General features: G+C 36.5%; 1 protein-coding gene across 1 annotated transcript; it reads left to right on the forward strand.

The window, feature by feature from the left end:
- Positions 1-3,050: 3,050 nt before the first annotated feature.
- On the forward strand, positions 3,051-113,530 carry large2 (LARGE xylosyl- and glucuronyltransferase 2). Its single transcript, XM_056479049.1, is given in 17 exon segments — positions 3,051-3,218; positions 69,531-69,670; positions 69,673-69,721; positions 76,008-76,297; positions 80,045-80,127; positions 83,573-83,696; positions 90,065-90,236; positions 90,783-90,848; positions 90,851-90,886; positions 95,600-95,712; positions 95,824-95,949; positions 99,623-99,778; positions 102,491-102,654; positions 104,894-105,172; positions 106,910-107,056; positions 108,520-108,715; positions 110,469-113,530. Coding segments are annotated over 16 exon segments (2,250 nt in total). The 5' UTR covers positions 3,051-3,218; positions 69,531-69,619; the 3' UTR covers positions 110,667-113,530.
- The last annotated feature ends 30,649 nt before the right edge of the window (positions 113,531-144,179 follow it).

Below are 144,179 nucleotides of genomic sequence, written 5' to 3' on the forward strand. Positions count from 1 at the left end.
TCTCAATGCTGCGTTCATTAAGAGACTCTCGATCCCGTCTGCTACGATGAGAGCTTCTAATGAGAGTAAAGTGAATGACAAAAAGCGCTGTTTTGATTGTCTTGATTAGAGTCTCTGTGTGTGTGTGTGTCTGTGCAGCAGGTCAGTAGAAAGACTCCTGCATTCCTGCACTAGCCGTCTTTTGTCATGCAGCAACAGTTATTTGGAAGATGACACCCTTCCCCCCCTCTCATTTTCTCCCAAGTATGTGCCAGTCATCTCTGGGTAGAGGAGGAGGAGTGAGAGTGAATGAGCCATTGGAGGTCAGGAGGTTTAGTAAATCAGGTGTAGCCGAGGCATAAAGACGAGCTGAAGGTTCTTCCGTCATGGCAGAGTCAGCGCTGGAGTCACTTTAAAGGCAATTACAATACACTTTAAAGCATAAAGACGGGTTTGGAGGAAAAGAGAGAGGCTGAGAGGTGCCTTTGATCCCATTGCGAGACTCAAACCTGCCGTGGCACGCTAGGAAAGAGGTGAACAGACTGAAAGAAGAGGCTTTTTTTCATCATTCCCTCTCAGGCACACATGAAGTGACTCAGGTAAAGCCGATCAGTGTTTGCTACTATAGTCTAAAATCTCATTCCAAAAGGGCAGAAGATATCGAAGGCAAAAGCGAGAGGGAGAATTAGGATTAATTATAGTTTTTATTCAGTTGAAGTCAAAATTATTAGTCCTTCTGACTTATTAGCCCCTCTGTATATTTTTCCCCCCCAATTTAACAGAAAGAAGATTAAATAGTTAATACCTAATCACTTTTATATTTGCCATGATGACAGGACATAATATTTTACTAGATATTTTTTAAAAGATAATATATTGCTTAAGGGGGCTAATAATATTGACCGTAAACAGCTTTTATTCTAGTCAAAATAAAACAAATAAGACTTTCTCCAGATGGAAAAATATTATAGGAAATACTGTGAAAAATTCCTAACTTTGTTAATCATCGTTTGGGAAATATTTGAAAAAGAAATACATTGCTCCGGGTGCATTTGGTTGCACGTTTCAGATAACAAATCCACTAGAGGGTGCTGTCTACATTCTTGCCTCACAGCAGGGCTAATAGTTTTGACTTCAACTGTATGTGGCACAAACTTTTGCATGGGTATTTTCAATATGGGCTTTTATATGATAATATTTTAACTTTATGCCAAAAATCAATAGAATATAAATTAAAGATCATGTTTCATGAAGACTTTTTGCATTTCATGACATTTGCATGTCTTTCCAATAATATATAAAAACTTTTTGTTTGTTTGTTTGTTTGTTTAGTAATATTGATTTAAAGGTCTTAATTTGGACAACTTTAAAGATGATATTCCCAATGTTTTGATTTTATTTTTGCAATTCTTATATTGTAGATTTTCTAATATGGCAACATTTAATTTTTTTATTATTAAAAATATTGTGGCATCACGGTGGGGCAGTGGGTAGCGCAATCGCCTCACAGGGAGAACGTCGCTGGTTCCAGTCTTGGCTGGATCTGTTGGCATTTCTGTGTGGAGTTTGCATGTTCTGCATGGGTTTCCTCCGGGTCCTCCGGTCCAAGGACATGTGATATAGATGAATTGGGTAAGCTAAATTGTTCGTAGTGTATGTGTGTGAATGAGTGTGTATGGATGTTACCCAGTGATGGGTTGCAGCTGGAAGGGCATCCGCTGCGTAAAACATATACTGGATAAGTCGGCAGTTTATTCCACTGTGGCGACCCCAGATTAATGAAGGGACTAAGCCGAAAAGAAAATGAATGAAATGTTGTCTCATTCTAACAAAGCCTACAAATCATACATTAATAATCAGTGTTGGGCAATAGCATCGCTACAAGTAGTGACGCTACTAGCTTGACTACATTTCTCAGTAGCGTGGCGGTAGCGTCGCTACTTTCTAAATCAAAAAGCTTTTCAATAGCGAAGCTATTTTATTAGTAAAGTAGCGCAGTAGCTTTCACACAAGCGACATTTACTGATCGCGGATCAATAAGTGACAGCACCGACATTCACAGGGCTGTGAGGCTGGTGTTTAGCCCTTGAAAGTAAATCCATATGATGGCTTCTTCTTCCTGTTTTTCGGTGATCGACAACAAACTTTTTGGTGCATTACTGCCATCTCTCGCTCTGGACGTTGCCAACTAATTAGGCTAACACAAGAAATTTGGTTAATGGAAGATGCAATAACGTTAATTCTGATGCAGTGCTCAAAAAATACTTTAGTAATTTATAGTAAGTACTGTAATGTTTTTAAACTACACAACAGTGAAGTACTCAAATTAATTTGTTAAATGCTTATTCCTAAATATTTCCCTTTACTATAAATTACTATAGTATTTTAAACCATAACACCTGGTTTTATTGGATTATTTGCTGTTATATGCTATCATTTGTTTCTGAACTGAGCAATTCTGCCTCATATGTTTCAATGACAGTTTTATTGATCACTAGGATATGATTGACTTGGATTTAAGTTGCTTCAATTTAAAAATGAAAATTGCAAAAATACACGCTACACACAGCTACATTACACATCAACTAAAGTTTAATATATGATAGCGTAGTGGACCACTCCTTTAAAAACTAAAAACACTGATATCTAAATCTAAAAAAGCTTTATTTTAATTTCCTGGGACATTTAAAGCACAATGTACAGTATATTATATTCAGAGCTAATATGAATTAAAAAAATTAACCATTAATATTTTATACTGATTGTCTGTTCAAACTACTTATTTAAAATGAGCTGAAACAACACAATTCTTGAAATTTTATATGGTGGGATATCTTAATTTTATGTTCAATCAACTTAAAATTGTAACAAATATATTAAGTTAACATAATGATCTGTGTCAGGACCACATGAAGGAATTGTGTGGAACCCAGCATTTTTTTGCAGGGAGGTATTTTCTTGTAATTTATATTAGTCTTAAATGTGGGATGTATAAACCTGCCGTGGCACGTTGGGAAAGAGGTGGAAGGAAAAGGAGGCGGAGTTATTTTTTCCTCCTTCCCTCACACACACACACATGAAGCAACACAGGTAGAGAGCGGTTCAAAGTTTGCTGCTAGTTCAAAATCTCATGCATGTCCTGCACGGTGACTTTATTTGTCTGTCAGAGTTTCGTCAAAGTGCCGACAGAAAACATAGAAGACAAGGAGAGCGAGATTCGGCCTTGGCGCTGAGCAGAGGTGAAGATAAGTGTGTTCTTTCAGCTCTCTCAATGCTGGCTTTGTGTATCTGCCTCCTTTTTCTTGCTTTTTTTTTCTTTTCTCCTCTGTGATATGAGTCTGGCTGCCATTGTAACACAAGGTATTGTCCCACTTTTGCTTCTTTTTGTCCTCTGTGTACATGTTGCAGTGTGGTACAGAGAGACTCTGGCGTTGCACCACTTGAATGTGTGTGAAGGTGTGTGTTTGCTGTCTAATGGGTGTGTTGTGTTTGCTGAGTTAAGGTCTTTTGTGTGTGTAAGGGGGTTGTGTTACTTCAGGGTATTATTGGTGAAAACTTTAGATGAAACTACACTCAGATTTTTTTAGTTGTTACTTGTTCAAACTACTTATTTAAAATGAGCTGAAACAACACAATTCTTGAGGTTTTGTTGGGAGAACTTGATTGTTTCATGTTCGATCCACTTAAATTTGTAAAAACTAATAGGTTAACTTAATTCCTACATGTTCTCCCAACATAAATCAAATATGTGGAACATTTTTATTCACTAGAAAAGTCTTGTCAGATATGTAGAATTAATATTGATTCATTGTCATAAATCTTCATACTATGCTACTATGTTTTTACCCATTTGTCATCTAATCGCTTTGTCTAGAAAAAAATAAATAAAAAAGTATGACGCTAAAAACTTTTGTTCTATTTCACACTATTAATATTTACAAGAACACATTATTGGTGAAAAATTTTGTGACGTTCTTTGCACACCACAACATAAATACCACAAACCAGCTTAACGGTGTCTATGATCTATAATCGAATACGTTTGACTCACCTATCTAACAATAAATGAACTTTTCTGGTGTGGTCAGTTTGCTCGGTACAGTAGCTCACATTGTATGATGTTGTAATTGTGATGTCGAGCACTCGAGTTTGAGTCCAGTGAAACACACTTCCACAACAGAGATAAAAGCAATGTAATACTACGTATGAATACTTTTCTCTTATATTTGATTTATTAGTTGTGTTTAGGGAAGGATTTTGGTTATTTAAAATAATAAAAAATATATACTAATTAAAAACGTATTATTTTAGATATTTAATGAGCACAGTACATTTAATTTTTTGCATAAGTTTATCTAATATATCATTAAGATTTGTTTTATGTTCTTGAAAAAAAGTCTCTTCTTAACAAGGCTGCATGTAAGTTAAGGTCTTTTTGTGTGTGTGAGGGGGTTGTGTTACTTCAGGGTATTATTGGAGGAAACTTTTTGGAAACTACAATATAACAATACACTCATAAAATGACACTTGCTGTTGTTCAACTTATTTAAAATGTGCTGAAACAACATAAGTTTTGATTTCTTTGGGGAAAACTTCATTGTTTTATCTTTAATCCACTTAAATTTGTAAAAACTAATGAGGTAACTTAATTCATTCATGTTGTCCCAACGCGAATCGACTGTGTGGAACCCAGCATTTTTTTACAGTGCAGTTTTTTTTTGCTTGAAAAGTGTTGTCAGATGTTTAGAATTAATATTGATTGATTGTCATTTTAAAGCTTTAAATGTTACTATGTTTATAGCCATTAGCAATCTAGAATTTTTGTCAAAAAAGTATGACACCAACAACTTTTGTTCCTTTTCACTTTAATGATATTTACAAGAACATATTATTGGTGAAAATGTGTTATTTTAGTGACGTTCTTTGCACACCTCAACATAAATACTACAAACCAGCTTAACGGTGTCTATGATTTATAATCGAATACGTTTGACTCACCTATCTAACTCTAAATGAACTTTTCTTGTGTGGTCAGTTTGCTCGGTAGCTTACATTGTATATGTTGTTATTGTGATACTGAGCACTCGAGTCCAGTGAAGCACACTTCCACAAAAAGCAATGTAATGCTAGGTAATCACACTTTTCTCTTGCATTCTCTTATATTAGTTAGGTTTAGGAAAGGATTTTGGTTATTTAACATTATGTAAAATAATAATAATAAAATAATTAGTATTAGAAGTATTATTATTATATAAGTATTGTTTTAGATATTTAATGAGCATGATATGTTTAGTTTTTGCATGCGTTTATGTAATATATCATTAGGATTTGTTTTATGCTTTTAAAAAAAGTCTCTTTTTCTCAACAAGGCTGCATTTAATACATAATAACAATTTACTTAATTTTAAAAATGCAGTTTATTTATCTCATGCAAAGCTGAATGCTGAACCTCATTACCAGTCAGTTCTCCATAATCCTAGTTTTTTTTACCAGAAATGTCTTGAGCTGCAAAAAATATTGATTAATTGTCACTTTAATTCTTTATACTTTGCTGCTGTTTTTACATATCCTCTAAAAGTTTTGTCAAAAAAATTCAAGTAAAAAATAATAATAAAAAAGTACTATTTTAGATATTTTATTAAGCTATGTATGATTCATTTCTCCATAAGTTTATCTAATATATCATTAAGATTTGTTTTACGTTTTTTAAGAAATCTGTCCTCAACAAGGCTGCATTTATTTGATCGTAAATTTCTTTTTTAAATAATATTAATTTACTTATTTAAAAATAATAATTTATTAATCTAATACAAAGCTGAATGTTTAACATTATTACTAGTCAGTTTTACACGGTCCTTCAGAAATCATTCATATTTCATTCATTTTATAAACATATAATAATGTATTTATTCAATAATATTTCTGTTAAAAAAGATTAGTATGTATCAAGAATATATTAAAAAAGTACCTCCAATATGATGTTATTTTTATTATAAAATGCAAATGCACATTAAGGTTTAGGTTAGGTATATTTGAATCTATAATTGTATGAAAACAGAAGAAGTCAATAATATGTGGCTAGTTAAGTGTGCATGTGCCTGCGTGTGTGTATGTGTTCCTTATATTTCTTACATTTTGGGGACCAAATGTCCCACCCAGTATAGAAATACCAGTCAATTTTGATCTTATGTGGAATTGTTTTGGTCCCTGCAAGGAAAACAGCTTATAAATCTAGAGTACAGTGTGATGTGTTTTGAAAATACAAGATATAAAATGCAGATCATTTATTGTGAGGGTTTTGTTTAGGGGTAGGAATATATAATTAACAGTCTTTACAGTATAAAAATCAGTTCGTCAATGGGAAGTCCCAATAAGGAGACCTGTACAATTTTGTATTGCCTTGTATTCCTTACTTTATACGCAAAGTATAGCAATACCAGTCAATTTTGACCTTTTGTGAAATAGTTTTGATGAAAACAGCTCAAAAATCAAGTATTTGGAAAATGTAAAAGTCAGATTGTTTTCTGTGAGGGTTTTGTTTAGGGGTAGGGAGATATAATATACAGTTTGTACAGTTTAAAATCATTATGTCAATGGGAAGTTCCAATAAAGATACACAAGTGTGTGTGTGGCTGGCTGAAGAGAGCAGGTTAGTCTGTCACCCAGTCGGCCTGTGTAACCATTTGGATGGTAATGTTTAAGACAACGGCTTAATAATTTACATTTTAATTGTCATTAACTGTGTGGACTTTTGTCATGTGACTTCACGCTGGCTTGCCTGACTTAAAAAGAGCTTTGAGTTCAGCCTGGATTTCCTCAGTGTGCCAACTGATGTAAAGCAAGACATTTCTGAGGAATTTCAAAGGGAGCTCATGTTTAAATACTTGAAATGTATTTGCTTCATCGGCTTATTTCATCTCCAATTTTATCTGAAATGACCCTCCTCATCTGTTGTTTTCTTGTACGTTTTTTTAAAATGAAAGAAATATCTGTTTGCTGATGAACTTTCAGAGTTGATCGATGATTCATTTAGACACTATACAAACACGTTTTTTTGCTGGTGAAAAAACCCTGAATGCACTAAGATGAATGGACATTTCTAACCAGAGTCACTGGTTTTCAGCATGGAAGTGAAGCTGGGAGGAATTTGGCACACTGATTAATTTGCAAGACAGGGTTGGCATCCTTGAACAGCACAGAGATTATAAGTTCACAACACAGTCACAAAAATAATGAGTGTTTCCAAACACACTGAAGGCCACAGAGGTTACACGTAATGTTTTGTTTCGTTTTTTAAGACCTTGAAAGAAAAGATATGTTCACACAAATTTCAACCAGACTGAGTCCTTGAGTAACACGATGGAAGGATTGCAGCTATAATACAGTATTTAGCATGTACACTGTAAAACCCCATAAGTTAAGTTAACTCAAACTGTTTGAGAAAACTGATTGCAGCAAACCATTTAAGTTTTGAAACCAAATGGTCTGAGTACGATAAACTATGTATATATATATTGAGTCATATACACATACAGTTGAAGTCAGAATTATTAGCCCCCCTTTTATTTATTTATTTTTAAATATTTCCCAAATATTGTTTAACAGAGCAAGGAAATTTTCACAGTATGTCTGATAATATTTTTTCTTCTGGGGAAAGTGTTGTTTGTGTTATTTCAGCTAGAATAAAAGCAGTTTTTAATTTTATAAAAACTATTTTAAGGACAAAATTATTACTTGTAATATCTTTCCATGTACGGTGCTCAGCACATACCAGTACACCACTCACAAATCATTCATTCATTCATTCATTTTCTTTTAGGCTTAGTCGAAAAGGGGTCACCACAGCAGAATGAACCGCCATCTTATCCAGCATATGTTTTACGCAGCGGATGCCCTTCCAGCTGCAACCCATCTCTGGGAAACATCCATACACACTCATTCACACTCATACACTACAGACAATTTAGCCTTCCAAATTTACCTGTACCTCATGTCTTTGGACTGTGGGGGAAACCGGTAGCACCCGGAGGAATCCCACGCGAACATGGGGAGAACATGCCAACTCCACACAGAAATGCCAACTGACCAGACTCGAACCAGCGACCTTCTTGTTGTGAGGCGACAGCACTACCTACTGCGCCACTGCGTCGCCACCACTCACAAATCTCTCATTTAAATGATTGTTTTCTATAGGAAGCTTTACAATATGATATTTGTGCATATACATTAGATTCGTCAGCACTGAAGCTAAATCAGGAGCTAATCTTACAAAGTAACTTATGATACTGCCCAAAATTAGTACACCCAAAAAAATATGTAAGGGGAAAATAGGAAATAAACATTTTAAAATCAAGATAAACAAAAAAATATGTAAAATTTTGTAGTTTGAAATTTTTTTGGAATTTAAATGAATTTAAATGTTATATTTTTATTATAAAAGATGTTCGGTGACTAATACATTTTGTTCAAATGCACGAAAATACTGTATATTACCTATATTCACTGACAAATTGATAAAACTATTCATTCATATTCATCGGCGTGTCCTATTTATGCTGAGTCTTGTATCCAACATTACTTCTGGGCATTTTGGCTGCATTTACACTGCACTGTTCAAGTGGCTCAATTCCAATGTGGCACAGATCGGATATGGCCCATGTACGTGTAAGCAAGAACAAATCACATGGATTCCGATTTACTCAAATCAGATTCAGGCCTTGTTCATATGTGGAAATTTATCCGATATGAATCAGATCTGTGTTCTCCTGTTTGCAGTGTAAGCAGGTATATCGGATTTTCACCTGTCAATGCGAGTCGCGCATCATTAAAAACCATAGCGTCTGACTCTTTCTTTTAAGAACAGACTTCAGCAGAGTCCCACACCTTAAATCTCATACACGAGGACTTAAACAGCTTTCATATTGTCATATAGCCAGGGGCGTTGCTAGACATAAAGCTCTACTGGGGCACGTACCCCCTTCCCCCATACTTCAAAAAAAAAATAATAAATATATATATATATATATATATATATATATATATATATATATATATATATATATATATATATATAAATAAAAATAAAAATACACTATATATATATATATATATATATATATATATATATATATATATATATATATATATATATATATATATATATATATATATATAAATACATTATTATTCACTATTATTTTGAAGAATAATTATATAATAATAAGAATCCTTTTATTTATAATAAATATAATATACATATGTATATTATATTTATTATAAATAAAAGTATTCTTATTATTATACAATTATTCTTCAAAATAATCTTAAATGTAACTGGAAAACAATGTTAAGACAACTGGAGTGATGCTAAGATTATTTAAGAAATTAGTTTTGCATAAATATTAATTTCATTTGAATGAAATTCTATTGACAATTCAATAAAATACAAAAAAAGATGTCTTTATCTTTTGTAGACTTGGACACATGGCAGATAATTGGGTTTGTTAAGTCTTACCTCCCTGACTCCTCATCCCTCCATTTTGCTTCATACAAAATAAATCTATCAGGAGGCATGCTTAGTAAGGTCACCATCATATTGTTTAAACTTTAGTTTTGTCCACTTGCAAAACAAAAAAGGCTGTTACGCTGGTTTTACAACAAATGAGCGGCGCGTAACAAGCAGCCTGCTTTTTTGGCGCGCATGTTAACTACCGGGACTCGCAGAAGAAGAGCAGCGCGTGCAAGAGGCGCGCGTGTTCTCTGCGCACACGCGGGGACGCGTCAGTTTGCTTTTTGATTACACTGCTTTCAACAGCGTTGGTTCGGTTGCACATAGAGAATAGCGTCTTTATTTCGGAATTACTCTTAATAAATACACTTGCATATGAAGTAAATCATATCTTTATAATTGATGTAAATCATTTACTGGGGCACTGGAGATTTTCACTGGGGCACGTGCCCCAGTGAATTGGGTCTAGCGACGCCCCTGCATATAGCACAGGAATTTAAGCATGTAAACGAGAGCGAGAGAGCGCAATGTCCGCTACGTAACTAATATAAACTAATATAAAACTAGTGCATACATCACGTGCATAAATCAAGCCATGGACATTACGTTAAGATGCCTAAAGGTTTTTAAAAAAGCCTATATATCAAAAGAAGACGGCCAAATGAGAATCTTTCTGTCATAAACTATAGTAAAACAGCTTGTCAAAAGCTGCGAGCAGATTTCATACAGCAATAGAGAAAAGAGCACTTTTTAATTATCAGCTGTTAGTCAGCGCCCGCTCTTTTTTTTCCTGGTCATTGCGCCTTTGCTGTGTAAATGCAGGCGATCGAATACGAGTCACTTTTAAAAGATGATGTAAGCAGGTCATCAAAAAAATCATATACAGTCCCAAAATCGGAATTGACCATCAAGATCTGCAGTTTAAATGCAGCCTTTGATTTAATGTGGACTCAAAAGTGCCTCATCTGACACCTATGAATTGAAAAATAACATATCTTTTGCACTATCTATAAGTTTCTATCTGTTCAGTTTCAGTTCAAATGAAACCCCAATATGTCAGAAATAGGCCTGGCTCAAAGAAAAGAACTGCTGAGTAAAGCATATAGACTGCTCCAGTTGGAACATGTAGGTTTCTCTGCCGGTGGTCTAAATCTCTGATCATTATTTATTTCAGTCAACTCTTTCTCTTACTGTATAAACTGCTTGTGCATGTGTAAATTACATTTCTCAACTGACCTACTAAGATTTCACAAATTACTCATTATCTTGATCTACATATCAGTCATTGTCACTGACCTTTTCATGATTAGACTATTCCTGAATATGTTAATATTTAAGTAGTTATATGTTAATGTGGTGATGTTGTACTTCTAGTTTGTTCCTATATGAATGTAGTGCTTAATGCTATGGATAAATTAACTGTGGAGTAATATTAATTCATTCATTAAATGCAGGTATTGTATTGTTGGGGTTAGAATTTGTTATTATGCATAATTCATTGCATTTACTATAGTAAGTGAGCATGTGTAATGACGTCACCTTAAATTAAAGTGTCACCCAAAAACACTTGTGTATTGTAAAAAGTGCATTGCTTAATTGTACATGCATGTTCAGAGGAAACAAATGCTTTCACCATATTAAATTGTAAAACGTTAAGACATAATACGTAACACTTTACAATGACGCCTTACTAAACGCTAGTTAATAGATTAAAATCAACAGTTAAAAAAACGTCAGTATTATTAGTTACTATGTTGAGATTAATTTAAAAAAATGCAACTGAATTTTAACAGTATTTAGTATCCTAGCATCTGGTGTTGTTATGAACGGCACTGCAAACACAATGTGAATATTCTTAAAAAGCAGTCTAAATAATTGTATAAATAATACATATTTTTCATGTTCATTATCATGATTTATTACACAGCTGTCTGAAATACTCCATTCTGCTGTCACTGGTGACATTTCATAGTATGAAATTTCATAGCGACATTATCAAGAAAATAACCGCAAAATAACACAGGCTCATCTGAGAACTGAGAATCACCTTGACCATCAATGAATACGTTCAAATCCATATTCTCACATCCACATTCATATGCATCTGCTTATCTTACTGTTTTTGCCTGTTTGTTGCCGTCTTAATACGTAGGTTATAGTTTGTTTTATTCATCCGGTTTCGTTTGTCACCTTTGCGTTTTTGACTGTTTGGCGCCATCTTGTGATGTATAAAGCACAAGTTAGTGTATGCTCCTTCATTTATTACTGTCAGCATTGCGTTTTGACTGCTTGACACCATCTTGGGACTGAATAATGCACAAGTTAATGTATGCTCCATCAGCTGTTTGTCAGCTTTGGGTTTTTGACAGTTTGGCACCATTTCGTGACTGAACAATGTGCAAGTTAGTGTATGCTCCATCAGCTGTATCTCTCAGCTTTGTGTTTTTGACTGTTTGACACCAACTTGTGACTGAATAATGCACAAGTTATTGTATGCAACATTAGATGTTCTGTCAGCATTACGGTTTTGATCATTTGGCGTTATCTTGTGATGTATAATGCACAAATTAGGGTATGCTCCATCAGCTATTTCTGTCAGTTTTTCATTTTTAACTGTTTGGCACCTTCTTGTGATGTATAATGCACAGGTTAGTGTATGCTCCGTCACCTGTTACTGTTAGCTTTGCGTTTTTGACTATTTGGCGCTAACTTGTGATGTATAATGCACAAATTAGGGTATGCTCCATCAGCTATTTCTGTCAGTTTTTCATTTTTGACTGTTTGGCACCATCTTGTGATTGAATAATGCACAAGTTAGTGTATGCTTCATCAGCTATTTCTATCAGTTTTGCATTTTTGACCGTTTGATGCTGTCTTGTGACATATATTGTGCAAATTCGTGCATGCTCCATCAGTTGTTTCTGTTACTTTGTGTTTTTGACTGTTTGCCGCCATCTTGTGACTGAATAATGCCCAAGTTAGTGTGTGCTCCATCAGCTGTTTTGTCAGCTTTGTGTTTTTGACCGTTTGCCGCCATCTTGTGACTAAATAATGCACAAGTTAGTGTATGCTTCATCAGCGGTTTTTGTCAGCTTTGCGTTTTTGACTGTTTGCCGCCATCTTGTGACTGAATAATGCACAAGTTAATGTGTGCTCCATCAGCTGTTTTGTCAGCTTTGTTTTTGACCATTTGGCTCCATCTTGTGACAGAATATTGCACAAGTTAGTGTATGCTTCATCAGCTGTTTTTGTCAGATTTGCGTTTTTGACTGTTTGCCGCGATCTTGTGACTGAATAATGCAAAAGTTAGTGTATGCTCTATCAGCTTTTTACTGTCTGCATTGGGTTTTTTGATAGTTTGACCCCATCTTGTGGCATATAATGCACAAGTTAGTGTATGCTCCATCAGCTTTTTTTGTCTGCATTGGGTTTTTTGACTGTTTGATGCCATCTTGTGGCATATAATGCGCAAGTTAGTGTATGCTCCATCAGCTGTTTCTGTCAGTTTTGTGTTTTTGACTGTTTGGTGCCATCTTATGACTGAATAATGTACCAATTAGTCTATACTCCATCAGCTACTTCTGTCTGCTTTGGGTTCTTTGACTGCTTGATGCCATCTTTTGACTGAACAATGTGCAAGTTAGTGTATGCTCCATCAGCTGTTTGTCAGCTTTGCGTTTTTAACTGTTTGACCCATTCTTGGGACTGAATAATGCACAAGTTAGTATATGCTCCATCAGATGTTCTGTCAGCTTTGTGTTTTTGGCTGTTTGGCATCGTTTCGTGACTGAACAATGTGCAAGTTAATGTATGCTTCATCAGCTGTTTCTCTCAGCTTTGCATTTTTGACTGTTTGACACCATCTTGTGATGTATAAAGCACAAGTTAGTGTATGCTCCTTCATTTATTACTGTCAGCATTGCGTTTTGACTGCTTGACACCATCTTGGGACTGAATAATGCACAAGTTAGTGTATGCTCCATCAGCTGTTTGTCAGCTTTGGGTTTTTGACAGTTTGGCACCATTTCGTGACTGAACAATGTGCAAGTTAATGTATGCTCCATCAGCTGTTTCTCTCAGCTTTGTGTTTTTGACTGTTTGACACCAACTTGTGACTGAATAATGCACAAGTTATTGTATGCAACATTAGATGTTCTGTCAGCATTACGGTTTTGATCATTTGGCGTTATCTTGTGATGTATAATGCACAAATTAGGGTATGCTCCATCAGCTATATCTGTCAGTTTTTCATTTTTAACTGTTTGGCACCTTCTTGTGATGTATAATGCACAGATTAGTGTATGCTCCGTCACCTGTTACTGTTAGCTTTGCGTTTTTGACTATTTGGCGCTAACTTGTGATGTATAATGCACAAATTAGGGTATGCTCCATCAGCTATTTCTGTCAGTTTTTCATTTTTGACTGTTTGGCACCATCTTGTGATTGAATAATGCACAAGTTAGTGTACACTTCATCAGCAGTTTTTGTCAGCTTTGCGTTTTTGACTGTTTGGCACCATCTTGTGAAGTATAATGCACAAGTTAGTGTATGCTTCATCAGCTATTTCTATCAGTTTTGCATTTTTGACTGTTTGATGCTGTCTTGTGACATATATTGTGCAAATTCGTGCATGCTCCATCAGTTGTTTCTGTTACTTTGTGTTTTTGACTGTTTGCCGCCATCTTGTAACTGAATAATGCCCAAGTTAGTGTGTGCTCCATCAGCTGTTTTGTCAGCTTTGTGTTTTTGACCGTTTGCCGCCATCTTGTGACTAAATAATGCACAAGTTAGTGTATGCTTCATCAGCGGTTTTTGTCAGCTTTGCGTTTTTGACTGTTTGCCGCCATCTTGTGACTGAATAATGCACAAGTTAATGTGTGCTCCATCAGCTGTTTTGTCAGCTTTGTTTTTGACCATTTGGCTCCATCTTGTGACAGAATATTGCACAAGTTAGTGTATGCTTCATCAGCTGTTTTTGTCAGATTTGCGTTTTTGACTGTTTGCCGCGATCTTGTGACTGAATAATGCAAAAGTTAGTGTATGCTCTATCAGCTTTTTACTGTCTGCATTGGGTTTTTTGATAGTTTGACCCCATCTTGTGGCATATAATGCACAAGTTAGTGTATGCTCCATCAGCTTTTTTTGTCTGCATTGGGTTTTTTGACTGTTTGATGCCATCTTGTGGCATATAATGCGCAAGTTAGTGTATGCTCCATCAGCTGTTTCTGTCAGTTTTGTGTTTTTGACTGTTTGGTGCCATCTTATGACTGAATAATGTACCAATTAGTCTATACTCCATCAGCTACTTCTGTCTGCTTTGGGTTCTTTGACTGCTTGATGCCATCTTTTGACTGAACAATGTGCAAGTTAGTGTATGCTCCATCAGCTGTTTGTCAGCTTTGCGTTTTTAACTGTTTGACCCATTCTTGGGACTGAATAATGCACAAGTTAGTATATGCTCCATCAGATGTTCTGTCAGCTTTGTGTTTTTGGCTGTTTGGCATCGTTTCGTGACTGAACAATGTGCAAGTTAATGTATGCTTCATCAGCTGTTTCTCTCAGCTTTGCATTTTTGACTGTTTGACACCAACTTGTGACTGAGAAATGCACAAGTTAGTATATGCTCCATCAGATGTTCTGTCAGCTTTGTATTTTTGGCTGTTTGGCACCATCTTGTGACATATAATGTGCAAGTTCGTCAACTGTTTCTGTCTTCATAGTGTTTAATTAAAGACTTAATAAACTATTACTGCTTAGAACAAAGTTTTGTGTCTAATTTTTATGTTTTGTGGCAAGAAGCCATGTAAGAACTGGTATAAAGAGCATCCAGGAGGTTGTTTTCACAGAATAAAGCTCTTATACAATAGTACTCCGCTTTGCGTGTGGCTCCCTGTCAGATTTTATTCTATGAAAACAACCTTCTGGATATACTTTATCCCTTACATATTGAAATACAAAAGATCATCATTTGTCTGCTTGCAAAATCTAAAAAACCCAAAATCTTCATAATCAAGGTGTCTGCCAGTAATTTAAAACTCTGCTCCTGAGGACTGAAGCATTTGTGAAGCTCAGCTACAGCACGTGCAGCACGAGACTTCTTAAAGCGCTACATGTCTCACGGATGGTAGCTCTCTCTTTCTCATTATCATCTATCACTCTGTCTGAATCTGTATTGCGCGCGCACACACACACACACACACACACACACACACACACACACACACACACACACACACACACACACACACACACACACACACACACTTTTTTACTATAAGACACTAAGAGATAGAAGCTGATTTGGTTTCCTGGCTTGGAAGAGAGAAAGATTAGCCGGATTTCAGGCCTCAAAGGGACAAGTGCAGCATGTGAGGAGATATTAAGTGGAAGGAGAGGGATTGAGTGAGGGTGGGAGAGAGCAGTGTTTTTGAAGATTAGCCCCCTAATGCAGCGAGTATCAGACTGGGGGTCTTTATGAGTGATATCCCACGATCCCTCGCTTCAGAGCCACTGGAGAGAAGTTCTTAATGGCTGTCAGTTCTCCTCCGGTGGCTTATAGATGGAAAGAGACATCTCGAACCCGGGTTTGTGCGGTTCCGTCTTCAGATCTTTGAAGTTCATTCACGCCGAGAGATTCGTCCTCGTTAGTGTGGAGCGTTAATGATCTGATGGCTCGATTCGTCTACTGTTTTTGTGGTGGTGGTGTACAACAAATCAGTGATCACAGAAAGGAGCAATTATGAATCATTTCACAAATACAGCGGCTGGAATCAGTCTAGCACACTGAATAAGATTTTTGCTGCTTTTTCAAACTACTTACAGTTGAAGTCAGAATTATTAGCCCTCCCGAATTATAGAAGCCATTTATAAGCTGTATTTTAAGGGTGATGACTTAATTAAATGTGATGACAGACATTCAAAGCTTCATTTTAATATCTCAATAGAAGCTTTGAAAGTAAATATGACGTCTTAAATGAGAAACGGCGGAATGACTGCTATGTTCAAGTGGTATGCTAGTTCCAGTGTTAAAAGCAACAAGTTGACCACTTAAAAAAGTGAGTAAACCCATTTTAACTGTCATGCTGTGTTCACACCAGATGCGGTACGCATGAATAAACGTGTAAACAGACGCGTGAACATTTTGAGTTTACTCGCTCCATTCGTACGTCAAATCTTCTTCATTCGTGGGCGGGGCTTCTGTCTACTTGGTGTCTTTAGCTTCCTTACTAAATGGCTAACCTGGAATTTAATGAGAGAATAGCTGTGTTTATGTGCTTTAGACAGTAAAACAGCGTTGATTTGTTTGGAATTGTGCCTGAGTCCACCAGATCCATTCTGAGGTGCACCTATCTCTGTGAGCTCATAAACTCCTCCAGAAACTTAACCTGGATGATGGAAGCTTTTAGCGGTGCTTCTGACTGAGCCAAGTCCAGTTTGATGAGGATTGTTCCCTCATACACCAACAACAGGCGCTACGTCATAATCACTCCCCTACAAGAGATAGCTCCTGATTGGTTAACGTGGCACGAATGTCTGCTAAAATTCAGATTTTCCAACTCGAGTGATTTGTGCTATATGCGCATTAAGCTCGTCAATCGCGCTAAACGCTCAACTCGCACTACTTCACGCGAATCGTGACGTTCACGCCGCCTCATTCACCTTCTATTCGCGACTTTGCATTGACTTAACATGTACATCACTCACGCTACATGTCTGGTGTGAACGCAGCATTAAAGATGCAGTATATAAGTTTGAAACCCAGTGGTTGAACTAGGTATTGCATTCCTATATCAAAACCAATGCAAGCGCTGGTTGCCAGATTGACGACCGAGCAAGTCTGACTATCGAGCCTAAAGGCTGATTTAAATCGTGTCCTATATAAAAGCAACGACACGTGATATTTTCCATATTAAAAGGAGTTTTTGTTCTAACCAACACCTCAAATTGCTATATTAGAAACGGCTTCTATTTCTTGCAGCTAAACAACAGAAAACTGACTGATCAGCTCAGGTACACCTTATGTGCTTTATTCAGTTTTAAATGCTAATAATGTGAGTTTGAATGCCATTTTACATGACTTTTATTGCCATACTACTGAAAGCAGCAGCAGATAGTTCACCTCAGATCTTGAAAATAAAATAAACCATTTGAAATTGAACTTTACAACTGTGACTCAGTGCAAGACAACGCATGACAGTGATTCAGCATGTACATTGAATAATGTTAAAGAGGTTTCATATCTAATAATTAGATTATAAACCTTACCATTCTATTCTGTGCATCTGAATGGCTGTATTAAAATTTCTGTCATAAAGCACGTAGCGTGTTGTTAGGACACACAGTTACAATGTCACCTGCTCACCTATTGTTTATCTTAATATTTATATTATTTGCTAATTAATAACCTCATGTGGAACTCTGAATCTGCGACTCTGAGTCTGCTACTGTCCACCGGAGGTTGCATTTCGGTCAAGGGCACATGCTTTGAGAGCCTTTCTGAATGAATGAATGAATGAATGAATGAATGAATGAAATACGTGGTTTTCCAACAAGGCAACCCGGGGTGCTGAAATATAATTGGCTAAACTGGCATTGGGTGGGTTAAAAGTACCAAAACAAAGACTTACATTTCGGCACGTAACGCACATTTTCAAAGCAGAATATCTGACTTCAGCATTGTTTTTCAGATAAACAAGAATGTTCACTTGGCATGTGAACATTTTATGGCGTTTTAATGCTTTAAAGAGTCAAAAACTTACATACAGCACCTTTAAGTTGACTTAATTTTTATAATTATGCACATAGTTAATTTAATTTTAATGCAACAAGGTTTACTCACTTTAAGTAAGGTCCACTAATCACTTTTTTAACACCATGTTTCTATAATTAACATAATAAAAGTGCATTTATATTTTAAATAGCACAATTATCATGTACTGGTATTATAATATCATTATTAACAGTGCTATCAGCATTAGCAATTAAATATCAAACGATATTCATCCAATATAACTATATATATATATATATATATAATGGTCTCCAATCTTAGCTATTAACCAGTATAATACAGCCATAGCATTGTACTGGATGCCATTTTGATATCTTGCAAGAAGTATAATTTTCCTATGATTAAAAAGCGAGCTTTCTAGTTATTCAGAAATAGCAGTTAAACATTGTGTGTGTGTGTGTGTGTGTGTGTGTGTGTGTGTGTGTGTGTGTGTGTGTGTGTGTGTGTGTGTGTGCAGTGCTGGAGTGATTGTGCTTTAATCAAAGGGATCTCTGATTATATTCACCATTTCAAAGTCCCTCATTTAAAAGGGCAACGGCGATATAATTCCAGGGCTCCTCCATGCAGAAATTCACTTCAATTTTAATGGCATTATCATCCGCTGACTGACAGCAGCAGAGGAGCTGCTCTCACCTGTCCTGTTCACCAGCAGAACATGAGCACGACAAAGACAGAGGTGAACAGGTTAAATATTCTGCTCAGTAATAGAGCAGACGTTTTATACAGTTGTCACAGGAACAATCCCACTGTAACATGAAGGTACTTTGCTCAAGGACATAGAGTCGACAGTCCAGGACCTCGAATGAGAGTGTGATACTGCATTTATATAACACTTTGGAGTGCATAAAGGTACATTGTTATTGAGTGTGCTTACTCTAAACAATAAATCTATGAAAAATGTATAAAAAAATATTTCAAAATGAAAATTTGACTATGTATATATGTAAATATTTTATGTATATATTATTATATATACATAATTGTTAGCTCTCCTGTATTTTCCCCTCCAATTTCTGTTTAACTAACAAAACAAACTATATAATTACATAGAAAATCCAGAAACTAAGCATTTTTTTTCTAAAGGGTTATCGAAAGGGTTAATTGCAACCCATGCTCATTCTGAAAACTTATGCCTATATCCATGTCTGGAGAGTGCCAAAAACGTCCCATGCAGGAGGTATGTTTTTTTGCAGTTTTTGTTTTTGCGAATCCGCCAAAGGCCGCTCTGTACACTTTTTCAGATCTCAAATTTCTCTCGCGAGTGCCATTCGCACATGCTTTTCTCACTTAAATCCACCAGAGGCCGCTGTTGACTGACTGACTGACTGATCGACTGACCCACCCTCCTCCTTCCCTAAATCCAACCAGTAGTGTTTTCAAAAGCACCGATTGACCCGCTCACCCCCTTCCCTAAACCCAACCAACAGTTTTAAAAAGCGATCCAGAAAAGAAAAGCCCTCGCCTGATTTTTACCACGTTTTCAGATTTTACCACATTCTCACCCAGTTATTTACTTGTTTATTAAATTTTTTGGCTTCTGTTTATGTCTTACCTGCTTTCTGGAACCGTTCTTTGCCATATTCGAACCCCGTCGTCATGGTCAACTCCCGTCTGGGTCTCAATTCAGTAGACGAACATGGCGAGCTACTGGACAAACGTAAAAGCGGAAAAGCCGTCCATATGGAGGTAAGCGGTCAGCTGGTAGCGCAAAATAGAACAGCATCAGACTGCCCCGTATCGTTGGTTTTTAAGACGAAATGCAGCCATACGCATTTCTGGCTACATAATTTGCAGAATCTCCAGAAATGTATATAATGAGCCGGTGATGGTTAATGGTGCTGATGATCAACAGTAAACATTTTTACAAATTTGACCTCTTACCAAGAGGGAAAACCATCAACAATAAAGAATGCATGATTAATGATGGGAGTGGAATGATGGAAGTCCATGGGGCAAAAACAGCCACGAACAGTAAATTAGGGAGAAAAATTTTTTAAATATTAAGCTGCACAAAAACTAACAATGCATCAAAGCCAATGTTGTTCTTAATCTTTCACATGTCCAAGACTGTGATAAAAAGTTTTAAAAATCCAGTCCACAATAATTTTTACATTGAAAATAAGTCATTGTTTGTGTGTTTTTTCACCAAATATGTTACATTTCGGCACGTAACGCACATTTTCAAAGCAGAATATCTGACTTCAGCATTGTTTTTCAGATAAACAAGAATGTTCACTTGGCATGTTTCTCAAATATCTGCAAACATTTTATGGCGTTTTAATGCTTTAAAGAGTCAAAAACTTACATACAGCACCTTTAAGTTGACTTAATTTTTATAATTATGCACATAGTTAATTTTATTTTAATGCAACAAGGTTTACTCACTTTAAGTAAGGTCAACTAATCACTTTTTTAACACCATGTTCCTATATATAACATAATAAAAGTGCATTTATATTTTAAATAGCACAATTATCATGTACTGGTATTATATTATCATTATTAACAGTGCTATCAGCATTAGCAATTAAATATCAAACGATATTCATCCAATATAACAATATATATATATATATATATATATATATATATATATATATATAATGGTCTCCAATCTTAGCTATTAACCAGTATAATACAGCCATAGCATTGTACTGGATGCCATTTTGATATCTTGCAAGAAGTATAATTTTCCTATGATTAAAAAGCGAGCTTTCTAGTTATTCAGAAATAGCAGTTAAACATTGTGTGTGTGTGTGTGTGTGTGTGTGTGCGTGTGTGTGTGTGTGTGTGTGTGTGTGTGTGTGTGTGTGTGTGTGCAGTGCTGGAGTGATTGTGCTTTAATCAAAGGGATCTCATCTCTGATTATATTCACCATTTCAAAGTCCCTCATTTAAAAGGGCAACGGCGATATAATTCCAGGGCTCCTCCATGCAGAAATTCACTTCAATTTTAATGGCATTATCATCCGCAGATCTCAAATTTCTCTCGCGAGTGCCATTCGCACATGCTGTTCTCATTTAAATCCACCAGAGGCCGCTGTTGACTGACTGACTGACTGATCGACTGACCCACCCTCCTCCTTCCCTAAATCCAACCAATAGTGTTTTCAAAAGCACCGATTGACCCGCCCACCCCCTTCCCTAAACCCAACCAACAGTTTTAAAAAGCGATCCAGAAAAGAAAAGCCCTCGCCTGATTTTTACCACGTTTTCAGATTTTACCACATTCTCACCCAGTTATTTACTTGTTTATTAAATTTTTTGGCTTCTGTTTATGTCTTACCTGCTTTCTGGAACCGTTCTTTGCCATATTCGAACCCCGTCGTCATGGTCAACTCCCGTCTGGGTCTCAATTCAGTAGACGAACATGGCGAGCTACTGGACAAACGTAAAAGCGGAAAAGCCGTCCATATGGAGGTAAGCGGTCAGCTGGTAGCGCAAAATAGAACAGCATCAGACTGCCCCGTATCGTTGGTTTTTAAGACGAAATGCAGCCATACGCATTTCTGGCTACATAATTTGCAGAATCTCCAGAAATGTATATAATGAGCCGATGTTGGTTAATGGTGCTGATGATCAACAGTAAACATTTTTACAAATTTGACCTCTTACCAAGAGGGAAAACCATCAACAATAAAGAATGCATGATTAATGATGGGAGTGGAATGATGGAAGTTCATGGGGCAAAAACAGCCACGAACAGTAAAATTTTTTAAATATTAAGCTGCACAAAAACTAACAATGCATCAAAGCCAATGTTGTTCTTAATCTTTCACATGTCCAAGACTGTGATAAAAAGCTTTAAAAATCCAGTCCACAATAATTTTTACATTGAAAATAAGTCATTGTTTGTGTGTTTTTTCACCAAATCACTGACATCATTTATGAATTGGGAAATTAAAGAGTTAAAATCCTGTTATTATTTAAAGCATTTGGTACTTTTGATCATGACTGAGGTTGATTAATGAGCAATATCAGTGCGATAGAGTAGCAGTGCGATATGGCTGTATATCAGCACTGGTGGAAGGCGTGCATTGGCTCGAGGCTGCAGGCCGAGTGCCTTAGTGTCCCACCAGTGACGATATGCAGCCATGTTGCACTGCTATGAGTGTGATATTGTGCTTATACAACAGTTCAATGGCATAATTGTGTATATAAAAACGAAAATCGAACACGGCGAGTTTCAAAATCCCTTTTGTACGAGGAACTACTCTCTTCTGTCGTTCATACACATCTGCAGCTGACGTCAGAACAGCAGAAACCTTAGCTACTTCACAAACGTTGCTTTAGAGCTAGTGTTTGAATTATTTTCTAGCGTAATGTCTTAAATGATGACAAAACAGGTAATTTTGTTCACATTTTAAGATTATAAGGCTGAATGAGCATGAAATGTCCTCAGTCTACAGAAATTTCCCAGTATTTCTGTGTTTCAATCAGGAGATTACAATAATTAACCCAGAAAAAGCCAAAGCAAAGCAAACACTATCAGATTACTATGGTATAAATACAGCACTACAACGTACAAAAGAGAACATAGTACTTATATTGTCCAACAGCTGCAATATTTGTCAAACTGTAGTCTTCTGCGTGCCACTCGTATGAGCGGAGTAATACACAAGGGAGAAGAGGTTGTACGAGTGCTGATATTGCTTTAATATCTCTCGGTTATCAGCCAATCAGATATGAGAACCAGACAGAACTGTTGTATTAACAGATTTATGCAAGAAAAAAATTTAAATATATATTTACCTGATGCATTTTTACAGAAGTTTAATTAAGTGGATATTTTTGTCCTAACGAAAGGGTAAATTTTATTTTATTTTTTTACTTTCAAAGCATTTACCCAATATATGTGTCAAAATGACATATAACCAACACACGTCTCACGACAATTCGTAACTTTTTGATTTAGTGGCTAATTCGTACGATCTAACTCGTACGATTTAGTACTATTTGCTAAAAAAAAATAAAATTTAAAATTTTTAAAATTGTACAATTTCGTACGAATGAACTCGTACAAATTCGTACGAATTAGCCACTAAACTGATAAAACGTAAAATACTTACGTTTTCTCGTGAGATCAGGCTGGATTTAACACCAAAAATGATCACATTTGCTGAAACACAGAAAAGGTTATGCCCTAATTAATACTCAAAATCACCCCAGAGGGATTGAAAACATCCCCATAAGGGTACATAAGACACTTCAATGCAACGTTTAAAAAAAAATAAATGTGAAAAATACCTCCAGAACAATAGCTGCTGAAAACGTAGATGGCACTAATGCACTTTCTTAAAACAGACATTAACACACACACACATTTATCTCAGCTTCAAACTAAAAAACAAAACAAAAATGGAAACATTTCTTGAAAAGCTGATGCAAATTCCTACCACCCAACTACTCAACAGCATTTTATCTACATTTCTCCACAAAAAAGTGTGTACATAATGCATCCGAGTGTCTTTTTACACATTCATGGAAGTCCTGATAAGTGTAATTTTCCAGATAAGAGTCCATATAGACAGTTTGTTCACCCCGATCAATAGCCGAGTGCATTAAAAGGGGGCTCACGGGTTTAACGTGTACCGATGAGCTGAGTATGTAGGCTATAAAAGCCAGCGGGGGCTGAGTGTTATGTATAGTATTTCAGCTCAGTACAGTAATTCCCGTTTTACTAGGGCACCTGTCCCTATAGAGAAAGCTTCGCCTGTTCAGTTATGAAAGCCGTCCAGCTATCCTACATTGACCCAGCTCTCTCTCTCTCTCTCTCTCTTTCTCTCTCGCTACTTTGTTTCCTATTTTAACTCGCGCTATTACTCTCTCATTCTCTTTTAATGGATTCGGGTGGAGGCCTTTCACCTCTTAAAAGCCCTGTGTCATAAAGATCCTCAACAAAGTGACCTATTAAAAACAGAAGCCATGCTTTTGCTGTTCAGAAAGATGTGGAGATTTAGCTGAAGTGGCGTTTTTTTAGCGCTCTTTTTTGTGGGTTGGAGGCAGGTTTTGTAATATAAGACCCAAAAGTGAAAGTTAAAACTCAATGTGACCTCAACGTTGAAGAATTTGTGCCTTTTTTTTTACTCTCACAAGAAACGGAGAAGAGCCCTGAGGTGATGTTGTGTCATCTGTGGTTTCTCCTTGGTCTCTGTCTCTGTTTAGAGAATATTAATAAGCAGCAGATGAGAGATTCATGTGCTGCTGATCAGACCGCCAGCCATGAAGAAGGCAGGTTTCAGCTTACCTGTGCCCAAGCAAACAGAGTACTTTTCCCCCCGCTGGGGCTTCAAATCAGTTCCACACCTACTATACACTTTTAAAAAAATATTGGTTAATTAACAAATGACAAATTTTGTCGTTCACTAGTGTTTATTTCAACTCAGGTTTATTTTAAATACGTAGCCCTAGTGCCAAATACGTCCCAGGAGGTAAGTTTTTGCAGTTCTTGTTTTCGTGAATCCACCTGAGGCTGCTGTGTAAGCCTTTTGAGATCTTAAATTTCTCTTGCGAGCGCCGTTTACGGCTGCTGTTTTTGTGTAAATCCTTCAGAGGCCGCTGTGAACACTTTTTAGATCTTAAATTTTACCTGCGAGTGCCATTCGCACCTGGTGTTCTCGCATAAATCCACAAGAGGCCGCTGTCGACTGACTGACTGACCGATCAACTGACCCACCCTCCGCCTTTCCTAAACCCAACTGACAAGTGTTTTCAAAAGCAATCCAGAAAAAGAAAAGCCCTCTAGGCAGCTTGATTTTTAGATTTTACCCCATTCTATCCTTGTTATTTACTTGTTTATTTTTTGGATTTAGTTTTTGTCTTACCTGCTTTCTAGAACCGTTCTTTGCCAGACTTAAACCCCGTCAGTGCGGTTCACTCCGCTCCATGTCACAAGTCCGCCAACGTACGCAGCAAGCCTATTGACAAACGGTAAGCGATCAGCTGGTAGCGCAAAAAGGAGCGGCATCATACCGCCCCCTGTCTTATATTAAATACTCCCCATGTCTTAGTTCTCTTTAGATCGATTATGACCTTAATGGAATTAAATTAATCAAAATCGCTGTTTACATGTAGACTCTTAATTAGAGTATTGTCTTAATCGTATTAAAATCGGACTATTGGTGTCCATGTAAATGCACTCAGTTTTATATCTTTGTAAGTTGCAACTTTTAAATTAAACCATTTAAAATTGTACTTTCCTGTTCATACACCTTGTGATAAAACCTATAAATGTGTTAGTTAAAGCATTAACAAACAGAACCTTAATTTATCAATCAAGAACGTCCGGAAACATAATCAAAATTTATGCTTCAAACTGGATTTGAGACACAATGAGACAAATGAATGCGAATGAACTCTGGAAGTGCTAATTAGCTGGCTGTTCACTCATGTAAACTACTCACTTGCTAAATTGGAAATGTTTTGCACATTTGAAACTGTATGTGTGTGAATTATCCAGTGTCTGTATTGATTTGAGTGTAGAAGCAGTGGAGGGTAATTAACTGGAGGGTTGCTCTGAGGCCTCGGGCTGCTGGCAGTGTTTGAAAGACATTTTCAGACTGCGAGAGCTCATAGTGGGAACCTGGCTTTGGATTTACTAGCAGCTGACCTTTAGTGCTGAACGTCCACCACCAGGAGGCCTGTGTGAAGTCTGAAAGCACCAGTGAGAGAAATAGGGGTGCAGTCAGGTAGACATGACCAGTCACAACTTAATGATCTACATGCAGATGAAGCAGAACGTTGGGCTAACTTTGAGTCAGAGTAATTATTTATTTATTTATTTATTTTTTATTTAATAAAGTTTAAAGTTTATTTTTATTTTGTTTTATTTATTAGGATTTTTTTTAATTATTAATTTTTATCTATCAACACTTTTTAAATTATTTTTAAAATTTTAAAATTTATTAATTTAGATTTTTAAATTTAGTTATTTATTAAGAATTAAATTTTATTTATTTTATTGTTTTATTTTATTTATTTATTTTATTCATTAAGATTGTTGTGTAATTATTTATTTATTTCTTTTTTATTTTATTTCTTTGTTTTTTTTATTTTATTTGTGTATTTATTTATTAAGATTTTAATTTTATTTATTTATTTTATTAGATTTATTTAGATGTTTAAATCTTATTTTTTATTTATTAAGATTTTTTTAATTCATTATTTTATTTTAATTTAATTTATTTATTTAGATTTTTTTAATAAATTATTAATTTATTTTATTTTATTTATTAAATTTTTTATTAAAATATTTTTATAATTTTATTATTTATTTAATTATTATTATTATTATTATTATTATTATTATTATTATTATTATTATTATTATTATTATTATTATTATTAATGTTTTTTATTTATTTTAGTTTCCCTTTTTTTGTCAGGTTATTGTAGGACCAGAATCACATTGCATTAGCCTTGTGCTAGATGGGAGTCAATTACAGATACGCATATATGATCTAATACAATAAAGTAAAAAAACAATCTTGTCTTTTTGATTTTGTGAGCAGGATAAACAACAACAACAGTGAAATGGCAGATTTATTTGAGGTCACAAGCTGTAATAATGTGCCAAGACTATGAACAGCCTACAGTCATACTAATTAACTATACACAGCGATTCTGCCGATTATTATCTTCACCACATGTTGATTTATTGTACACTGGTATGGTTTGTTATATGATTGTTGCTGCTTGAGGCTGTGTGCATGTTCCAACTTCAAGATAATCTTGGTTTTGATGTTGTTACATGTGTTTTTATTATTATTATTATTATTTATTTAATTTTATTTTTTTAAAGTGCATGGTTTTACAAAACATCTAAAAGAATATACAAGATATATGCTGACATGATCTGTAATGCTTCTAATTAAATATATTTTTGTTAATAGCTTTTTCATTCTCAAAATACAGGGGGGCTAATAATTCAGGGGGCTAATAATTCTGATTTGAACTGTATATATACCTGAATTATTAGTCCCCCTGTTTATTTTCTCCTCCAATTCATTGCTTTCCCCCAAAAGCATGGCTTCTGTTTTTAATAGGTCACTTTGTTGAGGAAAATGTCCTCTCTTGGGTTTAGGTCGCCTGTTAGTGGGTGTGAAACAACATCAATATCGCCTCTTATATATATGTAGGCAAGTGGACACACACACACACACACACACACACATTCCAGTGAATTATTGGTTTGCTGTTTAAATTCCCTAATATTTGTCTTATATTAAGCATTTTAATCCATTTTTCCTGTCATTAAATTGCAGTAATAAGCCATCATAGTTAGCAATTTTGTGTCATTTACACACTTTTAACATAAGTTATCAACAAGCTGTAACCTAAAAATAAAATGTAATTTCACGGTTTATGACTAAATGTGTGTTTAATTGCAATGGAAACGCCGACTCGCAACACAAAGGAGCACGATAAAAAGGACAGCAAATCAGCGGTATTTAAGAGTGCTTTCACCATTCTGTTCATTTGGTCCGGACCAAGAGCAACAAATGATAAGTTGTAGTATTTTTCTGCCATTTTGGGGTTCTTTTTCACATCACACTGAATGCTTTGGTTCGAACCAGGTGAAAACAACCAAAATGCAGTCAGTCATGTGACAAAATCCACATCACTCATTGGCCAGATGTTATTATACGTATTTGCTAAACTGCTTTTCTATTGGTCAGAATTAAGGTGCGGGAAATGCAAATGGAACTCCCGCAAGTAAACAAACCGGCAGACACAAAATGTCCCTTTTTACTATGGGGGGATGACTGCACTGGTTATTATCCCTGGTTATAGTATACTATATAGGTTGTTTACATCACTTTAAACAAACTATACATTTTGGGAACGAAGCGCTGCGACGGCTGGAAAACAAAGTTTTAATGCATTGCAAACAGCGAAGGCGGATCGCAGGTCACTGTTCTAGTTCGGATCACAATCTCACCACAAACGAACCGCTCCAGGGTTCGTTTGAAAGTGTACCGAGACCACCTCTTCAAGGTTTTTTGGTCCGCTTCAGGTGCGCACTTGAGTGTGATTGCTACATTTACACCGGCCCAAACGAACCGCAGCAAGGAGGATAACGAACTCTAGTGTGAATGTTCTCGACAGCACTCAAATGTTAGCAGGAAAACAAATTTTGTGTCATTTACAACACTTTAACATAACGCCGTAACCTAAAAATAAAATGTAATTTCACGGTTTATGACTAAATGTGTGTTTTATGGCAATGAAAACGCCGACTCGCAACACAAAGGAGCACGATAAAAAGGACAGCAAATCAGCGGTATTTAAGAGTGCTTTCACATTCTGTTCATTTGGTCCGGACCAAGAGCAACAAATGATAAGTTGTAGCATTTTTTTCTGCCATTTGGGGTTCTTTTCACATCACACTGAATGCTTTGGTTCGAACCAGGTGAAAACAACCAAAATGCAGTCAGTCATGTGACAAAAATCCACATCACTCATTGGCCAGATGTTATTATAACGTATTTCCTAAACTGCTTTTCTATTGGTCAGAATTAGGGTGCGGGAAATGCAAATGGAACTCCCGCAAGTAAACAAACTGGCAGACATAAAATGTCCCTTTTTACTTATGGGGGGATGACTGCGCTGGTTATTATCCCTGGTTATAGTATACTATATAGTTTGTATACATCACTTTAAAAACAAACTATACATTTTGAGAACGAAGCGCTGCGGCGGCTGGAAAACAAGTTTTAATGCATTGCAAACAGCGAAGGCATATCGCAGGTCACTGTTCTAGTTCGGATCGCAATCTCACCACAAACGAACCGCTTCAGGGTTTGTTTGAAAGTGTACCGAGACCACCTCTTCAAGGTTTTTTTGGTCCGCTTCAGGTGCGCACTTGAGTGTGATTGCTACATTTACACCGGCCCAAACGAACCGCAGCAAGGCGGAGAACGAACTCTAGGGTGAATGTTCTCGACAGCACTCAAAGGTTAGGCAGTGAATAACAAATTTTGTGTCATTTACACACTGTTTAACATAACGCCGTAACCTAAAATAAATGTAATTTCACGGTTTATGACTTAAATGTGGTGTTTTATTGCAATGGAAACACCGACTCATGACACAAAGGAGCACGATAAAAAGGACAGTTAAATAAGTAAACATTTATTTAGAAACTAATAATGGATTATGCTCACTTGCCATTTGCTGGGAGTATCTGCAGCATTATTAAGTATATCCGGATACCGAAAAATCATCATTGTACCCATGTAGAAATATTGATGGATTGAACGAGGGATTTTTTAAAAGAGCTAAAATTGCTTCACTGCGTCATCGGTGTGGATCACGGGTGACTGAGTTATACTTTATAAATGCCTGAAGGAGACAGTCGCTTGATATTTTTCTCCAGTTAACCTCTTGTATCCCTGTCAGTGGAATTTTGTCTGTGTAATGAAGAGGTAGTTTCAGCCGTGTTGCTGGTTTTTAAAAAGGCTGTTCTGTGGGTTAATTGCTTGAGGTTTCGTTTCGCAAGGCCTGTTAATGAGTCGACTACGTGTCCGCAGGACTTGCGCTCGCTTTATGGAGACTCACACCAAGTTCATTTACGCTTATTCGAACTCCCGTGCTCTGACTCGAGATTAGTAGACTTACAATCTTTCTAGATGCTTCTGAGATCATGCTGTGTATCAATTACTTGAAGGGGGGTGTTCATTTGACTGTCATGACGCCTTTATGAACTGATGTGAATGAGATTTTGAGCAAGCTTATGACAACTGGGTGTCATTAGCTCAGTTATGTCTTTTAAAGGCAATGATTGATTGAGATATCTTCTTATGACAGCTTGACTTAAAAAAAATACATCATATCTTCTCTTTGTCCATAACACAGTTGGTATCCATTCCTAAAGTTAGAGAGTGCTTTGCAGACGCGGTGTATGTGTGTGGGTGGATGTAATCTGGTAACGAGCGCTGGAGAGCTCAGGGTGGCCTTGAGTGTTGAAGAGAGCTGTGCATTGAAGACGACGAACAAACAAACAAAGGCCGGTGTCAGCAGAGTCAGGCGATGAAGGGACATCATTTATCGACAGTTACAGTGGCCGCCGCACACGACAGATCAACAGAAGCTCAGAGACAAACAACACACCACACACACACACACACACCACACACAAATAAACTGTCCACTATCAGTAAAAGACTTTTACACAGTATAGGAAAACTCATCCATATAGTGCTGTTGATGTTAATGGTTGATAAAATCTAGTTTGGTAATGAGGAGCAGGCAGAAACCAAGATGGCAGAGCCTTACTTTCTGTGATGGAAGTTTCCTCAGTATTTTGAACGCATGGAAGAAAAGGGAATTATAGCCTCAATGGACAGTGAGTTTACGGAACTAATAACACAAAAATACAAAAGTAGCTAACACATTGCGTTTTAACTTTCATTAATCTGTATATAAGGCATGTATTGACCTTGTTCTTCGATGCGGAAGTACGCTTGTTTTTGCGATTGTTTTAGAACTTCCGATTCAGTTATGGGAGAAAATGACTTCGAAATAATAAATGGCAGAAAACGATCAAACTACTCGCTCTACCAAACAAGGTGTTGCATGACTATACATAAAAAAGTAGAATAATATAATATGAAAAGATCAGTTTGCAACATCAAGCAGCAGAACGAGCTGTTTTTAACCTCTAAAATGATGGAAGTGAATGAGACTGGAAGTTTCGAGCCCAAAAGATTCAAATGGCTGCGCCCTGCTCATAAGTGGAGATAACAGAAGACAACATTACTCTACTGTTTTTTTTCTTAATGAGTTCTTTAAAGGTACAGTGCTCAGCATATATAAGTAAACCCCTCACAAATCTATCTTCTAAATTCATATTTTAATAGGAAGCTATTAGTCAGTACTGAAGCCAAATCTGGAGCTTATCTAACAAAATAACGTACGATAATGATATTTTACGATAATATTTTACGATAACGGTCCAAAAACTAGTACACCCAGATATATATGTTACAGAAAATATGAAATACAAATTTTAAAAAAGAGGAAAAATCAGGAGAAGCAAAAAAAAAAATGTTGTTGATATTTGTAGGTTGTAATTATTATATCTATTTTTTTGCAATATTTTGTTTGAATTTAATTGTATTATCTTACAATTTCTAAATATGTTTGTTGACTAAAATATTATTTTAATAAATATATCTGTTTAATAATAATAAATATAATCTGTTTTGTTTAAATGCACCAAAATACATTGCCTGTATTCACTGAGAAATGAATAGAAATATAAATTTTTAAAATGGGGTGCACTGAGTTGATATAAATGAAGGTGTAGGTTATACATTGTGTCGTTAAATGCAGAGCTCCTCTATTTTAAAAAAAGAAAGATACCCTACCTACCCAAGTTCTGGAAGATATCAATCCTCAGGCAGGTATAAAAAAGTAACAGAAAAGTAACGTAACGCATTGCTTGCCATAAAAAAACTGAGTAACGTAACTAGTTACTATTTTAGGGAGTAACTCAGTATTGTAATGCATTACTTTTAATAGTAATTTTCTCCAACACTGGACCAATCACAGCAGACTAGGCTAAATAGAGTATGACCTTGGACCACAAAACCAGTCTTAGGCTGCTTTCACACCTGTGGATTGATTATTTTGTTCCGAAACAGGGATTAAATTGTTACAATGTTGCATTTTTTTCTTGGGGTGGTTCACTTTCACACGGTAAAGTTTCTAAACAGACCAAAATAGCTAAAACAAGTCATGTGCAAGTAAACTCTTGTCACATACTTGTCAGAGTCCCGCTCAGCTCTCATGCATCCTTATTTTAATTAATGACGGTGAGCATTATAAGACATTATAAGCGAAAAGCTGCGCTTTCATTTTGAATGGTGACATCCACAGACATCACCAAGTATAAATCAGAGGTAAGACTTTCTCATACATAGCCATTGGCTAGAACTGTGCATTATTGCATTATAGGCTTTACATAATAGAGTGAAAAAACAGATAAACCATTTTCCTAATAGAAATATTAATAGCTCTCAGTAATAGTTCAGCATGCTTTCACTTTCGTATTCGCCATGAAATGCACATTTACCGGTAATAATGACATCCCATCCTACTCATAATTCTCTCTTCATATAGGCATATATATGCCTATTACATATTCATAATACACTGTGCCTGGTTAGTTAGTTCATTGGATTGTTTTGCTTTCTCACTACAATCGATCCACTCCAGAGTCTGTTTCAATTGAGCCGAGACCACCTCATTCAGGCGATCTCAGACCAATTGATTTAGTGCGGATCCGAGAGCGATTGCTGGATTCACATATGCCAAACGAACCGCGCTAACTTGGGAAACGAGGCGAAAGCACCCTTATATTGCACTTTTTGCAATATAAATTTTTATATTGCTTTTTGTTGAGATTACTATAGTTCTTTTTAGTTTTTATACTCTTGAGTTATGCACATTAGAGTTAATATGGTACAAATATATGACAGTATACTGTAAAATTTGGAAATTTATTTTACATTCATGTACCACATTTTTACCGGTTAAATTCCTGCAAAACCAGCTGACATTTTTTCTCTGTAATGTTTACATTATCTAAAAAAAATAAATGTAAAAAAGAAAAAAATTAAAACAAATGTAACTGTAAAATTTGGAAATTTATTTTAAATTATTACATTTATTTTAATATTTTGAAATTTATTAAAAAAGTAAATAAATGAAAATAAATGTTACTGTAAAATGTACTGTAAAATTTGGAAATTTATTTTACATTCATGTACCACATTTTTACCGGTTAAATTCCTGCAAAAACAGCTGACATTTTTCACCGTAATGTTTACATTATCTAAAAAGAAAATAAATTTAAAAAAGAAAATAAATTAAAATAAATGTAACTGTAAAATTTGGAAATTTATTTTAAATTATTAAATTTATTTTAATATTTTGAAATTTATTTAAAAAAGTAAATAAATGAAAATAAATGTTACTGTAAAATGTACTGTAAAATTTGGAAATTTATTTTACATTCATGTACCACATTTTTACCGGTTAAATTCCGGCAAAAACAGCTGACATTTTTTCACTGTAATGTTTACATTATCTAAGAATTGGCACACCTTCTACCTAAGCTGTATACATTACCATATGTACAGTATATACATTTGAAGTAAAGTTTATTCGCCCTGAATTTATTTTCTTTTTCAAATATTTCCCAAATGATGTTTAACCAAGCAAGGAATTTTTCACAGTATGTCTGATAATTTTTTTCTTCTGGAGAAAGTCTTAATAGTTTTATTTCGGTTAGAATAAAAGCAGTTTTTAACTTTTAAAAAACATTTTAAGGTCAATATTATTAGCCCCCTTAGGCAACATTTTTTTCTATTGTCTACAGTCAAGTCACTGTTACAGAATGACTTCCAGAATGAACCGCCATCTTATCCAGCATAGTTTTACGCAGCGGATGCCCTTCCAGCTGCAACCCATCTCTGGTAAACATCCATACACACTCATTCACACTCATAAACTACAGACAATTTAGCCTTCCAAATTTACCTGTACCTCATGTCTTTGGACTGTGGGGGAAACCGGTAGCACCCGGAGGAATCCCACGCGAACATGGGGAGAACATGCCAACTCCACACAGAAATGCCAACTGACCAGACTCGAACCAGCGACCTTCTTGTTGTGAGGCGACAGCACTACCTACTGCGCCACTGCGTCGCCACCACTCACAAATCTCTCATTTAAATGATTGTTTTCTATAGGAAGCTTTACAATATGATATTTGTGCATATACATTAGATTCGTCAGCACTGAAGCTAAATCAGGAGCTAATCTTACAAAGTAACTTATGATACTGCCCAAAATTAGTACACCCAAAAAATATGTAAGGGGAAAATAGGAAATAAACATTTTAAAATCAAGATAAACAAAAAATATGTAAAATTTTGTAGTTTGAAATTTTTTTGGAATTTAAATGAATTTAAATGTTATATTTTTATAAAAGATGTTCGGTGACTAATACATTTTGTTCAAATGCACGAAAATACTGTATATTACCTATATTCACTGACAAATTGATAAAACTATTCATTCATATTCATCGGCGTGTCCTATTTATGCTGAGTCTTGTATCCAACATTACTTCTGGGCTGCATTTTGGCTGCATTTACACTGCCACTGTTCAAGTGGCTCAATTCCCAATGTGGCACAGATCGGATATGGCCCATGTACGTGTAAGCAAGAACAAATCACATGGATTCCGATTATCCAAATCAGATTCAGGCCTTGTTCATAGGTGGAAATTTATTCCGATATGAATAAGATCTGTGTTCTCCTGTTTGCAGTGTAAGCAGTATATCGGATTTCACCTGTCAATGCGAGTCGCGCATCATTAAAAAACCATAGCGTCTGACTCTTTCTTTTAAGAACAGACTTCAGCAGAGTCCCACACCTTAAATCTCATACACGAGGACTTAAACAGCTTTCATATTGTCATATAGCCAGGGGGCGTTGCTAGACATAAAGCTCTACTGGGCACGTACCCCCTTCCCCCATACTTCAAAAAAAAATAATAAATAATATATTATATATAGATATATATAATATATATATAATATATAATATATATATATAGATAATAAAAATAAAAATACACTATATATATTATATATATATATCTTATATATATATATATATATATATATATATATATATATATATATATATATATAAATACATTATTATTCACTATATTTTGAAGAATAATTATATAATAAGAATCCTTTTATTTATAATAAATATAATACATATGTATATTATATTTATTATAAATAAAAGTATTCTTATTAATACAATTATTCTTCAAAATAATCTTAAATGTAACTGGAAAACAATGTTAAGACAACTGGAGTGATGCTAAGATTATTTAAGAAATTAGTTTTGCATAAATATTAATTTCATTTGAATGAAATTCTATTGACAATTCAATAAAATACAAAAAAAGATGTCTTTATCTTTTGTAGACTTGGACACATGGCAGATAATTGGGTTTGTTAAGTCTTACCTCCCTGACTCCTCATCCCTCCATTTTGCTTCATACAAATAAATCTATCAGGAGGCATGCTTAGTAAGGTCACCATCATATTGTTTAAACTTTAGTTTTGTCCACTTGCAAAACAAAAACGGCTGTTACGCTGGTTTTACAACAAATGAGCGGCGCGTAACAAGCAGCCTGCTTTTTTGGGCGCGCATGTTAACTACCGGGACTCGCAGAAGAAGAGCAGCGCGTGCAAAGAGGCGCGCGTGTTCTCTGCGCACACGCGGGGACGCGTCAGTTTGCTTTTTGATTACCTGCTTTCAACAGCGTTGGTTCGTTGCACATAGAGAATAGCGTCTTTATTTCGGAATTACTCTTAATAAATACACTTGCATATGAAGTAAATCAATCTTTATAATTGATGTAAATCATGTACTGGGGCACTGGAGATTTTCACTGGGGCCAACGTGCCCCAGTGAATTGGGTCTAGCGACGCCCCTGCATATAGCACAGGAATTTAAGCATGTAAACGAGAGCGAGAGAGCGCATGTCCGCTACGTAACTAATATAAACTATATAAAACTAGTGCATACATCACGTGCATAAATCAAGCCATGGACATTACGTTAAGATGCCTAAAGGTTTTAAAAAAGCCTATATATCAAAAGAAGACGGCCAAATGAGAATCTTTCTGTCATAAACTATAGTAAAACAGCTTGTCAAAAGCTGCGAGCAGATTTCATACAGCAATAGAGAAAAGAGCACTTTTTAATTATCAGCTGTTAGTCAGCGCCCGCTCTTTTTTTTCCTGGTCAATTGCGCCTTTGCTGTGTAAATGCAGGCGATCGAATACGAGTCACTTTAAAGATGATGTAAGCAGGTCATCAAAAAAATCATATACAGTCCCAAAATCGGAATTGACCATCAAGATCTGCAGTTTAAATGCAGCCTTTGATTTAATGTGGACTCAAAAGTGCCTCATCTGACACCTATGAATTGAAAAATAACATATCTTTTGCACTATCTATAAGTTTCTATCTGTTCAGTTTCAGTTCAAATGAAAGCCCCAATATGTCAGAAATAGGGCCCTGGCTCAAAGAAAAGAACTGCTGAGTAAAGCATATAGACTGCTCCAGTTGGAACATGTAGGTTTCTCTGCCGGTGGTCTAAATCTCTGATCATTATTTATTTCAGTCAACTCTTTCTCTTACTGTATAAACTGCTTGTGCATGTGTAAATTACATTTCTCAAACTGACCTACTAAGATTTCACAAATTAACTCATTATCTTGATCTACATATCAGTCATTGTCACTGACCGTTTTCATGAATTAGACTATTCCTGAATATGTTAATATTTAAGTAGTTATATGTTAATGTGGTGATGTTGTACTTCTAGTTTGTTCCTATATGAATGTAGTGCTTAATGCTATGGATAAATTAACTGTGGAGTAATATTAATTCATTCATGAAATGCAGGTATTGTATTGTTGGGGTTAGAATTTGTTATTATGCATAATTCATTGCATTTACTATAGTAAGTGAGCATGTGTAATGACGTCACCTTAATTAAAGTGTCACCCAAAAACACTTGTGTATTGTAAAAAGTGCATTGCTTAATTGTACATGCATGTTCAGAGGAAACAAATGCTTTCACCATATAAATTGTAAAACGTTAAGACTAATACGTAACACTTTACCAATGACGCCTTACTAAACGCTAGTTAATAGATTAAAACAACAGTTAAAAAAACGTCAGTATTATTAGTTACTATGTTGAGATTAATTTAAAAAAATGCAACTGAATTTTACAGTATTTAGTATCCTAGCATCTGGTGGTGTTATGAACGGCACTGCAAACACAATGTGAATATTCTTAAAAAGCAGTCTAAATAATTGTATAATAATACATATTTTTCATGTTCATTATCATGATTTATTACACAGCTGTCTGAAATACTCCATTCTGCTGTCACTGGTGACATTTCATAGTATGAAATTTCATAGCGACATTATCAAGAAAATAACCGCAAAATAACACAGGCTCATCTGAGAACTGAGAATCACCCTGACCATCAATGAATACGTTCAAATCCATATTCTCACATCCACATTCATATGCATCTGCTTATCTTACTGTTTTTGCCTGTTTGTTGCCGTCTTAATACGTAGGTTATAGTTTGTTTTATTCATCCGGTTTCGTTTGTCACCTTTGCGTTTTTGACTGTTTGGCGCCATCTGTGATGTATAAAGCACAAGTTAGTGTATGCTCCTTCATTTATTACTGTCAGCATTGCGTTTTGACTGCTTGACACCATCTTGGGACTGAATAATGCACAAGTTAATGTATGCTCCATCAGCTGTTTGTCAGCTTTGGGTTTTTGACAGTTTGGCAACCATTTCGTGACTGAACAATGTGCAAGTTAGTGTATGCTCCATCAGCTGTATCTCTCAGCTTTGTGTTTTTGACTGTTTGACACCAACTTGTGACATGAATAATGCACAAGTTATTGTATGCAACATTAGATGTTCTGTCAGCATTACGGTTTTGATCATTTGGCGTTATCTTGTGATGTATAATGCACAAATTAGGGTATGCTCCATCAGCTATTTCTGTCAGTTTTTCATTTTAACTGTTTGGCACCTTCTTGTGATGTATAATGCACAGGTTAGTGTATGCTCCGTCACCTGTTTACTGTTAGCTTTGCGGTTTTTGACTATTTGGCGCTAACTTGTGATGTATATGCACAAATTAGGGTATGCTCCATCAGCTATTTCTGTCAGTTTTTCATTTTGACTGTTTGGCACCATCTTGTGATTGAATAATGCACAGTTAGTGTATGCTTCATCAGCTATTTCTATCAGTTTTGCATTTTTGACCGTTTGATGCTGTCTTGTGACATATATTGTGCAAATTCGTGCATGCTCCATCAGTTGTTTCTGTTACTTTGTGTGTTTGACTGTTTGCCGCCATCTTGTGACTGAATATGCCCAAGTTAGTGTGTGCTCCATCAGCTGTTTTGTCAGCTTTGTGTTTTTGACCGTTTGCCGCCATCTTGTGACTAAATAATGCACAAGTTAGTGTATGCTTCATCAGCGGTTTTGTCAGCTTTGCGTTTTTGACTGTTTGCCGCCATCTTGTGACTGAATAATGCACAAGTTAATGTGTGCTCCATCAGCTGTTTTGTCAGCTTTGTTTTTGACCATTTGGCTCCATCTTGTGACAGAATATTGCACAAGTTAGTGTATGCTTCATCAGCTGTTTTTGTCAGATTTGCGTTTTTGACTGTTTGCCGCGATCTTGTGACTGAATAATGCAAAAGTTAGTGTATGCTCTATCAGCTTTTACTGTCTGCATTGGGTTTTTTGATAGTTTGACCCCATCTTGTGGCATATAATGCACAAGTTAGTGTATGCTCCATCAGCTTTTTTTGTCTGCATTGGGTTTTTTGACTGTTTGATGCCATCTTGTGGCATATAATGCGCAAGTTAGTGTATGCTCCATCAGCTGTTCTGTCAGTTTTGTGTTTTTTGACTGTTTGGTGCCATCTTATGACTGAATAATGTACCAATTAGTCTATACTCCATCAGCTACTTCTGTCTGCTTTGGGTTCTTTGACTGCTTGATGCCATCTTTTGACTGAACAATGTGCAAGTTAGTGTATGCTCCATCAGCTGTTTGTCAGCTTTGCGTTTTTAACTGTTTGACCCATTCTTGGGACTGAATAATGCACAAGTTAGTATATGCTCCATCAGATGTTCTGTCAGCTTTGTGTTTTGGCTGTTTGGCATCGTTTCGTGACTGAACAATGTGCAAGTTAATGTATGCTTCATCAGCTGTTTCTCTCAGCTTTGCATTTTTGACTGTTTGACACCATCTTGTGATGTATAAAGCACAAGTTAGTGTATGCTCCTTCATTTATTACTGTCAGCATTGCGTTTTGACTGCTTGACACCATCTTGGGACTGAATAATGCACAAGTTAGTGTATGCTCCATCAGCTGTTTGTCAGCTTTGGGTTTTGACAGTTTGGCACCATTTCGTGACTGAACAATGTGCAAGTTAATGTATGCTCCATCAGCTGTTTCTCTCAGCTTTGTGTTTTTGACTGTTTGACACCAACTTGTGACTGAATAATGCACAAGTTATTGTATGCAACATTAGATGTTCTGTCAGCATTACGGTTTTGATCATTTGGCGTTATCTTGTGATGTATAATGCACAAATTAGGGTATGCTCCATCAGCTATATCTGTCAGTTTTTCATTTTTAACTGTTTGGCACCTTCTTGTGATGTATAATGCACAGATTAGTGTATGCTCCGTCACCTGTTACTGTTAGCTTTGCGTTTTGACTATTTGGCGCTAACTTGTGATGTATAATGCACAAATTAGGGTATGCTCCATCAGCTATTTCTGTCAGTTTTTTCATTTTGACTGTTTGGCACCATCTTGTGATTGAATAATGCACAAGTTAGTGTACACTTCATCAGCAGTTTTTGTCAGCTTTGCGTTTTTGACTGTTTGGCACCATCTTGTGAAGTATAATGCACAAGTTAGTGTATGCTTCATCAGCTATTTCTATCAGTTTTGCATTTTGACTGTTTGATGCTGTCTTGTGACATATATTGTGCAAATTCGTGCATGCTCCATCAGTTGTTTCTGTTACTTTGTGTTTTTGACTGTTTGCCGCCATCTTGTAACTGAATAATGCCCAAGTTAGTGTGTGCTCCATCAGCTGTTTTGTCAGCTTTGTGTTTTTGACCGTTGCCGCCATCTTGTGACTAAATAATGCACAAGTTAGTGTATGCTTCATCAGCGGTTTTTGTCAGCTTTGCGTTTTTGACTGTTTGCCGCCATCTTGTGACTGAATAATGCACAAGTTAATGTGTGCTCCATCAGCTGTTTTGTCAGCTTTGTTTTTGACCATTTGGCTCCATCTTGTGACAGAATATTGCACAAGTTAGTGTATGCTTCATCAGCTGTTTTGTCAGATTTGCGTTTTTGACTGTTTGCCGCGATCTTGTGACTGAATAATGCAAAAGTTAGTGTATGCTCTATCAGCTTTTTACTGTCTGCATTGGGTTTTTTGATAGTTTGACCCCATCTTGTGGCATATAATGCACAAGTTAGTGTATGCTCCATCAGCTTTTTTTGTCTGCATTGGGTTTTTTGACTGTTTGATGCCATCTTGTGGCATATAATGCGCAAGTTAGTGTATGCTCCATCAGCTGTTTCTGTCAGTTTTGTGTTTTTGACTGTTTGGTGCCATCTTATGACTGAATAATGTACCAATTAGTCTATACTCCATCAGCTACTTCTGTCTGCTTTGGGTTCTTTGACTGCTTGATGCCATCTTTTGACTGAACAATGTGCAAGTTAGTGTATGCTCCATCAGCTGTTTGTCAGCTTTGCGTTTTTAACTGTTTGACCCATTCTTGGGACTGAATAATGCACAAGTTAGTATATGCTCCATCAGATGTTCTGTCAGCTTTGTGTTTTTGGCTGTTTGGCATCGTTTCGTGACTGAACAATGTGCAAGTTAATGTATGCTTCATCAGCTGTTTCTCTCAGCTTTGCATTTTTGACTGTTTGACACCAACTTGTGACTGAGAAATGCACAAGTTAGTATATGCTCCATCAGATGTTCTGTCAGCTTTGTATTTTTGGCTGTTTGGCACCATCTTGTGACATATAATGTGCAAGTTCGTCAACTGTTTCTGTCTTCATAGTGTTAATTAAAGACTTAATAAACTATTACTGCTTAGAACAAAGTTTTGTGTCTAATTTTTATGTTTTGTGGCAAGAAGCCATGTAAGAACTGGTATAAAGAGCATCCAGGAGGTTGTTTTCACAGAATAAAGCTCTTATACAATAGTACTTATTACTCTCCGCTTTGCGTGTGGCTCCCTGTCAGATTTTATTCTATGAAAACAACCTTCTGGATATACTTTATCCCTTACATATTGAAATACAAAAGATCATCATTTGTCTGCTTGCAAAATCTAAAAAACCCAAAATCTTCATAATCAAGGTGTCTGCCAGTAATTTAAAACTCTGCTCCTGAGGACTGAAGCATTTGTGAAGCTCAGCTACAGCACGTGCAGCACGAGACTTCTTAAAGCGCTACATGTCTCACGGATGGTAGCTCTCTCTTTCTCATTATCATCTATCACTCTGTCTGAAATCTGTATTGCGCGCGCACACACACACACACACACACACACACACACACACACACACACACACACACACACACACACACCACACACACACACACACACTTTTTTACTATAAGACACTAAGAGATAGAAGCTGATTTGGTTTCCTGGCTTGGAAGAGAGAAAGATTAGCCGGATTTCAGGCCTCAAAGGGACAAGTGCAGCATGTGAGGAGATATTAAGTGGAAGGAGAGGGATTGAGTGAGGGTGGGAGAGAGCAGTGTTTTTGAAGATTAGCCCCCTAATGCAGCGAGTATCAGACTGGGGGTCTTTATGAGTGATATCCCACGATCCCTCGCTTCAGAGCCACTGGAGAGAAGTTCTTAATGGCTGTCAGTTCTCCTCCGGTGGCTTATAGATGGAAAGAGACATCTCGAACCCGGGTTTGTGCGGTTCCGTCTTCAGATCTTTGAAGTTCATTCACGCCGAGAGATTCGTCCTCGTTAGTGTGGAGCGTTAATGATCTGATGGCTCGATTCGTCTACTGTTTTTGTGGTGGTGGTGTACAACAAATCAGTGATCACAGAAAGGAGCAATTATGAATCATTTCACAAATACAGCGGCTGGAATCAGTCTAGCACACTGAATAAGATTTTTGCTGCTTTTTCAAACTACTTACAGTTGAAGTCAGAATTATTAGCCCTCCCGAATTATAGAAGCCATTTATAAGCTGTATTTTAAGGGTGATGACTTAATTAAATGTGATGACAGACATTCAAAGCTTCATTTTAATATCTCAATAGAAGCTTTGAAAGTAAATATGACGTCTTAAATGAGAAACGGCGGAATGACTGCTATGTTCAAGTGGTATGCTAGTTCCAGTGTTAAAAGCAACAAGTTGACCACTTAAAAAAGTGAGTAAACCCATTTTAACTGTCATGCTGTGTTCACACCAGATGCGGTACGCATGAATAAACGTGTAAACAGACGCGTGAACATTTTGAGTTTACTCGCTCCATTCGTACGTCAAATCTTCTTCATTCGTGGGCGGGGCTTCTGTCTACTTGGTGTCTTTAGCTTCCTTACTAAATGGCTAACCTGGAATTTAATGAGAGAATAGCTGTGTTTATGTGCTTTAGACAGTAAAACAGCGTTGATTTGTTTGGAATTGTGCCTGAGTCCACCAGATCCATTCTGAGGTGCACCTATCTCTGTGAGCTCATAAACTCCTCCAGAAACTTAACCTGGATGATGGAAGCTTTTAGCGGTGCTTCTGACTGAGCCAAGTCCAGTTTGATGAGGATTGTTCCCTCATACACCAACAACAGGCGCTACGTCATAATCACTCCCCTACAAGAGATAGCTCCTGATTGGTTAACGTGGCACGAATGTCTGCTAAAATTCAGATTTTCCAACTCGAGTGATTTGTGCTATATGCGCATTAAGCTCGTCAATCGCGCTAAACGCTCAACTCGCACTACTTCACGCGAATCGTGACGTTCACGCCGCCTCATTCACCTTCTATTCGCGACTTTGCATTGACTTAACATGTACATCACTCACGCTACATGTCTGGTGTGAACGCAGCATTAAAGATGCAGTATATAAGTTTGAAACCCAGTGGTTGAACTAGGTATTGCATTCCTATATCAAAACCAATGCAAGCGCTGGTTGCCAGATTGACGACCGAGCAAGTCTGACTATCGAGCCTAAAGGCTGATTTAAATCGTGTCCTATATAAAGCAACGACACGTGATATTTTCCATATTAAAAGGAGTTTTTGTTCTAACCAACACCTCAAATTGCTATATTAGAAACGGCTTCTATTTCTTGCAGCTAAACAACAGAAAACTGACTGATCAGCTCAGGTACACCTTATGTGCTTTATTCAGTTTTAAATGCTAATATGTGAGTTTGAATGCCATTTTACATGACTTTTATTGCCATACTACTGAAAGCAGCAGCAGATAGTTCACCTCAGATCTTGAAAATAAAATAAACCATTTGAAATTGAACTTTACAACTGTGACTCAGTGCAAGACAACGCATGACAGTGATTCAGCATGTACATTGAATAATGTTAAAGAGGTTTCATATCTAATAATTAGATTATAAACCTTACCATTCTATTCTGTGCATCTGAATGGCTGTATTAAAATTTCTGTCATAAAGCACGTAGCGTGTTGTTAGGACACACAGTTACAATGTCACCTGCTCACCTATTGTTTATCTTAATATTTATATTATTTGCTAATTAATAACCTCATGTGGAACTCTGAATCTGCGACTCTGAGTCTGCTACTGTCCACCGGAGGTTGCATTTCGGTCAAGGGCACATGCTTTGAGAGCCTTTCTGAATGAATGAATGAATGAATGAATGAATGAATGAAATACGTGGTTTTCCAACAAGGCAACCCGGGGTGCTGAAATATAATTGGCTAAACTGGCATTGGGTGGGTTAAAAGTACCAAAACAAAGACTTACATTTCGGCACGTAACGCACATTTTCAAAGCAGAATATCTGACTTCAGCATTGTTTTTCAGATAAACAAGAATGTTCACTTGGCATGTGAACATTTTATGGCGTTTTAATGCTTTAAAGAGTCAAAAACTTACATACAGCACCTTTAAGTTGACTTAATTTTTATAATTATGCACATAGTTAATTTAATTTTAATGCAACAAGGTTTACTCACTTTAAGTAAGGTCCACTAATCACTTTTTTAACACCATGTTTCTATAATTAACATAATAAAAGTGCATTTATATTTTAAATAGCACAATTATCATGTACTGGTATTATAATATCATTATTAACAGTGCTATCAGCATTAGCAATTAAATATCAAACGATATTCATCCAATATAACTATATATATATATATATATATAATGGTCTCCAATCTTAGCTATTAACCAGTATAATACAGCCATAGCATTGTACTGGATGCCATTTTGATATCTTGCAAGAAGTATAATTTTCCTATGATTAAAAAGCGAGCTTTCTAGTTATTCAGAAATAGCAGTTAAACATTGTGTGTGTGTGTGTGTGTGTGTGTGTGTGTGTGTGTGTGTGTGTGTGTGTGTGTGTGTGTGTGTGCAGTGCTGGAGTGATTGTGCTTTAATCAAAGGGATCTCTGATTATATTCACCATTTCAAAGTCCCTCATTTAAAAGGGCAACGGCGATATAATTCCAGGGCTCCTCCATGCAGAAATTCACTTCAATTTTAATGGCATTATCATCCGCTGACTGACAGCAGCAGAGGAGCTGCTCTCACCTGTCCTGTTCACCAGCAGAACATGAGCACGACAAAGACAGAGGTGAACAGGTTAAATATTCTGCTCAGTAATAGAGCAGACGTTTTATACAGTTGTCACAGGAACAATCCCACTGTAACATGAAGGTACTTTGCTCAAGGACATAGAGTCGACAGTCCAGGACCTCGAATGAGAGTGTGATACTGCATTTATATAACACTTTGGAGTGCATAAAGGTACATTGTTATTGAGTGTGCTTACTCTAAACAATAAATCTATGAAAAATGTAAAAAAAATATTTCAAAATGAAAATTTGACTATGTATATATGTAAATATTTTATGTATATATTATTATATATACATAATTGTTAGCTCTCCTGTATTTTCCCCTCCAATTTCTGTTTAACTAACAAAACAAACTATATAATTACATAGAAAATCCAGAAACTAAGCATTTTTTTTCTAAAGGGTTATCGAAAGGGTTAATTGCAACCCATGCTCATTCTGAAAACTTATGCCTATATCCATGTCTGGAGAGTGCCAAAAACGTCCCATGCAGGAGGTATGTTTTTTTGCAGTTTTTGTTTTTGCGAATCCGCCAAAGGCCGCTCTGTACACTTTTTCAGATCTCAAATTTCTCTCGCGAGTGCCATTCGCACATGCTTTTCTCACTTAAATCCACCAGAGGCCGCTGTTGACTGACTGACTGACTGATCGACTGACCCACCCTCCTCCTTCCCTAAATCCAACCAGTAGTGTTTTCAAAAGCACCGATTGACCCGCTCACCCCCTTCCCTAAACCCAACCAACAGTTTTAAAAAGCGATCCAGAAAAGAAAAGCCCTCGCCTGATTTTTACCACGTTTTCAGATTTTACCACATTCTCACCCAGTTATTTACTTGTTTATTAAATTTTTTGGCTTCTGTTTATGTCTTACCTGCTTTCTGGAACCGTTCTTTGCCATATTCGAACCCCGTCGTCATGGTCAACTCCCGTCTGGGTCTCAATTCAGTAGACGAACATGGCGAGCTACTGGACAAACGTAAAAGCGGAAAAGCCGTCCATATGGAGGTAAGCGGTCAGCTGGTAGCGCAAAATAGAACAGCATCAGACTGCCCCGTATCGTTGGTTTTTAAGACGAAATGCAGCCATACGCATTTCTGGCTACATAATTTGCAGAATCTCCAGAAATGTATATAATGAGCCGGTGATGGTTAATGGTGCTGATGATCAACAGTAAACATTTTTACAAATTTGACCTCTTACCAAGAGGGAAAACCATCAACAATAAAGAATGCATGATTAATGATGGGAGTGGAATGATGGAAGTCCATGGGGCAAAAACAGCCACGAACAGTAAATTAGGGAGAAAAATTTTTTAAATATTAAGCTGCACAAAAACTAACAATGCATCAAAGCCAATGTTGTTCTTAATCTTTCACATGTCCAAGACTGTGATAAAAAGTTTTAAAAATCCAGTCCACAATAAGTTTTACATTGAAAATAAGTCGTGTTTTGTGTGTTTTTCACCAAATATGTTACATTTCGGCACGTAACGCACATTTTCAAAGCAGAATATCTGACGTTCAGCATTGTTTTTCAGATAAACAAGAATGTTCACTTGGCATGTTTCTCAAATATCGGCAAACATTTTATGGCGTTTTAATGCTTTAAAGAGTCAAAAACTTACATACAGCACCTTTAAGTTGACTATTTTTATAATTATGCACATAGTTATTTTAATTTAATGCAACCAAAGGTTTACTCACTTTAAGTAAGGTCAACTAATCACTTTTTTAACACCATGTTCCTATTATACATAATAAAAAGTGCATTATATTTAAATAGCACAATTACATGTACTGGTATTAGATTATCATTATTAACAGTGCTATCAGCATTAGCATTTAAATATCAACACGATATTCATCCAATATAACAAGATATATATATTATATAGATATATATTATAGATAGTATAATGGTCTCCAATCTTAGCTATTAACCATATAATACAGCCATAGCATTGTACTGGATGCCATTTTGATATCTTGCAAGAAGTATAATTTTCCTATGATTAAAAAGCGAGCTTTCTAGTTATTCAGAAATAGCAGTTAAAACATGTGTGTGTGTGTGTGTGTGTGTGTGGTGCGGGTGTTGTGTTGTGTGTGTGTGTGGTGTGTGTGTGTGTGTGTGTGCAGTGCTGGAGTGATTGTGCTTTAATCAAAGGGATCTCATCTCTGATTATATTCACCATTTCAAGTCCCTCATTTAAAAGGGCAACGGCGATATATTCCAGGGCTCCTCCATGCAGAAATTCACTTCAATTTTAATGGCATTATCATCCGCAGATCTCAAATTTCTCTCGCGAGTGCCATTCGCACATGCTGTTCTCATTTAAATCCACCAGAGGCCGCTGTTGACTGACTGACTGACTGATCGACTGACCCACCCTCCTCCTTCCCTAACTCCACCAATAGTGTTTTCAAAAGCACCGATTGACCCGCCCACCCCCTTCCCTAAACCCAACCAACAGTTTTAAAAAAGCGATCCAGAAAAGAAAAGCCCTCGCCTGATTTTTACCACGTTTCAGATTTTACCACATTCTCACCCAGTTATTTACTTGTTTATTAAATTTTTTGGCTTCTGTTTATGTCTTACCTGCTTTCTGGAACCGTTCTTTGCCATATTCGAACCCCGTCGTCATGGTCAACTCCCGTCTGGGTCTCAATTCAGTAGACGAACATGGCGAGCTACTGGACAAACGTAAAAGCGGAAAAGCCGTCCATATGGAGGTAAGCGGTCAGCTGGTAGCGCAAAATAGAACAGCATCAGACTGCCCCGTATCGTTGGTTTTTAAGACGAAATGCAGCCATACGCATTTCTGGCTACATAATTTGCAGAATCTCCAGAAATGTAATAATGAGCCGATGTTGGTTAATGGTGCTGATGATCAACAGTAAACATTTTTACAAATTTGACCTCTTACCAAGAGGGAAAACCATCAACAATAAAGAATGCCATGATTAATGATGGGAAGTGGAATGATGGAAGTTCATGGGGCAAAAACAGCCACGAACAGTAAAATTTTTTAAATATTAAGCTGCACAAAAACTAACAATGCATCAAAGCCAATGTTGTTCTTAATCTTTCACATGTCCAAGACTGTGATAAAAAGCTTTAAAAATCCAGTCCACAATAATTTTTACATTGAAAATAAGTCATTGTTTGTGTGTTTTTTCACCAAATCACTGACATCATTTATGAATTGGGAAAATTAAAGAGTTAAAATCCTGTTATTATTTAAAGCATTTGGTACTTTGATCATGACTGAGGTTGATTAATGAGCAATATCAGTGCGATAGAGTAGCAGTGCGATATGGCTGTATATCAGCACTGGTGGAAGGCGTGCATTGGCTCGAGGCTGCAGGCCGAGTGCCTTAGTGTCCCACCAGTGACGATATGCAGCCATGTTGCACTGCTATGAGTGTGATATTGTGCTTATACAACAGTTCAATGGCATAATTGTGTATATAAAAACGAAAATCGAACACGCGAGTTTCAAAATCCCTTTTGTACGAGGAACTACTCTCTTCTCTGTCGTTCATACACATCTGCAGCTGACGTCAGAACAGCAGAAACCTTAGCTACTTCACAAACGTTGCTTTAGAGCTAGTGTTTGAATTATTTTCTAGCGTAATGTCTTAAATGATGACAAACAGGTAATTTTGTTCACATTTTAAGATTATAAGCTGAATGAGCATGAAATGTCCTCAGTCTACAGAAATTTCCCAGTATTTCTGTGTTTCAATCAGGATATTACAATAATTAACCCAGAAAAAGCCAAAGCAAAGCAAACACTATCAGATTACTATGGTATAAATACAGCACTACAACGTACAAAAGAGAACATAGTACTTATATTGTCCAACAGCTGCAATATTTGTCAAACTGTAGTCTTCTGCGTGCCACCTCGTATGAGCGGAGTAATACACAAGGGAGAAGAGGTTGTACGAGTGCTGATATTGCTTTAATATCTCTCGGTTATCAGCCAATCAGATATGAGAACCAGACAGAACTGTTGTATTAACAGATTTATGCAAGAAAAAAATTTAAATATATATTTACCTGATGCATTTTTACAGAAGTTAATTAAGTGGATATTTTTGTCCTAACGAAAGGGTAAATTTTATTTTATTTTTTTACTTTCAAAGCATTTACCCAATATATGTGTCAAAATGACATATAACCAACACACGTCTCACGACAATTCGTAACTTTTTGATTTAGTGGCTAATTCGTACGATCTAACTCGTACGATTTAGTACTATTTGCTAAAAAAAATAAAATTTAAAATTTTTAAAATTGTACAATTTCGTACGAATGAACTCGTACAAATTCGTACGAATTAGCCACTAAACTGATAAAACGTAAAATACTTACGTTTTCTCGTGAGATCAGGCTGGATTTAACACCAAAAATGATCACATTTGCTGAAACACAGAAAAGGTTATGCCCTAATTAATACTCAAAATCACCCCAGAGGGATTGAAAACATCCCATAAGGGTACATAAGACACTTCAATGCAACGTTTAAAAAAAAATAAATGTGAAAAATACCTCCAGAACAATAGCTGCTGAAAACGTAGATGGCACTAATGCACTTTCTTAAAACAGACATTAACACACACACACATTTATCTCAGCTTCAAACTAAAAAACAAAACAAAAATGGAAACATTTCTTGAAAAGCTGATGCAAATTCCTACCACCCCAACTACTCAACAGCATTTTATCTACATTTCTCCACAAAAAAGTGTGTACATAATGCATCCGAGTGTCTTTTTACACATTCATGGAAGTCCTGATAAGTGTAATTTTCCAGATAAGAGTCCATATAGACAGTTTGTTCACCCCGATCAATAGCCGAGTGCATTAAAAGGGGGCTCACGGGTTTAACGTGTACCGATGAGCTGAGTATGTAGGCTATAAAGCCAGCGGGGGCTGAGTGTTATGTATAGTATTTCAGCTCAGTACAGTAATTCCCGTTTTACTAGGGCACCTGTCCCTATAGAGAAGCTTCGCCTGTTCAGTTATGAAAGCCGTCCAGCTATCCTACATTGACCCAGCTCTCTCTCTCTCTCTCTCTCTTTCTCTCTCGCTACTTTGTTTCCTATTTTAACTCGCGCTATTACTCTCTCATTCTCTTTTAATGGATTCGGGTGGAGGCCTTTCACCTCTTAAAAGCCCTGTGTCATAAAGATCCTCAACAAAGTGACCTATTAAAACAGAAGCCATGCTTTGCTGTTCAGAAAGATGTGGAGATTTAGCTGAAGTGGCGTTTTTTTAGCGCTCTTTTTTGTGGGTTGGAGGCAGGTTTTGTAATATAAGACCCAAAAGTGAAAGTTAAAACTCAATGTGACCTCAACGTTGAAGAATTTGTGCCTTTTTTTTTACTCTCACAAGAAACGGAGAAGAGCCCTGAGGTGATGTTGTGTCATCTGTGGTTTTCTCCTTGGTCTCTGTCTCTGTTTAGAGAATATTAATAAGCAGCAGATGAGAGATTCATGTGCTGCTGATCAGACCGCCAGCCATGAAGAAGGCAGGTTTCAGCTTACCTGTGCCCAAGCAAACAGAGTACTTTTCCCCCCGCTGGGGCTTCAAAATCAGTTCCACACCTACTATACACTTTTAAAAAATATTGGTTAATTAACAAATGACAAATTTTGTCGTTCACTAGTGTTTATTTCAACTCAGGTTTATTTTAAATACGTAGCCCTAGTGCCAAATACGTCCCAGGAGGTAAGTTTTTGCAGTTCTTGTTTTCGTGAATCCACCTGAGGCTGCTGTGTAAGCCTTTGAGATCTTAAAGTTCTCTTGCGAGCGCCGTTTACGGCTGCTGTTTTTGTGTAAATCCTTCAGAGGCCGCTGTGAACACTTTTTAGATCTTAAATTTTACCTGCGAGTGCCATTCGCACCTGGTGTTCTCGCATAAATCCACAAGAGGCCGCTGTCGACTGACTGACTGACCGATCAACTGACCCACCCTCCGCCTTTCCTAAACCCAACTGACAAGTGTTTTCAAAAGCAATCCAGAAAAAGAAAAGCCCTCTAGGCAGCTTGATTTTTAGATTTTACCCCATTCTATCCTTGTTATTTACTTGTTATTTTTTGGATTTAGTTTTTGTCTACCTGCTTTCTAGAACCGTTCTTTGCCAGACTTAAACCCCGTCAGTGCGGTTCACTCCGCTCCATGTCACAAGTCCGCCAACGTACGCAGCAAGCCTATTGACAAACGGTAAGCGATCAGCTGGTAGCGCAAAAAGGAGCGGCATCATACCGCCCCCTGTCTTATATTAAATACTCCCCATGTCTTAGTTCTCTTTAGATCGATTATGACCTTAATGGAATTAAATTAATCAAAAATCGCTGTTTACATGTAGACTCTTAATTAGAGTATTGTCTTAATCGTATTAAAATCGGACTATTGGTGTCCATGTAAATGCACTCAGTTTTATATCTTTGTAAGTTGCAACTTTTAAATTAAACCATTTAAAATTGTACTTTCCTGTTCATACACCTTGTGATAAAACCTATAAATGTGTTAGTTAAAGCATTAACAAACAGAACCTTAATTTATCAATCAAGAACGTCCGGAAACATAATCAAAATTTATGCTTCAAACTGGATTTGAGACACAATGAGACAAATGAATGCGAATGAACTCTGGAAGTGCTAATTAGCTGGCTGTTCACTCATGTAAACTACTCACTTGCTAAATTTGGAAATGTTTTGCACATTTGAAACTGTATGTGTGTGAATTATCCAGTGTCTGTATTGATTTGAGTGTAGAAGCAGTGGAGGGTAATTAACTGGAGGGTTGCTCTGAGGCCTCGGGCTGCTGGCAGTGTTTGAAAGACATTTTCAGACTGCGAGAGCTCATAGTGGGAACCTGGCTTTGGATTTACTAGCAGCTGACCTTTAGTGCTGAACGTCCACCACCAGGAGGCCTGTGTGAAGTCTGAAAGCACCAGTGAGAGAAATAAGGGGTGCAGTCAGGTAGACATGACCAGTCACAACTTAATGATCTACATGCAGATGAAGCAGAACGTTGGGCTAACTTTGAGTCAGAGTAATTATTTATTTATTTATTTATTTTTTTATTTAATAAAGTTTAAAGTTTATTTTTATTTTGTTTTATTTATTAGGATTTTTTTTAATTATTAATTTTTATCTATCACACTTTTAAATTATTTTAAAATTTTTAAAATTTATTAATTTAGATTTTAAATTTAGTTATTATTAAGAATTAAATTTATTTATTTTATTGTTTTATTTTATTTATTTATTTTTATCATTAAGATGTTGTGTAATTATTTATTTTATTTCTTTTTATTTTATTTCTTTTGTTTTTTTTATTTTTTTGTTTATTTATTTATTAAGATTTTAATTTTATTATTTATTTTATTAGATTTATTTAGATGTTTAAATCTTATTTTTTATTTATTAAGATTTTTTAATTCATTATTTTATTTAATTTAATTATTTATTTAGATTTTTTAATTAATTAATAATTTATTTTATTTTATTTATTTAAATTTTTTATTAAAATATATTTTTATAATTTTATTTATTTATTTAATTATTATTATTATTATTATTATTATTATTATTATTATTATTATTATTATTATTATTATTATTATTATTATTAATGTTTTTTATTTATTTTAGTTTCCCTTTTTTGTCAGGTTATTGTAGGACCAGAATCACATTGCATTAGCCTTGTGCTAGATGGGGAGTCAATTACAGATACGCATATATGATCTAATACAATAAAGTAAAAAAACAATCTTGTCTTTTTGATTTTGTGAGCAGGATAAACAACAACAACAGTGAAATGGCAGATTTATTTGAGGTCACAAGCTGTAATAATGTGCCAAGACTATGAACAGCCTACAGTCATACTAATTAACTATACACAGCGATTCTGCCGATTATTATCTTCACCACATGTTGATTTATTGTACACTGGTATGGTTTGTTATATGATTGTTGCTGCTTGAGGCTGTGTGCATGTTCCAACTTCAAGATAATCTTGGTTTTGATGTTGTTACATGTGTTTTTATTATTATTATTATTATTTATTTAATTTTATTTTTTTAAAGTGCATGGTTTTACAAAACATCTAAAAGAATATACAAGATATATGCTGACATGATCTGTAATGCTTCTAATTAAATATATTTTTGTTAATAGCTTTTTCATCTCAAAATACAGGGGGGCTAATAATTCAGGGGGCTAATAATTCTGATTTGAACTGTATATATACCTGAATTATTAGTCCCCCTGTTTATTTTCTCCTCCAATTCATTGCTTTCCCCCAAAAGCATGGCTTCTGTTTTTAATAGGTCACTTTGTTGAGGAAAATGTCCTCTCTTGGGTTTAGGTCGCCTGTTAGTGGGTGTGAAACAACATCAATATCGCCTCTTATATATATGTAGGCAAGTGGACACACACACACACACACACACACACATTCCAGTGAATTATTGGTTTGCTGTTTAAATTCCCTAATATTTGTCTTATATTAAGCATTTTAATCCATTTTTCCTGTCATTAAATTGCAGTAATAAGCCATCATAGTTAGCAATTTTGTGTCATTTACACACTTTTAACATAAGTTATCAACAAGCTGTAACCTAAAAATAAAATGTAATTTCACGGTTTATGACTAAATGTGTGTTTAATTGCAATGGAAACGCCGACTCGCAACACAAAGGAGCACGATAAAAAGGACAGCAAATCAGCGGTATTTAAGAGTGCTTTCACATTCTGTTCATTTGGTCCGGACCAAGAGCAACAAATGATAAGTTGTAGTATTTTTCTGCCATTTTGGGGTTCTTTTCACATCACACTGAATGCTTTGGTTCGAACCAGGTGAAAACAACCAAAATGCAGTCAGTCATGTGACAAAATCCACATCACTCATTGGCCAGATGTTATTATACGTATTTGCTAAACTGCTTTTCTATTGGTCAGAATTAAGGTGCGGGAAATGCAAATGGAACTCCCGCAAGTAAACAAACCGGCAGACACAAAATGTCCCTTTTTACTATGGGGGGATGACTGCACTGGTTATTATCCCTGGTTATAGTATACTATATAGGTTGTTTACATCACTTTAAACAAACTATACATTTTGGGAACGAAGCGCTGCGACGGCTGGAAAACAAAGTTTTAATGCATTGCAAACAGCGAAGGCGGATCGCAGGTCACTGTTCTAGTTCGGATCACAATCTCACCACAAACGAACCGCTCCAGGGTTCGTTTGAAAGTGTACCGAGACCACCTCTTCAAGGTTTTTTGGTCCGCTTCAGGTGCGCACTTGAGTGTGATTGCTACATTTACACCGGCCCAAACGAACCGCAGCAAGGAGGATAACGAACTCTAGTGTGAATGTTCTCGACAGCACTCAAATGTTAGCAGGAAAACAAATTTTGTGTCATTTACACACTTTTAACATAACGCCGTAACCTAAAAATAAAATGTAATTTCACGGTTTATGACTAAATGTGTGTTTTATGGCAATGAAAACGCCGACTCGCAACACAAAGGAGCACGATAAAAAGGACAGCAAATCAGCGGTATTTAAGAGTGCTTTCACATTCTGTTCATTTGGTCCGGACCAAGAGCAACAAATGATAAGTTGTAGCATTTTTCTGCCATTTTGGGGTTCTTTTCACATCACACTGAATGCTTTGGTTCGAACCAGGTGAAAACAACCAAAATGCAGTCAGTCATGTGACAAAATCCACATCACTCATTGGCCAGATGTTATTATACGTATTTCCTAAACTGCTTTTCTATTGGTCAGAATTAGGGTGCGGGAAATGCAAATGGAACTCCCGCAAGTAAACAAACTGGCAGACATAAAATGTCCCTTTTTACTATGGGGGGATGACTGCGCTGGTTATTATCCCTGGTTATAGTATACTATATAGTTTGTATACATCACTTTAAACAAACTATACATTTTGAGAACGAAGCGCTGCGGCGGCTGGAAAACAAAGTTTTAATGCATTGCAAACAGCGAAGGCATATCGCAGGTCACTGTTCTAGTTCGGATCGCAATCTCACCACAAACGAACCGCTTCAGGGTTTGTTTGAAAGTGTACCGAGACCACCTCTTCAAGGTTTTTTGGTCCGCTTCAGGTGCGCACTTGAGTGTGATTGCTACATTTACACCGGCCCAAACGAACCGCAGCAAGGAGGAGAACGAACTCTAGTGTGAATGTTCTCGACAGCACTCAAATGTTAGCAGGAAAACAAATTTTGTGTCATTTACACACTTTTAACATAACGCCGTAACCTAAAAATAAAATGTAATTTCACGGTTTATGACTAAATGTGTGTTTTATTGCAATGGAAACACCGACTCATGACACAAAGGAGCACGATAAAAAGGACAGTTAAATAAAGTAAACATTTTATTTAGAAACTAATAAGGATTATGCTCACTGTGCCATTTGCTGGGAGTATCTGCAGCATTATTAAGTATATCCGGATACCGAAAAATCATCATTGACCCATGTAGAAATATTGATGGATGAACGAGGGATTTTTTAAAAGAGCTAAATTGCTTCACTGCGTCATCGGTGGATCACGGGTGACTGAGTTATACTTTATAAATGCCTGAAGGAGACAGTCGCTGAATATTTTTTCTCCAGTTAACCTCTTTGTATCCCTGTCAGTGTGAATTTTGTCTGTGTAATGAAGAGGAGTTTTCAGCCGTGTTGCTGGTTTTAAAAAGGCTGTTCTGTGGGTTAATTGCTTGAGGTTTCGTTTCGCAAGGCCTGTTAATGAAGGTCGACTACGTGTCCGCAGGACTGCGCTCGCTTTATGGAGACTCACACCAAGTTCATTTACGCTTTATTCGAACTCCCGTTGCTCTGACTCGAGATTAGTAGACTTACAATCTTTCTAGATGCTTCTGAGATCATGCGGTATCACTTTACTTGAAGGGGGTGTTCATTTGACTGTCATGACGCCTTTATGAACATGATGTGAATGAGATTTTGAGCAAGCTTATGACAACTGGGTGTCATTAGCTCAGTTATGTCATTTTAAAGGCAATGATTGATTGAGATATCTTTCTTATGACAGCTTGACTTAAAAAAAATACATCATATCTTCTCTTTGTCCATACACAGTTGGTATCCATTCCTAAAGTTAGAGAGTGCTTTGCAGACGCGGTGTATGTGTGTGGGTGGATGTAATCTGGTAACGAGCGCTGGAGAGCTCAGGGTGGCCTTGAGTGTTGAAGAGAGCTGTGCATTGAAGACGACGAACAAACAAACAAAGGCCGGTGTCAGCAGAGTCAGGCGATGAAGGACATCATTTATCAGACAGTTACAGTGGCCGCCGCACACGACAGATCAACAGAAGCTCAGAGACAAACAACACACACACACACACACACACACACACACACACAAATAAACTGTCCACTATCAGTAAAAGACTTTTACACAGTATAGGAAAACTACATCCATATAGTGCTGTTGATGTTAATGGTTGATAAAAATCTAGTTTGGTAATGAGGAGCAGGCAGAAACCAAGATGGCAGAGCCTTACATTTCTGTGATGGAAGTTTCCTCAGTATTTTGAACGCATGGAAGAAAAGGGAATTATAGCCTCAATGGACAGTGAGTTTACGGAACTAATAACACAAAAATACAAAAGTAGCTAACACATTGCGTTTTAACTTTCATTAATCTGTATATAAGGCATGTATTGACCTTGTTCTTCGATGCGGAAGTACGCTTGTTTTTGCGATTGTTTTAGAACTTCCGATTCAGTTATGGGAGAAATGACTAGAAATAATAAATGGCAGAAAACGATCAAACTACTCGCTCTACAAACAAGTGTTTGCATGACTATACATAAAAAGTAGAATAATATAATATGAAAAGATCAGTTTGCAACATCAAGCAGCAGAACGAGCTGTTTTTAACCTCTAAAAATGAATGGAAGTGAATGAGACTGGAAGTTTCGAGCCAAAAAGATTCAAATGGCTGCGCCCGCTCATAAGTGGAGATAACAGAAGACAACATTACTCTACTGTTTTTTTTCTTAATGAGTTCTTTAAAGGTACAGTGCTCAGCATATATAAGTAAACCCCTCACAAATCTATCTTCTAAATTCATATTTTAATAGGAAGCTATTAGTCAGTACTGAAGCCAAATCTGGAGCTTATCTAACAAAATAACGTACGATAATGATATTTTACGATAATATTTTACGATAACGGTCCAAAAACTAGTACACCCAGATATATATGTTACAGAAAATATGAAATACAAATTTTAAAAAAGAGGAAAAATCAGGAGAAGCAAAAAAAAAAATGTTGTTGATATTTTGTAGGTTGTAATTATTATATCTATTTTTTTTGCAATATTTTGTTTGAATTTAATTGTATTATCTTACAATTTCTAAATATGTTTGTTGACTAAAATATTATTTTAATAAATATATCTGTTTAATAATAATAAATATAATCTGTTTTGTTTAAATGCACCAAAATACATTGCCTGTATTCACTGAGAAATGAATAGAAATATAAATTTTTAAAATGGGGTGCACTGAGTTGATATAAATGAAGGTGTAGGTTATACATTGTGTCGTTAAATGCAGAGCTCCTCTATTTTAAAAAAGAAAGATACCCTACCTACCCAAGTTCTGGAAGATATCAATCCTCAGGCAGGTATAAAAAAGTAACAGAAAAGTAACGTAACGCATTGCTTGCCATAAAAAAACTGAGTAACGTAACTAGTTACTATTTTAGGGAGTAACTCAGTATTGTAATGCATTACTTTTAATAGTAATTTTCTCCAACACTGGACCAATCACAGCAGACTAGGCTAAATAGAGTATGACCTTGGACCACAAAACCAGTCTTAGGCTGCTTTCACACCTGTGGATTGATTATTTTGTTCCGAAACAGGGATTAAATTGTTACAATGTTGCATTTTTTTCTTGGGGTGGTTCACTTTCACACGGTAAAGTTTCTAAACAGACCAAAATAGCTAAAACAAGTCATGTGCAAGTAAACTCTTGTCACATACTTGTCAGAGTCCCGCTCAGCTCTCATGCATCCTTATTTTAATTAATGACGGTGAGCATTATAAGACATTATAAGCGAAAAGCTGCGCTTTCATTTTGAATGGTGACATCCACAGACATCACCAAGTATAAATCAGAGGTAAGACTTTCTCATACATAGCCATTGGCTAGAACTGTGCATTATTGCATTATAGGCTTTACATAATAGAGTGAAAAAACAGATAAACCATTTTCCTAATAGAAATATTAATAGCTCTCAGTAATAGTTCAGCATGCTTTCACTTTCGTATTCGCCATGAAATGCACATTTACCGGTAATAATGACATCCCATCCTACTCATAATTCTCTCTTCATATAGGCATATATATGCCTATTACATATTCATAATACACTGTGCCTGGTTAGTTAGTTCATTGGATTGTTTTGCTTTCTCACTACAATCGATCCACTCCAGAGTCTGTTTCAATTGAGCCGAGACCACCTCATTCAGGCGATCTCAGACCAATTGATTTAGTGCGGATCCGAGAGCGATTGCTGGATTCACATATGCCAAACGAACCGCGCTAACTTGGGAAACGAGGCGAAAGCACCCTTATATTGCACTTTTTGCAATATAATAATTTTTATATTGCTTTTTGTTGAGATTACTATAGTTCTTTTTAGTTTTTATACTCTTGAGTTATGCACATTAGAGTTAATATGGTACAAATATATGACAGTATACTGTAAAATTTGGAAATTTATTTTACATTCATGTACCACATTTTTACCGGTTAAATTCCTGCAAAACCAGCTGACATTTTTTCTCTGTAATGTTTACATTATCTAAAAAGAAAATAAATGTAAAAAAGAAAATAAATTAAAACAAATGTAACTGTAAAATTTGGAAATTTATTTTAAATTATTACATTTATTTTAATATTTTGAAATTTATTTAAAAAAGTAAATAAATGAAAATAAATGTTACTGTAAAATGTACTGTAAAATTTGGAAATTTATTTTACATTCATGTACCACATTTTTACCGGTTAAATTCCTGCAAAAACAGCTGACATTTTTTCACCGTAATGTTTACATTATCTAAAAAGAAAATAAATTTAAAAAAGAAAATAAATTAAAATAAATGTAACTGTAAAATTTGGAAATTTATTTTAAATTATTAAATTTATTTTAATATTTTGAAATTTATTTAAAAAAGTAAATAAATGAAAATAAATGTTACTGTAAAATGTACTGTAAAATTTGGAAATTTATTTTACATTCATGTACCACATTTTTACCGGTTAAATTCCGGCAAAAACAGCTGACATTTTTTCACTGTAATGTTTACATTATCTAAGAATTGGCACACCTTCTACCTAAGCTGTATACATTACCATATGTACAGTATATACATTTGAAGTAAAGTTTATTCGCCCTGAATTTATTTTCTTTTTCAAATATTTCCCAAATGATGTTTAACCAAGCAAGGAATTTTTCACAGTATGTCTGATAATTTTTTTCTTCTGGAGAAAGTCTTAATAGTTTTATTTCGGTTAGAATAAAAGCAGTTTTTAACTTTTAAAAAACATTTTAAGGTCAATATTATTAGCCCCCTTAGGCAACATTTTTTTCTATTGTCTACAGTCAAGTCACTGTTACAGAATGACTTGCCTAATTACCCTAACATTAACCTAATTAACCTAGTTAAGCCTTTAAATGGGGCTTTAAGCTGAATACTAGTATTGTCATGGATTGGTCAGGCTCTCACGACCCCCACTCACGAAGATCACCATCACCTGACTTCTAATGAGCACACAGCTGCATCACATTCACGAGCACCAGATAAAAGCACAGCACTCCAGTCGCTCATTGTCCGGGCTCGTCTCGACGAAAGCGGACAACTGAGCGACCACTCAGCGTAGTCATCCTCAGCTAAAACAAACGATTTACTTACCTGTTCTCTTTGTATTCCTCCTAGTCTTCCTGGTCCTCCCGAATCGTCCTGTCTTCCAGTCCTTCCAAGTCTGTGTCATCCTCTGTCAGCTGTATCTGGTGTGTGCTGTCCATCCTCGTGTATTCCTGTTACCCAGCCACGGAGGAAAAGACCCCAACATCATTCCTGATCCTCCTGGCTATCCTTCATGTGCTCCTTGTTGTCATTTAATAAACACCCTAACGTTTCCTTACCTCTGTCTCCTGTCCGCTTCATAACAGAAGCCCGGACCCATAACGACGACAACATGAGCACCCCCGATCACCTTCAAGAGCTGGTGGACCAGTTGAAGCGGATTCTACAGCCACCAGCTCCACTTTCCAACGCACCACCAGCACCGAGCACTTCCGCCTCCACAGTTTCTTCTTCGGCCCTTCCTTCCAGTCCCATGGCCCGACCAGCGCCCTACTCAGGCGGAGCGGGGGAGTGCAATGGTTTTCTGTTACAATGTTCCCTCATATTCGAAATGCAACCTTCTCTATATCCCACAGATAAGTCGAAGATCGCCTACATCGTATCTCTACTCTCTGGACCTGCACTTAAATGGGCTGAGACGATCTGGAACCAAGCCGGGCCGGTCATGAATTCCATCACTACCTTCACGGAGTATTTCAAAGAGGTGTTTGGACGTTCTGATGGGGAAGTAGCCGCTGGAGAGCAGCTGTATCATCTAAAGCAAGGTACTCTATCTACACAGGAATATGCTCTCCGGTTTCGCACTCTAGCAGCTGCAAGTGGATGGAATGAGAGATCGTTGTTGACCACGTACCGGCTCGGCTTGGAACCCACTCTCCGAATCCAACTGGCCACATTAGATGATACAATGGGTCTGGAGAGATTCATCCAACATTCTCTCCGATGTTCCGATCGTCTCCGTTCCTATCAACAGGACACCATCACCCCCTCGTCTGCACTCCTCCAATCGCCTGAGTCAACAGCCTCTCCAGAACCAGAACCCATGATAATAGAGTCTGGAAGACTGACATCAGCGGAACGACAGAGGAGGCTGACCCGGGGTCTGTGTCTATACTGCGGTGTCAGTGGACACACCCGTATGGAGTGTCCCCTTCGTCCCATTCGGACTTCAGTGAGTGTATTCAGTACGAATATTGAACAATGTAAACCACTTACTACCACCGTACAAATAACTACTGCCTCTATTTCTCTCCTTGTCACAGCCCTCATCGACTCCGGGTCAGCAGGGAACTTCATCTCCCAATCCCTCTGTCGTCAACTCCACCTCCGTACTGAGGCGTCCTCGCATATATACCAGATACAACCGATAACCCAGTGCACTCGATCTTCGACCCGTATCCATCGACAATGCGAAGACATCCTTCTTCAAGTGGGGTTGTTACATCAAGAGAGGATTCAATTTCTGGTTCTGGAGGGTGCAAATATGGACATCATTCTAGGGCGCCCGTGGCTGGTGAAGCACGATCCCATCATCTCTTGGGGCACAGGAGAGATAAAGAAATGGGGATCTGGATGTACACCTGCCTGTTTTCCAAATCTCCCTCTTCAAGGTCGGAACCCCATTTCTTTGTTTGCAACATCGGTCGAGAGCCCCTCCTGAGAAGCAGTCTATCCACATTCCTAAGGAGTACAGCTCCTTTCATGATGTCTTCTGCCCCAAGAGAGCTTCCCAGCTACCGCCGCATCGGCCATGGGACTGCGCGATCGACCTAGTTCCAGATGCCCAGTTGCCAAGAGGTAGGATCTACCCGCTCTCGCTTCCAGAGAATCAGGCAATGGAAGATTACATAAGGGAAGCTCTGAGTCAGGGGTACATACGTCACTCAAAATCACCAGCCGCCTCAAGCTTCTTCTTTGTGGCCAAGAAGGACGGAGGGCTGCGTCCATGCATCGACTACAGGGTCCTAAATAACGGTACAGTAAAATACCGATATCCCCTTCCTCTGGTACCAGCCGCTTTGGAACAGCTCCGAGAAGCTAAAGTCTTCACGAAATTGGACCTCCGCAGCGCGTATAATCTGATAAGAATACGTGAGGGGGACCAATGGAAGACAGCATTCGTGACCCCTACTGGCCACTATGAATATGAGGTCATGCCTTACGGTCTGGTCAACGCCCCCTCCGTATTCCAAAACTTCATTCATGAAGTCCTCCGGGAGTTTCTTCACCACTGTGTAATAGTGTACATAGATGACATCCTCATTTACTCCCGGAGTGAGGCCGAACATCGCCAACACGTTGCGGAGGTCCTACACACATTGAGAGAACATCACCTCTACCTCAAAGCGGAGAAATGCTCATTCCACCAGAAGTCGATTCATTTCTTGGGATACATCATTGACCAAACCGGTATACGTATGGATGGGAAGAAAATTGAGGCTGTTCTATCCTGGTCAGAACCCACTTCCATTAAGGAGCTCCAGAGGTTTCTTGGGTTTGCTAACTTTTATAGACGGTTTATCAAGGACTACAGCAGGATTACATCACCTCTCACTAATCTCCTCAAGGGTAAACCCAAAGGACTGGAGTGGACCAAAGAAGCAGCCGCAGCCTTCCGCCTTCTTAAGAAGGAGTTCACAAGGGCCCCACTCCTGACTCATCCTGACCCAAATCTTCCTTTCGTGGTGGAAGTGGACGCATCCACCACCGGCGTCGGGGCAGTATTATCTCAACATCATGATACACCGCCCCGACTGCATCCCTGTGCCTATTTCTCTCGGAAGTTGAGCCCGGCGGAGCAGAATTACAGCATAGGAGACAGGGAGCTTCTAGCAATCAAGCTAGCCTTGGAGGAGTGGCGTCACTGGTTGGAGGGAGCCAAACATCCGTTCCAGGTGATCACAGATCACAAAAACCTCCAATACATCAAAGAGGCCAAGAGACTATGTCCACGTCAAGCCAGATGGTCACTTTTCTTCTCACGTTTTGATTTCTCCATTTCCTATCGTCCAGGACCCAAGAATCTAAGAGCAGACGCTCTCTCTCGTTTACACGAGCATCACGATCATGAAGAACTCCCAACGAAGATTCTTCCCGAACACATCTCCATTTGTCCGATCACCTGGAACGCTCCTCCAGTCGTTGCCACTCCGGAAGCCCCTGCTCCGCCGGGATGCCCTCCTCATCGGCAGTTCATACCACCTGAACACCGGGTAGATCTGATCCACTCCCTACATACCTCGCTAGGCACTGGACATCCAGGGATCAACAATACTCTCTCGCTAGTATCCCAACGATTCTGGTGGCCAAACATGGCAAGGGATGTGAGGCAATATGTTCAGGGCTGTAAGGACTGTGCCCAATCCAAGAGCCCACGTCATCTACCCGCTGGAAAGCTCCATCCCTTGCCGATTCCGAACCGTCCCTGGTCACACCTAGGAGTGGACTTTATCACTGACCTCCCTTCGTCAGAAGGTAATACCTGTATTCTAGTCATAGTAGATAGATTCTCAAAGTTTGTCAAACTAATCCCTCTGAAAGGTCTTCCCACAGCCTTTGAAACTGCCGACAATATCTTTAATCAAGTCTTCAGGTCATTTGGTATTCCAGAAGATATTGTGTCGGACAGAGGTCCACAGTTCATCTCACGTCTATGGAAAGCCTTCTTCAAGCTCCTAGGTGTGGCCGTCAGCCTCTCTTCTGGATATCATCCCCAAACCAACGGGCAGACAGAGAGGAAGATTCAGGAGGTGGGACGGTTCCTGAGGACCTTCTGCAGTGGTCACCAGAACTCCTGGAGCCAGTATTTGGGCTGGGCAGAATATGCCCAAAATTCACTGCGGCAACCCTCCACCGGACTCACGCCATTCCAGTGCGTCCTGGGCTTCCAACCACCGCTCTTTCCCTGGGATGGCGAACCATCTGATGTCCCCGCAGTGGATCACTGGTTCCGGGAGAGCGAGAGAGTCTGGGACGAGGCTCATCAACATCTGCAGAGGGCAGTCCGCCGAAGCAAGGTAACCGCCGATAGGAGAAGGTCTGAAGAACCCAGATACACACCCCGGACAAAAGGTGTGGCTATCCACCCGGGACATACGCAGTGAAGGAGATCTTGCGTTCCCGACGTCGTGGTGGCCAGTTGGAGTACCTGGTGGACTGGGAAGGGTACGGCCCCGAAGAAAGGACATGGGTTCCCAGAGCTGATATTCTCGATCCTAGTCTCATGGTGGAGTTTCATGAGAGCCACCCTGAGTTCCCAGCGCCTAGAGGCAGAGGGAGACCACCACGGCGTCGGAGGTGTCGGCCCTCAGGAGCGGGCCCTGGGGAGGGGGGTACTGTCATGGATTGGTCAGGCTCTCACGACCCCCACTCACGAAGATCACCATCACCTGACTTCTAATGAGCACACAGCTGCATCACATTCACGAGCACCAGATAAAAGCACAGCACTCCAGTCGCTCATTGTCCGGGCTCGTCTCGACGAAAGCGGACAACTGAGCGACCACTCAGCGTAGTCATCCTCAGCTAAAACAAACGATTTACTTACCTGTTCTCTTTGTATTCCTCCTAGTCTTCCTGGTCCTCCCGAATCGTCCTGTCTTCCAGTCCTTCCAAGTCTGTGTCATCCTCTGTCAGCTGTATCTGGTGTGTGCTGTCCATCCTCGTGTATTCCTGTTACCCAGCCACGGAGGAAAAGACCCCAACATCATTCCTGATCCTCCTGGCTATCCTTCATGTGCTCCTTGTTGTCATTTAATAAACACCCTAACGTTTCCTTACCTCTGTCTCCTGTCCGCTTCATAACAAGTATCCTGAAAAATATCTAGTCAAATATGATGTACTGTCATCATGGCAAAGATTAAATAAATCAGTTATTAGAAATTATTTATTGACTCTATTATGTTTAGAAATGTGTTGAAAAAAATAATCTCTCTGTAAACAGAAATTAGAGAAAAATTATACAAAATAAAATATCAAAATATGTATATATTTATTGTCAGCATGCATACTTGTTTCCCGCAATCGTATGTCTAATTATTCAGACGCATGATTAATTAAGCTCATAATTAAGCAAAGACAATTTTGTATCTTCTACCGTCTCCTTTCTCTCACTCCTTCTGTTTTTTTTTCTTCCCATGGTTAATCTGCGTCTGCTGGGTTGATGGAAAGCCTCCCACGGCTCGCTCTTTAATTAAGAGTGCTGTAAACAACAATGGCTGTCGTGTTGCCCACGTGGCATGAACACAGACATGGATGCGTGCCGTAAAGTGACATGCAGAGAGGCTTACACAGAGTTACTCTGATCAGCCAGAAGCCAAGAGTTTAGTTAGACCCGAGACCTCTAATGCTTTTAATGCCGACACAAAGCTGCACAATGAGGGGAAACAACACTGGATCAATATTTATTATTATTATTAAACCAATATCTGCAGTATTTGCTGTGCGGCGCTGACGCTTTTATAGGGAGTTTAAAAATCATTGTGTGTTTTGAAGAAAAGGGATGTACACTGAAATAAATGATGAATTGGATTTGTTACATTTTGACGATCCTAACTCTCTACATTTATCAAGTTTTGGTGAGCTATCAACAACCCAGGCTCATTCTGAGAACGTAGTCCCGGGCACGTTTCTGGAGACTGCGAAATACGTCCCGGGAGGTACGTATTTTTGCAGTTTTTGTTTTCGCGAATCCGCGAGAGGCCGCTGTGTGCGCTTTTTCCTCGCGCCATTCTCGCTTGAAACCCGCTGGAGGCCGCTGTTGAACGACCTTCCGCCTGTCTGCCTGGATGACAGAATGATTGACCGTGCGACCAGCCAATCGGCTGACCCACCCTCCTCTGTCCCTAAACCCAACCAACGACGATTCACAAAAGCCGTCCAGAAAAAGAAAAGCCCTCGTCTGATTTTTACCACGTTTTCGGATTTTGACCACATTCTCACCCTGTGATGAACTTGTTCTCTTTATTTTTTGGATTTTGTTTTTGTTTTCTTACCTGATTTCTGGAACCGCTCTTCCCCGGACTCGAACCCGGTCGTCGTCATCATGGTCAGCCCATCTCTGTGCCTCGAGTCTGCCAAAGTACACAAAGAGCTAACCGGACAAACTGGTTGCAGCGGGAAAGCCCTCCACACGGAGGCAAGCGGCCGGCCGGCAAGCGTCGAAAGGAACGGCGTCACACTGCCCCGCAGCGTTCACTTAAAAAAATTAAATGCAGCCGTACGTACCCCCGGCTACGTATTTCGCAGTCTCCAGAAATGTCCACGGAATGAGCCTGGGTTGAATTTATCGTCTAATAGTCTAATTTAGACTTGGAAGTCAGTGGTTACAGGCTTTCGGCTTTCTTCAAAATATCTTCATTTGTGTTCAACAGAAGAAAGAAACTCTGGAAACTTTGTAAAAACAAATAAAGAGTGAGTAAATGATGACAGAATTTTCATTTTTTGAGTGAGCTATCCCTTTATAACCTGCTAATAGTTCAGTCTCGAGTGTGGAACTTTCAATTAAGGCCCAATCCCAATTCAACCACTTAGCCCTTCCCCTTACCCCTACCCCCCTGTTTTGCGCATTCACATGAAGGGGTAGGGATGTCCCAATTTTCTTTAGCTTGAAGGCGTAAGGCTAAGATGAAGGGATAGATACCCCTTCGAACTGCGATTTTTTTTTTTTGGGACCACACTTGAGTGTAACAAAGGGGTTACAAAATTTCCCAGAATACACCAGCCACAACGGCAGTAAGGAGAGTAAGGAAGTAAGGAGATCCACAAATTAGTATTTTTGTCATATTACGAATTTTTACAACAAACAAGCACATGTTTTAATACAGTCATAACCTCGTTTGTGTTTAAAAAAAAATGCTAAAATAAAAGCCGATAATTTCGCTATCTATAATCCATAATCATTACTCCTGTATAGCAGTCCCACAACATTCTATCACTTGATGACACTGGAATCCCCTGTTAGAAAAGTCTAGTGGCTGGGAATGGGCTTTTTACAGTGTCTGCTATAATGTTAATGTGTTTTTTTTTGTGTGTGTGATTACATAGATGAATATGGGCACTGTGTAAATGCACATTACAGTTGTGATCTTATTGCCACATTATATCGTTATGATAACATGATATATGCCTTCAGTGATTTTGAACTAGTATAACTACAGCAGTTGCGATCGTCTTATCTCAAATGAAGCAAGAGATCGCAATGACATATGATGACGTGTGCAGGTGTTGTGGTGGTGTTCCATTTCTTATAGGAGTAAATTTTGAAGCCCTTCCCCTTCACACTCTGTTTCAAGGGCCAAGGGGTAAGGGTACGAAAATAGAATTGGGATTGGGCCTAAATAAGAGCTTGTGAACAGCTGCTGCAACCCTTTCCAGTTCCTTAATATCAATCACCGAATGACTGACAGACAGAGAGTGGTTCCTGCTTTTCTGATCGCCCCCGTGACTCCTTCATGCTATTTACAAGACTGGGGCTGTCACATTCGCATTGCACTTATGTGATATCTGTCAGATCGTGGGAACATTGTGTGCATGATATTTCACCAAAAATTAACACACAAACATGCACTAGGTGTTCCTTGTGTGTTTAGATTGTGTGTATGTGTGTGTGTGTGTGTGTGTGTGTGTGTGTGTGTGTGTGTGCGTGTGTGCGTGTGTGTGTGTGTGTGCGTGTGTGTGTGTGTGTGAGTCTGTGTATAAATAAATAAATAAATAAAAAAAAAAAAAAAAAATATATATATATATATATATATATATATATATATATATATATATATATATATGTTTGAACTATACTATGTATTATACAATAAAACAAATAACATGATATTCATTTAAACATCAAGAGAATTAATTTACTGAATACTGTGGCATTAAATATTTCTTGAACAATTTTTAAAACCTTATTTTACCCTGTATCAGGCAAGAACATTTGTGGTAACTTCATTAACATTGATTAAGAAATTGAAATAATGTATATATAGATATATAGATGTATGTATATATATATATATATGTATCTATGTATATATATGTATATATATATATATATATATATATATATATATATATATATATATATATATATATATTATATATATATATATATATATAATATATATATATATGTATGTATATATGTATATATATGTATATATATGTATATATATATATATATATATATATATATATATATATATATATATATATATATATATATGTATATATATATATGTATATATATATATGTATATATATATATATATATACTATATATAATATATATATATATATATATATATATATATATATATATATATAATTATAATTTTCTTAATCAATGTTAATGAAGTTGCCACAAATGTTCTTTGCCTGTTACAGGGTAAAATAAGGTTTTAAAAATTGTTCAAGAAATATTTAATGCCACAGTATTCAGTAAATTAATTCTCTTGATGAATTTTTAAATGAATTTCATGTTATTTGTTTTATTGTATCAGTCTCTATTGTTATGGTTTAATGTAAATTCATTTTCATATGGCTGTGGTATTGCTTTTCATTGTTATGATTTAATGCATTCCCTCAGTTATTTCATTTTAAAATGCAAAGATTACATTAACTGAGATGCCTTTGTCATGGCAACTTGACATTTGCAAGACAACAAAACTTGTCATAAATCTGCCATAATACCAAGTTGTCATAACAAACATAAAGGCAGGTTATGGTGTGTTTGTTTATGTCAAGTTGACATAAGAAAGACATCTCAAACAACATCACATTTGCATTTAAAAATGACATAACTAAGCTAACGACATTTAATGACAGTCGTCATAAGAATATGAATGACTTTGTTATAAAATCCATGACTTCAGTCATGTTTATGACAGGTTTATGACAAGTTATGATGACTTTATAATACCAAGTTGTCATGACAAACATAAAGACAGGTTATGATGCATTTATGTCAAGTTGTGATAAGAAAGACATCTCAAACAACGTCACCTTTGCATTAAAAAAATGACATAACAGCTAATGACACTTAATGACAGTTGTCATAAGAATATGAATGACACTGTTATAAAATTCATGACCTCAATTATGTTTATGACAGGTTCATGACAGGTTATGGTGACTTTATAATACCAAGTTGTCATGACAAACAAAAAGCCGGGTTATGATGTATTTGTTTATGTCAAGTTGCCATAAGAAAGATATCTCAAACAATGTCACCTTTGCATTTAAAAATGACATAACTGAGCTAATGACTGGTGTCATAAGAAAATTAATGACACTGTTATTAAATGCATGACTTCAGTCATGTTTATAACGAATTTATGACAAGTTATGATGTCATTATAATATCAAGTTGTCATGACAAAGACAGGTTATGATGTATTTGTTTATGTCATAACAGCTAATGACACTTTATAACAGTTGGCATAAGAATATGAATGATGCTGTTATAAAATCCATGACTTCAATCGTGTTTATTACAGATTTCTGACAAGTTATGATGTCTATATAATATCTAAGTTGTCAAAAGAAAGACAACACAATGTCACCATTGCATTTAAATGAATAACTGAGCTTATGACACTTAATGACTGGTTGTCATAAGAATAAATAATTTTTTATGTCATGATTATAAAAGTGTCATGACACCCGTTCAAGTAAAGTGTTACCATATAAACAAATATAGTAAGTTACTCCCATAATTTACACAAAGCATCTTAGATGAGGGAAAAAAGGCAGCACATTATTAACCAATCACCTTTGTCTTTCTCTCTCCAGAGGAGAGGATGCTGCAGGAGACCAGTGTTCGAGTAAGTCCGACCTGATCGCTCCATCCCCTCCCCCCGCCGCTCCTCCACAATCCCAGGATGCTCTGCCCCTGTCGAGGGAAGCTGAAGTTGCTGGTGGTGTCTCTGAGTTTTCGTCATCCTGTTTCACCTGGCTTTACCTGCTCGTGGGGAACTCGGAAAGTGAGTATTAAAGCTTTTTATCATCAGATCTTTAGATTTCAGAAAAGAAATGATCTCGCGCCGGACCATTTTTTTGTCTGTTCTCTGATGTCAAGGCTGGACGGACAAAGAGGTTTCCTTCTTAAGCTGGGTTTGACTTGAGTGTTGAGACTGTCAGTCCCGGTCTTATCTCAGTCCGTGTGCTAAATCCTCATCTGATGGGTCTGTCATCCTCCAGACGCGCACAATAACGCTGTCCGAGTGCTGATAACAGAGCTGATCTGCAGTCAGATCTCAGAAAGCTAATCATTATAAAAGCTCACTCTCTATCTGGAATTGGAAACAGATCTCTCTCTATAGATATATATGTCAGGTAGAGCTGCACGATTCATCCAAATAAAAGGAAATTGCGATATGGCTTCATGCAGAGGCTGCTGTTTAATTAAATCACTGTTGGACTGTGTGTTTAAGAGTGAATGCAGCACTGGATTCCCATTGGATTTCTGTCTGATTATATGTTTTACGTTTTATTCATTCATTCATTCATTTTCCTTCAGCTTAGTCCCTTTATTAATCTGAGTTCACCACAGCGGAATGAACCGCCAACTTAATCCAGCATACATATTACGCAACGGATGCTTTCCAGCTGCAACCCATCACTCGGAAACATCCATACACACTCATTCACCCCCAAATACACTACAGACAATTTAGCTTACCCAGTTCACCTATACCACATGTCTTTGGACTTGTGGGGGAAACCGGAGCACCCAGAGGAAACCCACGCAAACACAGGGAGAACAATGCAAACTACACACATAAATGCCAACTGGATTTAGCCGGGGCTCGAACCAGTGACCTTCTTGCTGTAAGGCGATTGTGCTACCCACTGCGCCATGTTTGACGTTTTAATGTTTGAAAATGTAATATGTTAAATGTGAATGTTAAATGTGTGTGTAAACATAAATCATGAAAAATATCATCGTAATTGTGCAACTGTAATGTAGAATAAATCTATTATAGCATTTTAGCAAATAAAGACAACACAATTTACAAATGAATTTACATGTGATGTGTATTTACATACACTTCTTTGGGGCTTCTCCACACCATAACTCTCCCAGAACTATTATTATTGTTGTTGCTATAATAATAATAATAATAATAATAATAATAATAATAATAATAATAATAATAATAATAATTATTATTATTATTATTATTATTATTATTATTATTTCTTCTTCTTCTTTCTTCTTTCGTTTTCTTCTTCTTCTTATTATTATTATTATTATTATTATTATTATTAATATTTTCTTTTTCTTATTGTTATTAATATTGTTATTAATATTATTATTTTCTTATTATTATTATTATTATTATTATTATTTCCTTTCTTCTTCTTCTTCTTCTTCTTATTATTATTATTATTATTATTATTATTTTCTTCTTCTAATTATTATATTTTGTTGTTTTTCTTCTTCTTAATATTATCATTATTATTATCATTTTGTTGTTGTTGTTCTTTTTATTAATATTACTATTGTTGGCCTAAACGTACAGTCTTTCAAACATCTTGAAACTTAAATGGAATTTTAGGCTGTGATCACCATTCTTCTTCTTCTTCTTCTTCTTCTTCTTCTTCTTCTTCTTCTTCTTTTCTTCTTCTTCTTCTCTTATTATATTATTATTACTATTATTATACTACTATTGTTGGCTTAAAAGCACAGCCTTTTAAACAATCTTTTTTAGACTGATAATAATAATAATAATAATAATAATATTATTATTATTATTAATTATTATTATTATTATTATATTGTTGTTGTTTTTTCTTTTTTTTCTATTATTATGTTTTTATTATTTTCTTCTTCTTCTTCTTCTTCTTCTTATTATATATTCTTATTATTATTATTATATTATCTATTATATATTTCTTATTATTAATAATACTTACATTTTTATTTTTAATGACTTAGTACAGCCCTTTCAAACAATCTTACACCCTAAATAAAATTTTTAGATGTGATCACATTTCTTCTCTCCGAAAAATCACTCATCTATTATCATGCAGCTCTACAATCATTAATCACGAGAAATGTCCCTTTGCCCCCAGAAAGGGAGATTATCAGAGCATGATCATCAGTATTCATAAAACTATAAGAGCTTGAGAGAAGACTTGTCATTTTCTTAAGGGGAAATGCCAAGAACTGTACCCCTGCACTTCAAAGCACTTTATAGGCTATTCTTTGAAAACAGCTGCATTAGAAAGGTGGTTATGAAGCAAGATTTTAAACATTCTTTCGAAGAATGCCTTGAAGTGTTAATAAATTGCACTGAATTGTGCAATGTCGAGTTCAATTAATATTTAAGCAGTGAGCTATGAGAGCCTGAAACCCCTTCGGCTGTGACTGTATTCACAATACATGGCCTGAATGAAGGTGGATGCTTTTAGGAAAGAAAGATTTATTTATAAATGTATGTGAATGACAAGCATCCTTCTGAAATATGTACATTTAACCTAAAAAACTTACCTTAAGGTCCGCCTATACTTTAAGTTATCTTTCAGTAATTTTACAAAACAATTTAGCATTCTCTGATGTTGGTCAATTGTAATAAACACCTAAAGCACATGATGAAATGCAATTATATTTCTATACTTTTGTGTTGTGTCAAAAACTTTTTACTTCAAGAAACTTTACATTAACTTGCAAAAGTTTTGTGGGGGAAATAATGAGGTGTGTTTCTGTACTTTTTCTAGCCAATGCAAAGTTTCCCTAAGTATACAATAGCATATATACTACCTGACAAAAGTCTTGGTTATTACAATTAATAACTTGACTTCTAGTTGATCATTTGGTATCAGAAGTGGCTTATATGAAAGGCAAAGGCCTCTAGATTATATGATATAAATATGATCATGCCTTGATTTTGAATTCTTTAATTAAGACAGTAAGGTCTGACTTTGCTTACACAAAAGTCTTGTCACTTAACAGAAATAAAGTACAGTATAGAATATAAAGTCATGGAGCAGTGGAAAAAGAATGAATATTGTGTATGACTCCCATGAGCTTGGAGGACTGCATCTATACATCTCTGCAATGACTCAAATCACTTAATAATAGTCATCTGGAATGGCAAAGAAAGCGTAAATGCAGGACTCCCAGAGTTCATCAAGATTCTTTGGATTCATATTCAATGCCTCCTGCTTCACCTAGCCCAGACATGCTCAATAATGTTTATATCTGGTGACTGGGCTGGCCAATCCTGGAGCACCTTGACCTTCTTTGCTTGATGTTGCCAACCACTCTGCAGATCTCTCGCCCCATACTGAATGTAACCCCAAACCATCTTTCACCAAACTTGACTGATTTCTGTGAGAATCTTTAGTCCATGCGGGTTCCAGTAGGTCTTCTGCAGTATTTGTGATGATTGGGATGCAGTTTAACAGATGATTCATCAGAAAAATCTACCTTCTGCCACTTTTCCAAATACTAAAAGGTATTATTTGTTACACTAGAATTATTTGTTACACTAGAATATATACACATTAGAGTTATATATAACACTGTAGAATTTTATATAAATTACTACATAATTTTTTCATGTGGGGTGACTGTCAGTCATTAATCACATGGCTTTTACAGACGATTGGCTAAAACCAGCTTGGACCCATAAGCATAAATACAGATTTCATATCACATATTTCCTGTGCTCAACTGCCTGAGATGAATGTGAATGCTATTGGATGATGGATGAGGAATTATCCGGATTGTTCCCACCTCTGGTTAACAGGGAAGAGTGATCTGCGCTCGCCTATACATGCACACAATGCAAGAAAATCCATCAAATGCTTCTGATAAATTCAAAGCCTGTTACTTTGTTCCCCCCGATCGCAGCCACTTTTCTGCTACTTTAATCATTCCGCCGTGTAGATTGAGACGCTCTTGTTGTCTGTCTTAAAGGAACACTCCACTTTTTAAAAATAAAAAAAGCTAATTTTAGAACTTCCCCAGTTGAGTTTTACCATTTTTGAATCCATTCAGGCAATCTCTGAATCTGGCGGGAGCACTTTTAGCTTAGCTTAGCTTAATTCATTGAATCAGATTAGACCATTAGCATCTCAAATGACCAGAATTTTCCTATTTAAAGCTTGAGCCTTCTGTAATTACATCGTGTACTAATACCGACAGAAAATTAATTGTTACTATTTGTCTGTGCAATAGCCTAATGGTTAGTGCACTGACACATGGTGCAATAGCACTTCAGGGCTTCCCCAGTTCGAATCCCAGCTCGAGGACATTTCCTGTCCCTACCCCCTCTCTCTCTCCCACTTCACTTCCTGTCTGAAATACTGTCCTATTCACTTAATAAAGGCAAAAAGGCCAAAAATAAATCTTAAAAAAAGTTGCTATTTTCTAGGCTGATATGACTAGGAACTATATTCTCATAATCAACGAATAACAAAGAATTTTCAGTCTTATTCCAGCAGGCTCAATGATATTAGGAAGCGCGTCTGGCACATGTGGTCACAATGGAAGCTATTTTCAGGTGCTGATAATGTCATTGCACCTGCTACAGCAATGGTTCAGCAGCAAAAGTCTTTGATTATTATCAATCCTTGATCATTTAGTTCCTATCATTATCAGCCTATAATATAACAGCTTTTCAAAATAAATAAATAAATAAATGCAACATATATGAACACATACAGCCCCTTACAGCCTTCGATATGATACCAATTACAGGAAAAACTACACACGGCATACATTTAGTCCTTATTTGGGATCAAAAACAACATGAAACATATAGCCCAGTCAGTGCAAACCTCTCATGTATATCTTTAATCTTCAGCAGCACATGTAGCCTCTGTTAGAAAATAATTCCATCATTCCGAGTTCATAACAGTCCAAAAGGCGAAGATAAACATAGCAGTTTGTTCATGTTTTAGGTTGCTGAAAGAATCATTTGCTCCTTTGTTTTTTCTGGCTTCTTCTGTTTTTTCGCGCTTCACTCTCATGTTTGTCCATTTCTGAAAGAATGTGAGAAGCTGCACTTCAATATTCATGCGCACGTTATTATCATGAGCTCACGAAGTTCGTTATTTCAAATATAGACCCGGCAGCGACCGTGAAAGAAAGTGAAACCACTCACGCTTAGACAGCCTCGTAAACAACAACAGGACATGGCAGATTTTGTTCTTGCTGGCTTTGTGGCATTTCATTAAGATGATGACAAGGTTTGTTTGTGCTCGGGTCGACCATGGCTCATCATTATGTGTACAGTATATATAATAATCTCAGCTGAGTATATTTAAAAATAAATAGTGGCGTTTGTCTGTAAACCAATAGTGTTCTGCTGCGTGTTTCGCGCCACCTTTTGGTACCCCTTTGTTGTGTCCTTTGGAAAAGATCCCCAAAATGGTACGGTACAGTTCACTTTTTGGTACCTTTTGACAGTGGAAAAAACATAAAAGCATACCAAACCATACTGTACAGTACCACTCAGTGGAAACAGACCAAAAAAGAGCTCCCACCAGACCTGGAAATTGGCTAAATGGATAAAAAAAATGGTAAAACTCAACTGTTTAAGTCTAGGGGAGTGGTCAAATGAGCCATTTAAAGTGGTTAAAAGAGTGGTTAAGTGTTCCTTTAAATCTTAATCACATTGACATATATACAGTTGAAGTCAGAATTATTTGCCCCCCTTTGAATTTTTTTATTCTTTTTTAAATATTTTCCAAATTATTTTAACAGAGCAAGGAAATTTTCACAGTATTTCTGATAATATTTTTTCTTGTGGAGAAAGTCTTATTTGTTTTATTTTGGCTAGAATAAAATCACTTTTTAATTAAAAAATAAAAATTTAGGGTCAAAATTATTAGCCCCTTTAAGCTAATAGCTATTGTAAGCTATTTTTTTTTTCGATTGTCTACAGAACAAACCATTGTTATACAATAACTTGCCTAATTACCCTATCCTGCCTAGTTAACCTAATTAACCTAGTTAAGCCTTTAAGTGTCACTTTAAGCTGTATAGAAGTGTCTTGAAAATATCTAGTCAAATATTATTTACTGTCATCATGGCAAAGATAAAATAAATCAGTTATTAGAAATGAGTTATTAAAACTAGTATGCTTAGAAATGTGTTGAACAAATCTTCTCTCCGTTAAACAGAAATTGGGGAAAAAATAAACATGGGGCTAACAATTCACGGGGGCTAAAAATTCTGTCTTCAACTGTATTGTCTCTCCACAAACTTATCAAGATCACTTGAGTGAAATGAAATGTGTTGTTTTTTCATGTCAGACGGACGTTCGCTGTTCCTCTCTGCATGTTTGGTGGAGTCTACTGAAGCGCGGCTGCTGGAACGGGACGTCCTGGCATCACGAGTTCGAGAAGTGGAGGAGGAGAACCGCCAGATCCGTCTCCAGCTCAGCCAATCACAGGGTTTGGCCGGCCAGCCTGCAGAGGGGAACTATGGGAACCAACAGTGGGTGGCATCAGCAGACACCGGTCCAGAGGATGTGGAGAACACAGCTGAGGAGCGGGCAAACCACAGCGAGTGCTCACGCTCGCCCACTGCCGAGAAGTGTGAGGTTAGCTGGCATTTATTGACCATGGAAGTGTTTTGTTTGGTAAAGTTTATTTCTTGATTTATGGTTTTTTGCTGTTTACGTATAACTTATTGCATTATGGGATGTTGATATCTGCTCTGTCAACTTTTGATGTGAAAATTCAGATTTTAAAAGGGGGGTCCACTATGATATAATATTTTAAACTTTAGTTGATGTGTAATGTCGCTGTGTGAACATAAACAGCATCTCTGAATGTAATATTCTCTAAGTTCAATGCAAAGGGAGACATTGACGTTTACAGAGCTAGCGTAGCAAAGCCTACAGCGAACAAAGTTTGGGGACTACAAAAACATACATCCGGGCTAGTGAGATCACAAATGCTTCAGGTTACGCGCATTCACCTTGCGCAAACACCCTGCGCAGCAAAGCTAAAATGCTGTCCAAACGCTGCTATTTCCACAGAGCCTCTTCTGTTTCTGTATTTGGGCTTCCAATGGATTCGACTCAAAGAGAGAAGTGCTTACAGTTTAATTTTAATTAATGTTCCAGAGAATTATTACAAATATATAGCTAGCATTTGACAAAGGAGAGCTTCCAGAATCTCTCCTAGTTCAGTGCTGGATTCGGGTAAAACTCCTCCAACTGATGAAGCTGAGGATTGTGAGCCACAACCTGTAAGTTTTTGTTCAAATTAATCAACTACATGCACAGTTCCTATCGTTAACGATATGTTGTGGCGAGGACGTAAACAAGCATGTAAACAACAGGAAATGCTGCTTGGTACTGCTAAAAATGTAGCTACAAATTCATATTTATCAGTCAAACTGCTGTAAACACCCACAATCTTCAGCAGCGCTGCAGTGTCTCTCTATGGGGCCATTTTCCCTGCGTTCTACATCTCAAATAACAAACTCGGAAAACATATGTGAGCGTTTTATCTTACTTACACATGCTTATTCTGAATATATGTAAAAATCACTTGTCAGATTTTATTTTAGAGAGCGGGCTAATGCTGCTAACAGCTTCTTTGACTGCACTCAAATTAATTTTTTTTACTTGTTCAAACTACTCATTTAAAATGAGCTGAAACAACACAATTCTTGATATTTCATTGGGATAAGTTAATTTTTTATGTTCAATCCACATAAATTTGTTAAAAGTGTTACATTAACTTAATAGATTTGTGTTGGGACAACATGAATGAATTGTGTTGAGCCCTGTATTTTTTTACAGTGTGGGCTGTTTACACAGCGAAAAAGCGTGTGCTTGTAGGGGCGTGACAGATTTCCTGGTGACGTGGAGCCAAGCTGCGAATCACAGCACATTATGTTAGCTGACCAATCAGAGCCTCTTGAGGGCGGGCCTTTCAGAGGAATTCGGAAATATGCCGTTTTCATGTTAGCAGAGTAGCTGTATATAATCAAAGTAAGATGTATAAAAAATAAGGTGATTTTCTACAAGTGAAGCATGAGCACACACTGCTTTGCATCTTATAAACACAACCAAGCTTTAAAAATACACTGTGGACCACCCCTTTAACCTCCTAGAGCTACGTGGCCACATACAAGGACAGCACATTTTAGCTCTTAAGTGGCTATTTAAAATACTTTGAATGTTTTCTATTTTGTTACAGACATGCAGTGTCATCCTGCAACTGTTTTGCAGCATATGAAATGTCCCAGCCACTATTTTTAACTGCACTGAAAAAAGTTATTCAAAGATGATTCCTTGGATTTACTCAATTTTTTTACGTTAAGTGGTTGTAAACAATTTATTTGGGCTGAATTTAAACAATCAAATTAAGTTAAACATTATTAAATTTAATTTGTTTGTTTAAATTCAACACAAATAAATTGTTTGCAACACTTTTTTCAGTGTGTGCAAAATGGGAAAAAATGCTTTTACTCTCTGATAGTCAAACATGTATGTATGTTATTACTGCATTAAAAAACAGTCAGGAAAAATTGTTTTATGTAAATTCGGACCACGAGTCCAAATATATGGACATAATTTTTCTCTAAAAGTACATCATATTAAAAGATGATGCTTAGGTTTTATTCTAATTAGGTTCCAATAAGCCCAAATAGCAAAGAGAAATTAAAAAATGCATGTAAAAAAACACCTTGGGCCTTAAGAGGTAAAACAAGTAAAAGTGGTTTTTATTGACATTTTAGTATAGTTTTAAACACACTCAAAAGGGACTTTTGCTGCTTGTTCAAACTATGTATTTAAAATAACCTGAATCAACACAATTAGTGAGTTTCTTTGGGGACAAATTAATTGTTTTATGTTTAACCCACTTAATTTTTTTAAAACAATAAAGTTAACTTAATCGATTTGTGTTGGCAACATAAAGGGAATTGTGTGGAACCCAGCATTTTTTTACTGTACAATACTGTATATTGTATAAGAAATGATATATAGAAAATTAAGTACAGAAAAAGTTTAGTATCAGGTTTTTGTGTACTGTTTTGTGTACACAGGCCCAAACAACATATCACTTTGTTGTGACTTTAATTACAGGTCATGACAAATAAGGAGAAGATGAGTGCATTTGCGGTAGAAAAATATATTTATTTTAACTCATTTCACTAAACAAAACATTATTAGCTTCATCCAGACCATGGCCCGACTTAAGAAGTAGGCGATCATCAGATTCCGACCCCCGCCCAACTTGTCCAAGAACAACACGCTGCTTATAACAGAGAGAACTGAACATACACCTGCATTTCCAATCTAGGCGCAATCAGACACAAGCACAAGCCCAAATGCCCACACCCCAACAGAAAATGACCACAAGGGGTTGTCACAGCTTTAAACTATTAAAAAAGGATAATTTTTAACATCCAAAAATTGTTGGAGGAAAGATCAAGGTCTGAAATATCTATATATCAGTTTTCTGTGTTTTGTCATTCATAATTTTTTTCCCGTTTATTTATGCTTTTCAAATGCTACATGGAACCTTACCATTCTTCCAACAACTTTCGATGTTGAAAGTGACTTTAATGAGATATATTGTCTGGACTGGTATTGTAAATTAAGGTACAAAAACCTGGTAATAAATTGCCAGTACTTTTAATGTTATTTTACAGATATATATATATATATATATAAACACAAAAAAAGATACAATCCAAAATGAAGATTGGTTATATTCAGTCACAACAAAATATTAAATTAAGTAGAATTTAAACTCCAATTTCCGAGTGGAAATGTGGTTTTGAAACACAAAGAAGCAGAGAGAAAGAAAAGTATGTGTGAAGTTTGAAACGAAGACAAAATCTGTTGGATAAAATGCCATTTGGTTCAAACTAATTGCAAAATGGCTCTCAAACATAAAGTTAACTCTGTGGAAAGTCCTGGCATCATCGTGCTGACAGATGCTGTTGTTGAAGTTTAATATTCTGTGTTTATTGCAGCAACGTTTGTATAATTTTATGGCTTATGCGTGTGCACACATTTTGGTGGGTCACTTGCATATTAGAAGCTGTTAAATGAATCTGTAGAACAACTAAAAAAGGGCTACATAAAAATAAATGTTCATTTGTCAATCACTTTTTAGTAGCAAAAAAACTGAACTTTAGAATTATTGTAAAGTCTCTTGTACATGACTTATAGTATGGGTGTGAGTCTGAGCAATGTTGCTGGCTGAAGTCCACCAGTGCCACTAATAACAAGAGTTTCTGAATTCTGCATAGAGCACATTTAATAAAGCTTAAATTCCTCAGCAGGCTAAGCTGAAATGTTGGTCTTTCTTTTCACCCATAGTTGCTCCATGTGGCATGTGTGTGTGCGGGTCACAACGCCAGTCGAGACGTGGTCACTCTGGTCAAATCCATCCTGTTCCACAGGTAAGAACCAAAAGCAGGAACATAAATGGTATATAGACCATTTTTTTTTTTTTTTTTTTTTTAAAGATTTATTTTTTGGCCATTTTGCCTTTATTAGATAGGATAGTATTTAGGACAGGAAGCGAAGTTGGAGAGAGAGAGGGGGGTAGGGTAGGGAAATGTCCTCGAGCCGGGATTCGAACTCGCGACGCCCTGATGTGCTACTGCACCATATGTCGACGCGCTAACCACTAGGCTATTGCGCCGACGTATATAGACCATTTTGAGGGATGTAAACAAAAACAATGGTCCCAACGTATTTCCTGCTTTACATCTTTAATTTCTACAGTTACGAGAATTCAAAAAGAGCCACATTTTGATAAATAATGTTATGAAAGCTGTTTAAACATTAAGCTACGATTGAATTGCCTCTTGTTACAGTTATGAAATAGTTTGACAACAAGCTGGAAATGTTCATGGGCCAATGACATGACCATATTGAAAGGTCTATACTGTAGCAAACTGTGTGGTAAAGTATAGAGTGGTAAAGTTTTACATTATTTATTAAAAGTTTAAAATTATAAATGCAGGAATTTAGCTATTTAGTACATTGTTATGTATTTTTGACATGTATTGACTTAAACTATACATTTATATAATTATAAATTCACTAAAAAATGATTTTGCTACTTCTTCAAACTACTTACTGAAAGTCAATCGGACAAAATTCCAAAAAAATTAAAAATAAATACATTTTTTTTGGGGAAACTTAATTGTTTTATGTTCAATCTACTTACATTAGTACTGTAACTTAATGGATTTGTGTTGGGACAATGTGAATGAATTGTGTGGAATCCTTTATTTTTTACAGCAGGGGTTCTCAATCTCAGTCCTGGAGGTCCAGTGTCCTGCAGATTTTAGCTCCAACACCAATCAGACACACCTGGGCTAGCTAATCAAGCTCTTAAGTGAGTCGCACACAGGATGTGCCGCTAAGCGCTGCAACACAGTGCGCACATGACAGTTGAAAGTATCGCACACCAGAGGTGCACATTCGCATGTTAAGTTTTAATGAAAGTATTCAGATGGCACTCTGTTGTGCGGTAGAAATATAAACAGTGTCCTGAGTCGTGGCCGGGCGCCACGGACAGCTGCCGACTTGCACCGATGTGTGTATCAGGGGCATTGCTAGACATAAAGCTCTACTAGGGTACAGCTTCCCATAATAAAAAAAAATAATAACAATAATATAAATAAATAAATAAATATATATATATAGATAAAATATATTATATAAATATAATTATTAGTAAACAACAGTATCATTGTTATTATACAATTGATATTTTAAATAAATAGCAGAAATTAATTCTAAATGTAAGTGGAAAACAATCTAAAGACACAACTGGAGTGATGCTAAGATAATTTAAGAAGTCTTTTGCATGAATATTAATTTAATCAGAATTAAATTCTATAGACAATTCAACAGAATACAAAAAATATATTTTATAGAATTATGTGTTGTGTGTTGTCTTAGACCCAACTCATGGCCAAGAATTAGATATATTAAGTCTTACCATTCTGACTCATCATTCCTCCTTTTTGCTTCATACAAAAATGTATCAGGAGCCATGCTTAGTATAAATAAGATCACCAACATATTATTTAAACGTTGTTTTGACGACTTTCAAAACTCACTGTGTGCCGACACCTCTGTATAAAAGATGGTGTTACGGCAGTTTCACAACGCATGAGCGGTGCGTGAGCAGCGTGGCTATTTTTTCAGCATGCATTTTCACACCCGGGACTTACACCGGGAAAAGAGCAGTACGTTAGCGTCAAGCAGGAGTGGTGTGTGAGGCACGCGGGTATGTTTTTTTTCTTCCCACATGCTCAGTTTACTAGCGTGTGACCCCCTTTATGCTGCGGTCACACGAGCGTTTGAGCATGCATAAAGCTGCGGTCACACTAAAGTTTGATAATGCGAAATGGGGAGGGATTAAACAAGATGACTAGACGTTTAAAAAAGCGAGCAATTGCTCCATGTTTTAAATTTCTGTTCAGAGAACTCTGGTGAACTCTGACCTGCGAAATCGAGGATCAAAACAGGATCTCACTGGACAGAAATTTAAAACATGGAGCAATCGCTCGCTTTTTTTAATGTCTAAATATCTTGTTTAATCCCGCCCCTTTTCTCAGCGCTGTACGACAGAATTTTGCACATACAAAGCCCAGTGTGACCGCAGCTTATTTCTGTCGTATGGCGCTGCCAAAAGGGGCAGGATTTAACAAGATGATTAGACAAAAAAACGAGTGATTGGACCATATTTTTAATTTCTGTCCAGAAAGGTCATGTTTTGATCTTCGATTGGTCTCACACTGTCACGTGATGCAATTTCGCAGGTCAGAGTTCACCAAGCTTGAACTTTGCAATGCAGCAAACTGCAAAACTTGTCGCATGAGCTTACGTTTCCGGTCTGTCCCTATCGCATGCGTATAAATGGAAGTCTATGGGGCGAAAAGTGCAGCTTTCTAGAAACATCCTTGCAGGTGTTTTAAGGCAAGTTGGAGCTAAAATCTGCAGGACACCGGACCTCCAAGACCGAGTTTATAAACCCCTGTTTTACAGTGTATTCCAAATTTAAAACTCTGATTTGCTCATTTTAAGTTAAAAGTTTATTTTAAATGTAAAATATTCAAAATGGTATTTATAATTATAGAATTTCCCCAAAAATCAACAAGTAAAAAATAAATAAATAAACATTATAGTGTGGATAATATTTTTATATGTATTCAGTTTGACCTAAATTGAAATATAAATTACAATGTTTCACATCTGAAATTCAATATTTTGAATTAAGAACTTTCAAAATTCATGTCAAACTCATGTAAAAATTTTACGTTTTAATTCCACCTTTTAGATTTTTAATTCAAATTAAATTAGAAAATTTGCCATACAATTAAAAAATATATACATTTTAGTAAAGAATAAAATAAAAAGTACATATCTAATATCGAGTGGCACGGTGACTCAGTGGTTAGCACTGTCGCGTTGAAGCAAGAAGGTCGCTGGTTCGAGTTCCGGCTTGACCACTTGACATTTCTTTGTGGAGTTTGCATGCTCAGTCCAAAGACATGCACTATAAGTGTATTGGGTAAACAAAATTGGCTGTGGTGTATGAATGTGTGTAAATGAGTGAATATGGGTGTTTCCCAGTACTAGGTTGCAGCTAGATGGGCATCCGCTGTGTAAAACATATGCTAGAATAGTTTGCCCTGCTAAATAAGGGACTAAGCTGAAGGAAAATGAATGAATGAATACCTAAATATTATCCATAATATTTTATATTATTATTTAAACCAAATAAAACTATTCAATATGAAGTAGTGAAACCAAAATAGCAAACTAAAGTGCTGATTTGCTCACATTTCTCACAAAATCTAACACCTGCATCTCTCTTTTCAGGAGAAACCCACTGCACTTTCATTTCATCACAGATACGGTGGCCAATCAGATCCTCAGCACTCTGTTCCAGTCATGGATGGTGCCGTCCGTACAAGTCAGCTTCTATGACGCTGATGAACTCAAAGTAAGCTCCTGCCTAAAAACACCACCCATACCCTTCTTATACAGAGATAATGACAGTGTCTCAGACTCTCACACTGCATCCAAAATCCCCCCATACCCTCATTCACTGTTTCCTGCATTAATCCACCAATATTGTCCACTTAAAGAAGTGAATAAAAACGAATCAGTGCATTGGAGCACTCAGGGAAACAGAAGGGTTGCCATTTTGTTAATACCTCATATGGATTCGATGTTTTTGCTTCTTGATCAGACCTTGTGAGATTTATTTAACACTTAGCGAGTTGTCTATAAGTAATGAAAGCATTTTGAGTTCTATCATGACTACAAACGTTACTTTAAGTAATATTTTATTTTGAAACGTACACTTATAGTATTACACTGTGGTCAAACATGGAAATTTATTCAGTGCGCAAACTCTGACAGTGCATTATGGGTATATTCTAGCTGTTCAGTGTACATGGGCTGCATTCCAGTCCACTTTTAGACATGCAATCGCAAACTTCCCTTCATTTGTTATCCTTAATGCCATTTTGAAAGCGTTCCACTTTATTAAGTAAACAAGGGAAGCTTACATGGACATTCCCTTGATCCCTCAATTTTTGATTCATATGTCCACTTTAGCACTTATATGTCCCAGAATGCAACGCGATTGTGACAGCACAATAATGTAGTTCCCAAGTGCTCAAGTGTTTCGGGCACTCCATGTAAACCCATTCAAATGCTCCACCAGTATTGAACACTTGTGTGATGTAATTAATGACGTACATCTAATGCTGTGTTCACACCAGACGTGGAACACGTGAATAAATCACAGTATTTGCGCGTAAATAGATGCGTGAACATTTTGAGTTTACTCGCTTCATTCGCGTGTGAAATTCACTCATAATAAACACAGATTCCTGTCATGTGCGGGGCTTCTTTCTGCCCGGTGACTTTAGCTTCATTGCTAAATGGCTAACATGGGTTGTATTGAGGGAATAGCTGTGGTTTGTGTGCTTTAGGAAGACTGAAAAACATTTATAATTTCACCACCTTCCGAGTGACCCGAAGGTCCGTTCTGAATGAATGGTAAAAATAAAAAGGGATATCAGAGCTCATTTTCAGCTAAGTTAAGGGAAATGGCAGTAGTTAGCTAACATTTTCTTTCCCTTTTTTTGCAAACACACGTTTTAGATGCCTTTTATCAAAGTCGAGTTAATATACTGATCCTTTCACTATATTAGACTTGTCACGATACTGAACTAAAATAAAAAATGTCAATTTCCCGCTAACATTTAAGGCACTGTTGATAGCTTCCTTAAAACAGCGCTGATTTGCCATTGTGTTCATGTGCTCAACAGAAATGCTTGTGATTGACCGAGAAGGTCATCAGTTCAGTCTCCGCTGTTTACCGAGCATAAACACAGACGAGCCGAGCGATCTGCTTGATGACTCGACTGATCTTCATGGCTGCTTCGCGCTCACGCTCCAGTCTCCGTGTATCTGTGTTTGCACTGGGTGAAGGGCGGTAAACTGAGTGCAAACACAGATACATGGAGACTGGAGCGCGAAGTAGCCGTGAAGATCAGTCGAGTCATCTGCGCTCAGCAGCGCTTCAATGTTAACTTAGCGGGAAATAGACGGTTTTAAAACTTCAGTACCGGGACAACACTATTACAGACAACACGAGGATGTGCTACAGAGGACTGCAGTGTTTTATCGCTCACCGGGTTACATAGACTGAAGCAGGGAAGCGTCCCCACGGTGTTTACCTGCAGCCATAACCTAAAGCCTAGGAGGACACTTGAGCTAATTACTCTTACAGAGATTGTGATGTTGATTGAAATTGCTTTTAATTGCTTAAATTAAACTTACTGAATGATATTAAAGTGATGTTTACACCATTTCTGCATTTTGAAATCTCGGCAACAGCTGGAGGTTTGTATTCCTCAGCATGTCATTGCAATGTTTACAGTTCTGGTCCTATATTTCCGGGTTTCTTCCCACGGCAGCCTCGCTTTAGTTCTTTAAAATTCTACCGGAAGACTCTGGTCGCTATGGCACCCTCCATGCATCAACCAAGAAAAAGGTCTATAGTTTTTGATATACTGTAATCCATTCATAAAACAACTAAATTTGCACATGCTTTGCGTGACTGAAGTAGTTTTAAAACAGAACATTACCTGTCTAACAGAAATACTTCAGCCATGGTGTCGTCCTTCCTCCAGCGTGCAAAAGTTACTCCAATATTGATTCAGAATTTTAATAAGTTTTAATTCAGCATTTGTTTTTACCGCTGTGACTTATGTCCACGCCACGCGTACATGCAAACGGCGGATCTGCGCGAATGGCTGCACAGTTGTACAAATCTGCATTTGTTGACAGACAGTTTGGACTACTTATAAGAATTATGGGAATTATCAGCCTGACAGTTTTTATTGGATGAACATTTTTTAGTCTTATGCCTTACCCAGAATATAAAATACATATAAATACATTTAGATCATTCACTTCAATCATTACTATTGGAATGTGAAGAGACTTTCAACCAGCAAAGCAAAACAATGCTTCTGAAGACAATCACCTACTGCACCTTTAACATGTAAATCACTTGCGCTTGACGCTTCATCCGCTGGTGTAAATGCAGCATAAGAAAACGTGACTGAGGGAAGTTAACAAGTGACGAGCATAAAAAATTGGACAGGAATGCAGCCATAAGTTGTACACTCATTATTTTGGTGCATTGTGGGATTGATTGAGTGAACTTCAGAACGTCCACTATGGTTTCGGACACCACTCCAAAGGGCTACTACCTCAAATAGTGCACTATTTAGGGGTATACAGGGTAATTCCGGATATAGCCTCAGTGTGGGGGCTTGATGGAAGCTCATAAACAATAATAGTTTTGAAACGAGGCAGTCTCCAATGATAAGACATTGATCGCAGTTCTCTCCAAGCTCATTCAGCCACAAACAGCCAGGATGAGAGATGTGACACTCGCGCTTATGGATTGTAATGAGGGGGGCAAAGGTTCCCTCGGGACAGTATGGCATGTCTGTGATAGTGGAAACATTGAGCTTGTTTACACTCCAGCGATCTCTCTGAGAACTCAATGCAGTCGGAAAACACAGAATAATTCATTTCTGCTAGTACATTTAAAGTGACAGTGCAGCTCTTTTTTTTTACAATTTGGCATGTGCGGTTCCTTTGCCGTGGCGATGAATTATTCACCGTCTGTTGGTGAAATTCTTTTTTATGCAGCGCACGCTACGCCGAAAGAGCGAAGTGACAATCAAAGAGCACCTCCTCAGACACACGTGCATATATTGCAGGAGAGCAGCTTCTAGTTTACATTACACTGCATGCTCAAGGACTCTCAGATGAATGCACACACAATAACACTAATACAGTCTTTCTTGTCCCGGTTTTGTGCCCTCGTGCTCCTCCCACACCGAGTTCACCTCTGATTGTCAGCTGTTTGGCTCGGAGCCGTCTCTAATCACGCGGATTTTACATCCTGTGTCTCTGCTGTGCATAGAGACCTCTTTGCTCTCCTGAGTATATGAAAGCTAAGCTGCAGGAAATCCAGTCTTTTTCAATCAACCCCTCTCCGGCAGATTATTATTAAACCTGAGCTCAGGTCATTAAGATTGTATGCTGAAAAGATGAAGCGCACAATAAGAACTGTAGAGGGTTATTTCCATGAATAACCGCGTGGATGATGCTGTAACTGCAGAATTCAAACACAGAGCGCACGGTGGGGATATCCAGTAGGTGATTGTCAACACACGCAGGGTTGTAGGCCTAATAATAATGTCTTTTTGTAGTCAGCTATAACAGTTATACTAGATGCAATACTCTTAAAAATACTGGTTTCCACAGCAATTACACTGCAAAAAAATACTTTTAGACTTTTTGTCTTGTTTCTTGTCCAAATATCTAAAAATTCGCAAATCAAGAAGCATTTTCGAGTCAAGCTTAAAAATTTTGTATTGTTTTAAGAATTAAAATGCCAAAATTAAGTCAGTTTTTTCTTTAAACAAGCAAAATAAACAGCTTTTCCCCCCAAAAGGCATTACCACTAACTCACACATGCACTGACCCATACATGCACACACATGGACTGGACTATGCAATACACATCTAATTATCTAATTATATCTTGTATATATCACTTGTTCAGCCTCAGAACTGTTTGCTCCACCTCACTTTACCCCCCCCCCCTTCTCATGCCCTGTTTTTGCACTACTATTTATCATCTTTCATCTACATAGCACATCTTGTATAAATCTCCTGTTCGACCTCAGAATTGTTTACTCCACCTCACCCTAAACCCCCTCATCCTCTATTTTACTATGACTTGTTTAGTCTGATTTGTATTGAAAGGCTATATTAACATGTTTGCACTGAGTAGTTAGATGCACTTAATCTCATCGGACATGTATATAATGTACATTGTATATGTGTACAGTGACAATACAAGTCATTTTATTCTATTCTATTCAAAAAGAATAGAAGAGTAAGCAAAATAGTCTTATTTTTCATTTTTTTTCATATTAGCCCCTTTAAGCAATTTTTTTTCCGACAGTCTACAGAACAAACCATTGTTATACAATAACTTGCCTAATTACCCTAACCTGCCTAATTAACATAATTAATCTAGTAAACCTTTAAATGTCACTGTAAGCTGTATAGAATGTCTTGAAAATTATCTAGTCAAATATATTTACTGTGATTATGGCAAAGATAAAATAAATCAGTTATTAGAAATGAGTTATTAAAGCTATTATGTTTAGAAATGTGTTGAAAAAAATCTTCTCTCCGTTAAACAGATATTGGGGAAAAATAAACAGGGGGGGCTAAAAATTCTGTCTTCAACTGTATGTATATATATATAATATATTATATATATATATATATATATATATATATAATATATATATATATATATATAATATATATATATAATAGCTTCCCTTGAGACAGTATGGCATGTCTGTGATAGTGGAAACACTGAGCTTGTTTACACTCCAGTGATCTCTCGGAGAACTCAATACAGAGGGAAAACACAGAATAATTCATTTCTGCTATAGTATTTTAAAGTGACAGCTCGTACATTTAAAGTGACATTGCAGCTCTTTTTTTTTACCACTTGGCATGTGCGCAAATGTGCTGGAAAAAAAAAAAACATTAAATAATTTATTTACATTGATAACATTTTTAAGGCACTGTTTTTAAAGTAATGGTTTGTTACATTTACCCTTTCTGATAAACTACAAAAATGTCTTGGTCTTGGAAAATTATATGATTAATATATATATATATATATATATATATATATATATATATATATATATATATATATATATATATATATATATATATATATATATATATATATATATATATATATATATATATATATATATATATATACATACATAAATTTACAAAGTTACAAGGCATGCAGAATTCAGCATTTTTAGTCATTTATGCTGATCCTTGTGAATAGGGAACATTTTCACTGTGTGCAAAACCTTTAAAAAACGTGAAAATAACTGACTAGATTATCCCGCTGAGCTGTAAAAATAATTAGCTCTAATTAAACGTAAAGCTGACACTAACAAATGTGGGCCAGCCCAGTCACCAGAAGTGAACATTATTGAGCATGTCTGGGGTAAGATGGAAGAGGTATTTAAGATGAATTCCGAGAATCTTGATGAACTCTGTGAGTCCTGTAAGAACGCTTTCTTTGCCATTCCAGATGACTTTATTAATAAGTGATTTGAGTCATTGCAGAGATGTGTGGATGCAGTCCTCCAAGCTCATGGGAGTCATACACAATATTAATTCGTTTTCCACTGCAGCATGACTTTATATTCTATACTGTACATCATTTCTGTTAAGTGACAAGACTTTTGTCTAAGCAAAGTCAGACCATACTGTCCTAATTAAATAATTAAAAATCAAAGCATGATCATATTTTATTTTGGTAAAATAAGTGTAATCCAGAGGCCTTTGCCTTTCATATAAGCCACTTCTGATACCAAACGATCAACTAGAAGTCAAGTTATTAATTGTTGTTCCTAAAACTTGGATAACCGACAAGACTTTTGCCTGGTAGTGTACATCTAGGTGGTTGTTTTTTTACAGAATAAAGCCCTTAGTTTTTTACAACACTGCTCCACTTCATGTTGGACTTCATTCAGCAAGGACAACCACCTAAACGTACATTATCCCTTACTTAAAGAAGGTCTGAATTCTCTTTGTAAAAAAATCAATGGGTAAAATGCTTCTAGAGCCAAGGCTAATAAGTGTGTGTGTTTTCTCACACTCATCTCTCTTTTTCTCTCTCTCTCTCTCTCTCTGTGCTTGTTATATGTGCCATAGTCGGAGGTGTCGTGGATACCAAACAAACACTATTCAGGAATTTATGGCCTGATGAAGCTCACACTCACCAAAGCTCTGCCATCCAACCTTTCGAAGGTCATCGTTCTTGATACGGACATCACCTTCGCCACGGACATCGCCGAGCTGTGGGCCATTTTCCGCAAATTCACTGGTAACCAGACACTTCCTAAAAGCAGTCACACACATAGAGTTTAAGTCAAAATTATTCGCCCTCTCTTTTGCTAATATTTCCCAAATTATGTTTAACAGATTCGGAATTTTTCACAGTATTTCTGATAATATTTTTTCTTCTGGAGAAAGTCTTATTTGTTTAATTTTGGAGAATAAAAGCAGTTTTAAATTTTTTAAAACCATTTTAAGGTCAAAGTTATTAGCCCCCAGGGCAATATATTTTTGATTGTCCACAGAACAAACCATCATTATACAATACTTGCCTAATTACCCTAAATTGTCTAATTAACTTAGTTAAACCTTTTAATGTCACTTTAAGCTGAATATAGTATCTTGATACTATCTAGTCAAATATGACAAAGACAAAGTTATTAAAGCTGTTATGTTTAGAAATGTGTTGAAAAAAAATCTTCCTTCCGTTAAACAGAATTGGGGAAAAAATATACAGGGGGGCTAATAATTCTGACTACAATAGTACATAGAGCATCTGATAGATTTAACACTGATGTCGTGATTGTGATTGCAGAGAAACAGGTGATTGGTCTGGTGGAGAATCAGAGCGACTGGTACCTGGGCAATCTGTGGAAAAATCACAACCCTGGCCAGCCCTGGGACGAGGCTTTAACACCGGTGAGGACATGCAGATTGACTGTGATTTACACTGCATACATGATTGTCATTGCCAGTGGAATTACACCGAAAATCAGTTTGATTTGTGATTCGACTAAATAAATTTGAAAAGGGGAAAACAAAAGTAAACAAAAACTAATGCTGACGATACACTGGACAACTTTTTGAGCAATGTTGCCAGGTTATTTTGCAAAGCGATATTGCTTGGTTACATTTCTATGAAGAATGGACAACAATATTTTATCTGTAACCCATTGCCTATTAATTTCCTAATTAGTTACCACGTGTCTCACCTGGTTGCCATAGCAACATTGGTCAAAAAGATGCCCTGGGGTGTAGTTTCTGAAAACCACCGTTAGCCAACTGAGGCCGCAAGTTCTGTCGTTACAAACATACTTTGTTAATTTGACGTTTCCCAAATCCATCGCTTCAACGAATCTGCATCACAAACTTGTATGCTTGCAACTACACCTCTGGAGCTGTAGCAAGAAACATAGTTCCTGGCTGTGTTATTCCCAGTTATCACCCCTATGCCCTATTCCTTTGAACAATCTAACATTTAAACTTGGAATGATTAAAAAAAGCATTAAGGTCATCTCTCTTAGGTGTAATTTGTTTCAAAGTATTTTACAGTTCAGTTTAGCGATCTTAATGTTTACAATTGCGTTCCCTTCGCAGTGCACTTTGAAAACATTGATGCCATTTGGACCACAGTCGTGGCTCATGACGAAAGCGATAGGTGGCCTGCAATTTAAAGGCAGAATTTACATTCAATCTCCAAAGCTTGTGAAAACAAAATATATAGCATACGTTAATGCTTTTAATTTATAGTAGGTTATTTATTTTTATTTATAAGTATCTGTACTGTATATGACATGGGCCTGTTGGTTAGAAGATTTCTGCCAGGGTTTGACTGTCAAATTGTAAAAGTAAATAAACAATATCCTACATAATAATAATAAAATAATAATAATAATAATATTTTTAATATTTTTATATTTTATATTATTATTATTATTGTCATTCCTAATAAATAGTCTTCTATAAATAAGGCCTACAACCATTAGTGATTTATTTGATTTGTATATGAGATTAGAATACCTGTTAGCTAACTGATTTTATATGTCCTACATGTGTCGTTTACATTTCTTTCACTTAATATGGAAAGCGAGTGCATGTTTTTATCGAAACTAATATTGGATTTTTTCTTAAATGCGCTTTTTTATATTTGTTGTCTTGACTTTTTGTCATTAAATTTTTCACAGTGTCTGTAAAAATACTGGGTTCCCCACTACTCCTTCATGTTGCCCCAACACAAATTAATAAAGTTAACTCGATCGTTTAAACAAATTTAGTGGACAGAACATAAATCATTTAAGTTGTCCCCCTAAAAACCTGAGTTGTTTTAACTTATTTTAAATAAGTAGTTTGAACAAGCAGCTAAAGTCATTTTTGAGTGTAAAACTAAGGCTAAAAGGTCACAAAACCTTTGCATTAGCTGAAATAAAATAGAAAATATTCACAATTAAATTAAAAACTAAATGAAACTTGCAAAAGTCAATGAATGGGAATTGAAATAAAATAACAATTAGCTAAATAAAATAAAATCTAACAAAAGCGTTGATGAAACTAACTGAAGCTATAGACTAATATTAACAGAAAATGTACAAACTGTGCCAAAAGAAAACTCAATTAAAAATACAAATCTATAATAATCTTGACATGTACCATCATTTATTTAATAACACTGAATAACTGCTTATGGAGGGCTCTCTAAGGTTGCTTTAATACTCTTAGATGCTAATATAATATTTTTCTATTTAAATATATTTAGAAATGTAATTTATTTATGTGTGTTTGAAAGCATCAATACTCCTTATGCTGATTCAGTCATTAATTATTTATTTATTATTAGCGCTTAATAATTAATATGGTTCTCATAAATTATTAACATTCAGAACAGTTTTACTTCTTAACATGTTTCAAAAATAGATGAGGTTCGAAGTATAGTGTGTATTTAGAATCAAAATCTTTGTAACATCAAAACATGTCTTTTAATATCAGGTTTTTTTAATGCTAAAAAGTACCTCAAAATTGTACTGTAAGTGTTATTAACTTACATTTTTGACCAAAAAAAATATTAAGCATCAAGCCAACCACAACTAGACATGGTTTATGAAGAGCAAATTAGATTAATAGAAGGATTTATCAATGATGCTAATAATATTTTAAAATAATACATTTAAATTCAAATGAGTTAAAAAATGACAAATTACAAAATTTTACTAAATATATTTTTGTGATTTTTTTTTTGTGATATTTAAAATGATATTTTTCTTTAAATCTTTCTCTTGATTTTGTCATGTTTATTAAGATGTTATTTATATTTTTCCACAACATATTAATTGGGGTGTACAAATATGGACTTTGATCTAGATTTTGTTGTAATGTACATGCACAAACATATTATTTTAAAGCACGTTGTGGAAAATATTAATTTAAAAGAGAGATCGGCAAGTGGTGTGCTCATTTATGTTGACCACTGCATACACTTCAAAAAAATTCTCGGTCCCACACAATCAATTTGTGTTGGGACAACTTAAAGGAATTAAGTTAACTCAAAGTTTAAAGTGGATTAAACATAAAAATTAAGTTGTCCTAAAAACCCTTAAGAATTGTGTTGTTTCAGCTCATTTTAAATAAGTAGTTTGATCAAGCAGCAAAAATATGTTTTTGAGTGTATAAGAAAAGGAGAAACAGAAATTATAATTATTATGATTTTATTATTATATAATAGAAGTTTGTTTATTTATTTATTATATTATTATAATTTTAGGATTTGTATTTTTCCTTAAATTTACAAATTGCACATTAAACACATCAAATAAAAACATAGAAAAAAGCCTTTACACTGTAAACTGTGAATAGCTACTTAATGCAAGTAAACCAATTGCCTTAAAAGCAACAAGTTGACTTTACAAAAATAATGTAAGTAAACCCATTGTAACTTGAAAGTGTTAAGTTGACTTAATTTTTATAATTATACAACTTTGTACTCACTTAAAAAAGTAAACTAATCAATATTTTTCAATATTTTATATATATATATATATATTTATATATATATATATATATATATTTATATATATATTTATATATATATATATATATATTTATATATATATATATATATTTTATATATATATATATATATATATATATATATATATATATATATACATACATATATATATATATATATTATATATATATATATATATATGTATATATATGTATGTATGTATATATATATATATATATATATATTATATATATATATATATAATATATATATATATACTGTATATATATATATATATATATATATATATATATATATATATATATATATATATATATATATTCAGCTTTTCTGTATCTAGCAAAATGACAGTAACTAAAATAAATCTGCTCTTCCAGACTTCAGTGTGTCTTCTAAATTCAATACAGTCTATAATTGTAGATTTTAAACACCTAATAAAGCACCAAATAAGTAATATTGTAATAATTACAGTAATTATTTGAAAACAGACTTGCTAAAATAGTCTGACACTGTAAAAAGTAATTAGTTGACTTTAAAAAAGTAGGTACAATTCGCATAATTATAAAAATTTTATTAACTTAACAGTTCCAAGTTACAATGGGTTTACTTACATTATTTTTGTGGAGTCAACTTGTTACTTTTAAGGCAATTCGTTTACTCGCTTTAAGTAACGAATCACTTTTTATAGTGTAGACTTCATGAAATCTACACTGTAAAGAAATCAGGGTTCTACACAATTCATTCACATTGTCCCAACACAAATCTCTTAAGTTAATGTATCTAATTTTAAGTGGATTGAACTTAAAACAATTAAGTTTCCCCCCAAAAATCTCCAGAATTGTTGTTTCAGCTCATTTTAAATAAGTGTAAATAAGTTTTAGCTCATTTTAAATTAGTTTGAAAAAGAAGCATTTTTTGAGTGTAAAGATATCTTAGTTTATTGGGATTATTCAGGAGTAAAGCAAGTTATAAAGCTACCAATTTTAGGCACAATTGACTAATAAACTAATATGAGCCTTAAAGTCTGCATGAGCTGGAAGCTGCAATCGTTTTTTCCCATATTGTGATGCAGTTCCTAGAGACACAGAATATTAAATGAGTAACAGTGGGTGTGGCTTGTTTTTTTCTACTGCGAGCTGATTGGATGTAGTAAAGTAGGCATTTCATTCAGAAAGATCAGGAAAAGGGTGTGGGGAGAGTTATTACAACCTAACAGACACCTCCTCCTCCTCACCAGCTCTGTTTGTTGTCAAAACTGACAGCTGGAGGGGCGTGGTTAAGTGTGTTATCCCCGCCCAATACCTCAGACAAACATAATCTGAGAATTTAACTCAAAACAAACAGTGCATTTTAAGATTTCAATTTCAGATTACAAGGACAAACTATTTTAATGACATGCACAGATTATTGTTCACCACAAACTAGCAATGTGAGCAAACAAAATCAAGATGTTAGATTTTCTTCCATGTGTACTTTAAGAAAAGTTCACACAGACTTGATCACTTCTAAATGTAACACATGATTATGCTGCATGTTATTTGACTAAGAACACAAAGAATAGTGTGTGCACTGGGCTGCATTTGCACAACAGGTGTTTGTTGACTCTGCAGGTGTGATTTTACTGTACCTGGAGAGGCTGCGGCGGATGGGCTGGGAACAGATGTGGAGACTGACAGCAGAGAGAGAGCTGATGAGCATGCTTTCCACATCCCTCGCAGATCAGGTTCATGTCCTTCAGCAACAATACAACACTTTAATTCACAGTTGAAGTACTGCTGAACAATGCATTTTATAATGAAAAATAATTCTTATATTATTGTTTTGTGTTTTGCAGGATATATTCAACGCTTTCATCAAACAGAACCCGGTGCTAGTGCATCAGCTTCCGTGTTTCTGGAACGTTCAGTTATCAGATCACACTCGCTCTGAACAGTGTTACACTGAAGTGTCCGATCTAAAGGTAACAGCATATATAGGAGAATATTTCAACCCACACTCATTCATTTCTGCTCAAAATTGTGTCACTTTGCAGTTTCGAGTTTGCTCTAATATTACACATTTACAGGAACTGTGCGTTCACACTGAAATCGGCCCTGGCGACAACACTGTCTTCCTTCAGCTCCAGCGGCGAGAGCGTCAAAATTTGCTACACTGATCTCGTATTTAAAGGGGCCGTTGCAGCATTTCAGTTACATTCCTGCATAAAACATGCTTTCTAGCGTGAAAATGTTGCGCACTTCTTACCAAACTCATTTAACAATGGAAGATGAAGTTGCATGTGGTGTGAGTTTGCTTTGCTCCACTTAATTATCCAAAGTGTCCATATGTCTGAAATATTCTGAAGCAGCAATACTGTTTTGTACTGTTGCATGAGATTCCTGCGTTTTAAAGATAAATATATATATATATATATATATATATATATATATATATATATATATATATATATATATATATATATATATATATATATATATATAAATATATATATATATATAACATTAATGCACATCAGTAACTCGCTAGTAACTTATTTAATGCATGTTCCTGTAAGAAAACATTGTAAATAATTGAATATCTGGCGACCGCAATAATCAAACCCCTGGGAACAACTGTGGTCGGAACCAAAGTTCACAGGTCTGTGTTCTCTGAACTCCTCTCAAGCGGTGGACTTCTTCACTCTGATTGCTTTTCGCCGAACCGGGTCATAGCTTATTACCATAAAGTTGACTTGATTTCAACTCTCCTAGATGCCCACACCGGCGAAGACGCGTCCAGCTGCTTTTCGCCGCCGGCTCTCATAGAAAATGAATGGCTTCCGGCTACTTTGACGCTCTTGCCGCTTTCGGTGTGAACGTACGATAATAACTACACACAACTCTGCGCCATGACATACGATAAAACGCATCGTTCCAACATTCCAAACAAGATTTTTTGTATTTGAAATGCTTTCTATTATAGTGACATCACAGCAGAACAACAGCATATACTGTTATGACAAAGATCACCACAGGTCAGGGGACTCAAACTCAATTTGGCGGGGGGCCATATCCGTGACTGACAAGAACCGTTTAAACATTTAAGCATAATTTAAAAAAAGTGGAAACCTGTTGTAATTGATACACTCATTCATTCTTTCCTTCTTTTTGTTTCTCGTTGTACACATTTAAGGGGTAGTTTAAATTGCTATGAAAATATTACAGCATATTAAAACTTTTGACGATCAACTTCCTTTGTTTCCTTTTTGCAAACCAGCAGCTCTGCCGTTAGCTTGAACTGTTGTTAGCTGCTGTGCAGCAGGGGGCAGGTGTGTCGCGTGAAGATTGACAGGTCACTGAGCCAGTGGCAGCAAAAAGAGTGCAATAACACAGCCACCGACCAGTAGAGCAAAAATCATGCAGCCATTGGCTAAACTCTCTGTCAGGCAAACTACTGGAAGCAGGAAGTAACTTCTGTAACTGATTGATAGCAATGGCTGTTTCTCAATTCCAAGAACGCAGAGAACAGGCTTGCGTTCTTGTGCAGACCGGTCTTGCCAGGTGTGCTCGGAAGAACGAACTCGGGAGACCACTAAAACAGAGAATGCGTCCTGTGAGGTTGCTGCTAGATCGGATACGTTTGCGGCCGGAAGTTAGCGAGAATTATTTCTATTATTTATTAAGTTACTCATATTTTATTCATGTCTACCCCCACCCCACCCCTATACCCAACCATCACAGTAACATAAAAACAGTAGCTGTACCGAGTATTATTTATGTTATCTATTAAATCACCCAACCCTAAAGCCAACCATCGGTTGTAACACCGTTATACAGTGTCATAAGAAATGCTGCTATATTACTGCGCATATTGCACTTCCGGCCGGCACATATCCGATCTAGTCTTTACCGTCCCGTTCTTTCTGATGGTCACGTGACCTTCACGTGTTTTAAATGAAAAATTATTTAAACATTACAGCATTCATACAATGATTTAGTTTTTTCCCCTTTTCAAAATATATCCTATTCATAAAAACATTATAAATATATATTGCACAATACAAATAAAACTGATTTTAATACAAATTTCAGCAAATAAACACCCATAATGTGTTCATTCCTTTATTAAGATTTTCATACTAATGTTTAAATTCACTGTTTCATTTAGGGAAACTCCTAAGATAAATAAGTTATTTCTCTGAACTTTAATAATAAATCTATATAAAAGGCTGTGCTTCCCACCTCCAGTTGCAATGACTTCTGGGACTTCTCGACTTCAGATTGATGTTGTACCCCAATGTCATGGGATGTTGCACCTTGTTTAGAAATGAAAATCGGGTTGATGTCAGAACCCGTCAGGCCGATGTCAATGTCCAACTTCGGACAGGTGGTTACTTTCTAAATAAACCTAATAACAACAAAATATCAACATCTAATAATGTTACAGCTTGATATTGTGTGGACGTTACCCCTATGACGTCTATTAGATGTTGGATTTTGGTTGCCATTCCTGACGAATAAATGTCAGTATTTGACGTCAATATGACGTTGGTTTAAGATGTTGGCTCATCTAGGATTTTGGTCACTTCCAACACAACCTAAAATCAACCAAATATCAACATCATTTTACGTTGTTATTGGTCATCAAAATAACATTGTTTAGACGCTGGCAACCTAAATCTAACTTATATTAACATCTTGTGACATTGTGTGTCTGCTGGAAACTATAGTGAACTGATAAACTGTGATATATACTGTAGTATACTTTAGATTTACCACAGTGGTGTATTGTAGTATAATAAACCCCATAGTTGTAGAAAAATACACCATTGGGTGATTTGTTTATATTATTATAGTTGTTGTGTTACTATAACAACTATAGCATCATCACAACAGATTAATTCATGTACTTTACTATGGTATGGTTCAAAACACTATACTATTGACTGTAAATTACTATAGTTTTTTTTTTTTCAGATGGGATGTGTTGGTCACATGTTGACAATCGTCAATGACAAGATGATTAAGCAAATTTCATGATCAAACCAGATCTAACATTAATATATAAGATGATGAGACATTAAATATCATTTTAATAACAGTGTTAAATATTTGGATATATACAAATATATGTACACATACTGTAGATATGTGCTATGCTGCATCAGTTACATCGTTGAATCAGTACATCAGTTTTCAAATCATACACAGTTCTACAGTTTTTAACTGTATCCACACGAAAGTGGGTCCTCATCAATATATGATCTGGCCTGTATCGTAATATGTGTGAAAAGTAAAGGAACATTTTACTGTCTCAAGTGTTAATTTCAGTTGAAAACTGCAGTGAAATCTGTATATATAAAAAAGAATGTTATCCCAATGAGCACTGGTTGGACTTTGTAGGTCTCATGGGTGTAAACGACCCAACTGACCCACAGAAATGAAGACTAACGATTGGTTCAAAGTGAAAAGGGTCCCCTTAATTGGTTCAGTTTGCTTTAATCATTGCCAAATTCGTTGTGTTTGTTTTACAAATTGTCTCTAATGCAAATGTTCACCCAACCGTCACATTCATTTCCTGTCAGCGTTCCATTTCAGTATGGAAATAATGTCTTTGAAGTTGTTTATTGCTCAGCTTTATTACTTCCTCCGCAGGTCATTCACTGGAACTCTCCTAAAAAGCTGAGGGTGAAAAACAAGCATGTGGAGTTTTTCCGAAATCTTTACTTGACGTTCCTGGAGTATGATGGGAATCTTCTGCGACGGGAGCTGTTCGGATGTCCCAGTCAAGCCAGCTCAGAGAGCACAGTGGTGGGCTACTTCATTATGCAGGATATTATACAGTCTTGTTTTGAAATAACATGCACGCAGTGTCTCTATTAGAGATTTAACATGATGAAAAATTAATAGTGTGATTATAGCGACTAAAATTAATAAGGTTGTCAGTATTGTTATGGTTTTGTTAAAATGACCTGAAAATGTCACACACACTTAAAGGGATATTTCAACTCAAAATTAAAATTTACTCACTATTTACTTACGCTCAAGTGGATTCAAACCTTTATGAGTTTCTTTCTTCTGTTGAACACTGAAGAAGATATTTTGAAGAAAGCTGAAAACCTGTAACTATTGGCGTCCATAGTATTTGTTTTACCTACTATGGATGTCAATGGTTTTTGTTTTTCTCCAAAATATCTTTTTTGTGTTCAACAGTAGAAAGAAACTCATAAAGGTTTGAAATAAGTAAAGGGAGAGTAATTGATGACAGAATTTTCGTCTTTAGGTGACTTATCCCTTTCCATCAAGGTATTCCACCAAGTTTTGCATCTGAAAATGAACAAACAACAAATAAAATTAGCAGCTTTTTTATTTTTTTGTGGAGAAAACACATGAATCCTGCATTTTGGATTTCTTTATATATGTTTGTATTATTTTGTGTACATTTTATATGTACATTAGATTTTATTACTCAGAATTGTTTGTTTTACCTGCACTTGGAAAATTACCTCACATGGATACACGTTTACTTGTTTTTCACAAAACTGCATGAAGCTCCTTTGTAAAAGCCGAAACCGGGTGTTCGGTTTGACAAAAATATCTCATTGCGATTTTTCTCTCTGCGATTAATTTTTCAATTTAAGACAAATCTCAGCTCATTATCCTCAATAGTTTGTATTTTAACTATATATATATATATATATATATATATATATATATATATATATATATATATATATATATATATATATATATATATATATATATATATATATATATATATATATATATATCTTCAGAACGCAGCAGCACGAGTGGTCTTTGATGAACCCAAAAGAGCACATGTCACTCCGCTACTCACCCGTTTGCACTGGCTGCCAGTTGCTGCTCGCATCAAATTCAAAGCTCTGATGTTTGCTTACAAAGCGACCTCTGGCTTTGCTCCTTCTTATCTGCTCTCACTTCTGCAGATTTATATGCCCTCCAGAAACTTGCGTTCTGTGAATGAACGTCGCCTCGTTGTTCCATCCCTAAGAGGGAAGAAATCACTTTCCCGAACTCTCGCATTCAATCTGCCCAGTTGGTGGAATGAACTCCCTAACTACATCAGAACAGCAGAGTCACTTGCTGTCTTCAAGAAACGACTAAAAACTCAACTATTTAGTTTCCCTTTCCTTCCTAATCTGCAACTGCCTCTCTGGCTAACTGTACACTAACTGTACTCTCTCTCTCTCTCTCTCAAAAAAAAAATTACATTACTAATGCTTTGCTTCTTAGACTTTACACACCTGAAACTTGTCTATAGCACTTGTTCACTGCTGCTCTTATAGTTGTGTAAATTGCTTCCTTGTCCTCATTTGTAAGTCGCTTTGGATAAAAGCGTCTGCTAAATGACTAAATGTAAATGTATATATATATATATATATATATATATTTATGGCAACACTAAGTTTAAATTAGAATTCACAACATTTACTTGTGGCTTATTACCTGCCTTTTGTTGCGATATTGATTGTTTTATTGCACTTATTAAAGATTATCCTAATTTATTGATCTAAAAGCTTAGTAAATCTAATGGTTTATCAATGGTTTGGTAATAATTAGAATAAATTAATTTAATAACTAAATTAAATAATTTAGTTGTACATTAAAATAAAGTGTAAGCATATTTATTTATTAACCATCTTTATAAGCATGCATTTAGATTGCATCCTTTTCTGATTATCTAATTGCAATATTACTGGATTTATTGAGAGTTTTAAAAGGCTCCAAGTTTGTCATTTTAACAAAATAATAGTGTCTCAAGAATATCTCTGTAAAGTTTCAGGTCAAAATACCCATCAGATCGTTTATTATGTCCAGTGAAAATGTCCGTTTTTGGGTCAAAGGGAATTGTATCTGTTTTTGTGCCTGCGCCTTTAAATGCAAACGAGCTAGTTCTCCCCGCCCACTTTTCGTTGTTTCACTTCAGATGTCAGGATGTCAGGATAAACACAGAAAAAAAGTCAGACAGCAATTCAATTCATCTTTATTTCTATGGCGCTTTTTACAATGTAGATTGTGTCAAAACAGCTTAACATTGAAGTTCTAGTAAACTGAAACCGTTTCAGTTTAGTTTTCAGAGTTGAAGTTCAGTTTAGTTCAGTTCAGACAAGTCTTGATGAAATAGAGTGCCTCTTTCACAAATACCACAGTAAGATGAATAAGGGCGTACTCACACTATGTACAGTACTTTATGTATTTTATTTTTATATACAAAGAATAGAACAATGAGCTTTACAGTGTTGAGAATAAGTTGCTCATTGCTCACTCTATTTCTTGAGAGAACAAGAAGCAAAAGCAATGTTTTATGGTCGTACGCCGGATCATTCTAAATAAGTAATGAGTCACCATGTCAGCTCAGCCTTGAGTTTGGAGAAGGAAAATCAGCATCTTAAATTCTCAAAGGGCGACATGACATGATCCTGCATGGTCTGCCCTCCTCGACATAGCTGATGAAATGAGATTATTCTTCTTTCTTTGCAGCTCCAGCAAGCTCTAGAGGAGTTAGATGAGGACGACCAGTGCTATGACTTCCGGAGGGAGCGGATCATGCTGCACAGGGTACACCTCTACTTTCTGCAGTACGAATACAGTCCTGCAGATGATGGCACGGACATCACGCTGGTCGCTCAGCTCTCCATGGACAGGTCCACACTCAAACTTTTGATAATGATGATGCAATTTAATCATATACATGAAGTGTCAAAAACGATGTTGTTCACTGTTGCTCTTATAGATGTGTAAATTGCTTCCTTGTCCTCATTTGTAAGTCGCTTTGGATAAAAGCGTCTGCTAAATGACTAAATGTAAATGTAAATGAACATGGTGCAGAAATCTCACTTAACAAATCAGCTTTTGTCTCTTGGATTTGATTGCAATTACATTTATTTAGAGCTCTTTTACATTTATTTTTAGCCCTCCTGAATTTTTAGCCCCCTGTATATTTCTTGTCTTAATTTCTGTTTAACTGAAAGAAGATTGTTTTCAACACATTTCTAAACATAATAACAATTAGTCCTGTAGACAATCGGGAAAAAATTGCTTAAGAGAGCTAATTATATTAACTTTAAAATGTTTTTTAAAAAATTAAAAACTCTGTTTATTCTATCTGAAATAAAACAAATAAGACTTTCTGCAGAAGAAAAAAATATGATCAGACATACTGTGAAAATTTCCTTGCTCAGTTAAACATCATTTGAGAAATATAAAAAAAATAAATAAATAAATAAAAGGGGGGCTAATAATTCTGACGACAACTGTATATATATATATATATATATATATATATATATATATATATATATATATATATATATATATATATATATATATATATATATATATATATATATATATATATATATATACACTCAGCATAATTGAGTACACCCCATTTTTATACATTTTTCAGTGAATATAGGCAATATATTTTGGTGCATTTAAACAAACACATTTATTAAACAGAGACATTTATTAAAATAATATTTTAGTCATCAAACATATTTAGAAATTGAAAGAAAATACAATTAAATTCAAGCAAAATATTGGAAACAAAAATTGCAATCTACAAATTTTTTTTGCTACTTTTGATTTTCCACTTTTTAAAATTTCTATTTAGAATTTTTCTCTAACATATTAATTCAGCTGTACTAGTTTTTGGACTATTATCGTAAGTTATTTTGTTAGATAAGCTTCAAATTTGGCTACAGTACTGACTAATCTAATGTATATGCACAAATATAATATTGTATATCTTCCTATTAAAAATATGAATTTAGAAGATAGATTTGTGAGGGGTGTACTTATATATGCTGAGCACTGTATATATAATGAAATACTGTGATCAATTTGAATTACATCCAATTGTTGAAAACAAATAAAACAATCGCAAGAGGCTAATAATTTTTGCCTGTATTATTTAAAGACATAGAAATACACACAAAATATATTTTAACACACAATAACACATATTTTCTATTTTTATATATGAAGAGTCCAGATGCAAACACTTCTAAATCAAAGAAAACTATTATAATTTTTAAACCACTAAAAGGTTTTTGCATCTGAACTGTTCATTGAATAATAATAATAATAATAATAATAATAATAATAATAACAATAATAATAATAATAATAATAATAATAATAATAATAATAATAATAATAACAATAATAATAATAATAATAATAATAATAACAATAACAATAATAAAAATAACAACAATAATAATAATAATAATAAAAATAATAATAATAATAATAATAATAATAATAATAATAATAATAACAACAATAATAATAATAATAATAATAATAAATAACAATAATAATAATAATAAATATTATTATTAATAATAATAATAATAATAATAATAATAATAATAATAATCACAAAGTTTAAGATATTTCACCTCAGAAACTTGTAATTAATTTTCCAAATAATGTTAAAGTGAATCCATTTTTTAAATTAGAATATAATTTTTAAAATCATTTCAATTGTTTAATTTTAATAATTTCAAATCATTTTAAAGTCAACATTTTTTTGAAGTTTAAAATTAGTATTTTCTCATTTCAGCAGTTTAATTTTAATTTACTTGTATTTAATCATGTCTGTAGTTCCTAATTTATTTCAGAGATTTAATTCTCTCTACTGAGCTTTGATTTTACCAAAGCATTCTTCCTTTTTAAAAAATAGGATTGCTAAACAGGATACCAGTGTTGTTTACGTTTGAAGCTATGTAGCATGAATTGAAAGTGGTGTAGAGAAGATCCCAACATGCTATGTAATCTACTGAAAGCTTGCTCTCCCGCTTTGAACATTTTACAAAGAAAGACTTCAAGTACATGGCCAAATGTTGATGCAAGACACTCTGTATGTGTCCACAGACTGCAGATGCTGGAGGCCATCTGCAAACACTGGGAAGGCCCCATTAGTTTGGCCCTGTACATGTCGGACGCTGAGGCCCAGCAGTTTCTGCGGTACGCTCAGGCCTCCGAAGTCCTCAAAAACCGCAAGAATGTGGGCTATCACATCGTCTACAAGGAGGGTCAGTTCTACCCAGTCAACCTGGTGCGTAATGTGGCGCTTCGCAACGTCAACACACCCTATGTTTTCCTGACCGATGTTGACTTTCTGCCCATGTACGGCCTCTATGATTACCTCAGGTAAGCTGTGCATTTAAAGTTCTTGCTGCTTTACTTTTTTTAGTAGAATCAAATAAACGTTTCTAGTCACCTCAACTTAAAGCAATCTGACTAAAAAATATTAAGTTAAATTTTGTATAACTTAAAAAATTCAGTTGACACCTGATTAACTTATTAAATAAGTTAAATCAGCATAAAAAATATTTGTTGTCTTGACTTTTTGTCATTACATTTTTTTTACAGTGAGGGTTAGTTTGCACAAAAATGAAAATATTGTAGTACCGTTAAATAAAAAATCGTGATTAACTGCATCCAAAATAAAAGTTTGTATTTACATTACGTGTGTGTACTTGTGCATAAATATTGTATATAAAAATATGTCAAATAAAAAATATGAAAACTAAATATTTACATTTATATTTAGAGAACTGCATTCCACTAATTTTAATTTGTACGTATTAATAAATATTTTCTTAAATATATACATGTATTTTTGTATTTCATAATCACATACAAAATAAAAGTTTGTATTTACATTACGTGTGTGTACTTGTGCATAAATATTGTATATAAAAATATGTCAAATAAAAAATATGAAAACTAAATATTTACATTTATATTTAGAGAACTGCATTCGGCATAATTATTTAATTTGTACGTATTAATAAATATTTTCTTAAATATATACATGTATTTTTGTATTTCATAATCACATACAAAATAAAAGTTTGTATTTACATAACGTGTGTGTACTTGTGCATAAATATTGTATTTAAAAAATGTCAAATAAAAAATACAAACTAAATATTTACATTTATATTTAGAGAACTGCATTCGACATAATTATTTAATTTGTACGTATTAATAAATATTTTCTTAAATATATACATGTATTTTTGTATTTCATAATCACATACAAAATAAAAGTTTGTATTTACATAACGTGTGTGTGTGTGTGTGTGTGTGTGTGTGTGTGTGTGTGTGTGTATGTGTGTACTTATGCATAAATATTGTATGTAAAAAATATGTCAAATAAAAAATATGAAAACTAAATATTTACATTTATATTTAGAGAGCTGCAATCGACATAATTATTTAATTTGTACATATTAATAGACATTTTCTTAAATATATACATGTATTTTGTATTTTATAATCGCATACAAAATAAAAGTTTTTAATGTATTTAATGCTTTAATTTCAATCTTAATAAGGTTCGAAAAGTGCTTCGGTTTTAGATAAAGGGCCTGAAACTGCTTGAAAATATTTTGTTTTGCTTTTATAATTTCTTTTACTAAATAGGTAATAATGAACTATTTCAATAAAATAAAATATATCTTTTTGCATTTCCATAAAATGAAATCTAGATTTTTTTTAATAGATAAGAATAAATTGTATATAATCAGACAAATTATGTATGAACACCCCCTCTTCAGAATATAGATATGAATATAATGGTGAAGTCTAGTTTAAGTACAATAAGTGCTGCTAAAATGGAGATTTAAGGCTTAGTGAATGAGAGAAAAAAACACATTTTAGGTAAACAGCCTTTAAAAATAAGTATCATAATTGCATAAAATGTGGTAAAAGAAGCACTTTTAAGTGTACATTAGAATTTTTTTTACATGAGAGGAAAAAAAAACACAAAAAAAGCCAAAATTGGCAGGTTGATGAAAAACTGTGCCTCACTTTCTTCTAATGGATACATTTCTGTACTACGTCTCAGCATTTTTTTTGTTTTTGTTTTTTTCCATGTAGAAAAAGTATAGTCCAGCTGGACATGGCCAATACCAAGAAGGCTCTGGTTGTGCCTGCCTTTGAGACGTTGAGATATCGCCTTTCCTTCCCCAAATCCAAAGCAGAGCTGCTGTCTATGCTGGACATGGGGACTCTCTACACCTTCAGGTACAGCAGGCATTCAAAATATCCATATCGCCAGAATGATTACTACAGATAATCAACACAAAGTGTCAGTGATAAAGACGAGAAACATTCTTGTAAAATAGCTGATAAAACACTTTTTTTTCTTTATATTTCATTCATTTCATTTATAAAAATATTATTTCTGTATTTATGTTGGTTTACATGGTTTTGTTATTTTTATATATAAAAATGTTACATTGAGATGTTTAAATAATAATAATAATAATAATAATAATAATAATAATAATAATAATAATAATAATAATAATAATAATAATAATAATAATAATAATAATAAACGCATTGCTAACCCTTTATTTAAATTTATTAATAATAATAACAGCAATAATAATAATAATAATAATAATGATATTGCTAATAATAATAAACACATTGCTAACCCTTTATTTAAATTTATTAATAATAATAATAGCAATAATAATAATAATAATAATAATAATAATAATATTAATAATAATAATAAACACATTGCTAACCCTTTATTTAAATTAATTATTATTATTATTGATAATAATAATAATAATAATAATGATAACAATAATAATAATTATTATTATTATCATTTATTATTATTATTAATATTATTATTAATATTGTGATAAATAATAATAATCAAAATAGATAAAAATATTATTGATGATTATTATGATCATATACAAAATAATAATAATAATGATGATGATGATTATTATTATTATTATTATAACAATAATCATAATAAAATAATAATTAACAGCTAATAATAATAATAATAATTAAAACAATAATAATAATAATTATTATTATTATCATCATCATCATCATCATTATTATTGTTATTATTATTATCATTATTGCTATTATTATTATTATCATCATCATCATCATCATCATCATCATCATCATCATCATCATTATTATTATTATGAGGATTATGATGATGATAGATACTAATAATGATACTACTAATAAATAATAATAATATTAATGACTATTATTATATAAATATGAATAATCATAATGTTAATGATTATTGTTATGATTATAACAATAATTATAATAAATTAATAATACAAATGCTAATAATAATAATAATAACAACAATAATCATGATGATAATAATAATAATAATAATAATAATAATAATAATAATAATAATAATAACAATAATAATAATAATGATAACAAATGTAAAATAAAGCAATGTGTAATAACATTTATCTTACTGCCAGTGCACTTTATTAATTATTTATTTATATTATCTTGTAGTGCAACTGTTTTATCTGAACTAATCTTTCTATTAAGTGATACTGATGTAATAGATTGCATAAAATTAATCATCATGCCACAGAGTCACAATTAAAAGATTCATAACTGTAAGCCATGGCACTTCAGGTGGCTAAAATTCATATTCCTTTACTAATTCTTCATCTCCTGAATTGCAGGTATCATGTCTGGACAAAGGGTCACGCGCCAACCAATTATGCCAAATGGAGAACAGCCACGACACCATACAAGGTGGAGTGGGAGGCGGATTTTGAGCCGTATGTTGTCGTGCGCAGAGACTGTCCCGAGTATGACCAGAGATTTGTTGGCTTTGGCTGGAACAAAGTTTCCCATATCATGGAGCTTGATGCTCAGGTAAGATTTTAAAGGAGACCTATTATACCCTTTTATACACTGACATTATTTTCAGCAGGTACAGTGTGAAAACTGTTATGGCAGATGGCTGCTTCTATATATGAACACAGCAAAACTGACTGTGTTCAGTGTGTGTTCGATGTGATCAGATACTCCCAACCCAAAACTGACTGTGTTTGGTGTGTGTTCGATGTGATCAGATACTCTCAACGCAAAACTGACTGTGTTCTGTGTGTGTTTGATGTGATCAGCCACTCTCAATGCAAAACTGACTGTGTTCAGTGTGTGTTCGATGTGATCAGATACTCTCAACCCAAAACTGACCGTGTTCAGTGTGTGTTCGATGTGATCAGATACTCTCAACGCAAAACTGACTGTGTTCAGTGTGTGTTCAATGTGATCAGATACTCTCAACGCAAAACTGACTGTGTTCAGTGTGTGTTCGATGTGATCAGATACTCTCAACCCAAAACTGACTGTGATTGGTGTGTGTTCGATGTGATCAGATACTCTCAACGCAAAACTGACTGTTCAGTGTGTGTTCGATGTGATCAGATACTCTCAACGCAAAACTGACTGTGTTCTGTGTGTGTTTGATGTGAGCAGATACTCTCAACGCAAAACTGACTGTGTTCGGTGTGTGTTCGATGTGATCAGATACTCTCAACGCAAAACTGACTGTGTTCAGTGTGTGTTCGATGTGATCAGATACTCTCAACGCAAAACTGACTGTGTTCAGTGTGTGTTCGATGTGATCAGATACTCTCAACGCAAAACTGACTGTGTTCAGTGTGTGTTCGATGTGATCAGATACTCTCAACGCAAAACTGACTGTGTTCAGTGTGTGTTCGATGTGATCAGATACTCTCAACGCAAAACTGACTGTGTTCAGTGTGTGTTCGATGTGATCAGATACTCTCAACCCAAAACTGACTGTGTTCAGTGTGTGTTTGATGTGATCAGCCACTCTCAACGCAAAACTGACTGTGTTCAGTGTGTGTTCGATGTGATCAGATACTCTCAACCCAAAACTGACTGTGTTTGGTGTGTGTTCGATGTGATCAGATACTCTCAACGCAAAACTGACTGTGTTCAGTGTGTGTTCGATGTGATCAGATACTCTCAACCCAAAACTGACTGTGTTCAGTGTGTGTTCGATGTGATCAGCCACTCTCAACGCAAAACTGACTGTGTTCAGTGTGTGTTCGATGTGATCAGATACTCTCAACCCAAAACTGACTGTGTTTGGTGTGTGTTCGATGTGACCAGATACTCTCAACCCAAAACTGACTGTGTTCAGTGTGTGTTCGATGTGATCAACCACTCTCAGCGCAAAACTGACTGTGTTCGGTTTATGTTCAATGTGATCAGATACTCTCAACGCAAAACAGACTGTGTTCGGTGTGTGTTCAATGTGATCAGATACTCTCAACACAAAACTGTCTGTGTTCGGTTTATGTTAGATGTGATCAGCCACTCAACGCAAAACTGACTGTGTTCGGTGTGTGTTCGATGTGATCAGATACTCTCAACGCAAAACTGACTGTGTTCAGTGTGTTCGATGTGGACAGATACTCTCAACGTAAAACTGACTGTGTTCTGTGTGTTCGATGTGATCAGCCACTCCCAACGCAAAAAGTGCGTTCGGTGTAATCGGCCTAAATCTGTATTTTTGGGTGAACTTTCAATTAACTAACACTGTTAACCGTGAAATATAACCTGAGGGCTAACCTATTACGTTTCCTCATTGCAGGAGTACGATCTTATTGTGTTACCAAATGCCTTCATGATCCACATGCCCCATGCGCCCAGCTTTGACATCTCCAAGTTTCGCTCCAGTCCGAGTTACCGCTTCTGCTTGACTACACTGAAGGACGAATTCCACCAAGACCTTTCTCGAAAGTATGGATCCACCGCTCTTAAGTACCTCACTGCACAGAGGAACATCTGAAAGCTAATTCACATGGACTTCAGCACACCCGAGAACGGCTTGGATTAGTCGATCGGCCGAGGCTCAAAAATGCCCACACGCTGCTCTGCTACCACGTCTAGAGGTACGAAGCTGCCCTGCTAAAAACCAGAGCTTTAATTCTTCTTTTGTTTTTGATAAGTCATACAGCGGAGAACTGTGAAAACCAATGACTTCAGCAGCAAAATCCATCTCAAGACTGGTGGCGACCAAACATTTCAAGCGGACATTGGTGTACGTTTGTGATTATTCACTTTCTAAAATGAACTTTTTTTTGTTGACAATCAGGGCTTTTTTTCTTCACTAAAGATCTACGGCTAGTGGTCCATGGCGCTACGCAGCTTTGAAGCATTCGATGAGAAACGAACGAGCTTTCCAAAGACTCTTCTGCTGGACTGAAGGTTGAGGAGGCCATCAAGACGGGGGACTTTTAAAGCCTTATAATTTCCTTGATATTTAAAATATTGAATTTTCCTTGTTTTTAACGTCGACAAAGCGGTTTAAGAACAACGACCTACAGCCTACATGCGTTTTATGATATACGAGAGAAAATGCTTTTATTTTTTAATTTCGAAACGCGGATTTGCTTGTAGCGAAAGAGGTCGATTTGTATGGTTATCGGATGTTGGAAGGTCACAAGAAATGATCAGTGTGCAAAACTCAACACAGGCTCATTGTGAAAACGTACCACTGTATACATTTCTGAAGAGCGTGAAATATGTAGCCAGAGTTATGTATGGCTGCATTTCGTCTTTTAAATTAACTATAGGGAGAGGTATGGCGCTGCTGATGGCTCGCTGTTTACGTCACTGGACTTGAGACGCAAAGAGGAGTTAACCGTGACGACAGGGTTTGAGTCTGGTGAAGAACAGTTCCAAAAACAAGGTAAAACAATAGGCAAAAATTAAAATAGACAAGTAAATGCCAGGGTGAGAACGTGGTAAGATCTGAACTTGGTAAAAATGAGGCAAGGGCCTTGCTTTTTCTACATTGCTTTTGCAAACTTTGTCGGTTGGGTTTAGGGTAGGGGGTGATCGGGTCAATCAAGGGGTGATTAGAAGGTCATGATGAACAGAGGCCAGTGGGCAAATTTGGCCAGGATGCTGGGGTTTAACCCCTACTCTATTTCGAAGGACATCCTGGGGTTTTTAACGACCACAGAGAGTCAGGACCTTGGTTTAACGTCTTACCTGAAAGAAAGTGCTCACTGAGCAGTATAGAGTCCCCTTCACTATACTGGAGCATTAGGACTCACAGGTTGACCGCCCCCTGCTGGTCTCACTAACACCACTTCCAGCAGCAACCTAGCTTTCCCATGTGGTCTTCCCTCCAGGTACTGACCAGGCGCAGCTCTGCTTAGCTTCAGTGGGTGACCGTGTGAGAGTTGCAGAGAGCTAGCTGCCAGCTCTGTCAGGTTTAGGGAAGGGGTGATTTGGTCAATCAGTGTTGTAAAGAACACTTTTGATTTGGTTTAGAGAAGGGGTGGTCAGGTCAATCGGTATATTTGAAAACACTGCCAGTTGGGTTTAGGCAAGGGGTGATTGGGCCAATCGATGCTTTTGAAAACACTATCAGTTGGGTTTAGGTAAGGGGTGATCAGGTCAGTCTGTGCTTTTGAAAACACCATCGGTTGGGTTTAGGGAAAGGGTGGTCAGGTATATCGGTGTATATGAAAACACTATCGGTTGGGTTTAGGGCAGAGGTGATTGGGTCAATCTGTGTATTTGAAAACACTATCGGTTGGGTTTAGAGAAGGGGTGGTTAGGTCAATCGGTGTATATGAAAACACTATCGGTTGGGTTTAGGGAAGAGGTGATCGGGTTTTTGAAAACTCAGAGTTTTTGAAAACTCTATGGGTTGGGTTTAGTGAAGGGGGTGGCCTGGGTAATCGGTCGGTCGGTTGGTCGGTCGGTCAGTCAGTCGACAGCGGACTCGTGGTGGATTCACGTGAGAACAGCAGGCACGAATGGCACTCGCGGGAGAATTATGAGACTGAAAAAGTGTACACAGTGACCTCTAATGGATTTGCGAAAACAAAAACTGCAAAAAAAAAAAAATCTTACTTCCTGGGACTTATTTCTCGATCTCCAGAAATGTATATAGTGGTACATATCAATAATGAGCCTGGGTTGGCAAAACTGCTGCATTTATTATTGTCACATAAAGTGAATTATGACATGCTTAAACATTCTGTATCATAAGACACTTTCCTGCCCTGAACTCACTTTTTGCTTTTGTTTTCACTTCTAAAAATTTGCACTACATGCTAAAACACAACTGATTATAGTATGATTATATGTGCATTTGCATTGAGATCCACTCAAGGGACCATGAACAGCTGGGGCATCCACTGAAGTTTCTCAAGGACTGAATATTTGTTGTCGGTGATTTAAAAAAAAAAAAACATACTTCCAATATTTATGGTGTAAAACGTCAAGTCACATTCTGGTCAAAAAGTTGAAATGATAATCCAGTGTCCAATTCTGCACTCACACAAGATGTATATGTATTTTAAAAAAGAGAGGAATCTCGAAAGGTTTCATTGTACAAGTCGCTGCTGTTTCTCCAACGTGTCCCGACTTTATAAAGTCTAACAATCTTGCAGGTCATATTAAGTTCACTGTTCATACGCCACTCATGCCCTTCCGCTCCATCAGACTGCAGATTTACGGTAAATACCCGTGCCTTTGCTGTGTTGCGAAAAACTGGATATTGATTGTACTACTGTACGCATCAGCGGGGCCTGCAAGAATACAGGTACTCTATTTATTATTGTTGACTTAAATCAATCATATTTTTCTATGTAGGGGACAAAGTGCTTTAAATAAATTCTCCCTGTTTCTATAGTTTGTCTACGTTCTTTTATTGAAAATGAGTCACATGTTGTTTGGGCTGAAACTGCGAAACTTTGAGTTTGTTCAAGTATTCACTGCTGATTACTAATGTAGTTAGAAGGTCTGCAATGCACACTGTGAAAAACTAGGATGAAATTCAACTCTACAGTTCTACAAAATGACATAATAATTGTTTGAAATAAGATAATGTATAAGAACAGAAGTAACAGAAAATGTAACAGAGTAACAGAGTAACATAAAATGTACTGGTAGTTTATTACAAGGTTTTTGTACCGTAACATACAACACCAACCCAGACAATAGATCACTTGAAACTATTAGAATTGTTAATAAAAGTCACTTTGTTTTAACTTTTCAAGGTTAATAGTTGTTGGAAGAACGATCAAGGTGCCATAATAATGCATATCAAGAGATTAAATATAACAGGGGAGGGGGTGTTGGGGGCTGATAAGAGAAAATATTACCTTCTCACTTTTTTTGCTTTCTACACACTAATCTAACAAAGAAACATGCTAAAAGAGAGACAAATTCTGTCATCATTTAAAACCTCTATGCAATTATCTTTTCTGTGCAACACAAAGGAAATTTTGAAGAATCTTCACCCAGTTCTTTTCTTATATGCATACAAAAAAGATCTGACAAGTTCCTGAAACACTACAAAAGCTACAAACTACTAAAGAAAATCCAATTGTGTCATTTTTCTTAGCCAATTTTTAAAGGATTCTTTGTAAAAGTGCCCTTTGTAGTATTCTTTTTATCACTGAATAATTCAGAAAATACGAAAAATTTAAGAGAAATAAAAAAACAAAATCACAATTTGGTGCAGAATAAAATGCAAATAAGGTGAGGTATATATGAACATATCCCACTGTAGTGGTAAAACAGACATATAAACAAAACAAATGGTCAGCTAGACCAGTGGTTCCCAAAGTGGAGGTCGGGACCCCCTGGGGGGATTGCGGGACAATGGCAAAGGTTTGCTTGGTGATTTTCAAAACTGAAACAAATTTATTAAATTATTAGAGCTATTATATTTTATTCGTAACCCACAGACGATAGTTAAAGGAACAACATCAACATACAAATAAAAATTCATCAGCCATTCAATTTTTTTTTTCCATTGGATTGGAGCCCCTGGGATGTTTAGATTAACCACATAGCAATAGCATCAGCTCCAGCAGATTGATTTAACTGGGCCAAGTTAAACTTTATGATAATCTTTAAAGCACTCTTATGCATTAAAAATAAGACATTTGAGGTTAATATTTAATTAAATTAATAAATGGCTATAACAATTTTTATGTTTATTAGACTGTTGCATTTTTGTGTTGTCAATATATGTTCATGTTTATTTAGGCCTACAGTTGTTTGTACAACGTTTTTATATTTATAATCACCTTTAAGAAAAATGAGGGTCGTGAGTCACAGGCATTGTTATTTTGGGGGTCGCGGGCTAAAGAGTTTGGGAACCACTGAGCTAGACAAGACAATGACACAGCTTGAAATTGCACACTATACATATATACATGACTGAGCCAAGATCTGTGTGAAAGTGGTTCTTATTTAGTTTATGTAATCAGTGTACATGATCTGCAGCTGTGTGTTTGTGTAATCAAAGTATCAAAGTTAATGAATAACAGGTGTGAGGTGCTGAAGATTCTGGGAGATGTAGTCGCAGAGTGTAAGAGTAACGTCGCAATCACACTACACTTTTTGCCCCATAGACGTCCATTCATACCAAGCGCCAACATCCTGCTCTCCCTCGTGAAGCTAATATGGAAGTAACTGAAACTGCAATTCATCGAAATTCTGCTAGGTCTGGCTTCATAATAGAGCACATTTCTATTGACCCCAATGTTAAAATGGCCAACTTTACAGCAGATTTTACAATGGCCAGTGTTTACAGCCTGGTACAAAAAGTAAAAAAAATTCACCCCCTCACAGTTGTCTTAAAGTGTAATATTAGCTATATACACCAGAGTCGTTTTTTTGTACCAGGCTGTAAACACTGGCCATTGTAAAGGCCACTGTTTACAGCCTGGTACAAAAAACTATTCAGGTGTATATAGCTAATATTACACTTAAAGACAACTGTGAGGGGGTGAATTTTTTTTTTGTATAACTCATTTGTTTCATTTATATTATATTAAGTCTGCATAATTAAGGGCGTGGCCATTTGAGTGACAGCTAGGTCTCACTGCTCGCTGTCACGTCACCTCAGCTGATTCCGGCTGATTAGCTGCTGAACTCGGCATATACATCCTATTTTGGTTTTGGTTAATGTTTCTTTACACAGTCAATTGCCTTTTGGAATTATTTCCTACAATTATCAGATAATATGACATGCTGTGTACTTAATTGTGCTCACAAACCATTCAGGTGGCCTCCGTTTCCCAGGTGAGTAAAATTATATACTTATATACCATCTCTATAAATGTATTTATTTTATTTAAGATCATTTATAATTTTGTTTAGACCTGTAAAGCACTTCAGAATCTGACAGATTGATTAGCTGTAGGCTCTAGAACAGTCATCTGAAACGTCGTACAATGTTATGCCTGGATTCCATAAATAGCCTTGCATTTCCTAACACAGACTATATTTGAAGTGTTTGGATGTAATTCGCATTTTCCTCCTGTAGAAAAACGTCATAAAACAATGCTTTGTGGCTCCATGTATTACAACAGTGTTTTTAGTAGTCTAAACACTTTATTGATATAGTGTACAACTAAGCACGTAGCCAGAACTAAAACGAGTCGCAGGTAATGAGGTGTTAAGCGTTTCTCCCAAAGAAATGCCTGTTGACATGATCACGACAAGTGAATGTTATCTCACTTTCATACGAACTACAAATCCGCCATGTTGTGGACTACATATTCAGTCATGCAACACACACACACACACCTGCTCCAAGTCTCCTCTAATTAGTCTTTCACAGCTGATGCTGCCTTTGGGACTGATTACTGCACTACATAAGCAGCACAAACACATTCAATGATGCTGAGTCTTGTTATCTGTTTAGTGACATTACAAATTTTTTTTAAGTTTCTCCTACTCGGTTATGTGCATATATTTATTATACAGATTTTTTACATTTATGCACATCTTGGCGTTTCCAACATATCCAAAATGCGCATTAAAATAGGTGGATGTAAACATAGCTATTGACACAAACAAGGGCCTCAGGGGATTGAAAAGGGTGATTAATTAACATCATTTTAATTTCTGGGTGAACTTATCCTTTAAACAACATGGTGCAAGATGTGAACACAATTGCGTTGGTTTGAATCTAGCAAAACAAAAGAGTCACACCTGATATTGCATTGAGCGAGGACATTTGGACATTTATGAAAAGCCCCAAAAATCCCCAAATCTCAAGATTGACAGGTGCATGAAAGAACTGTGTTTTCGCCTGCAGCGTCTGGCCTTAAACCATCTGCTTCAGGGGCTGTGAGGGGGAAGTGAGACCCCTGCTTTAGACTTCCCCTATAGCTACTGACTGCAAATGACTTCAGCCAATCCAGCTGTTAGTGGCGAGAGGCTGATCAATTGTTTTCCAAATGGATCTGACGCCTATTATAACAAAGTTAATTCCTGCCAATTGTGTGTGTGTGTGAGAAAGAGAGAGAGAGAGAGAGAGAGAGCAGAGTGAAGGGCTGTTTCCTGCGCTGTGTGGGCTAATGCATGTGTAATTGCCTGAAGTGGCCCTTTATGACATCATGAATCAGAAAGCATTGCTCACAGTCAAAGAGTTTCAAGCTTTTTTCCAGCGTTCATTCAGTCTCCCCGGCAGCGCATTAGAGGAAAGAGCACGCAGGAAAACTGGGCTCACAGCGAGAGCACCGCAGCTCAGGATGTCCCAGCAACAATCCAGAAAATGGACTCGCATCAGGAAACATGCTCGCGCTTGAATTATTCATTAGATACAAGACAGTGGCAAGTAAAATGCTGTTTCTTGCTGATTCCAACAGTCCCAGGTGAGTCTCTGTTCCTCCGACCAGGGGCATTGCAAACTTTTTATTTATTTATCTATTTATAAGTCCTGGCTCATGAAAATGCAAAAGGAAAACTGACAAGTTTCACATGTGCGTGAATTTTGAACAGCTCTAAAAACATAATCATGTATATGCAAATGATACATTGGAATGCTCCAGATACATCGATGTGTCCGCCATCTTGAATTAGTCAAGTTGTCATCGCAAACTCTGACTGTTTCTCAATTGCAAGAATGCGGAGAATGGGCTTGCGTTCTCCTGGAGATCGTTCTTTCCAGGCTAACTCAGAAAAACAAACTCAGTAGACCGCTAGAACACAGAACGCGTCCTCTAATGCTGCGTTCACACCAGATGCAGATGTCAAGCGTGAGTGATTTACATGTTGTCAATGCGAAGACAGGAACAGACATGAGGTACGAATGACGGCTTTCGCGTGAATTGCGCGAGTTAAGCGTATCGTGTGAATTGCTCGAGTTGGAAAATCTGAACTTCAACAGACATTCATGTTGTTAACCAATCATATGCTTGCTCTTGTAGGGGAGTGATTATGATGTAGCACCTGCAGTTCGTGTCCCAAAGGGACTTTAACAAAGAAAAAAAACTACTTAAAATGCTGCGCTTTCCACCTCCTCTATTTTAGCCGGCAGCTAGCTCTCTGCAACTCTCACATGATCACCAACTAAAGCTAAGCAGGGCTGTGCCTGGTCAGTACCTGGATGGGAGACCACATGGGAAAGCTAAGTTACCGCTGGAAGTTGTGTTAGTGAGACCAGCAGGAGGCGCCCCACCTGTGGTCTGTGTGGTTCCTAATGCCCCAGTATATTGATGGGGACTCTATGCTGCTCAGTGAGTGCCATCTTTCGGATGAGACGTTAAACCGAGGTCCCGACTCTCTGTGGTCATTAAAAATCCCAGGATGTCCTTCGAAAAGAGTAGGAGTTTAACCCTGGCATCCTGGCCAAATCTGACCCTCTGGCCTCTGTCCATCATGGCCTCCTAACCATCTCCATACACTTTCAAAAATAAATGTACACTAGCTGTCATTGGGGTGGTACCTTTTCAAAAGATACACATTTGTAACCAAAGGGTAAATACTGTATCGGTACCTTAAAAGTATATATTAGTACCTAAAAATTTTAAGAGGAACACTTTTGTACTTTTTAGGTACTAATATGTACTTTTGAGGTATTAATATGGACCTTTTAGGTACAAATTTGTACCTTTTGAAAAGGTACCACCCCTGTGACGGCTTGTGTATCTTTATTTCTTGTTATTTCTTTGTTTCCTCTCCACCAATCAGCTGGTGTACAGTGTGCAGTCTGGCGCGGTCCATGTGGACGCTGCACACTGGTGGTGGATGAGGAGATTCTCCTCAATGTGTAAAGCACTTTAAGTGTCCAGAAAAGCACTAAATAAATGTAAGGCATTATTATTATTATTATTATTATTATTATTATTATTATTATTATTATTATTATTATTTACAGCCGCAAGGACTTCTGGGACTTCTCGAGCGAGTTTTGCGTTCAAGTCTGCATAGGTGCATCCTTGATATCAAGAACACATTCAGGAACTTTCTCCTCCGTTCTTGCGGTCTTGAGTTTTGAAACTGAACTTTGGCAGTTGATGATGACGTTACACGAGAACACGAGAATGCGAGAATGCTGAAGAACAAATATTAAGAAACAGCCAGGCTGTTTCTCAATTCCAAATATGCAAAGGACATACTCATGTTCTTGTGGAGACCGGTCTTGCCAGGTGTCCTCAGAAGAATGAACTCGGGGCACTGCAAAAATACAGAATGCGTCCTCTGAGAAATGACATGCTGCGTTCTTCCTGATGGTCACATGACCTTCATGCGTTTTTAGCGGAAAATTATTTAAACATTGCAGCATTCAAACAACGATTTATTGTTTTCCCCCTTTTCAATATACATAAGATGCACAAAAACCTTACAAACACTCTGCACAATACAAATAATACAGATTTAATTCACATTTCAGCAAATAAACACCCTTAATGTGTTTATGCCTTAATTAAGATTTTCATGTTAATGTTTACATTTCTACTGCCTCATTTAGGGAAACTCCTGAGATAAATAAGTTATATCTCTGAACTTTAATGATAAAACTATATAAAATGCTGCGCTTTCCCAGCCGCACTGACTTCTGGGACTTCTTGAGTGAGTTTTGCGAAGTCTTAATCCACGCATTCTCAATATAAAGAACACTTCAAGAGTTCACACTTAGCTGATTATTGATAATAAAGCTTGTTTGGCATTCTCTCCCTTGAAGAGAGCCCTGAGCTTATGAGATCCTCGAGCCCTGGGCTCCCTCCCATTTATAGGGCAAGAGGGGAGTTTGAGCTCAGGTAGATCTCGATGAACTTCCCCCGGCTTATTTCTGGCTAATGACAGATATGGATGACTGAGGACAGGTGTACTTACTAAAAGCTTGGCTATGGTATCAATTTTGGTATTCATTAGGTTGCGGGATTTTGGACTGTGGGAGGAAACCGGAGAACCCGAGGAAAACCCATGCGAACACAGCGAGAACGAGCAAACTCTGCGCAGAAATGTCATCTGGTTTAGAAAAGACTTTAACCAGAGACATTCTTGCTGTGAGGCAACATTGCTAATCACTGGGCCTCCGTGTTGCCCATCTGAAAAGGAGGGGGAGTAGGGGTGGCTAGGGGGGATTCTTCAAGACGAAGATATTTAGGTAAGAAAAAGTTATTTATAGTGAATTAGGGATCAGCTGATTGGAGAATCAATCATGAGCTGATGCGGGAGTTGCTGAGAACAATCATAAGCACATGATCTTCTCGAAATTAGTTTATAAATAAACTTCACATCTGGGAACTTTCACATATCCACCGTTCTTACAATCTTGAGTTTTGGAACTGAAGTTTGGTGGTTGATGATGACGTTACACAAGAACACTAAAGAACTCATATTGAGAAACAGCCAATGAATACCTTTACAAGGACACCAATAATTCGATTTCAATACGATTAAGACAATACTCTGATTAAGAGTCTACCATGTAAACGGCAAATTTTGATTAATTTAATCCGATTAAGGTCATAATCGAACTAAACAGAAATCAGATTAAGACACGTGAAGTATGCCGATATAAGTCACATTATTTAAGTGCAGTACAGACATGTAAACACTGCAATCAAACCCAGGAATAAGATTTTGTGACTGTTTGACACTATCTCTGCACCTACTGAGTCAGTGAAGGACCACAGACACCTGCATCGCAAAATGCAGAGGTTTTTTTGCCCATACAATGTGCGGTATCAAATACCTTGCAGTAACTGTATCAATATATAGTTGTGAATTATGTCGTAGGTCATATCTGAGCTATTATTGGTCAGATCACCAGTCAGTCAAACTCCCTGTGTCAATTGATTGTCCGAAAACATTACATTCAGACAGAAGTTCTCATTAATGGCGTGACCACACAAATCGATGAATGCATGTTGTGGCAGAGAAACAACAGGAAATAATTCCTTCAGACTGCCTCACAGAGATCAATGCCAATAGCTCACTCCACCGTTAATTATCTCTTAACTTAATGACAGGAATCAAAACACTCCATTTATCAGCTGGTAGCAGACGCCAAATAACCCACATCTCAACAGCGACTGCTCGATATTGATACTGAAATCATCATATCAGCTTCAGTAAGGGTTTCTCAGTATCACACACTCTGAAGTTTAGCAGATGTGTTGTGTTGTGTGTTGTTTATCTGCTCTTCACACTCTGTGTAACACAGCCAGTAAATAAGGAACTATAGATCAATATTACCCAGATGTCACTGTAGGGTCAACAGAGCTTGCTAAGGTCAAAAGGGTAGTAAAGTGTTTCTCTCACAAATGTTTGAGCAATTTCTCAACTTGACATTGCTGGGGTTTTACCCAACACAATGGCTTCTGTAATTTCATTCCAATTTCATGACTTTTAATGGCTATTTCAGTAGTTTGCATGATCAGTTGAGTTAATTAGGTCATTTGAGTTACTGAAAATGAACAACTGATAATTAATCATTAGTTAACAAATAGGTTGTGGTAATACTAAAGACTATAGAATACCCAAGACGTGTCACTCATATAGTTTTAAATGGGGGAAAGTGTAATGGTCAATACAAGCCCCGCCTACTATTACAGGAGCCAATCATTAGCCGCGTTTCCACTATCGCGCCTAAAGCGAGCGAGCCAGGGCGAGCCAAGGCCAGTCGCGTTTCCACTATCACTTCCGGGGCATAATCGGGCCAAAGCGGGGCTTCCTTGGGGCCAGCGTCCGGCCTTTTCCGGCCCGCCAAATTCCTTGGGCCAAGGAGGGCCAACTGGGGCTTCGGGGCGAGGTTACGTACAAAGGCGGAGTTTTCCTGTCAAGTAAAGAGGAGACAAAATGCTTTCTTCCCTTACATTTGTTTTGCTATCGCGCTTGATCAACTCACTAAGAAGAAGAAAAAAATCTGTGTTCGAAGTAAATGCCGCCAAACTCGAATGTCCTTATCCAGGAATCGCTGTCTGGCCTTACACCAACAGACCACAAACAGTAAAAAAGCAATCGCTTCGCTGTTCTCCATCTTCCAGCTCTCGTAGTGATGCCAGGTTGTGTTTGTGGTTATAATTTGAGTTTTTTGTTCCCGCTGAAGTGGGCGGGTTGTGTGATGGGTTGTGTGACGTTTGATTCGGGGGACGTTCTGGGGACGGTGTTTGCGTGACGCGATGCGAGCAACTAGCCCGATAGTGGAAACGCGACATGATTTCGGCCTCATTTCTCAATCTCCCTTGCTATTGGCCCGGCCTGGCCCGATTAAAGCCCTGGCTCGCACTGGCCCGATAGTGGAAATGCAGCTATTGATCGCTATAGACTGAGGTTCGTATAGAAAGAAGCTCGTACCAGACTTGTGCTTCTACAACTGTTTTTTTGTGGTGAACAAATACACTGGAATCTCAGTGAATACTTGCTTCACAGACATGAGAAATATATCCACAGAAAGCTTGAAATCTGTACTGCTAATTGAACCAACTACACTTGAACACAAAAGTTTTTTGGTTTTGGTTTCACTTTCATTCCTATAGGAAATTGACCATCAAGACCAAGTTGCGAATTACTTTAGAAGAGCATCGCGATCAGACGATCATCCATAAGATGATAATGTGTAAAACGGCTATAAATGAGGTTAGTGTCGTGATCTCGTTCCTTTCGAGTGCGCATGCACATTAGCTCAGGCAATCTAAAAAAATGCAGAGTTTTGATTGATTCGAATGTTTAGAAATTAAAGTTATGAGACTTTATGTAATGTAACCGTAAGCTTGGCAAACTGTTTTGCAGGACTCCCAGAGTTCATCAAGATTCCTTGGATTCGTCTTCAATGCCTCCTCCTTCATCTTACCCCAGACATGCTCAATAATGTTCATGTCTGGTGACTGGGCTGGGCTTGACCTTCATTGCTTTCAGGAACTTTGATGTGGAGGCTGAAGTATGGGGAGCACTATCCTGCTGATTTGCCCTCTCCTGTGGTTTGTAATGTAATGGGCAGCACAAATGTCTTGATACCGCAGGCTGTTGATGTTGCCATCGATCTCTCGCACACCCCCATACTGAATGTAACCCCAAACCATAAATTTTCCTTCACCAAACTTGACTGTTTCTGTGAGAATGGCTCCATGTGGGTTCCAGTAGGACTTTGGCAGTATTTGTGATGATTGAGATGCAGTTCAACAGATGATTCATCAAAAAAAGCTACCTTCTGCCACTTTTCCAAATGATCAACTTGAAGTCAAGTTATTATCTGTTTCTCTTACAACTGGGATCAACAAGTCTTTTGTCAGGTAGTGTATTGCTTTAAATGCTTTAAAACATATCAGGTTTCATACATATTAATATGTTACTTTCCTCTTTGTTGCAGAGTAATTCTGATTAATTCGACTGAGCCAAAGGAAAATGAATGAATCAATGTATAAAAAACAATTTAAAGACAAACTGACTTATTCTCTTTTTATATATTCTGGAAATATATAATACAACAATATATTTTTATAACTTAATCGAAAAGCTATAGTGAAACCTTTGTAGAATGTATTTTTGTTAGCTGGTTCCCACTAACTTTATCTAAACAAGTGCACAAGTTCAAACAGCAAGTGTGAGGTGGAGCGTCTGATAAACCTCATCTGTGTCATTCTTGACTGTAAAACGTTTTCTGCTACATAAAGCAAACCCCAGGAGAGAATCGTTTTAATTATGCTTATAGCTCGTCGAGTACAGAAACTGTCATAACTCACTGTAATGTTAAGGAGGACATGCTTTCCATATGCCCTATTTATGTGCCAGATAGCAGATGTTCAATTAAAAACTCTGCGAATGAAAATTGTCCTCTTCAAGGTGTTTATAAACATTAGATGCAGCACAGAAACCAAATAAAAGTCACTAATCATGTTTGGGACTTTCTGATGTTGTTGAATTTGACAGATTATACTCACATAAGTGGGTCTAAGTCAAATTTAAACTCGCATAACTGAGTGATAACTTTTTAGGCCGAAACTTCATACAAGTAATTTTGATTCAGGCTCATTTTGAAAACGTACCTCTATATACATTTATGGAGAGCGCCAAATACATCCCACTAGAGGACGCTGTGTATGCTTTTGGAGATCTTAAATTTTCTCTCGTGAGTGCCATTCGCGCATGCTGTTTTAACCAATTGCAGGGCTTGCAGCATGTGTCATTGTGACGTGTAGTTACATTTTTTGAGAGATGCGCGCCAGCCACGAGGGCTATGCAACCACGAGAAGGCCGCGCTGGACCGTACGATTGCACTTAACGCTGAAGTATAAATCAGCCCCTACTGAAAAAAACAGCCTAAACCAGCCTAGGCTGGTTGGCTGGTTTTAGAGGGGTTTTGGCCACTTCCAGGCTGGTTTCCAGCCATTTCCAGCCTGGTCTTAGCTGGTTAGGCTGGGAAATGACCAGCTAAAACCAGCTTGACCAGCCTAGCCAGGCTGGGAGCCCAGCTAAATCCAGCTATGTCATTTTCCAGCCTGACCAGCTAAGACCAGGTTGGAAATGGCTGGAAACCAGCCTGGAAGTGGCCAAAAACTCTCTAAAATCAGCCTGGTCAACCAGCTTAAACCAGCCAACCAGCCTAGGCTGGTTTAAGCTGTTTTTGTTTTTCAGAAAGGGCCTTAAATGCAAAAGTATGTAGTGCACAAGTGCATAATGTGCCATTTGGGAACCAGCTTTTGATTTTAATGCAGGAATAGCCATATCGGCCTAAAAAAGCAACTTTGAATTTTCCATCATCTTTGTATACGAGTCAAGCTCTAAATAGGAAAATTATCAAAAGTATTTTTTCACATTTTTGAGCAAGATGCTAATGGTCCAATCCAAATCAATGATTTATGCTAAGCCAAGCTAAAACTGCTCCTGCCAGACCCAGAGATTGGCTGATCAGATTTAAAAATGGTAAAACTTTACCTTCAACGGAGTACAATGAGCCCATTTTCAAAAAGAAAGTGGAGTGTTGCTTTTAAGAAGGTCTTTCTTCATCCCTAATGAAAAAAACTACTTAAACCAGCCTAGGCTGGTTGGCTGCTTTTAGCTGGTCAACCAGCCTGGTTTTAGAGGGGTTTTGATCATTTCCAGGCTGGTTTCCAACCAGGACAGGCTGGAAGATGACCAGCTAAAACCAGCTTGACCAGCCTAGCGAGGCAGGGAGCCCAGCCAAAACCAGCTATGTCCAGCTTAAACCAGGCGGTCAGGCTGTTTTTTTAAGCTGGATTTAGGTAGTCATTTTCCAGTCTGACCAGCTAAGACCAGGCTGGAAATGGCTGGAAACCATCCTGGAAATGGCCAAAACCCCTCTAAAACCAGGCTGGTCAACTAGCTAAAACCAGCCAACCAGCCTAGGCTGGTTTAAGCTGGATTTTTTAGCAGGCATTTACTTCATCTACAGACTAAACAGACTACAGACTAAACATGCTCTTACAAATGGAGGACTTACTAGTATTTATAAAGTTTCTAGACGTTAAACCAATCTTCATAAAAGTAAGCAATAAAGCAGTTTTTTTTTAAACATTCATATTCAAGGCACAACAGTGTGCAGCAGTGCTTCCCTTAGCAAACACAGCTAATTAGCTTAATAAATTAAACAGGTTAAACTAAATTCATATTTAATTAATCTCACAGGTTAATACATCAACTTTGACAGCTCTAATATATTTTTACATTCCAATAAGTCAGACGACAGAAAAAAATGGATGAAAGGAGTTAAAAAAAACACAAAAACAGTTAGCGGTTCGTGTCCTGGGGGAAATGAGGATAGAGTCATGTTATAAATCTCAGTTGTTTGGACTCTGAATGAAGATATTTGATGTAACGTACTTCTCTCTGCTCTCCCGAGGGCACAAGTCAGTGTCAGAGTAAACCTCTCTGTCTGTCAGACGCTCTCAGCTTTCTCCTGAACGATGTCAGCCGTTCCTCTGGTGGACAAAGCATGACAGACGAATAAAAGCAATCACTGGTTTCTTCAAATCACCGCGTCAGCTCCAATGAATGCCGCCAAAACACTCTCTGTGCAAGTACATGAATGCAAACGCTTCTAGCAACAAAAGCTCAATTTCGCGCATCATTGCGTTCTGAAAGGTGTCAGATGTAAAATTCATACCGCAACTTCCTGCATTCTCAGTTTGGCCGCAAGGGCCGGCATGTATACACTACCTGACAACAGTCTTGTCGTCGATCTCAGTTGTAAGAGCAACAAATATTAACTTGACTTCTAGTTGATCAATTGTAGATCAATTCTACCAAAAGTGGTAGAAGGTCGATTTTTCTGATGAATTATCTGTTGAACTGCATCTCAATCATCACATATACTGTAGAAGACCTACTAGAACCATCATGGACCCAAGATTCTCACTGAAATCAGTCAAGTTTGTGATGGAAAATTCATGGTTTGGGGTTACATTCAGTATGGGGGAGTGCGAGAGATCTGCAGAGTGGATGGCAACAGCCTGAGGTATCAAGACATTTGTGCTGCCCATTACATTACAAACCACAGGAGACGGCAAATTCTTCAGCAAGATAGCACTCCTCATACTTCAGCCTCCACATCAAAGTTCCTGAAAGCAAAGTAGGTCAAGGTGCTCCAGGATTGGCCAGCCCAGTCTCCAGATATGAACATTATTGAGCATGTCTGGGGTAAGGTGAAAGAGGAGGCATTGAAGAACCCTGATGAACTCTGAGAGTCCTGCAAGAACACTTTCTTTCCCATTCCAGAAGATTTATTTTGTCTAAGCAAAGTAAATGTTTTTGCTATTGTAAAGACAGTGAGGTTTTCAGCTTTCTTCAAAATATCTTCTCTAGTGTTCGACAGACAAATGGCAGTGAGCAAACCTAACTTGCCAAATAATTTACATGATGTCAGACAAAATGAAGATTTATTTTGCTATATAAAGATCCTTGAGAACAGATTCAAGGCATCCTTATTTAAAATAAAGTGCACATAAGTGTGTTTAGAAGCTTATGTCTTCAAGTACCCTTAAGTGACCTTTCATTTCATTAATTATATATTATCAATATGCAAAGTGTCTGAAATAAATGCTTTTAAGCTTTGAAATACTCTCCAAGTGTACACTAAGTACAATCAAGCTTCTTTTCAAAACGGAAAATAAATGACAGCAATATTTCATTTCCACAGAACGAAGGCCATTAATTTGCATCTGATTGCAGGTTTTGAAACCGACTAATTCTACTGGCAGGCCATTTTAATATGGATTTTATGCATACCTCTTTGACATTGAGCAAACTTGCCAGAGATCTACTTCTACACTGCCAAAAATGCTTTTCCGAATTAGAGTTTCTGTCTTGTTTTTAGTCCAAATATCAAAAAAATTCAATTGTAACCCTCTACTGCATACATTTTGATAGATCTATTAAAAATATTTGACTGTAAAAAAATTTATTAAGGTACTTTATGATATGTTGCCAAATGGCAATAATGACCAATAGTGGATATAACTTTGACATTTTAAATTTAGAACTTTCCGTATAATTAAAAATGTTGTTGTTTGTTCTGATTTAATTGGTGTTGCAGTATTATAAGCTTCAACAGGGAACTTATAAATGACACCTTATACATTATTTCCAACAACTGTTATTCCAGCAGCTTTCATTTATCCTATTATTTTTGCTCAATATTGTTGAAAACAAACATAACATTTTATTATCATGTATACAACATACAGTAGGTATAAGTATTTCCTCCGGTAAAAATTATAACAAATAAATAACAAGTCTACTATATCCAGATGCATCAGAATAATGTAGTTACTAGCTAACAATGTTTATATATTATACTACATTATATTGCTACGTCTGTCTTATTTGGCTCTTATTTGCATTTGAAAAACAGTCCAATGTCCAATCTACATCATTCTCATGGTCACTAAAACCCATCTAATCCTCACTTTCATCTGCAGGAAAAAAACAGCCTGATCTCACGAGAAAATGTAAGTATTTTACGTTTTGACAGTTTAGTGGCTAATTTGTACGAATTCGTACGAGTTCAGTCGTACGAAATGGTACGATTTTAAAAAGGAGGCGTGGCACCTAACCCCGCCCCTAAACCCAACCGTCATTGGAGGATGAGCAAATCGTACTAAATTGTACGAATTAGATCGTACGAATTCGTACGAATTAGCCACTAAAAAAAAGTTACGAATTGCTGTGAGATTGTGTTGAAAAAAACAGTTCTGTCCTTTTCTTCTTTTACTTACCATAGAACATGGTGGTCCTCACAAATATACTGTTCCCTGTATTTATATCTAATCAAAAGTTGTATTGCCATTAAAATGAGATTTTATCCATAATGCAAATGCCATTAACATACAACTAATCAACATTATGTTACTAGCATTTATGTTGTTTTTACCACTTAAAAGATCACAGCTGACCTTGCAAGCTAGCTAACCTATTGCAATATTGCAGTGTTGTCATTTAGCAACACATACATTTGATCGATTTACAAGAAACTAATTTGATAAAAACTTTTTTGAGTGGTGAATATGTCATTATAATTTACTGTAGGTGATGTCTCAGATTTTTTGTGGATCTGACATAATTTGATCCTTTGTTTTTATGTGCGTTTTAATTTTCTTTCAGCAAACTACTCACAATAAATGCAATAAATCTCTGTCAGAAATCGCGCCACAGAAAAACGCTGCACTTCATGTCACTTAACCGAAGCACATCATTGGCTAAACTAAGGTCTTCTCTTTCTAACAAAAAAATTAGAACGTCAGTCTTAAAGAAACAGTGGCATACTGGAAATGAACAGTAACGTTAGAGTGGGAGCGTGTCACAGGTTGTCACTGTTCAAAAATGAACGAATGAACTTCACCTCAGTAACGCTGGTAAGGCAGAAGAGCTCTATTTAAATCTAAAAATTTATATATAAATATCATGTTGCCATATGGCAACACCATGCGGTAGAGGGTTAAATCAAGAAGCATTTTCCTGACTATTAACAAATACTGTTATGTTTTCAGAAATAATAAATCGAAATTAGGTAAGTTTTGCCTTAAAACAAGCAAAAAAAGCAGTGGGGTATGTTAAATAAACTTTCAGTGGGGGTAATATAATTGGACATGTCATGTTTTTTCCTGGGAATAATATTTCTAAAGGAGCTGTTGACAATGACTTGAACCAGGTTTTGGTAAAAACCCAACCAATACAAACACAAAAATAAGACAAAACAAAAAAAAAAAACATGTATTTAATAGTTTATATAAAAGGCTTATTTGGTGATGGCAGCTTAAACATGCCTCTAATATGGACAAGAAGTCGCATGCATTGCTCAGGTGTGAGTTTTTTACAGACTTCAACAGAGTGAAAAATCTTGGTTCTGTGGGTCTCATCTATAAAATCTGAGCTTTAATTTGTATTCTCTATTGGATTCGAGTCAGGTGATTAGCTGGGCCATTCTACAGCTTGATTTTTTTTCTCTGAAAGCATTTGAGAGTTTCCTTGGCTACGTTTTTGATCATTGAGTTGCTGAAATGTCCACTCTGATTTCACCTTCATCATCCTGCTAATGTAGATGAGGGACTGAAGCAGCTAATATTCATTTACTGTACACTGACTGAGCTCAGGGGGTTGCTGAAGAACAACTGAGAGTGTTCAGCTGCTGTCTGGGCTTTCACTGCCTTTCTACACCTCCCTTTCTTCGTGTGTTCAAAACTTTTTCCCTGTGTCATTTCATTGTGTTTCACATAACTTCATTTGTAAAATGATTAGTGTTATTTTCTTTGCATATATGGATTTCTTTGGTTGTTACCAACATCCAGGGAAAATTTCAAGCCAACAGCACCTTTAGAAATATGTTTTCTGAGAAAAATGCTGACATGTTCAATACTTATTTGCCCCACATGTCAAACCCAAAACAAAATGTCTTTACTTAACCCACTGACCGATAATTTAGCTTGTTTTAACAAAAAAACTCATTTAAATTTGACTTGTTACTAGAAAATGCTTCTTGGTTTAAGCATTTTTACATATTTAGACTAAAAAACAAGACCAAAACTCTAAGTAAAGAAAGCATTTTTTCAGTATACATTGTGACGGGAAAAAATGAGATGCAATTGACAATCATTTCATCAGTGGTACTTAGCATAGAGTGTATTACACTTCACATTGACGCCCCGCTATGACCACCCTTCCTGCTGTGTATTCAAAGCGACAACAGCAGGCACAGACACTAATGAGAAGTAATTCCTTGGCTGGAAAAGCAACACTTCCGCAGATCGAATCCCCCATGTACCTGCTAAGGATGTGCTCCCTGTTATGCCACGGGCCAAAACATCTCTTCTCTACAAGAGGAAAGCGGCCCTTCTCTTTTAAAGTACAGCGATGTTCATTTGTCATAGAGAATTCGCAGTGTTAAGAGGCTGTTGCAGCAGGTGTCTGGCAGAGAGACGTGCAGGGAGGGAGAGAAGGCTTTTAATCTGCCTGTGGATGTGGCTTTGCACCACGAGAGGCAGGCTGATGTGGGAGATGAGATCATTACTATAATTAAATCCTCTGTGGCGTTTATCAAACAGCTTATTTGATTTGACATTGTGAGATGAGGCATCATAAGAAGACTGGTACACCAGCTTTTTTTTCTCTCCACTGATCAAGCTGGCACGCTCTCTGCCAGCTGGAGGTAAGTGCTTTTCTTTCTGCAAAATTGAATTTGTCTGAGTGACAGGAATCAGTCAGTCTTCGGTAAGTGAAAAATGTGTTGACTGGCTCACCTGGAGTTGTGTACACAAAACATTAGTGCAATCTGTAAAAAACAATAATAATAATATTAACAAAAGGCATGCAGAGACAAAATTACTTCCAGAGAAACCTACAATTCGGCTGCACAGTGGGTATAGCACATTCGCCTCACAGCAAGAAGTTAGCTGGTTCGAGCCTCAGATGGGTCAGTTGGCATTTCTGTGTGGAGTTTGAATGTTCTGGAAATCATAAAACCGGAGCACACCCATGCAGACACGGAGAACATGCAAACTCCACACAGAAACGCAACTTATCTAGCCGAGACTCAAACCAGCGACCTTCTTGCTGCAAGGCGAATGTGCTACCCACTGTGCCACCGCATCGCCAATGTCCAGATGACTAACTGCAGAATAAACAGCTAAATGTAAATGGCCAGGGGGGGTTGGATTCACCCTTCCTGGCCCTCCCCACCAATGTCAAGAGCAAACCTACGTCCTTGCCGGCTCGTGGTGTTGTTTAAAAGACAAAATACAGCCATACGTAGCTCTGGCTACATAATTCTACATAACTACATGATTCACTCTCCAGAAATGTATATGGGTGTACGTTTTCACAATGAGCCTGCACTCAAAAAAAAAAATTGTTGAATGAACATGATTTAATCGTGGCACCCTTTATGCATCTAATCCAATCAAGTAAACGTGAACTGCTTTGAACATGTATGAACACAAAGCACATTTGTAGATAAAACATGGTTTCAATATGTCAGTCTAACTTCTTTGCCACTAATTGACTCAAAATGTTTGTATTGTGTTATTCTAATTAAAATGATTCTAATTTACTCAATGTAACACTAAAGCTTTACTTTAACAAAATTATGTCTTGTTAAATCAGCTAGTAAATTTTTTGTTCAATATTGTTGTTTAAATTACATTTTTTAAATGACAATACTATGAAGCAAGATTTAAAATTAAGTAATTCAACACAAAAAGGACAGAAAACATGTTTTATATATATAATATGTAATATATATGTATATGAAATATGTAATATATGTAATATAAAATGTATAAGAAACATTTAGCCAACAAAATAACCTTGGCTCTTAAGAAAACTGATCCCCGAGCAATACCTGTAGGACGTTAACATCATTTTTTTACCAATTGAGTTTAAACAGCTTTCTTTACTTTGGTACTCCTATTCAAAATGTAAAAGTATAAAATGTATAGGAAACATATAGCCAACAACATAACATGCATAACATTCAAGCTCTTGGGAAAACCAATTCCCAAACTATGCTTTAGGACACTAACCTTTTGGGAATATGTAAGGCAAACCTTGGCCTAATAAAAACACGCGGTAATACTTCTTGTTGTTTTCGTATGGTGACATCCAAACGCACTACCGCCACCTACTGATATGCGCGAAGTGACTCTCCAGAGTGAGAGTTGTCGATTTGAAGCGTCTCAGTCTCATTGAATCAACATGTTCTGATCAAATTCATTTGATTATTTCTTGATTCAGTTTCAAATAACATGAATTAATAATTTAACATACGTAAACTTGATTTGTTCTTTTCAATCTGACAAATTTTTATTTTGTAAATCCAATACATGCCTAGTTGATTTTTTTGAGTGTGTGTTGTTTTTTTACATTGTTTTTTCTGCCACAGATGTCTTTTTGTGAGGTGCCTTCATGTGCAAACGCTGCTTCCCACCATTCAGCTGCCCAACTTTCCGACTCTAGGCTATAGATTTACTTCTATTTCTTCCCTCATTAGCATCTGCTTCCTGATCTCCATTATGAGAACACTTCCTCAAGTGGATTTGTTTTAGAGGTGAAATAAGCACTTCAGCCATAATTTATCGTTAACAAAATGAGCTTTGGACAATCATGATGTTAGTGATCGAGCGTTCCTTGAATACACACTTTCGCAAATGAACTCATTTGCATGTATTTGTTTGACTATTTGTACCTTCAAAATGTGAGGAAATAATGAGAAATCATTGCTTACATCCGTTCCTCCGGCTCAGGTCACTGTCACAACTGGCAGCCCAAGCGTACAGTTTCTCATTAGTAACTGCTAGGACGTTATTTTCCTCCATTTTTTTTTTTTTTCTTCATTCATAATGAAATGTACGTTTCTTTTGGGAATTTGGCTTAATGAATCCAGACCCTAATCACTTGCATTTTCATCATCATTAGGGAGAAGTGTTTGTGTTTAATATAATAGAGGAAAACAGAGAAAGGATGGAGATGGAAGATCTCATTAATGGTGTCACCACCTAAATCGATGGCTTTGTGTCAAACAACAGGAAATAATCCCTTCAGATAGCCGCACACAGATCAATGCCAAGAGCCCACTGCACTGTTTATTATCTCTTAAGTTAATGACAGTGATCGTTTATCAGTCGGTGGCAGCCTCCATATATCTCTTTATATTATCAGAGACTGGTCGATATTGATATTGAGTGTGTGAGTGTGGTTTTGTTTACCTTTTTTAAACTACTGGATGTCCTTAAAGGATTAATTGCAACCCAGGCTCTTTTTGAAAATGTACCCCTATATACATTTCTGGAGAGCACCAAATACGTCCAAGGTGGATTGGTTTTTCTTGTGTGTTTTTGTTTTCGTGAATTTGCCAGAGGCCGCTGTGTACGCTTTTTGAGATCTCAAATTTCTCTCACGAGTGCCATTCACGCCTGCTGTTCTCAAGTAAATCGACCAGAGGCGGCTGTCGACTGACTGAATGACTGACTGACTGACTGACCCACCCTCCTCCTTACCTAAACCCAACCAATAGTGTTTTCAAACGCACCGATTGACCCGTCCACCCACTTCCCTAAACCCAACCAGCAGTTTTTTCAAAAGTATTCCAGAAAAAAAAGCCCTTGCGGGAGCCTGACACAGCCCTTTTCAAATAGAGATACCGGTAAATATCCATAAAATTACCGCAACAACTTAACCTGTAAATTCAAAAAAGCGCTGTTCACACAGGCAAGAACGTTCCGGAATTTTTCAGAAAAAGATCATTCACACATCCATTCCAAAATACCGGTACATTCTGATATCATTAACCAAAAATGACCTGTAAATGGCTGCGCTTGTATTTGTTAACATCGAAGGGGTTGGGCTTTTGTTGATGGTTCATAATATGTGTGTGTATTGGCGCTCACCAGCTGCTTCATGTGCACAAGCGTCAAGCAACTGAAGCAGAGCATGAATTTAAACTCACAGTGGTTTATCATAAGCATTTTATCGATTTTTTTTCCATAGTTTTATTAAGAAGGCATTAAGAAGGAACATAGAAACATCTAGAAGCTAAATGTGTCTGGAAAATATTCAAAGGCTTTTATTTTTGTTAACATCATGGATTTAAATGTGTCTGAATGTTTTGATTGGCTGGAGTAGATGTCTCCCATCAGCGCAATCTAATCGGGAAGGCGCTCTTTCTGGCAATTTTCCTTTTGCGTTCACACAGCGCAGCATTCCGGCAAATTACCGGTAATGTTACAACTTCTCCATCCGAAAAATTGCCAGAACAAATCTACCGGTATTTTCAGAAATGTATATAGGGGTACGTAACCAGAATGACTAAAAAGGATACCAAAAAACACAAATTTGTTGAAACCCCTCAGGCAATCTAAAATGTAGATGAGAATGTTTCTCCACTGGAACAGATTTGTAGCAATTTAGCATCACATTATTTGCTCACTGACGAGGGCTTTCGGAATGAGAGTACAAACAGCTGATAAAAATGTCAAAATGATCCACATGACAGTCCATCAGATAACTGTCACAGAAGGACTCGGGAACCAGAGGTAAGTTTGATAACAGTTTATTGTAAGGATGGCAGAATGTAAACAACGCTCAATGAAGGGGTATATTGCAGGAAGATGTGAATGGACAGATGAATCTGGATGGACTGGAGGAGATATGGGAACCAGGAACACAGATAGATGAACTTTGGGAAATCAATGACATCTGGAGGAGGGACCAGGAGAAACCACACTAGGAAGGAGAGACGCAGACACTGGAGATCATAGGATACGAGAGAGGTAAGTAACTTTAGAATAAATAAGTAAGACTGACTGTGAGGTGAGTGTAGTCCTTCTAGTAGCAAAGAGTGGAGCGTGGTGCTGGGTTTTATGGGGCTGATGTGATGGCTGGGGATGACGTGCAGGAGTGGGGCTAATCAGAATCCCACATAGCAAATGCTTTCTGGCCCAGCTCCGAGCCACACAATAACTTTTGCCTTGGCCCAAGTATCACAATGCATGGCGGTCCTGAAGTGGCCCATAACTGGATTAAAGAGCTTAAAGGGCCACAAGAGCCATAAGAGATTAAAGGGCCACAGATTGGCCATAACTGGCCCGAATCTCAGCCAATTTATCACCCTTAACTGGCCCTGAACTGGGCCAAAACAGGTTTATTATTGCTACCGATTCTCAGCTATAAGTTAACCATATCAACACCACCCTTTAACCAGAAATCCCCAAAACTGAGCCATAACCGGGCGACGCAGTGGCGCAGTTGGTAGTGTTGTCGCCTCACAGCAAGAAGGTCGCTGGTTCGAGCCTCGGCTCGGTCAGTTTCTGTGCGTTTCTGTGTGGAGTTTGCATGTTCTCCCCGCGTTCGCATAGTCCGAAGACATGCTGTACAGGTGAATTGGGTAGGCTAAATTGTCCGTAGTGTATGAGTGTGAGTGTGTATGGATGTTTCCCAGAGATGGGTTGCAGACATGTGTTGGATAAGTTGGCGGTTCATTCCGCTGTGGCGACCCTGGATTAATAAAGGGACTAAGCCGAAAAGAAAATGAATGAATGACTGAATGAATGAATGAATGAGCCATAACCAGCCTAATGTTACCTAAACAATGTGAACAATTGCTACACTGATCTGGGCCACACACCTCCCATCCAACTGGCCCAAATGTAGTTTGCCGTCATGCATGCAGTACCATCATTGCCATGCATGGCCCATATTCGGCTGACATTATGCATGCAACACACCAGCAGTGCCATAATGAGGCCACATTTGGGCCAAGTCCGTTTGCTATGTGGGATATAGGTGACTGTGGCTGCATCCAAAATTGCCTACTCCTCAGTAGGTACTGTATTTGAATTTAAATGTACTACTCGACTGTTAGAAAAGTACGTTCTGTATGAATGGGAATAGTTTGAATGGAACTCGGATGTACTACATCCGCCATTTTGTCATGATCACGTGATCTACCCGCGTCAGTTGCGTTGCTTCACTCCAATTTATGAATTCTCTTGCGGTGTCTCATAGCATAGCGTGCATCGGATGTGCACTTTAGAATCTTACTGAAGTAGTAGGTCATCCAGGTACTTCTCACATACTGTTTTTCAAATTCTACGAATTCGGACATAATACTCGGCTCGCATGCTGTTTTTAGCATACTATGGAAGTATGCAATTTCAGACACAGCCTTTGATCGGGGTGATTGTGGTGAAAAATCGCCTTGCTCTGTTAAAATTCCCTTGGAAAACAGTTGAACAGGAATTAAAATTGCACAGGAGCGCTAATCATTGTGTCTTTAAGTCTATCTTACATCTTAATAGGGTGTAATAGCTAGCTAAAGTGGCTAGCTGGCTGAATTAAATTCTAAACAGCAACACCATTTGTTATTACACAATCTAGTAGAGCTTTTAGTGCATTTTTATTATTTTAAAACATCAACATGAAGGATATAAGAGACCTTCTAGTGTACACGTCTGTGTGTGTGTATGAGGACGTGAAGTGAATCCAGCTGAGCATCAGATCAGGCTCCCCTCCAGCTCCCTTATTAAAACCCTCTGTGGGCCTTCTGGGCTTCCATACGCCAGTTGTGACATTACAGCGCCACACTTGCTTTCCTCATTAAACTCTCTGCCCTGGATTTCAAGCCCGACACACTGATCTCTATAAGGAAATGAGGGTGTTTCTAATGGAAACACTTGGCAAACAGAACAGCCCACAGACCAAGTCAATCTGAGGGGTATTTCATCAACATACTTTAAGTTACCAATCAGAACCAATAAGCAGCGACACATGGGCATTTTAAAAATAGATATGCTTATGAAACAATATATGAATGCACATCTTTGAGACAATGCAGGCTAATATGATTTGTTCGCATTTTATTTCGCTCTGCGTGTGGCTGCCATGTTGACAGATGGTACTGCCCAGGGTGTTGGTTTCATGCCATGTCACAGTCTTTAGAGAGACGAAAGCCGAACTGTCTGTTCAAAGTGCACAAAGGCTTAACGACAAAAAAATCAGTGTATTAACCGAGCTAAGGGGCTTATCTGGACAAAACACACTTTCAGAGGTCTTACAAAGCCTGTAAATCAGGTCTTTTTTAATGTGTGTTTTGTGCACGGATATCGTGTGTGAAGGTAACATGCACCCTTATATAATGCTTTATGAATACCATAACTCGAGCGACAGCAGTGACTAATGTAAAGCTCTCATTGTAGAGGAGAAATAATGACCTTCCCGCTGGGTTATTCAGAGGCTGTTTATTATTGTAAGTCATTAAAGGTAACTAAATTGTAGCGTAATGTGATAATATTGTATTTCATATTTGTAAATGTATACGTAATCATGCATTTGGAAGGGTTAAGTTGTGGTTTAATACATTTATAATGTAATATTGTCAAGTTTAATATCAAAAAAGCAACTTTTAATTAAAAATTAAAGAGTTTGTTCACACATAAATGAATATTATGTTATAAGTTGCTCACAACCCAGGCTCATTCTGAAAACGTATTGCTATATAGCTTTCTGGAGAGCGCCGCATACGTCCCAGGAGCTACGTTTTTTCGTTGTAGTTTTTGTTTTCGCCAATCCACCAGAGGCTGCTGTGTATGCTTTTTGAGATCTCACAATTCTCTCGCGAGTGCCATTCGCGCCTGCTGTTCTCACGTAGATCCACCAGAGGCCACCATCGACTGACTGACTGACCGATCGACTGACCCACTCTCCACCCTTAGTGTTTTCAATAGCACAGATCCGGTGAGCAATCAACATAGGCTCATTCTGAAAACGTAGCCTTATATACATTTCTGGAAATCACGAATTATCTAGCCATAAGTATGTATGGCTGCATTTCGTCTTTAAAACAAATGCTACGAGGCAGTATGATGCTGTTCTTTTTTTGCGATTATCAGCTGACCGCTTACCTCCATATGAACGGATCTCCCTCTGTTACCTGTTTGTCCAGTTAGCTCGCCATGTACGTCAGCGGACTTGAGAGGAGCTGACCTTGATGACAGGGTTCGAGTCCGACAAAGAAAAGTTCCAGGAAGCGGGTAAGACAAAAAAACGAAGCTAAAAAATAAAATAAACAAGTAAATAACAGGGTGAGAATGTGGTAAAATCTGAAAACGTGGTAAAAATCATGCTTTTCTTTTTTCTGCGGGTCAGTCTCAGCTTTTGAAAACACTATTGGTTGGGTTTAGGAAAGAAGGAGGGTGGGTCAGTCGATCGGTCAGTCAGTCAACAGCAGCATCTGGTGGGTTTAGGTGAGAACAGCAGGCGCGAATGACACTTGTAAAATAAATTTGAGATCTAAAAAAGTGCACACAGCAGCCTCTGGCGCATTCGCAAAAACAAAAACTGCAAAAAAACACCTCCTGGGGCGTATTTGGCGCTCTCCTGAAATGTATATAGGGTTACGTTTTCAGAATGAGCCTGGGTTGATTTTTATTTTTTATTTTTAGGTAAACTAATCCTTTAATGTAGTATTCTACATATAATTTACTTTACATATACTTTTTATTATATTATCAAAAATATATTTTTTTATTGTTACTTGGAATTGAAATAATAGCGAAAATAAATAATAAATAATAAATAATAGCAAAAAAGGGCATGTAACATTTAATAAAAAAGTACTATTTTGAAGTGGAAGAAGAGAAATTGTATTTTCTTGTTAGAGAAAAATATGAAATAAAAGTAAAGAAAAAAAGAGAAAAAAATTAAGAGAAACAAAATATAGAAAAATTTGGTTGAAATATTGTAGTTTGTAATCATTTTGAAATATTGCGCAAGAATTTAAGTGCATTATCTTTATATTTGTAAAGATTTTTGGTGACTAAAATATTATTTTAACAAATGTATCTAAAATAAATCTGTTTTGTTCAAATGTACCAAAATAATTAAAAATGGGGTGTACTCATTTATGCTGAGCAGTACACTGTACACTGTAGAGGTGTATATATATATATATATAAATATATATATATATATATATATATATATATATATATATATATATATATATATATATATATATATATATATATATATATATATATATTGAATTAGAGAGATAAAACTTCCAATTTCTAATTTATATTTTGATTTTTTTTAAATAATTACATAAATTCTTGATTTTCTTTTCATTGTAAGGGCTGAAAAAATATATATACATACAGTATATTTAAAATGTATTGCATTTTACATGCATTTTTTACAGCTTTATAATCATTATAAAACATAATAGTACTTAAAATGTACCATTTACAACTAAAATATAAACTCCACTAATGCAATTTTATCTGCAAGTACAATTCTTGTTCTTTTCAATTACACAAGTGCACAATAGGGTGACACAGTGGCTCAGTGGTTAGCACTGTCGCCTCACAGCAAGAAGGTCGCTGGTTTGAGTCCCGGCTGGGCCAGTTGGCATTTCTGTGTGGAGTTTGCATGTTTTCCCCATGTTCGTGTGGGTTTCCTCCGGGTGCTCCGGTTTCCTCTCACAGTCCAAACTCATGCGCTATAGGTGAATTGGGTAAGCTAAATTGTCCGTGGTGTATGTGTGTGAATGAGTGTGTATGGATGTTTCCCAGTACTGGGTTGCAGCTGGATAAGTTGGCGGTTCATTCTGCTGTGGCGACCCCTGATAAATAAAGGGACTGAGCCGAAGGAAAATGGATGGAGTCCACAATAAAAACACTTTCTTCTTCACAAAGGGGTTAAATGTCACTGCAGCAAATCTCAGGCTGTTATGAAGCATGTCGTTTTCATCAGACGCTGCTTTTCTGTCTGCACAGCACAATGGGAAATTACATGAAACAATTCCATGACTGGATTTGAGGATTTTGATTTAGAGTGAAATTGGCAAACGCTCCATCTCTGTGTTGTCTGAGTGAGATTAGAAAATAATTTAAGGCCGTAATCATCTGCAATCCCTTTATCCGAAGAGAAGAGATTACAAAGAGGAGGGAATTTTTCACTTTTGTCTTATATATTGAATAGACAGTCCCATAAAAGCAGGGCGAAAAATATTGCTCTGTGCAACCAAACAGCTTTATGTAGCCAAATAACGTTATGAAGCACTTTAGCAGCGACGCTGAGTTTATGAAATGGTTTTGTAATGAAAATTTACGCTCTTCATGTCCAAAGTACGTTTGTCATTTTGCAGTACTCAATTGTTTTAAAAAAAATTTCAAAGGGCAGTTATGATGTAAAATCAACTTTTGTAAGCTGTTTGGACAGAACTGTGTGCAGGTATAGTGTGTCCGCAGTCATATTGGAGTGATAGAAACACAAGTCTCGTCCTATCTTAAAATAGGATTCATATCCTTGCGATTTTGAGGCCCACTGGAACGCGGCGTAGCAGTCGGATTTTCCCTATCCACTAAATAGATGGACAGGTATGCATTAACATATCTCCATAGTGATCCATATAAACATGTCTACAGGACAGGATTTGCAAAGAAACTGGAATTAAGGGTGCTTTCACACCTGGAAATCGATTTTTTTGTTTCGAAACATGGATTCAAATTGTTACAATGTTTATTTTTGTTCTTGGTGTGGTTCGCTTTCACATGGCAAAGTTTCTAAAAGGACCAAAGTAGTTCAAACAAGTCACATGCGAGTTAACTCTCCTCACATTGGTAAGTTTGGTAAGGGTTAAGTTTGGTAAGGGTTTATTTTATGCCATTCATGGAATTTATGATGATGAAACATGAGATATCATAAGCAAAAAGGTGCGCTTTAATTTTGAATAGTGACACTCAGAGACATCATCACCAAATATAAAACAGAGAGGTAAGACTTTCTCATACAGAGCCTGGTTTCAATTGTAAATGGTTGTAAAAATCTATCTAATGTTATTGAAGCCATCAATCTATTGCCCGTCATTTTTGTAACATTTAATTACTTATTTTAACAAAAGAGTAATGCTGCGGTCAAACTAGAGTTGTGTCGTATGGCATTGCGAAAAGGGGTGGGATTAAACATGATAAGTATAAACTATGCTTTTTTTAGACATTTAAAAAAGCAAGCGAGTGGTCCATGTTTAAAACTTCTTTGGAGAGAGGTCATGTTTTGATCTTCAGTTGGTCTCACAAAATCACGTGATGTGATTTCGCTGGTCAGAGTTCACCAATCTTGAACTTTACAACGCAGCGAACCGCAAAACTTGTCATGCGAGCTTGCATTTCTGTCGATTGAAGTCTATGGGGCAAAAAACATTTAATAACTTTGTTTTCATCATTATTTTTGAGCTTTAAAGAAACGTTGGCTAGAATTATGCATAATAGGCTTACATTATATAAACCAAGAATGCAGCCAAACCATGAAGAAGATCAATTTTGTTCTACTTTCGAGGTTTTAGTGCAGAAATGAACAAAACAATAGGCCTAATACAAAATATTATAAGTTTAAAATATGGAATAAAAATCAGATGGTAATTTCGGTAAATTTTTCTAACAGCTCTCGTTAATATTTCAGCATAGTTTCACTTTCGTATTCGTCATGAAATGCACATTTACCGGTAGGAATGAGGACATCCTGCCATACTCATCAGTCTCTCTTCATAAATCTTCATATAGCTGTATATATGGATATTATATATCCATAATACACTGTGATATAGGCCTGTGCAATTTGGGGAAAAAATTTAATTGCGGTTTTTTTTTTTTATTATTAATTTATTTATTTATTTATTTATTTATTTTTTGACAGATATTGCATTTGCTATTTGATTTACGATTTAATTCTGTAGTAAAGCTTCAGATTAATCTGGATGCCGTGGCAACAGTTCTGCTCTTAAAAATTACCTGTTTTTGTACAGTGCCTGTGCCTTAAAAACCAAAATATTCCCATATCACAAATGCTGTTTTTTAATATTAATTCGTCTACAGTATATTCACTTTATATAAATGCTCCTGAAGCAGCAGATGCCATAATCCAACTTGTCAGTGCTTTCCTGTTTGTTTTCTTTTTTTTTTATTATTGTGGGCGTAGTTCGATTGCGCAATTTTGATTGGGCAGAATGAAAGTGTGCTCACTCAATTGACTAGTAAATCTGTCACACTCATCTGTCCGGTGTTCTGTAAATTTGCCCTACCTTGTCAGATTGTCTTACCTTCCATTCAAAAAGTAGGTAGCACATTTTGATGACGCAACATGCTACCCATCAAATTTTGCTAACAGTGTAAGTTTTAATGTAGATTAATGTGATATGAAGCTGTAATATCGCCCTAACCTACATAATCCCTGACCCAAACCTCACAACCATTCGAATACAATGTTTGTAGCATAATCTGACAGGTAGGATAAAATGTCAGGACACCTGTTGTCACGCATTTACTCTGGACAGGGGACATAATTAATACATATATATTTCATATTGCAGCCTCTTGCGATTAACTAATTGAAACATTTCAAATTGCGATTGCAATTCGATTAATCGCACAGGCCTACTGTGATATAACCTGGTTCGTTAGTTCAATGGATTGTATTGCTTTCTCACTACAATCAATCTGCTCCAGAGTTCGTTTCGAGCCAAGTCCACCTCATTCAGGTGATCTCAGATCGATTGTTTGGCGCGGATCCAAGCGCAAATGACCCTTCGCTAAGCCCCGTCCTCCTTAGTTACTGTTGCTACGCCTGTCAAGCTTTCGTGCCTGGCACGTCTATTACAATATGTATGCGCCAGTGTCAGACATTCCCAGGCATATAATTAATCATTTTTGGCGAACAGGTGAGATATCTGAGAAAGCCAGACAAAAAAGGACGGCAGTATGCATTACAGGGGTATATTCATGACAAAATATGCAACCGATTAGAGAATAATTCAATCAAAATTGAAGCTAAAGCCTAGCCGCCTCATACGCTGACCATTCAACAGCTTAATTCATGTACAGCAGGAGAGGTGAAATTTAAAAGTAATCTAATAAGAACTAATCAAACCATGATTTCTCTATTTTTAACCAAAAAGCCTGATAGACTAATGTCGTGCAATGAAATATAGCGTTATTAACCAACAAGGAAACACACATGCACAGTGCTTTTACATTATTGATTCGTAGAAATAACAGCTAAAAAGGCGAAATTGATGGATTTGTGCCGAATATTAGCATCATTGACCCATAACAATGTACAGGAAGTTACATATTACTGTCATTATGTTTGTGTGCTCTTTATAAATTCCTGAAAAACAGCTGCGAGTAAAGTATAGTGATCGCAAGTGCTCAGTTTGTGATCACATCTCGGTTTTGTTCTGTTGTAATTCAAATATTTGTAGCTTGAAACAGATGGAAATATGATTGCTATTAGTATGACTACTATGGAGAAGGCTTAAACGGAGCAGTGCTCATAATATCGAGCGAAAAAAAATGAAAAAGACAGCTGGGAAACATAACCTGCTTTGTATTTTTTGTAGGAAACACAGATCTGTTTAGGGTATGAGGTGTGTGAGTTATTGCCGTCGGTTCTATCACTGAATGTGTCAGGAATATAAAAACAAAACCAACTTAACCCCGCTCCTTTAGCACCCCTCACAGAGCTTAATCCATGTTGGCATTTCCCCCCTTTGGTTTTGACGAGGGAAAAAATTCCACCATCCTGTCCTAACTTTTAGGATACCGGGTGCCAGATTTGCACAATCCATATGCACAACACTTTAGCTTGTTTCCCTCGCTTAAAAGCTTGACAGAGCCCCTGCGCGTAGCTACAGTTGCTAAGCCACGATTGGTGGGTGGCGGTTTTTGGGTGTGGCTTAGCGAAGGATCAATTGCTGGATTCACAAATGCCAAATGAACCGAGCTAACAGGGCAAATGTGCCAGGTTCTGGAACAAACATCTAGGTGTGAAAGCATCCTAAATGATCTGTTCCAACACTTTGTGATCAGCCGTGTGTGTATGTCTACTGCGAACTTTGTAACAACATTTGTGTGTGACTCATCATTTCAGAAAGTCTTGAATAAACTCCACCACAAATACATTTAACCTTACTTGGTATTTTTGATTAATAAACTGTATCTGCTTCATCCGTGTCTGTCTTTGTCACTGACTGCTGTGAATGTGTCAGGAATATAAAAACAAAACCAACTTAACCCCGCTCCTTTAG

This window comes from Danio aesculapii, chromosome 18 (assembly GCF_903798145.1).
Source record: "Danio aesculapii chromosome 18, fDanAes4.1, whole genome shotgun sequence".
Classification (NCBI taxonomy): Eukaryota; Metazoa; Chordata; class Actinopteri; order Cypriniformes; family Danionidae; genus Danio; species Danio aesculapii.